Here is a 138,406-nt window from a genome sequence, read left to right on the forward strand (position 1 = left end):
TCCATGCGGACACCGTATTTTCCCCATTGCTCCGTCCCCTCAGCGAGTGAGGTAAGGAGGAAGGGAATCAGAGCCCTAGGAGCCTAATTTAGGAAATAAACTAACCACTTCATCAGCCCCAGCTGAGAAATTTATCAGCTAAAACGGTAGCTCTAAACCCCTTCAGCACTGTACAGTCAGGTCAACAAGCATTTATTAAGGACTTACTGTGTGCTAAACAGTGGGATCCAAATACAAACAAAAGGAAAGATAGACTTTGCTCAAGAGAGTTTATGTTCTAACCATGAAAGACAACCCATGAAAAGGGAACTGAAAAATGAGTCGAAGGGGCAGGGGAGAGGCATTCTTACTGAGCCACACTGATGAAGTCCAGGGGATGAATGAGGTGTGATTGGTCCAGAACCTTCCTCAAAATGGAAGTACAAAGAGCTGGAGATATAAGCAGGCAGACCTGTTTAGTTCAAGAAGCATCGTTGGCTCTCTACAGCCTCCAAAATAAAAGACTCAATTCTTCAATTTAATATATAAATCCAAACAACAAAACCCTTCCTAATCTGCCCCAGCCTATTCTATTTGATCATGTGATTTCTTTTCACCTAACTCTGTATTCCAGCCAAATAAACTTCCTTCTGTTTTCCCAATCTCAGCATTCCATCTTTTGCTTATTTGTCCAGGTTGTCCTCCATGCTTGGTATCTACTCCCTCCTCATCTCGATTTATCTGTGGACCACCCCCTGCCTTCTAGTAGAATGGGAGCTCCTTGATGGCAGGAACTATGGGTTTTGGTTTTTGTCCCCCTAGCATCTAGCACACTGCTTGGCACACAGCACATGCTTAATAAAACTGCTTGTGGAATTTGAGTTACATTAGAATTCCCAGCTTCTTCCAACTTTATCCCATGTGAAGTTCACCTGCTATGGGAAAATGAATTTCATTGAGTCCCTAGGCTCTAAATGTGCTGCTCTCCCTTTTCAGATTATCTCATATTTACTTATCTGTTTATATGTTCTGTTCCTAGAACAAAAGCAACTTGAGAGCAGGGCTAATCAGTCTTTTTTTGGTTTGGTTTTGTATCCTTAGTACTTAGCATAGTGCCTCACACTTAGCAAGTTCTAAATGCTTACCTATCGAAAGGAGACCTACATTCTACCATGTACTGGAAGCCAAGGTGCTAAAGCTGTTAACAAACATTTTTTAAAGCAGTTACTATGCGCCAGGCGCTACATCAAGTGCTAAAAGTGTAGTAATAATAATGATAAAAGTAATAAAAATAAAATAAAAAGTAACAGAAAAGGAATTCATAGAAAAGCATCCTGGCCATCCCACTATATTCTGGGGCACATAGTCCCCCAGGGAGTCAAATAGGAATTGGCATTATTGGTTCCCTGAGACCCAGCTGTGCAACATCTTTCCCTGAAGGGGAGGAAGGCACTTACTTGTATTGGCTCTGATAGTAGCTAGAACAGAAGAGCTTTCAGCTGGAAGGAAGGAGAAGAGATGCAGGTGTATAGCATCTCACCCTGAATGGAAGGTCAGCAGCCAATAGGAAGTGCAAATGCCCCCTGTGTGGGTGACAGTATGAGCTTAAAATCCCAACAGTGGAGAGGTACCATCAAGACAGCCTATTATCAGTTGTTAGTCTGTTGGGTTTTGACTTTCCTTGTTGGTTTGTTTGGTTTGTTTTTTTGGTGGTGAACCGAAGAAACTGTGCTATCTTCGGTTTGACAGTATTTTCTTCGGGCATCATCGCTTGGATAAAGAATTAAGTTATCATTCAGCCTTGGCTGGATGTCAGTTGGGTATCTTAATACTCTTTTTAAAATTAAGAACCTATCAAGGAATTAAAGACTAGAGAAGTAAGTAATGTTTTAATTGTTACCTGTTTTGTGTCTATGTGTTTAAAATATTGTAGGGTGGGGCAGGGGAAATTGACAAAGAAGACTTGGAAATACCAATTTGCCCTTCTGGTTTTCTTCTGTTCTATTCCAACTTCTTGGTCTTGCTTCTAAGAGATATGCTGTCTCCAGGACTCTCTTAGTGAAGATGGCATTACTGATGTCTATTGAGATTGGGCGTGAAAACCAGCCTGTTTCTCTGCTGTGTGAATATGAAAATTTTCTTTTCTAGGATTTCTGTTTTATAAAACGCATGGCTATTTACAGTTTTCCTTCTTACACTGTGGTTGCCTTGCAACTTAGCTCCAAAAAAAAATAACTATCCCTTTGAGGAGTTTTCTGGGTTGGTCCATTGGCTAAGCCCAGAGTTGTGGTGTATACATACCTTAGGCCGCCACAGGCCCTGTAAAAGAGAATTGAGCTAACCTAATGGCTGTTCTTCTTGGCCATTCTTCACATGTTCTTGGGGCTCTTTGAGGGGGCCAAATTTGTAGCTGATGGTTCATTTGCCTTCTTGAGTAGTTTTGGTCAAATCTGTGGTAGGTCTTAGTCTGGTAGGTTCTGGGTACCATCACCTTAGATTACCTCAGCTTGTAGCCTGCTGTTGATTGTATCAGTTGGCTTATGCCAATAAGACTGTGGACTTCAAGTTAGTCCAGTCTCCTTTTTCTTTTGTACAAAGAATCTGGAAACCCAAGAAGTGGACTGACTTGCCTAAAGTCAGACAGATAGCAAATATAGCAGAGTTAGAATTTTAACTCGGGAGTCTTGGATTCCAAATCTTTCAACCTGTCCTGAGGAATGATGAACTGGGTATTTATAGGACATGACTTGCATGGGTATGGTGGAACATATTTATCACCCCTGCTGGTGAGAGGGAGAGATTAAGGCTGGTAAATGTCTGAACTCGAAAATTCTCAGCTATAGTATGGCCAAAGGCTATAAGATGTTCACCAATATGGTGAATCTTGGGACCTCAGGGCCACTAGAATGTTTAAGGAGGGGTGACCCAACCTAGATTAGAAATGGAAGCAGATCGAAGCTTCTATTTTAACCAGTGTGGTCTGGTCCTGAATGGCTACCGCACTTCCAGCCTGGGTGATGTAGGGAGACCCAGTTTCCTTAAAAAGGAAAAAACAATGATTTTGTTTGTCCCCAGCCACTTCTTCTTAGAATCTAATTGAACCAGTCCTAGTAATCTCCTTTTCCTTAGACAAATTCCATAGTATTAATGAATGTTTCAGGGAAGAAATTTGTGTGACATCTACTCTCATGTCTGATGTATTTTAAGATGGAATGCTGGAGATGGTTGAAGATCACTTTGTCATACACTAGTTGCCTTGTTAACACAAATAGCTTATCAGCTATTCTAGTAATCAGCACTTCTTATCACTGGAGAGTATTCAGCACATTAAAGACTCCTTTGACCTAATCAGTGAGATTATTCTTTGGCCCTTAGGTACTTCTGGGATTTACTTTTCTTCAATATAAAGACCATTCTGAACAGGGGCCTGGTGCTAACCCACTTATTGGGCAGGATGAGATTCTTGCTATGGATATTTCCATTGAGGTCCAGTTGCCTTCCTTTACACCTAGAAAATCCACTTTCTTCTCCTTTTCTCCCCTCCCCCATGCTCCTTGATGATTTCATGTGAATATAAAATTCAACTTATGACATGGTGGTAGGCTTACATGTGCAGATAATGGTGCTGTGATGGGTAATTACTTAGAACAAGCCTAGTTCCAGGTTAGGGTATGCCATTTGCCTATAGAATGATTTTCTCTCCTTAGTAGCTTGTCTGCATCTTCCTCATCTGCTTTGCAGTGTTCACATTTGCCATGTTGATATCTTGTGTTATCTGGACAGTAGTATGGATGCGTTTTTGACAGCCTCAAAATTAATATGGGGAAACTTTTACATTTTACATTACTTTAACATTTTTCCCATAGTTGTTGACCCTTTAAAGAAAAGCTTCATACCCTAGTGAGCCAAAATGGGTAAAAGCAACAGGTGGATTTTAAAAATATTACAATGAATACTGGATATTACAGAATTCCTACCGAGTCTGGAGAGTAGAAAGATTTACATAGTAAACAATAAATTCAGTATATTCTTTAATAACAGGGACTTTCGATATTAACTAGAAATTCTTGTGATACACAAACACAGGTTTGGATAATTGTCTCTTGTTCTTGGTTTCTAATATCATCACTATTCAACCAGTAAATTATCTACTCCATCCACCCTCTGACCTCCTCAAGTGTCAGATAGGCTTTGCTGATGACAGAATCACCATGATATCTGACCTCTCAGGTGATTTGCTGTCATGTGAGGTATCACAGCTGTTGAATAATTTGGCCAGCAGGTGTCAGAGGCTGAAAGTAATTAGGGGAGATGCCGCTCTTTTTTTTTTTTTTTTTTTTTTTTATAACTAGTTTCTTTTACCCCTATCTCTTACATCACCTAAATGCCAAGAAGTGGAAGCATTGCACGCTCCAAATGGTTCACGAAGGATTGACTATTGCAATGTATCTCTTTGATACTGACTTTTGTTTTTGAGTGGGTTATCTCCTTAATCAACGTAAGGAGCTTCCCTTTGCTAGCCTTTCCTGGCCTGGTAATCCTGTTGAGGATCTACCTAAGTTTCATTCGTGCTGATAGAAAGGTATAACTTGGGTACCCAAAACTAACTTCACTCTAACAAGTATATTTGGTCCTTTTAAGATTTAAAAGCTCAGAAGAAGAGGATTTTTTTTTAATAGAAAAGAGAATTCCTTCCAAGATGAGTTTATTCCCTTCCAACAGAGGATCACTTGTAGCTACCTGGTATAGAGGTACACAGGTCAGACCATAGTTGTGTCATAAAAATTGAGAACAATATCACAATGCCCTGTCAAATTTGTGCACTTTTTTTGTCCAGAAAAGAGGGCTATGTTTGTGGTCTATCATCCTGATAGTGTCACTGTCCCCTCTCTCTAGATGGAAGGAGGGAATTACTGGAGGGAATAGTGAGAATCAAGAAAACATCTTTTTTCCAAAGGCGTTAAATGAGACTCTGCAAGATCAGCACCAGCGACTTCCCTTGGAGATCAAATTGTGCCAGAATAAATGCTGCCATTAATGTGGGTGGTATTAAAATAAATTCTAAATGAAATGATTAATTAACAAGTAAATTAAAACTACCCTAAACTGAAACTAGAAAACATTAGCTTTGCTGCTGTAGGGTTTTGTCATCTTTGTCCGTAGCCATCAAATGGGAATTAAATTTAACCAGATGAACCAGTGATCCTCTCCAAGAAGGTGTTCATGCATCTAGTGAATAATGTCTCTGGTAGAATTATCTAAGATGAAATTTTTTTCTTTCATACTAAGATTTTTTTTTTGGTTTTGAAGTATATTTTTTATAGCTGTTTCTTTCTTAATAAAAGCTAATCCCTAGACCATTCTTTTTTTCCTCAAAGACCAGAATTTCCAAATGCCTTACACCATGGTGAGTCAATAAGTATTTGTTAAGTGCCTTCTATATTCCAGGCACTGTAGTAAGCCCAGGAACATAGGCTATGGGAAACCCTAGATAACTGCCAAGCAACTAATTTGCAAGAGTTTAATGTCTTAAAACAGACTTCCGTAGACCTAGATCGATGTTTATTTCTTTGGGCCAGTTACCCTGATCCATTTAACTCTGTTCTGAGAAACAGATATTATTCTAGTGTTCAGATTTTCATTTAATTTGATTTTTCTATTAACCTTTTGGTTTTTACATATTCCTTCTTGTTCATAGCCTTCCTTGTAAGAAACAGCCCAAACCATTGGACATCTACAGTATGTGCAGTATTCAATACATGTCTCTTCCCTTCCTCTCTCTTCCCCCTAGAGAAAGAGGGGCATATTTTATGATTTATTTTTCAGGACTGAGACCAGTCACTAAAATTGATTGAGTTCTACTGTCTTCGAGTTTTTCACATCAGTATTTATTGTAGACCTATGATTTCCCATAGCCTCAGACTTTTTGCCCTCTCATTTTTCACTTGATTCCTAATCAGAGGAGAAACTGATTCCTGGGTGGGGGGAGGTAATCTCAATTCTTTCCACTCTAGATATGGTGGTGATCCACACTGCAGTACCTCATTACTATGTCTTATGGTTTTATGCTATTTCCTTCTTAGATCCATTTACTTATTTTTTTCTTTCTTTTGTTTATTAAAGGGGCCATTCCCTGTTTACTTCTTAAAGAGGACTATTCACTTAATTGGCATTACCTCTAAGTGAGTACCTGAATAGGTCAAGGTCTCCCAGTGCACCCTGGGCCTTCCCTGGTCATCCTGATGAATATCTGGTCACTGGATCCAGATGGCCCAGGAGGGGAAGTGAGGCTGGTGACCTTGCATAGCCCTCCCTGTTCAAGTCATGTCATCATTTCTCTGTCATGGTCTTCTTCGAAAATGAAGGATGAACACAGACACAGATCTATTCTGTTAAACTTGCTGTCAGTACAGCACTGTTTCCAACAAAATTTTGAGTGCCTTTGTGCCTTCATGGCTTTATGCTAACATTGAGTCTCTTCAGCAAATTTGAGGATTAACCTTTTCTCCTTCAGGAGAAATTGTCTGTTGCATAAGTTTCTGCAAGCAATCAGTTATCTGACTTTGAGTTCAAACTTCATCAATCAGAGTTAATAAACATTTATTAAACACCTACTGTTGCCAGGAACTGTGCTAGGCTCTGGGGATACAAAGAAAGGCATAAAATGGTCCCTGCCCTCAAGGAGCTTAAAATTTAATGAGGGCAGGGGAAGACATAGAACAGTTGAAAGGTGAAGGATGAGGGGGGATTTAATTGCCCAGGGCACGATGAGTCATGCAGCTGGAGAGAAATGATCTGAGGAGGCACACATGTTTTATCTCTTGGAATAACAAGTTCCTGGAGATGATGAAATCCAGAAAAGCAGCCAGGTGGAAAATGATGAGAATTCTCTAGTTTCCTTCTTTAAATAGTGGAGTATCTGCCCCATGTTCATCCTCCATCCTCTCCAATTAGAGGCTGAGAAAGTATGAGCTACTGAATTGATTTCATCTTGTTGAATGATGAGTTTCTGGAGATGAAGCTGAGGAAAGTAGCTAGGTAGGAAGTGAGTAAGAGAAACTACTGAAGTCTCCCCTACTGTTTAACTTGACACATAGCTTGTTCCTCCTATTAGTGAAGAAGAAAATTGCCTGGCTTTCTCATAGGGTTTCCCACACTAACTAACTTTAAATGCTCTGTACTTCATTCTAGGGGAGGATAACTGTTTCAAGTAAAATTCTCACTAAATAAATAATTGGCCTTGGAAAGAAGATCCTAGTCTTCATCAGAAAGTGACTTCTTAGAAAAGGAAGGTCACAATGATGTCATCATCAAGCTCTGAAGAGGAGAGCAAGTGGGAGGCAGGAAAAGGCGCTAAGTTGGAGCCTTCTTCCAGAAGAAGTAAGTGAGATGCTGAGATGAAAGGTGATGATGGTTAGACGTTGTATCTGATGTGCAGGACCACTGATGTGACATTTCTCTTGAAGGAGAGAGAGCTTCTAGCTTTCAACCAAATGGGACAAGGGGTCTAGATTTCCACAGTTCCATCTCTAGTGTTCATTGTAGTAGGAACTCATCTTCCCTCTTTACTCTTAGTGTAGAGAGAATACTTGATACTATTTGTAACCTAGATTCCTGGGACTTTCAGTACAGAACTTTTGGTGGGTATTGGATGAAATATAGCTTCTTACGTCTGGGGCAAGCACCATGAACAGCACCCAAGGCAAGTGCCCTCACTGGAATAGTATGCTGGGGGAGAAAAAGATCAAGCAGGGATATATTCCTATTGTAATAAATCTTGCCAACTTGATGCAAAAGCTTCTTTCTAAGCTACTCAAAGATAGCTAGTACTGTTGGTGTCCTACGGCTAAGCCTTGGTTGGCCTGCCCAAGGGATGGCTCCTTTAGACATAAAACTTGCTTCTAGTAGGATGTACAAGGTTCCTAGAATATAGTAAATTAACCATATCAGGGAAAAGCATAAGGCTACATAAAATGAAAAAAAAAGGGGGGGGGTAAATATTCCATGTCATAGAGCATACAAATTCTATTAGTATTCAAGCTTTTCCCCCTCAAACTCTTATTTGCCAAGAGTGCCAACAGCAGTTACTCATAGCATATTTTAAGTACGGAATGACAAGTCAATAATATTCTTATTTTAAAAGATGAGAATGGGTCATAGTACTTAACTGACATTCTTCTCTATGGTGGGAGTAACCTTAGAAGATTGTGTAAGGCTAAGATGGCCAGGAGAATGTCTCACCTTTGTACCACACTGCCCTACTAGCCTGAGCAAAGAAAGGCATTGCCCAAAGGACATGCTCATTGCCCTTCTTTTCTCGTCCCCTCCTAGCAGCTTTCCTTCCAGCCTATAAAGATATCTCCTTTTTATTCATAGTTGATAGAGCTGGAAGAGATCTTAGAGGTCATTTATTCTAATTCCTGAATGATTGGTCTAAAGTCACATAGACTGTACATAGCAGAGCTAAGATCCAGGCCCAGGTCATCAGATTGACAAAATCTCTTAGCTTCTTCTGACTCTAAACTTCCCCTCCCCCAAATAACAAAGCAATAACCTTGTGTTGCCTTCTTTAAACAGGATCTTTACGTATTGCACAAGCCAGCACGAGTTCTGCTACTCCACGACGATCTTCTGGGTGAGTATATCAGCAATGGTCTGCCTCAGCTAGGCAGTGATAAAGATCCTATTTTGGTTAGAATGTTAGTAGGAAACTTGGGGAATTTCAGTTATTTTGATGATTTCTGAGGCGTGTAACTTTAGTTTCCACTCCACCTCCCTCCCATTTTTTTTAAGTGGGCTTCACCTGCCAAGTTTGCTATATGGCATGTTGATCACCTGCTTTGAAAGACCATATTTAAGCATGGCATGTGAGCTAATGTCTGAGCTTTATGTGACTAGAGCTTTGAGTGTCACTAGTTTCATTTTATAACACTTTTTTGGGGGGAGGGGGAACTTGATTGGTGGGAAGAGGCCATGCCTTCCCGAGTTGAATGGATTTGTCTCCTTCTTGGTGAAATAGTTTAGACATTTCGAAAAGCTAGATAGGTGAAAAAGTGTCTAGTAACTAACATGAGTAGTCCTCATGCGGGTGGTCATGAGAAGAATGCCTTCTTTCAAACAAGGACTTCTTTTGGATGACAGAGTCACTAAACGGAAGGTAACATGGTCTTCTGAATCTTCCTCTTCAGCTGAGGAAGAAACTTCTAGTGTGAGTAACTTGCTATTCAAGAATCTTTCTTTGCTCAGTCACATCTTCTGGATTTCTTACACCTGGTGCTTTTGGTGTGCGGGAAAAGGTATCTGGAGAATTCCCAAGAAAGTAAGCCTTGCCTTGTGTTTCAGTTAAAGATATTTAAGTAAGGAATAATAAATAAGAGGTTATCTGAAGTACATAGTATATGGGGACTGTGGTCTTTGACCAATTGACTTATCTGAAGATAGAAAAAACAAAGGGCAAATAAGGGAGGTACTGGAGTATTAATAAGCTAACAAGGTATTCAACTGTGAAGATGCATCCATGCCTTGTGTCCCCTTTAATGTGCAACAAAATTCTCTTGACCAAAGGAAGTGAGAGCCTAGTTAGAGGTCAGGGAAAAATGGACCATGTCCTAGGAAGTCTTTAAATATCTAAGAGGCAACCAGGTGTCTCAGTGGATAGAGCAAGAGAGTTGGAATTGGAGACTTGAATTCAGATATGACCTAGCACAGTGCCTGGCACACAGGCATTTAATACATACTGGTTTTGTTTCTTCCAGAGACATGGTGAGAAGAAAATAAAAACCCAAGCCAAGAAAAGGTAAGAACAGTGAATCCATTCTTGACTGTTGTAGAATTTTGTGGGTGTTAAAACTGCTCTACTTGAAGAAGCAGTCAAAAATCAAGGGGTTCAGACCTAAATGGGAACCAGATCATCTGAGACAGTTGTGGCCTTCCTTCCTTTGGTCAAAATCTTATTGGAAGCTAGATGACATAGGGAATAAGTACCTGGACCTATAGTCAGAAAGACCTGAATTTAAATGCTATTTCTGAGGTCTAACTAGCTTTGTGACTCTCTGCATACTGTTTCCTCATCTGTGAAATGGAAATAATAGCACCTACCTCAGTTTTTAAAATTAAAAAAAAAAAAGACATATGTTAAGGACTTTGCAAACCTTAAGGTCTTATATAAATGTTAGCTATTATCAAAACTCTTCCCAAGGTGATAACTTTAACTTATGGTTTTGTTTTGGTTTTTTCTGTTAGACACAATTCATTATTTCATTGACATGGAGCTTTGAGAGGTACAAGTATTTCCCACAGCATAGAATGCCTATGGACTTAGGAAATTCCCTCTCTTAATGCAAACCTTTGCTGTGACTGTTTGTGGAACCCACCTGGTTTCTCTAATTGGGCCCATGTTCAAAAGCTTTCCCCACTTGGTAAGATTTGACAGCTTGTGCTTGGCTGATTGGCATAGATTTTGACTCTAGAACTAATTGAGACCTTAAAATCTTTGAGAACCAGGGTCCCATTTATTATGTCAGGATAATGTTTCCAAAGAGGACTTCTTTTTCCCCCAGACTTTTTATATTAAAGCACCAAACCCTTCCATCCCTAAATTTCAAATTTCATAAAATGCAACCAAATCACTTTTCCCGGAAACACGGGATCTGCTACATAGTAAGGCACTTAATGAAAGCTCTTCAATGGCCTGACTCTGAAGCATAGAAATAAAGACATGCAAGTCACCAGTAGACTTGATCAGTTGACATAGCTCCTCAGTAAATCTATTGTATCTTCAGCATTGATCTTGAGTTTTTCTTTGTAGGCCTCCTCCAAGAGAATCTACGTCTGCTAGAGTTACAGCACCCAGAGAGGTAGGCTTTCTTGTTTGGATGAAACTGAATTTAGAAGGGATAGATATTCATTGTTCCCATCTATGAAATAGATATAGCATCAGCCTCACAAGGTAGTAAGGATCAAATAAAATAAGGTATGTTTAACATCTTACAAACCTTTAAGTACTTTTCTAAATGCTCACTATTAATGAATCCTCTATGTTAGATCTCAGAGCCCTAAACTTTAATTTCTCAGATGGTTCCATTTTTTCCACTATTTGTATGACCTTGGACAAGTTGCTTAAAATCTGGTGGTGGAGAAGTTTCTACACCTAGGAGCTGGAATTAAATATCTAAAGGCTCTTTCAGCTCAGTCTTATAACTCCTTCCCCATCCTCCAACCAACTCTGTAGTAAAAGAAAAAAATAGAATTTTTACATAAGCAAGCAAAAGCAGCTGAAGGCCCCCCACCAGACAAGTGTGTGCATACATATTTCTGTATAACATATGCATACATATATACACACATGCAAATATAGGTACTGTTTATTCCTGGGGAGATGGTCCCCTGGGAATTCTAGTCATGAGGCCTTTGCTTGTCCAGGGAGGAGCAGGAAATCTTCCTTTGCACAGGCTCTATCTGAACAATGGAAGTCCCAGGAGTGGATGTTCTGAGATCATCCTTCCCTCTGCCTTACTCTCCCTAGTTGTCCCCACCCTTGCGCCTAAACCACATAGAAATATGGCACTGATAAAGGAGTACAAGCCTTGGGAGCCAGTTGGAGACTTCTGAGGGGAGTGGGGCAGAAGGGTCAGTATATATGTGGCACCTAGAGGTATGGTGGAACCTGCCTCAGATACTTGTTAGCTACGTGACCTTGGATAAGTAACTTAACTCTCTGTGTCTCAGTTTCTTCATCTGTAAAACAGGCACCCACTTCACAAGGCTGTTATTGGGCTCAGATGAGATAATACATGTAAAACACTTTGCCAGCTTTAAGCCTATGTGAATGTTAACTATTATCTTCTCTTTGTAAATATCTGTGCTGGTAGAGATTAGGAGTAACCCCTACATGTAGCCACGCTATAAGGGCCTTGGTGACTTTAACTAGCTATCACTATAGAAGAACATCAGAAGTTTGGTTCAGACAGCTTTCCCAAGCCTTGATATGTCAAATTGAAGTTTGATTGTACTTCCCCTCCCTACTTTTTAAAATTAAGGTTAAAGGGTCAGTGTTAAGGAATAGCAATTTTTTTTCTTTCTTTTTCTTTCTCTCTCTCTCTCTCTTTTTTTTTTTTAATCAATTCTATTGTAGAAAAGTACTTTACTATAAGGGGAAAAAAAAAGATGGGAATAAGGCGTAACTTGGAGAGTGACTCTTTTTTTTTTTTTTTTTCCCTTAGGAAAAGATATATTATTATATTGTTTAAAATGTTCCCTTTGGTACACTTGAACTGTGACTCACACTTTTTGCTATACACAGCTGACTAAATGGGGATGAGCTTAGCTTATCTGAAGACAGGATCTGACTCCAGTGCTTGTAATTAGGAATAGTGACTTGATTTTCTGAATGCTGGGCCACCTTTCTCTTTAGATTCCACAGTGTCCACAGTGCCTGCAGTATCTGGATGACCCTGAATTGAAACATTTCCTGGGAGACCCCAGTGATGCTGTAAGTTTGATTGTGGGTTGGAGAGTAGGGCAGGGGAATTCTCCACCTTGATTTCCCCCCTTAGCCCATCTTCTTTCTAATTCTGAAATGTCTCTCAGTTGGCAGAACCAGAGATGTTGGCTGAAAAACTATTGTGCATTTTTGAAGAAAGTGAGGAAGGCTTTGAGAGCTACGACTATTTCCCACAACATAAAATAACATGCTTCAGGTAACATGGAGCTGGGGTGCGGGGGAGGGAGATAGTTGATGGATTGATTAGCCCTATGTTTTCAGGGTGCCAACAAACAGCTAGCTCATAGGTTCTCAAAGTGGGCAATCCCTCCACCCCAATCCTGGGGGGTGCTGGAATGACCCGAGGGGAGCAGTAGTAGCTTTGAGTGCAATTAGGGGGCATAGAATAAAAATAAGGAGGCGGCAGAAGCATAAGGAAAGAAGAAAAGATAACAATCTTGAAAAAAACCATTTCTACATGTTTCATGTGGTGTTTAATAGTTAGTCATGGTGATTACATTGTTTTCCAAATAAACACACAAAATGCAAGTTATAAATGGTCAGGTCCACTAACAGGTCTTAATAAGCAGGTGTTGGCAGTTCAACATGCATTGGCAGGAATACATTTGACGTGAAGAAACTGAAGTTTGGGGATTAGGAGCTTGCCCATGGTGATCACAGATAGAGTAGAGCTGAGGACTGAATCTTGGGCTTTATGCCATGTTCATCTTCATAAGATGAACGTGGCATTATTAGAAATACAAAATTCCATGAGCACTGAGAAGAAGAGGAGGATGATCTCATCTGAAGGAGGCGATTCAGGGGAGGCTTCAGAAATAATACTGGAACAATGTCTTAGAGGATTTTGAGAGACCAAAATGACCAGGAGAATATCCTTCAGGGGAAGAGGGAGGGACCAGTATAAGCAAAAACATTACTTAAACAAATAACTTTAATCTTCTGGGGACTGTTCTTTCTTATCCCTCTCTCTATATATAATCTGAAACTTAATTTGTCTGTACATTAATGCTGTATTTTTGTATCCAAGATTGAGAGATACCTGTGCATAATAAGTCATAGGGATTTAAGCATTAACCAAATGGGTTGCTGAGTACAAGACTTGATAGAGGTTCTTAAAAATTAAAGGAGTTAACTTGTGTAATACAATACTTGATCGAAATTTGTAAGATAATTATTATAAGTGGTTTTTCCCCCCCCTCATCAGTGTTTATGACACAATGGGTCATCTGTGCGCCTTCGATACAGGCTTAGTTGAGAAGAATATAGAACTCTACTTCAGTGGTGTAGTAAAACCAATTTATGAAGAAGACTCAAGTCCAGAAGGTAAGGACATGCGTTTCATATTCGTTTAAGCTATTTAATAAATGCAAACATGAAGCCAACCAAGGAAATCATGCAAAGCCATAAACTCTGAATAAAGCACAATTGTTTCATATGTTCATTCTGGATTTTTAAGTTACAAATGTTCATTTACTTCTATGTCTTTTTTGGTCAATTGATGTATGTTTGGACTTAGTTACTGTTGGTGTTGGTATCTGTATTCAGTGGTTGGATAACAAGGTAAAACTGGTTCTTTACAACTTAATTCCTTATTTTTCTAATATGTTTGTCATTTGTACTACTAGCTATTCTAGTACTAGATCAGTTTTGTCTGTTCTGTCCCTCTGTCCCTTTCTCTCCTTCACCCTCTCCACCAAATATTATAACATTCTTTTTAAAATAACATTCTTAAAGCATAGCCTTACTCTAAGGGATCAGTGAATTGGAGTCTATGACCATTTTATTAGCTTCTTCCATGTTGCTATGTTGACTACACAAATTCACAGCACCTCTAGTAATGTCTTAATATGCCTATTTCTCCACAGAACTGCCAACATTGAGTTTTCTTGTTTCTAGTGTACTTGTACCAACAAAAGTATCACAGTTGTACCTCAGTATCAGTTACTATCACTGAGAACATATCAGTGTTGAGGCTTAAATTTTTTTCTTTAAAAGAGAAAAAAGTGTTAATTCTACATTTTGTTTTTTTTTTTCCTTTTAGGTGGTATCAAAGCCAAAGCTCTTGGTCCTATAAATGGATGGTGGATTACTGGTTATGAAGGGGGAGAGAAAGCTTTTATTGGCTTCACAACAGGTATCTTGAAAGATGGCTTCAAAGTCAGAGTTCAAAATGCCTCTTTTTTTTTTTTTTTTTAAACTGAAGATTCAAGTTTTAACTTATACAAAGTCCTCTAAACTTCCTGGGTGCTAGAAATATCTTGATAAATAGTTTTAATATCCAAAAAAACTTGTTCAGGGGTTAAAAATATATCATCATATTTAGATAACTTGATAGTCTCAGAATTCTGACCTACCTATATATATATACAAGAGAAGAAAGAGCCAAATTTTGCTCTATTCAAAGAAGGATCAAATTTTACCTGAAAACTATCCCTGTTGACTTATTCAATTGAAACCTAGGTTCTTGAACATTTGTTTAGACATCAGAGTGGTTCAAAGATTGATTCTGAGCTATGTTTACAAAATTCCACTATTCCAATATTCACTCTTAAATGACATTGCTTAAATGACAACCCTAGAACTGTTTCCATTAACTCCTTCTTCTGTACAGTCCCCTTTGTGGATTTTAAAAATCAAATTTAAGCACATTTTAGAGCCAAGAGTGATTCTGTACAACTCTAGTCCCTGTTGTTGGAGAGGCTGGTGGATCTCCTGAGTTTAGGAGTTCTGAGCTGCAATAGGACTCAAGTTGACTGGGTGTCCATACTAAACCTGGAACAAATATGATGATTTCCCCCCCTGCCCCCCTTCCCCGCCTCCAGGGAAGAGGAGGCCATCATGAAGGCTAAGGAGGCATAAACTGACTTACTTTTAAAAATGGAGCAGGTTAAAGCTTCTATGCTGATCAGCATTGGGTTTGGGCCTTGGAGTGGCCACTACTTTCAGTCTGGGTAAGATAAGGAGAGCCAAAAACCTGAACATTTTAGACGTAAAATATTTTCTTCATGTTTTTGTCATATCACTGTCTACTTTCCAATAACCTCCATCTACCACCCTAATTAGAACTCTCCCTTTTTTAACCAAAACAGTTAAATCAAATCAACAAACACAGCATCCATATCTGACAGCTTGTATAATCTGCACCAGTGGTCTACTACCTTCCAATTGAGAAGGTGTTATCAAGGTCCTCTGGGACCAATTTGATCTAAATTCTGATACCTTGAGTGTTTGACAGTTTCTCTTGATGCATCCTAAAAATTCTTCCAGGTTTTGCTGATTATATCCTGATGGAACCTAGTGAGGAGTATGCTCCCATATTTTCGCTGATGCATGAGAAGATGTACCTGAGTAAAACAGTTGTGGAATTTTTACAGACAAATACTGATGCCACTTATGAAGACCTCATCCATAGGATAGAAGTGAGTATTCCGAGTCCTTAACACTCTTCTACGGAGACTTGACTCTTTAGAAAGTTTCAGCACAACTTTGAGCTCTCAGACTTTACCATTTTTCTAGCTTGAAAATTAAAACAGAAGTTTAATATTTCCCAGGGTAATTCCTTTGGGGCTTAGTATGGAATTTTTTCCCCACAACTAAAAATAAGACAGTATGATTTCTTTACCAATAAAGGAACATGGTTCATTCTTGACTCCTGTCTTTTCTATCCCCTCTACCCTCTATTTTACTCTTTCTTTCTTTTTTAAAGACAACAATTCCTCCTCCTGGGCTGACTTTTAGCCGGTTCACAGAAGATTCCCTCCTTCGTCATTCCCAATTTATAGTAGATCAAGTGCAAAGTTACGATGAGGCCCGAGACACTTATGAGGAGCCTATCATCATTGCGCCCTGCATGAGAGATGTGATTAACTTGGTTGGTCTTACCCTGGGTCAAAGGTAAGCATATAACCTCTTAGAAGGGAGATCATTTGGTTTTTAACTTAATTTTTTTTCTAGATTCAATTTTATTTTCAGTTTTGAATTACTTTTCCCCCCACATCCCTTACCTTCTCCTTGAAGGAGGAAAGAAAAACAAAAACTTATGAACAAGTATAGTTAAGCAAAACAAATTTCCACATTAGTTATGATCAATTGTATGTATACCTGTGTGTGTGTGTGTGTGTGTGTGTGTGTGTGTTATCGTATATAAATTGTGCTTCTGGTTCTGCTTGTTTCACTTGTTATCAATTCATACAAGTCTTCCCAGTTTTCATTATAACCATCTTCTTCATCATTTCTTATAGCCCAATAGCATGACACACGTGTACTAAAACTTGTTCAGTTATTCCCTAGTTGATGAGTATTCCCTCAGTTTGCAATTCCTTGCCACCAATAAAGAGTTGTTATAAATGTTTTTGGACATGTGAGTCCTTTTCTCTTTCCTTAATCTCTTGGGTTTACCCAGTTCGATCACTAGGTCAAATGTATACATAGTTTAATTGCTTTTAAGACAGATTGAAATTGCTTTCCAGACTAGCTGGAATAGTTCATGGATCCACCAAACAATGTTTTAATGTATTTATTTTCCCACAGTACCTCCAAGCATTTGTCATTTACCGTTTTTGTAAGCTTTGCCAAGAATGTATATTTGCATAAGTGTTAGTGGGGTAACAGAAAAGTGGCATCAGTCACTTTTAGAAATAATGTCCTCTTCCCCCAACATAGATGAACCCCATGCCATCTTCACACAAAAATAAATACAGTGACCCTGACCATGTATAAGACATCCTGTCCTAGTAGTCCCTTATCATTCTGAGAGCTTTTTATTCTCCATGACCATTATCAATCACTAACAGGTACATAGAGTAAACTTCATTTTACAGACTATGTTTTAAAATTAGGTTAGTTATCAGCATGGGAATAAATCTGATCATGGACCCCCAAAGGGTCCATGGATAACTTTTTGGGGGTGTGGGTCTAAACTTGGATAGGGAAGAATTTGCATCATTTTTGCTAACCTCTAATTGAAATCTAACATTTCATTCAATTATGGAAATCTTAGGAAAAAAATCCTTATTCTGAATAGGGGTTCATGGGCTTTACCAGACTTCCCAAAGGGTCCATGATGCAAAGAAAGTTGAGAACCCCTGTTCTAGGGAAAGATGAAAGTTTTTATATCCACTTTCCTGGTCTTTGCATATTGGGTAAACCTTCAATTCTTCCATAACTCATTCTGGGTAGAGTATGGTAGGAGGTGATCTTTTTGACCTAATTATGACTCAGATGAAATGAAATGAAATAGACCTTGATGTCTTAGAAGATCCAACTTCCAGGATCCAGGTATCCAGGAGATCCAACTTTTTCCTTATTGAGTTGTAGTTTGTTCTTTGAATATTTTGACACATTAACCCTTTGTGACCCATGGACTAAAACAAGCCTCTCATTTTGCTAACATTGTCTCTGTCTCTCAGACGAGCTTTAAGGAGGCAAGACATCAAGCATGCTATCAAAGTAGACAAGGGGAAAGCCCCAAGCAAAGCCACCACCACCAAGCTCGTTTCTCAGATCTTTGATAGTGTCTTCTCAGAGGAAATAGACAAGAATGGACAAGATGATGAGGGCACTGCGGTGAAGCGCCGGCGCTGTGGTGTCTGTGAGGTAAGGTGCTTTTAACTTGCTTTGTGGAGAATCCTTCTGCCCATAGATCTCTGGATTTTACATCTGCTACTTTTCTGGTACTATGTCTCATTGAATTCTCCCTTATAACAAACAGTTAAGGCCGCTTAGTTGGCTTTAGTAACTCATCAGATGGTATGTCACATTTTACCTGTGGAATCTTCTACCTGTATCTAACAGACCCAGATTTTGGTCAGTTCATTTCCCAGGAGTGTGGTTGCCTTTTAGAGTTCATTTGCATTATATATATTCTGTTGCATTCACATAGCACAACTGATTTAGCCATTCCCTCAATAAATGACCATCTACTTGGCTTCTAATCCTTTGCTACCACTCGGGGTGCTGCTATAAATATATCAGCATACATGGAGCCTTTTCATAACATTCAATTTTGACTGTTTTAGTTTACGTGGGGTTTACGTATATCTGTATATGCTAAATTTTCCTGATTCTCTACCTTCATTTAAATCAGTTTATACAAGTCTTCTTATGCTTCTCTGTATTAGTTACTTTTATCACCTTGGTGAAGTACAAATAGTGTAGTCATTCCCTCACTGATGGGCATCTACCTTGAGGTCTTTTGGGTGAAGACATTTAAAAACAAAAATCCTTTGGGACAGGGTGGTGACACAGAATAAAGATGATGCTATCAGTATGCATTGGAAAGTGGAAAGACTGTAGATAGAGGCTAGCCAGGCAGCTGTCAAAATAATCCTAATACCAGGGAAACAGAGGTAAAAAAAACATTGTAAAAATCATCTACAATAGATTTGATACTGTTTTCCCCCACCTCCCACCCACTTGGCCATTTTTTTCCCCTGGCTAATAGCATAGTTCTGTCATTTCAGTTTTGTCCAAGTCTTTGTGACCCCATTTGGGGGTTTCCTTGGCAAAAATACTGGAACAGTTTTTCCATTTTCTTCTCCCGTTCATGTACAGATGAGCAACAGAGGCAAAGGGGGTTAAGTGACTTGCCCAGGGTCACACAGCTAGTAAATGTCTAAGGCCAGATTTGAACTCATGAAAAGGAGTCTTCCTGATTCCAAGCTAGCTGCCCATGTGGTTAATAGTGACTTTCATGCAGATTCATGTAACTGAAGTGCCCCCCATCCTTTAGTTAAGAATTTTACCCACCCACATCATAGTTGCAAAGGAGACTTCTTCTGGGTCTCCTTTCCCACAAAGCGTGGGTGGGGTGTGTGTGTGTGTGGGGGGGGGTACGGACCCTGAATCTCTACCTCGAATAGGTATCACTATGTTAAGTACTGAATGCCTATGTTAAGTATATGCAGGTTATTTATTACAAACTACAGTTCTATGGTTCAAAACCAACAAACTTCTCATCCCTTTGATATATAGCCATGAAGAATAGGAAAGAAAAAGGGAACAAGCATTTATTAAGTGCCTACTGTGTACCCCATATTGTGCTAAGCACTTTACCAAGTATTGTCTCCTTTGATTCTTGCAACAACTCTGGAAGGCTGATACAGTTCTCCTCGCTTTACAAATGAGGAGACTGAAACTGACTGAAGTTGTCATTTGTCCAGGGTCACGTAGCTAGTAATAGACTGAAGCAGGATTTGGCCAAGGTCTTGCTGACTTGCAGCTGCACTGTTCCATCCACTATGCCACCTAGTCGCCTAAAAACAGCCACCTAAAAGCTTAACTAAGATTGTAACTAGATGCTTTGGGGCATCCTAGTGCCCATAAAACAAGCCAGGATGGTCATAGTTAAGGAAAGCGGTGATCTATTAACTTTTGAATCATGACGAACAATATCATATCAACTTCAGACTGCAAGGAAAAAAAAGCAAAATGTACAATGTGGTCTAGAACAGAGTTCTTGACCTGGGGACCGTAGCTCTGTATTTGGTAAACCCTCTTTGTGCTCCATCACCTACCCCAGCTTTTTAAAGGAATGAGAGTCTTGGTCATCTAGAATCATAGTTTGAAGGAGTCTATAGATTTTTTAAAAATTAATTAACTTTTCATTTTTAACATAGTCCACATCACATAAAACAATTCCAACTTTTGGTCAGGTGATACTTCTTTTAAAGCATTTACAATACAAGCCACAAATGATTTTTTTAAAATATTAACCAACTGAGACACAAATAATAACTGTGTATGCTAGCTTCATACTCCCTTGACCTAATTGTCTCCGCAGTATTACTAAGAATTAAAGGACCCTAACTTATTGTTATTGGTCTAAAGTCCTAAGCCTAATAGCTTAATTTTAGATTTAAACTCAGATGTTCCCCTACCAACAATCTATAATTTAATAGAACTAGTATTAAGCTTACAAACCTTTTGACTATAGGAAATTGTCGCTAAGAGTAGTGACATTGCAGGAAAACAATATCTCCCCAACTTCATGTCAATTCCAGGCAGGGAGTAGATTATCCATTTGCATTCAGTCAGGCTTAAAGTCTGCCAGGAAGAATCTATAGATTTTGGAGGAATATGAGAAAGGGGAAAAATTATATCTTTATTTTGATATAATTGATTTTCTTTGTAATCCTTTAGACTTCATGTATTTAAAATCCTCTGAGAAAAGATCCATTGACTTTACCAGACAGCCAAAGGAGATCCAGACACAAAAGGTGTCTCCCTGCTCCAGAGAATGAGACAAATTCATTTCTAAAGAGGCTTTAGAATGAATCTCAGAAGATAACTCCCCAAATCAGTGTTACCCCTCAGGACCAAGAAAGGCAGAGACACACATACACACAGGTGTATGTGTGTATATGTACATATATGTATACAGATACTTGTCTCTCTCTCTATATAATTTTTTTTTTTGTTTGCTCTCCTCATAGGTTTGCCAACAGGCTGACTGTGGCACATGTAAGGCCTGCAAAGATATGGTTAAATTTGGTGGCAGTGGGCGCAGCAAGCAGGCTTGCCTACGGAGAAGGTAAGTTTAGAACAATCTGGGTTTCCTTAGCAGTCACCTACATTGCTGCCCCCTCTGCCCCCTCTCTCTTCCCTTCCCCTTCCCCCTCCTGCTAGAGAACACAGATTTGAGGCAGGTCCTAGAGCTCACCTAATCAAAGGTTTCTTTCCGTTCTACTCTCATGACAACTTCTAGGTCTCTCCTCTCCTTCACTTGAAGGATAATTTTCATGGATAGTCCTTTCACTCGTACAGTTGGTAATCCTTCTTTGCCTTAATAAATGACAGGATGTAGTAGATGTCTTTGTTTCTGATTACTCCTTCCCCCAATCTGCCATTTTTTTCTATTATCCTCCTTTTCCTATCCCTTTTCCCCCCTGTCTTCCTGCAGGGTAAGATAGATTTCCATACTCAGCTGAATGTGTGTTATTCCCTCCTTATGCCAAATTAGATGAGTTAGGCTCACTTATTCCCTCTCACCTCCCCCTTCTTTCCCTCCATTACAAAAGCTCTTTCTTTCCTCTTTCATGTGAGATGATTTACTACATTCTACCTCTTCCTTTCTCTTTCTCCCAGTACATTCCTCTCAACACTTAATTTTATTTTTTTAGGTATCCTCCTTTCATATTCAGCTAACCCTGTGCCCTCTGCCTGCTCACGCTCACACTCATGCTCACACTCACACTCACACTCTCCCTGTACTCTAATACTGAGAAAGGTCTGAGTTACAAATATTATCTTTCCATGTAGGGATATAAACAGTTCAACTTTAACGAGTGCCTTATGGCTTCTCTTTCCTGTTTACCTTTTTATGTTTCTCTTGTATTTGAACGTCAAATTTCTAGTATTTGAAAGTATTGTATTTGTATTTGGAAGTCAAATTTTCTATTCAGCTCTGGTCTTCTTTTCAACTAGAATGCTTGAAAGTCCTATTTCATTAAGATGTCATTTTTCCCCCCCTGAAGTATTATACTCAGTTTTGCTGGGTAGGTGATTCTTGATTTTAATCCTAGCTCCTTTGAACTCTGGGATATGATATTCCAAGTCGTCCTTAGTGTAGAAGTTGCTAAATCCTGTATTATCCTGATTGTGTTTCCACAATACTCAAATTGTTTCTTTCTGGCTACTTGTAATATTTTCTCTTTGATCTGGGAACTTTGAAATTTGGCTACAATATTCCTAAAAGTTTTGCTTTCACCTTTCAGGAGGTGATCAGTAGATTCCTTCCATTTCTATTTTGCCCTCTGATTCTAGAATATCAGGGAAATTTTCCTTGATAACTTCTTGAAAGATGCCTAGGATCTTTTTTGATCATGGTTTTCAGGTAGACCAATAATTTTAAAATTCTCTCTCCTGGATCTATTTTCCAGGTCAGTTGTTTCTCCAATGAGATTTCATATACTCTTCTATTTTTTCATGCTTTTGATTTTGTTTTATAACTTCTTGATTTCTCATAGTCATTAGCTTCCATTTGCTCCATCGTAATTTTTTAAAAATTTTCTTCAGTGAGCTTTTGAACAACCTTTTTCATTTGACTAATTCTGCTTTTTAAGGCATTCCTCTCCTCACTGGCTTTTTGCACCTCTTTTGCCATTAGGGGAGTCTATTTTTAAAGGTGTTATTTTCTTCAGCATTTTTTTGAGTCTCCTTTAGCAAGCTGTTGACTAGTTTTTCATGATTCTCTTGCATCACTCTCATTTCTCTTGCTAATTTTTCCTCTACTTCTCTTATTTGATTTTCAAAATCCTTTTTGAACTCTTCCATTGTCTGAGACCATTTCATATTTTTCTTGGTAGCTTGTATGTAGGAGCTTTGACCTTTCTGTCTTCCTCCAGTTATATGCTTTGATCTTTCTCGTAAGAAATACCTTTTCACTAAGAAAGTAACCTTCTATAATCTTATTTTCTCCTCATTTTTAGTCATTTTCTCAGCCAATTGACTTTTGAGCTTTTTGTTAAGTGGAGGGTGTACTGTCCCAAGTTTCAGGGGTTTTGTGCAGCTCTTTTCAGAGATCTCTCAAAGGGCCTGTAAATTCTCAGTTTCTCCAAAGCGGTATGATCAAAGGAGAGGTGTTTATTCCTCTCCTGGACTGCACTATGGTCTGTGAGCAACTGCAAGCACTCTTTTTTAAAATTTTTTTTCCCCCCTGGAACTACAAGTAGGATTCCTTCTTCACAACCACTACCAGCTCTGTTTCTGGCCCCAGGACAGCCACCCAGGACTGTGACCCAAATCAGCCACTTAATTACCCCACTGTCTTTAGACTGAGAGCTCTAGAAGCAGCCACCACTATGGCAATGGCTGCTGCTGTTGTGGGGCTCAGGAAGGACCACGCTACACTCTCACCTAGGTTCCACTGACCTTTGAAGCTGTCTTTGGCATTTGTGAGTTGAGAAGTCTGGAAACCATTTGATTCAGCACCCAGAGGCCTGCTCCCATCCTGTCTATGCCAGTGTGACCCATGCTGGGTTGTGCTCCCCTCCAAGCCCGGTGCAATAGACCCTTCCTGTCAGCCTTCCAGATTGTCTTAGGCTAGAAATCTGTTTCAATCTGTCATTTTGTGGCTTCTGCTGCTCAAGAGTTTGTTTAGAGTCATTTTTTACAGGTATTTTGCAGTGTTTGGGGGAGAGAGCTCAGGGAGGTCCTTGCATCTACTCTGCCATCTTGGCTCCACCCTAGTATTAGAAACTTCTACCAGTACAGATTATTATGTTCTTAATAACGTAGAATACTACAGAGCTATCTAGAGAACTGAGAGTGACTTGGCCAGGGTCATACTTTTAATATGACAGGAAAGACTTGAACCCAGATGCTTCCTGCTTTAAGATCAACTCTCCAGTTCTTTAGCCATGCTGTCTCTTTATTTATCTAAAGACTTGAAAGAAAAAACTAGTCAGATTATTAAGGGGTCACAAATTCCAGAGACTCCTCTCAAAATCAAACGTGAGTATTGGTGATCTTCTAGGTGCCCAAATCTAGCTGTGAAGGAAGCAGAAGAGGATGAAGAAGTTGATGAGGATGTTCCTACAGCAGTATCATCCAAGAAAATGCTCCAACAGAGGAAAAAGAAACGGAACAAGACTAAGATCTCCTGGATTGGAATCCCTATCAAGGTAATATTTAGAAAATTATCTTATTAAAGGAAAAAAAATTACCATTTTAACAAGCACACAGTGATTGCTAATGGGTAAAAAGACAGTTCACTAAATTTAATCTATTCACTTAACCCTTAGGTTGCACAGCTGTTGAGTTAGTATCTTCATAGGCCACTATTCTTCTGCTATTCAAATAGTGCTAGTCCATGACCCATCCATCGTCCTTCAAAGTTCTGTACCTTGACTCACCAGCTCTGCCAGTACACTCACCAACAAAAATGGGGATAATCCTTGCACTATCTAAATCACAGGATTGTTGTAAAGAAAGTATTTTATAAACATTAAATTGACATGATGGGGAGAGGTGTACAGCAAGAGATTAATTTGTTGTTAATGACTTTTTTGTCTAACTTCTTGTATTTTTGACAAAGTGAATAGCCATAGAAATGGAAAAAATGGCTAGAGGGCTTTAATGATTTTTCTGGGTCACCAAATTAGGACAACGACAAAGGTTTTGTATTGCTTTGTTTTCCAACTTCTTAAAACATGAACCCTTCTTTCTTTAACTTTTGGGTCATTTACATCAAAGTTGGCAGTGCATCAGCACTTCACGTAGCGCCAGTCTTCCCTTGAACACTCAACCATTTGTTTAATGAATGTTGCTTCAAAAATTGTCCTGTTTTGGTTTGTTTCAGGGGCAGAAGGGGGAAGCAAGGCCCTTTTCCATACCATATATGCAGTTGAGGAGGAAAAGTATTTGTCTTTTCTTAGACATAAACCTACTTCATTTCAGAAATGGGCCCATGTTGCTTTCTGGTGTTTGGCAGTTGCCATCATGAGACTTAAATTAGAAAGGACAGTTATAAATTTACAACTTGTGAAGCAGATGGGGAAAGAAGACCATCTAACTTGGATCAAGAGCAGAGTTCTTGAAGCTTTCTACTGAATTAATACAAAACTTAGGATCTTGTGATATTTGTTTTTTTTACAGGAGGGAGAAAGAAATTACTATACTAAGGTCATCGTTAACTCAGAAAAACTAGAAGTTGGTGATTGTGTATCCATCTGTCCTGATGACCCCACTAAACCACTATGGCTAGCTAGGTTTGTATCTTACGCCTCATCTCTAGTTATTTTTTCTCCCCTTTCTGTGCATTCCCCATTCCAATATATTTAGACATATTTCTCAGGGGCAGGGAAATATTTGAGTAGCTTTTTTTTTTAAATAATAATTTTTGACCACTTATTCACTGGGGAATGGTTATTGCATTTTATATTTGCTGGATCACTACATATCTTGGATATAAGATACTTGATGGAAAAAGTTGCTTATTTCCCTCTTATCCTAGTTGGCTTTGCCTTTGTGCATACAGAAGTTTTTCCAATTTCATGTAGTCAGATATCTCTGATTTATCGCTGTTGATTGCCTAGCTTAGAATCCTCCCCCAGCCATTGCAAGGAGAGCTTTCTGTTCCATCTATCTTTTAACCATTTTATGGTACAATTTTTCAATATTCATGAAGTGTATATATATTTAGTTGTGGCATAAGATGTTGCCTAAACATAACTTTTGCTAAATTACTTTCCAGTTTTAACAGTACTACTTGTCAACTAAGGAGTTCATCCCCCAGAAATGTTTTAGGGGGATGTTGATGTTGATGACTAGGTTATTGAGTTGGGTCAATTCTTCCTTGTTTAGATTCTTTGACTAAATTATTTTTGAGTTTTAAAAATTGATGCCATGTAATTTACCACTTTATTAGGTAACTGAAAATCTGGAAGCACTTTCCAACTCCCCCATTCTTCATTATTTTTCTTGGGATTATAGGAATGACTTTTGACTAACTGAAGAATGTTCCCTTGGTAATTTAGCATATGCCTAAATCTGTAAACCTAGGAAGTATGGTCATTTGTAATATGTTGGCACAACCCAACCAGGAGCAATGTACATCCCTTTAAGTCATCTTTTATCTTTTTAAAAATAGTTTTTATTGATGATTTTCATACTATCATAGTTATCCCCAGAGTCTCCTCCTAGAGAGCTCTCAAATAATAAATAGTATTTTTAAAGACAAAAGAGGGGAAAAAATCAACACAACTGATCGTATATTGAAAAAATTAAAAAAACATGTGCATGTACCTGCGGACCTCCTACCCTGATGAAAATATGGGTTGGGGATGTTCCCTTGCATTTCATCATCTGAGTCATGCTTAGTCTTTACAATTTTGTTACATTAACTTTTAATTTTTTTGGTATGTGGTTGTTCTTTCCATTTACATTGTTATAGTTATCGTGTATGTTTCCTTGGCTCCGTTTACTTCACTCTGTATCAGTTCATGTCCTTCTTTCCATGATTCTCTGTGTTCATCATATACAATTCTTACAACATAGTAATATTCCATTACATTCATTTAACACAATGTTTTTAACCATTCTTTAGCCATTGTTTCCAATTCTTTTTCTATCACAAAAGTACCACTATAAATATTTTGGCATATGTGGGGACATTCTTCTTATCGATGATGTCCTTGAAGTATAAGTCCAGTAGTGGAGTCTCTGGTTCAAAGGGTAGGGGCATTTTAATCATTTTAGTTGTATAATTCCAAGTTGATTTACCCAATTTCACAGCTCCGCCAAAACTATTAGTGTGCCTATTATTCCACAACTCTTTTTGTCAACTTTGCCAGTTTGTAGGGTACAAGGTTGAAATCTCAGGATTGTTTGTATTTTTAAATCTCTTTAAAGAGTGTGAACGTATACCTGTATTATATATAACTATTATATATAATTGTGTTTATAAGCCTTTAATGCCTCAGACACCTTGTATATTTTATAGTTGGTCTGAATAAGACTTATCTTCCTATGACTTCCTCCTGGACTCTGTGCTTGCTTTAGAGAAATACTGCATTTGGGTGGTGGTAGTTGTGGTTGTGTTTTGGTGGCCTGTTATTTTTAGTTCCTTAGCTGATCTGGGGGTTCCTATGGAAATTACATCAGCAGTTAGGGACAATTGCTCTTATTTATGCCTTTATTTCTCATAGTTATCGCTTACATTCAAGAACTATGTCAGTTAAGTGGAAAAAGAGGAGCCCTTGCTTTAAAAAGACATGGTATGCTAAATTTAAGATCTGACTTTCTTTCTGATTCTAGAATCACTTCATTATGGGAAGACAACAAAGGACAGATGTTTCATGCTCACTGGTTCTATACTGGGGTAGATACTGTCCTTGGGGCAACATCAGACCCTTTGGAGCTCTTCTTGGTAGATGCATGTGAGGATTTGCAGCTGTCTTACATCCATAGCAAAGTGAATGTTATTTATAAAGCACCCTCAAAAAATTGGTCCATGGAGGTAGGCACAAATCTTGTAATTTAACTTGGGTGCTCTAGTCAGCTATATTTTAAAAAATTCTAACCCTAAATGTGTGGAAGAAAAATATACAACTTTTTTTTCCCTTTTAATCTCCAAAGGGGGGTTCAGATATAGAGCTCAAAATGATTAAAGACGATGGCAGAACCTATTTCTACCAGATGTGGTATGATCCAGACTATGCAAGGTTTGAGACTCCTCCAAAGGTCCAGCCTACAGAGGATGACAAGTACAAGTGAGTATTGCAGAGAGAATATTCACCTTGATGTCTAGTCCACTTTCAGTTCGGTCAAAGGCTACTTTGTGCCATCCCAAAGCTATAGGCTTCTGGGAACAACATAGGGCATGGAAGAAAATCGGTGAAAAGTTATCAGGCACATGCCAGGATAGCCAAAGAGGACTTAAACTGTCCTAAAAAGTTGTTGCTGCCCTCTGGTGAAAGAGAAGTTCCCTCCCACCCCGGGGCTTATTTACCAACACCATTGGCACTGGTGAGAGAGGTCCCCAGAGGGCACTTGGTTATTGTTACCATAGGGGTTCTAGAGGTAACCTTGAATGTAGCTCTAATACCATTTACGAGTCCCCATCCAGCATGCCTTTCTCTTACTCTCAGATTGGTTATCAGTTAACTAGACAAAGTAGTTTTTGGAAAGACGATATTAGTTGTTCAGTTGTTTCAGTGACCCTACTTGGAGATTTCTTGGCAAAGACATGGCAAAAGTGGCAAAGTGGTTTGCCGTTTCTTTCTCCAGCTTGTTTTACAGATGAAACTGAAGCCTAAGGACGCAGCTAGTAAGTGTTTGAGGCCAGATTCGAACTCTGGTCTTCCTGACTGCAGGCCCTGTGCTTGCTTTATCTTCTGTATCACCTAGCTGCTGATGTGCCATAATTACAACAAGTTTTATATTAAAATTATATTTATATTTAAAAATTCCCCCATTCTTTCATAAGCAAATCCCTCTAGACCCTAAGCAATTCCTTCTTGGAGTCTTATCCAGGGAACTGCTCTATAGCTAGGTTGTCCAGCTGTTGAAATTTCTAATTACAAATAGGTTTGCTGTCTTATCTGAGCCCCGCAAGGAGAGACTGATTTCTCTTTAACCACCTATAAGCTATTTCATGTGTCATACTTGTTTATTCAATTTACATCTGTTTTACATAATTGATTCAACAGAGCTACCTAAGAACTATTTACATCTTTGATTTGGCCAATTAGAGGCATTCTTACCCAGTAAAAGTATTCACTAGAGCATTTTTGTTAATACCGTTAATTGGAGTTGGAGGGTATGAAAAGCTCTATTTAGCTTTTCATATAGTTTTTTCATATAGCTTTTCAGATAGTTGGATGCTTAGTCTCACTTCTCCTCTGCTTAAATCCTTAGCCTGTTCACCATGTGTCTTTCTCCTCTCTTTCAGGTTTTGTGCAAGTTGTGTCCGTCTATCTGAAATGGAGGAGAAGGAAACCCCCACCGTCTCAGAGCCTCTAGAAGAAGATGATGACAAAATATTCTACGGTCTGGTGACAAAAAATGGTGTAAAGTACAGGAAAGGAGATGGAGTTTTCTTATTGCCTGAAGCTTTTGGATTTCTGTTAGTATTCTCTTGTTTAATTTCTTTGATTAGGTGTCTGTGACAATCATGAGGGGAAAACGTTGGTTTGTAGTATCTGTCCCACATCGGGAATAATTTTAAGACTTGTCATAGAAGATCATCTTTACGTATCTTGGCCAGCTCTTATTACATAGCCCTAGCTACAATGTAAAGTCAAAGATAAATCTAAGTAGTTGTGATACCCTGAAGAACCACAGAAGGCTATCTGACTCTGATAAGAGTTTGTTCAAAAGAATCATGGTGAAATTAAGCAGTAGGAGTTAAGAGTGATCCTTTCTGATTGTGGTGGTGGCAGCAGTGGTGGCAGTGGTGGCAGCCTCTGAGGTCATCTACCTCTGAAGGTTGTGAGGGTCAAATGAGAAAATAATTACAAAATGCTTAACACAGGGCTTGGCACGTAGTAGGTCCTCTATTAATGTTACTTATTAGCTGTTATGGAGCACTTTTTCACACACAAATGAAATCATTATGTTTTTGACTAATCTGAGTGGTCTTAGAAGTTATTTCTTTTTGACAATGGAATAAACTGGGGCTTAGGGGTGAAATGTCCAAGTTGGGGTTCAAATGCATGCTATTACCTTTCTAAGCTCTGCCTCTTGCCATTTTGGGAGGCAAATTAGAGGAGTTCCCTCAATCAATATAGATCACATGGTCTCAAAACCAAGGGTCCTATCCATTTCATATCCATATCCAAGCTGTGAGTGGAGGACTGTAGAAGAGGGATCCCTCTACAGACTCAATAAACTCTTGCTAGGATAGATTTTTTTTTTAACACTAAGGAAATTAGTTTCCTTTAAGTCTGCTTCTATTTGTAGTCCAAACCTATAGCACAGTGCCTGGAACATAGTAAATGCTGAACAAATGCTTGTTGATTGACTAAGTCCAATTAAATGGATTGTGTGAACTCTTAACAAGTTACCCAGAAAGGAGACTTACTTAGGAATTTTTATGTTATGGGTTAAGTTGTCATTTGTGCCAGTGAATCCAGTCCAAGCTGAGAAGTCAAAGTGTTCCATACCTCCTGAGATTAGAACATGCCCAGCTTAGCCTATGGACTCTGGTCAGCTTGGTACTATCAAGTCACTGATAGCCCCCAGTGAAAGTCCTGATGAACTATTTTGACCACTGCCTTGAGACTGTAGAATGGCATCTCTACTATGGAAATATAAATTCCAAAGTCTGGCTGATAAAATAGATTTAAGTGTTTTTCTTTCCTCCAGGTAATCCATGAGTTAAGTCTAAACTTTTTAAAATTGGTAATGCATAGTAGTTTTTAAAAGTCTTATGACAGAAAACTAGTTTGATCATGCCAATAGGACAAGGGAGAGTTCTGTCAATTTTTAAAACATAGTATTTTATTTTAATCATGCTACATAAAGCATTCTTATTCTCTGCAGCATCAAGCCTCCAGTTATAATCAGGAAGTTGAAAGAATCGGTGAATGAGGACCAATACCCAGAATACTATCGAAAACAGTCAGATTATATTAAAGGCAGCTACCAGGATGCCCCTGAGCCATATCGTATTGGCCAAATCAAAGAAATCTTCTGCTTCAAACAAAGTAATGGAACAGATATCAAGCTCAGAATTAACAAATTTTACAGGTACGCAACAGCTACAAATCTTAATTTCTTTAATTTTAAATAGATTTTATTCTCCAGGACAAGAATTACATTTCTACTTATTTACAGTATGGATAAAGTACAATATTGTTCGTTTCTCTCCCTCTGCACGCATTTTTCTGGCTTATTTCTTGACTTGTAACTTCATGTTAAAGTTGAGCTCTGCTCCTAGGGTGGAATAGGCACTATCCCAAACTTCAGGATTTTTTTGTGCTGTTTTTTTTTTTTTTTTTCAAAGCTAGTTCTGGGAATCAGTGTTTTCAGTTCTTCTCAGGTGATATGATCTAAGGAAAGGTGTGGTCACTCCTCTCTTGGTGCTGTGGTCTGTGAGTGACTACAACCATTCTTTTCCACCCTGGAACTGTGACCCAGAACCGCTTACTGGCAATGCAACAGTCTTGCACCCAGTGCCCACAAAGGGATCTCTGTAACTTTCTTCTGACCAGTTGTCTGATCCCCTTACTATCTGTAGGCTGAGAGCTCCAGAAGCCACTGCTACTGATTCAGTGCCCCCTGAGATCTGCTGTTGGCTTGCTGGGGCATGACTTCTGCAGAATTGTGCTCTCTACTCTCACCCCAGTGAGACAGACCTTTCCTGTTGACTTTCTAAGTTGTCTTGGGCTGGAAAATTTTCACACCATCTCTTTGTCGGTTCTGCCACTCCAGAACTTGTTTTGAGGCATTGTTTTAAAGTTATTTGGAGGGAATTTGGGAGAGTTGAGGAGAGTCTCTACCTTTGTTCCACCATCCTGGCTCTGTCCCAAATATTACTTTTAAACTACTACTGCATTGGCTACAAATCTGAGTCTTTCAATTTTAAAAAAACTGCATGGAATGTTCTTTCTTCTGGAGTGCTTAATTGACCTCTTCAGTGGTAGGTCCAGAAGAAACACCTCCAGAGGAGGTTGCTGCACCACAGAGGAACCCACTAGGCATTCCTTCTGATGTGCACCTTGTGCTCTGGTACAGCTTAGTAACTATGGGGATGTAGACCTTCTTCAATTGTTTCTGCTCAGGCTCAGATTTTTCCTTCTCACAACTTGGTTCTTATCCAGCCAGTTGATTGTTTCATCACATTTATCAAGGATCTTCCGTTTGTCTTCATCACCAGGTTTGCTTTGGAGTTTCTCATCTTCTGCACTGGCTTTCATGTTGAAAGCATAAGATTCAAGAGAATTCTTACAAGATGCCTTGTCTTTCTGTTTCTTATCCTTAACCTTGCATTTCTTAGCCTCCTGAACCACAGGCTCAGTGTTTTCTTTCCTCAAATGACCCTTGACATTAGTGATGGTGCTCTTATCTACAGCAGAAACACTGAGGGTGCCATTTGCATCAATGTCAAGTGTTACTTCCATGTGAGAAACACCCCTGGGTGCTGGGGGAATTCCTGTGAGCTCAGACTTGCAAAGCATGTGGTTATCCTTTGTCATTGCTTTCACCTTCATAAACCTAAATAAGCACTCCAGGCTGGTTGTCTGTTTTAAGTGGTAAAATCTGCATCTGCTTCATGGCGATGGTGGTATCACGTTTAATGGGAACAGTTCGATTTTTATCTTTAAAATCTGAATTTCAACAGGTGACAAAACAGTCCTGCTTGTTTTCTTCTATGCGTTAAAAAAAAAAAAATGCTTCCATGACCACTTCCCACTTTTTTTGGGGGGGGGCTCTTTGCCTTCCCCTTTCCCTCTTACCACCCTCTAATGGGGAAAGGACAGGAAGAAAGGTAATCTTTAATACATATGTACCGCTGAGCAAAACAAATCTGAAAATGTTTCTTATTTTGCACCTTGAGTCCAACACCTCTGTCAGAAAGTGAGTAGCATGCTTTATCATTTGATCTCTGGAATTACCCAGTGAATGTTAAGGACAACAGATTCTTTATGGTATATGTCTTCAGGGTCAATCCTTGAAGATGACAACACTTTTCTGTTGGTTTTCTCCATCTTGTTAAAAACAACAACACAGCCCAGTCTGGTTCTAGTATCCTCATGCTTTCCACAATTAACCACTCAAGGAGACCTATTGTGACATCCCACCAGGCCTCACTTTCTTGCCTTCATTCCCTGTTCTGACTTCACATGTGTGTGCACACAATCCTACCTCTTGCCATTACTGTCAGACCCACCAGGTAGCTAATATAAAAGGATTCATGCTCATGGCTGAGAAGGGTAGTCCTTCTTGGTAGCATACCTCTTCAGTGAGGCATCCTGAAATGAATCCCTTCTGAGAGACAAATGGTGGGTAAGGGGTTGAGTCCATAGGTTAGGCCAGTAGAGGTTGGGGGCAGGTTGTATTTTATGGCACTGTCCCCCTACCCTGATACACAAAATAACCTTACAGTTGTCTACTTTCTCTAGCAATGTCTTACAATAAAGACTTCATCTTTTACAGACCAGAGAATACCCACAAATGTGCGATAAATAAGTTTTGGGAGGATATCAACTTATTATACTGGAGTGATGAAGAAGTTGTTGTGGATTTTGAAGATGTACAAGGCCGCTGTGTTGTAAAGTATTGGGAAAGCATGACAGAACCTCTGGAGAAATATTCTCTTGCTGACCCAGAACACTTTTATTTCCAAGAGGTAATTCTTCCTGTAAACTGATCTCTCTGGGTTCAAACTGAGTAACAAGAAGGTGATAGAAGGTCTAATTGAGTGGTAGAAGTAGGATTTAAGATGTGCTTCTCCATGGAAACGTTCAGGCGACTAGGTGATCCAGGGGAGAGAACATTGGCCCTGGAAAGACCTGAGTTCAAATTTGGCCACAGACACTTAACTGTGTGACCTTGGACAAATCACTTAAAATTCTGTTTGCCTCAGTTTCCTCAACTGTAAAATGAGGATAATAATATTACCTAACCTCAGGTTATTTCGAGGATCAAATGAGATAATCTTTGTAAAGTGCCTGGCACATAGTAGGTACTCAAATGATTATTTCCTTCCTTTTTTCATTGCACAGACTAAACTCTATGACACCATTGAGGTATTTATATAAGTAAGAGTACTACCTTTCACGGTGGGAGATGCTTCATATATCTACTCCTTCAAAGACCTCTCTATTCCAGGAATATTCTAGGGTTACTGGCATATCCTTGGTCCTGGTTCTAATCTGCTTTTTTTCTTAACTGACTTGGATAAAGGCGTAGATGGCAGGTGTAGCCAACCAAGCGACTACACCTACCATTTCACTCAAATTTGTGTCCTCTCCAGGGTTAATAATAGTCAGTTGAATCAGATTTAATTTAACAAGGAATAAGTTCAAGTGTGACACTAAACTTTTTTTTTTTATTTTTCAGTCTAACTATATAAGATATAGGGGAGTCATAGGTAAGACAAATGCTTGTGGAAAAGCCTGTGGTTTACAGTAGATTATAATCTTGAGATTTCAAGGATGAAACATAAGATCCAAGAAGCTAGCTTGAGCTTCAGCTACATTGAGAGGCCAAGAGAGGCAATAGGGTAGTTATAACTGATTGTGGTCAGACACCATCCACCCCTTTCATTTCTGGGTGTCTTCTCTTAAGGACAGTGACAAGATGGTGCTAGTCTGGATAGAAGAGGGTCAGGAGGCAAAAAGATAGTGTTTGATAGGCTAATACTTAAGAATTAAATTGACTCTATTTTGATCTCAGGGGGTGGATTGCAGACCAACAGGGGAAAGTTGAAAAGAGGTAGAAGGCTTCTATCTAGCCCAAATCTATAACAGCTACAAGGTACAGTGAATAGAGCACTGGAGGAGGAGTCAACCTCACCTGTGTTCAAATCTGATCCAATACTCATGAGCTGCGTGACCTGCCTCAGTTTTCTTACATGTAAAATGGGGATAATAGCACCTACCTCCCGGGGTTATTTTGAGGATAAAATTAAAATATTGGCAAAAGGCTTTGCAAACCTTAAAGTACTATACAATGTTAGTTAGCTATGAACCACTCTCCGAAGGTAGATTGTCTAGGCCAGACCTGCACAACTTGGCAGCAGGTAAGGACTAAAATTAAAATAGGCAGATAGGTTTTTAGTGGCTGTCTTTCTAAGTAAGGATATAATTAATGATTAAACTATTTTGCAAATAAACTGTATTTTAAAAGGGAAATTTCAATTAATATCAAATAATTACTAAGATTTTTATTTATCATGAAATCACCTTAATGTTAAAAAATGATTTTTCCAAGTGGTACAAGTTTAATATGTTCTTCAAGTTTTCTTACCGTTTACATTCAGTAATGACCAAAAACAGTGAAAACACACAACTCTTGCTCCACTCAGACTAGAGACAGACTGACGATGGCTAATTGCTGCAGGATATTGCTGCATGATAAACAGGAGAGCATGTTTGCAATGGCAACCCACCTGCCAAGTTACATGCCAGGCATAATAGTGACTAGGGGAAGGTGGGTTAAGGGAGGGGTACGGACAAAGCACTTGTTACATCTTTTCTTTCTTTTACATCTTCTACATTTTTTCGCAGGTTGCCTGAAATCCTTTGGCAGGCCGACGGGTCATGTGTTGTGCAGGCCTGATCTAGGCAATGTTGGAGGATAGTTTTCCCTTGTCACTAGCTTGTCTTGAGACTTCTCCACTATGTTGTAGAAGGGAGTGTTGGATAGATTGGACAACAAGACCCCTCTAAAGAAGGGAGACTAGATTTTGGACCAGAGAAGTCCTGGGTTCATCTAGCCTAATCTTATACATAAGGAAAATGGAGTCTTGGAGAACTCAAATAATTTGATCAAGATCTCAAAGCAATAAGCATCAGAGGTAGCATTTGTACGCTGACTCCACAGCCAAAGGATTTTCCTTGTTTGTTTTCTTTTTTTTTTTTCCTTACTGTCTTACATGGCATCTAAGGTTCTTTCCAAAACACTGTCTTCAGACTTCTATGAAATGGTCTAGCTTTTATTTCTTGACATAATTTTTCTTTCCAGATAACTAATCTTAGCCTATATCCTCCTAGGCCTATAATGCAAAAAGTAGAAGTTTTGAAGAAGTTCCAAGTTATGCCCGTGGCGATAAAGACAAAGGAAAAGGCAAAGGTTTGTTGTCTTTCTGTGGTTTCCAGGACTTGCCCATTTTGTTTTTATAGTTCAAATGAAACTTTAGGCCAGCTGGGGGAAAAAAAACTCTTATTTCCTGAGGAGTTTTCAGAAATAATTACTATATTTCAGCAAATCCCTCCTTTTCTTTTATTCCATATTTTTTGTCTGAAATTTCCTCTGAAATAGCAAGGCCTTGGGAATTTCTAATGAAAGCGGAATCCCTGTGTTTGTTACTTTGAGGTTGATACTTGTGAAATAATAAGTATTGGGCATCCACTTACCTATAGGCAAAGGCAAGGGAAAATCTGTAGCAGTGGAGCCAAGTGAGCGGGAAACTGTAGACATCAAGCTGCCCAAGCTTCGCACCCTGGATGTGTTCTCTGGCTGTGGAGGATTGTCTGAAGGTTTTCACCAAGCAGGTACAGAAAATACGTTTTTTGCCCTGAATGTTCCATTTCTGAGCCTTTCATTTTCCTACAGGGCTCTTGAACTCGAAAGAGACTTGTCTTGCTTTAAAAATGGGACATGCATAGCACATCTTCCTTAAACAACAGCTAAAGTATTTCTTCCCCCTCCAGGAATATCAGAAACACTGTGGGCCATTGAAATGTGGGAGCCTGCTGCCCAGGCGTTCCGTATGAATAATCCTGAGAGCACTGTGTTCACAGAAGATTGTAATGCTCTACTGAAGCTGGTTATGTCTGGGGAGAAGACCAACTCCCTGGGCCAGAAGCTGCCTCAGAAAGGAGATGTAGAAATGCTGTGTGGTGGCCCACCCTGTCAAGGGTTTAGTGGCATGAACCGCTTCAACTCACGCACGTATTCCAAATTCAAGAACTCCCTAGTTGTCTCCTTCCTCAGGTGAATGGCACAGGGGGAATAACTATTCCTTCGTCTTAGCTTGTATTTTTTGCTTACTGGGGGTGGAAAGCATGGGATATCTTCATGTTACTAGTAAGGATGGCCTCACTGCAAAGCAGAAGTCCCTACTTCCTACTGCTGCAGCACAAGGATTCTGCTTTTCCACTTTCTGCATGGAAATTTGCTACAGAGGGACTTGCCTTGGCTCAATGTTTGTTGAATGGCAGTGTGAAAGGCTATGAAGCTAAATAGGACTTCTCTCTTCCCCCTCTTCCCCATGTAACTCCTTTCAGAGAAGGAAGAACTGATTTTTTTTTTCCCTGACCATGCCTATTCTGACCCATTGGGGTCAACTCCATAGAAAACACCTTTTCTTGAGGTTCTCCCGCTCTATTCTATTTCCGTACCAATTTGGGGAAATGGGGAGTTGAGAATGTTTCAAGTCCCTTTGCTTGTTTAAAAGGATTTATCTAAATTATAATAAATTAGTTCATTAAAGTTTGTCTAGATCAAGAATTCTTAACTCGGGATCTGTGAACTTATTTTGAAAAATACTTTAATAACTGTTTTCAATGCCATTGGTTTCCTATGGATCTTAATATATATCTTTAAAACACTAAGCTGAGAAGGAATCATAGGTTTCAATAGGCCAAAAGGGTCCAAGACAGAAAAGGTTAAGAAACTCCCGTCTAGGGTAAGGATCACAATTCCACAGGGCTCCTTTTCCAAATTCAAAAGCTTAAAATATAAATTATTAATAAAACTAAAAATCTCTGATGTCCCAAGTAGACTTTGAATCACTGAACTAGAAAGGCATTTTCTCTATCCAGTCAGATTTTGTGGTCGATTATTCACTGACTTCCTCCCAATTATTATCTTTAAGGAAAAACCATCATTAAATACAAACAACTTGGAAAACAACATAGAAGGGCGGAGAAATAATTAATAAAAAAACAATGCTGTGCACTGCATGTGGCAATAAGCAGAAGGGAGAAGTAGGCAAATTCAACCTTGTTCCAATGGCTTCAAATAGACATAATTCAGTAACTTCCAGCTGCTTTTTTAAATAAGATGAGTGAGTTAGGTAAATGGAAGAAGCTCCAGAGAATGCAAAGCTTAGAGGCAGGGCTCCCAGAAAGTCTGCTCTCTGTGGTTGTGATCATCTGTCCCTATCACAGATTCTGACTCTCTCCCTCCTGCGTCTCTTGATTTAAAATCGACTCCGCAACAAGAAAATGCCATCCTCCAAGCCCACAAGAGCTACATCTTTCAAAGCTGATGGAAAATAAAACCAGCAACTCTCAGGGACCTTAGCTACTTAGCCCCATCCCTTCCCATCCAAGTCTTGTCTGAATGACGGTTATTCTTTCTACAAAGAATCTTACTGAACTCATTTTCCTTCTCCCACAGCTACTGTGATTACTACAGACCCAAGTTTTTCCTTCTAGAGAATGTAAGAAACTTTGTGTCATTCAAGCGTTCCATGATCCTTAAGCTGACCCTCCGATGCCTGGTTCGAATGGGGTATCAGTGCACATTTGGTGTATTACAGGTAGGCTCGTGCTAAGATACCTGGGGGAGATAACCAAGGAATATGACTCTGATATCTGTCTTTTGTTCTTCCAGTGTTGAAGAAAGAAAATCATCATATTTCAGAAAATAGGCTAATTTAGATTTGGGAGCTAGGCTCAAGCACCAGCTCTGCTATTTGATATCTATGCGACTTTGAACAGTCACTTATTCTCTTAGAGACTCCATTTACTCATTTGGAAAATAAGGGGTTTGGTTTAGGTAACCACTGTGGGTCTTCCTAGCTCTACATCTGTCCTTTTCTGAGTATTGCTTCCTCTTCTTCTACTATATTTGTTTCTTATGCTTCCAACCAATGCATTAGAATGAACTAAGGTTTTGGCATTGGTTTAGAACCAGGCTTGTCTCTTTAAGACAAAATAAAATTGACATTAAAGTAAATGTCTTCATCTCAATGAGTTGCCTCTCTTGGTAAACAGCTTCTACAAATGAATTGAAGGTCACTTTTTTAGAACTTAAAATATTTCCTCTAATGTCTTAGATGAAAGGTCCCTTATCCATTCAGCAGTCTGGCTTTGTTTCTGACCTTCAGATTGTTTTTTCTTCATAGTTGTTATATGGACCGTGAGTATATTAATGGCACCAGAGTCGGACTGTCTTGTGCTGTCTTAGGGAAACATTGAGGAGGAGGTTGTAGGGTGGAAGAAAAGAATAATAATTAAGTTCCCTGAAACTGAAAATAGTGAGGAGTTTGATTTTTTTTCCCAGTGTTAGATATTGTTGAAAGTTTTATAGTTAAAGGAAATCAACTGACATCAAATGAGTGTATATGTAAATTGCTTTGCAAACCTTAAAACACTATATAAATACTATCTATTATGATTACTATTTTTAGTCATAAGTAGATGACCTAGAATGATCTACTATGATCACAAATTTTAGCTTGGTATTACTTGAGATTTGCTATGACTACTAATCTTGGCAGAGTAAATTCAACAGTAACCTTTAAGACTAAACAGCTGAATTTTTATCTTTTTTTGTTTTTTGTTTGTCTTTAAAAAAATACTATTTACAACATTGGATGACTCTTCGAAAGGGATAGGGATAATGGGGAAACTTATGGTAATCAAAAAACCCCAAAATACATTAACAATCTTATTTTAAACTATACAGCTCTTTTTTTTTTTTTTTTTTTTAAGGTCACAAATTTAATGTAGTCCCATGCTCACAATAGCCAAAGTCTGACCTCAGGTTGGGACTGAACCAAACCAAATTTTTTTCCTCTATGGCTCATGTCTTGATTCCCAGTGATGTGGGTGACAGGGTTCCTAGTTCCTCCTATATAAGCTTTCGGGGGAGTGAATGCACAATGAAGACAAACTTTGTCAGCCCCCAGAAAGTACAGAAGGCACAAGACTTAAAGGACCCATAGACAGATGCAAAAGACATACCAAATATTCTCAGAAGGAAACTGAACTCAGAGTGGCCACCTGGGCAACATCATCATTTTAATAGATGTCTCTTCCCATCAGATTATCTTGGAGACAGTCCCACTTTCTGAAACCCATTCCCAAGGAGACACTGAGGGGGCCAATCCAAATAAATGAATACAATTTTGTGTATTTTGTTAATCATCAGTTTTCTCTCCTTTTAAGGTATCAATGGGCATATCTGTGTCCTAACTTAGTGTAAGAAAGATCCTTTTGTTAAGAACCAATTTTTGGTTCTGGGAAGAAAACACCCAATGTATTCCTAGACATATATCTTTAGTTTTCCTACTGAACAGATATTTCTGGAACTCAGAAATACAGGTGACATTTTTATGATGGGATGGAGTCTAGGCTTGTGAATGAATAAGAATGGGAAATTTCCTGAATAGAAACTTGCTATGTCTATATAGACCTACAACTCATCAGGAACTGAGTCAAGAATAAGTTTTGAACCCAGATTCCCCTGGAGAGTCCCAGGCTGGTATTAATTTCCTGTATCCTATTATTACTGGTAATCTTTACATCTTAATATCTCTTATTTGGCTAACTTGGTAGAAATGGTGTGTTTTCTTGTCTTCTGTGCCCAGGCTGGCCAGTATGGTATTGCCCAAACTCGAAGAAGGGCCATCATCTTGGCTGCAGCCCCAGGCGAGAAACTCCCCATGTTTCCAGAGCCCCTGCATGTATTTGCACCCCGAGCTTGCCAGCTCAGCGTCGTGGTGGATAACAAGAGATTTGTTAGCAATATAAGGAGGTAAAGGCATTCAGAACTAATAGCTCTTCCCCCTAAGAACCGATTTCCCAAAGCAAGACAAATTCTACAAGTTAGAGTCTGTTCAGGGTCAACAGGTATGTATGTGTGTGGGGGAGGTGGGGGTGGAGAGGAGGGAGCTGGCTGGAGGTTATAGACAACAAAAAGAAGAAAGGGGTTTGGGATGGGGTAGGAAAAGTAGACATGATAGAAGGGTAGAAAGTGACTAAAAGCTGCCATGAACACCACAGAAGTAGACTTCCCTTGTCCTAGACTTAGCTTTAACCAGTCTGATTTGGGAGCATTTGTCTTAAATTCTTTGAAGTATTGGCAAGGGAAAGAAAACAGTCTAGTCTGATGGAATGCCTACAAAAGCAGCATCCTTCATGTGTAATGTTTAGCTAAATGGTACAGCAGATAGAGTGGCTAGATCTGGAGTCAGGAAGACCTGATTTCAAATCAGAATTCAGACACTTAGAATCTGTGTGGTCCTAGGTAAGTCTATTTGCTTCAGTTTCCTCATCTGTGAAATGGGAGTAATAGTGCCCACCTCCCAGGATTATTGTGAAGATTACATGAGATATTTGAAAAGTGCTTAGCACAGTGCCTTGCATATAGTAAAGGTTATCTAAATGTGATTGTTATTACTGCTTGGCACATATATCAAATCAACAAACATTTATTAAATGCCTACTCTGTGTTAAGCATTAGGGATACAAAAAGAGACAAAAGACAGTCCCTACCCTCCAGGAACTTAAATGGTTGCCTTTTGTTTTAGGCTGAGTTCTGCTCCATTTCGAACAATTACTGTCCATGACACAATGTCAGACCTTCCAAGTATCAAGAACGGTGCCTCAGAAGAAGAGATTGCTTACAAGGAGGAGCCCAAATCTTGGTTCCAGAGACAGATGAGGGGCTCCCATGATCAAATCCTCAGGGAGCACGTCTGTAAGGTAAAGTGCTTGCTGCCACGAGAGTCTTTCATGTGGTCTCACAATCCAGGTTAGTGGTTAGTCTTCAGCCACATCCTTAATAGACCTCAGAGATATTGACTGACTTATGAGGTCACCTAGTCAAACTTGAAAAGGACCTCAATTGTCCTGTAATCTAAGCCATAACCTACAAAAATAATCCCACCTCCCCTGAACAGGAATTCTTAACCTGGGGGTCCATGGAGATCCACGAACTTGGATGGGGGAAAAATTGCATCTTTATTTCAATAGAACTTTCTTTAATCCTATGTATTTTATTCTATGCATTTAAAAACATTTTGAAGAGTCAGCTTTACCAGACTGACTGCCAAAGCAATCCATGACACAAATGTGGAAAAAAACAAAACAAAACCCTGGACTAGAATGATGCCAGGAAGCAAAGTGTCCCAATAAAGTAAGAATAGATCTAGCTGGGGCCTGGCTGAGAAGGGTTTGGGAGGGAACAATCAAAGGGCTAACCTTGACTTTGGTTGCAGGAAATGAATGCTTTGGTGAGTGCTCGAATAAAACTGATTCCCCTGACTCCGGGGTCAGATTGGCGAGACCTTCCTAATATCCAGGTACACATCTCAGATGGTACCGTGACCAAGAAACTGCGCTATAACCATGATGATAAGAAGAATGGACGCAGCAGTACTGGAGCCCTCAGAGGAGTCTGCGCCTGTGCGAAAGGTAGAGGGTCTGTGTGAGTCTGTGTGAGTCTGTGTGAGTCTGTGTGAGTCTTCATTGATTCTAAGTTATCTTCTTTTTGTTTTGTGCTCTGAGATCATTGAGGAAAGGGAACGAAATGTATTCCAGCAGTTGAGTGTCTCCCTAGCTTAATAGCTTTCACATCCTATTCAGTAAAACTAACTAGCATTATTTTTAGCCTCTTATTTTGAATTCCACTCCATATGCCCCTTAGTGGGGATACTAAATCAAAATGGAAACTATTCCTGCCCTCAATGAACATATATTCTACTAGGGGAAAAGAACAAATGTTAGAGTTAATACAAAATTATTACAAACAGTATGGTAACTTTCCTGGAAGGAGGACTCTAGCAGCTGAGGCATCAAGATAGGCCTTCAGTGGGAAGTAACACTTAAGATGAGTAGTGAAGGAAGGAAGGTGTGTCTTCCAAGAATGGAAGGGGATACTCTATGCAAAGGTGTGGAGATCATATAAAGATAGTAGCAAGGAGGCCAGATCTTTATTCTCATTTTATTCATTTGGATACCAAATATCCACTTACCACTGAATTTTAGCTTGGTTTTTCCTCTATTCAGGTAAACCATGTAATCCAGCAGATAGACAGTTCAACACCTTGATTCCATGGTGCCTGCCTCACACTGGAAACAGGCATAACCATTGGGCTGGGCTCTATGGAAGATTGGAATGGGATGGCTTCTTCAGCACTACAGTTACTGATCCTGAACCCATGGGCAAGCAGGTAAGGGCGTGTCAGTGGGAGGAAGTGAAATTTATCCATTTTCCCACCTTTGTAGAAACTTTTTTTATTGTATTTATTTGTTTCTAGATTTTGACATTCATTTCCACAAAATTTTGAGTTCCAAATTTTCTCCCCATCTCTCCCATCCCCCCACCCAAAAACACTGCATTCCGATTACCCCTTCCCTCAATGTACCCTCCCTTCTATCATACCCCACCCTTCCCTTATCCCCATCTTCTCTCTTTTCTTGTAGGGCAAGATAAATTTCTGTACCCCATTACCTGTTTCTTATTTCGCAGTTATATGCAATAATCTCAACATTCATTTCTAATACTTTGAATTCCAACTTCTCTCCCTCCCTACCCAATTCAATACAGGCTATATATGTGTTGTTTTGCAAAAGACTTCCATAATAATCATGTTGTGTAAAACTAAATATATTGCCCTCTATCCTACCCTCCCCCGCCTTTTTTTCTCTCTTTGATCTTGTCCCTTCCCAAAAGTGTTTACTTCTAGTTACTCCCTTCTCCCATTTGCTCTCCCTTCTATCTTCCCTCTCACCCCACTTGTCCCCTCCCTCCCCTACTTTCCACTAGTGTAAGATAGGGGGTGGGAGGTGTGTGTGTGGGGTGTTTTCCCCCTTCACCTACCCAAATACTGAGAAGTCTCAAGAGTTACTAATATTATCTTTGCATGTAGGAATGTAAACAGTTCAGCTTTAGAAAGTCTTATGATTGCTCTTTCCTGTTTACCTTCTCATGCTTCTCTTGATTCTTGTGTCTGAAAGTCAAGTTTTCTATTCATTTCTGATCTTTTCATCATGAATGCTTGAAAGTCCTCTATCATTGAATGACCATTTATTCCCTTGAAGTATTATATTCAGTTTTGCTGAGTAGGTGATTCTTGGTTTTAATCTCAGTTCCTTTGACTTCTGGAATATCCTATTCCAAACCTTTTGATTCCTTAATGTAGAAGCTGTAAGATCCTGTGTTATCTTGATTTGTATTTCCACAATACTTGAATTTTTTTCTTTCTAGCTGCTTGCAATATTTTCTCCTTGACCTGGGAACTCTGGAATTTGACTACAATATTCCTAGGAGTTTCTCTTTTGGGGTCTCTTTCAGGAGGTGATCAGTGGATTCTTTCAATATTTATTTTGCTCTCTGGTTCTAGAATATCAGGGCAGTTTTCCTTGATAATTTCATGGAAGATAATGTCTAGGCTCTTTTGATCATGGCTTTCAGGTAGTCCCATAATTTTTAGATTATCTCTCCTGGATCTATTTTCCAGGTCAGTTGCTTTTCCAATGAGATGTTTCACATTATCTTCTATTTTTTTCAAACTTTTGGTTTTGTTTTCTAACTCTTTGGTTTATCTCATAGTCATTAGCTTCCCTGAACTCGATTCTCTCTTTTAAAGAATTATTTTGTTCAGTGAGCTTTTGAACCTTTTCCATTTGGCTAATTCTGCCTTTTAAAGCCTCCTTCTCCTCATTGGCTTTTTGGACCTCTTTTGCCAATTGAGTTACCCTCTTTTTAAAGGTGTTATTTTCCTCAGCACTTTTTCTGGTTCTCCTTTGGCAGGCTGCTGACATGCTTTTCAAATTCTTCTATAGCCTGAGCCCATTTCATATTCATTTTGGAGGTACTGGAGGCAGAGGCCTTGACTTCCTCTGACAGTATGCCTTCCTCATCCAAAAGGATGGAAGAAGACCCCTGTTCACCAAGAAAGTAACCTTCTATGGTCTTATTTTTTTCCCCCTTTTTTTGGACATTTTCCCAGTCAGTTACTTGACTTCTAAATCCTTTGTCAAAAGGAGGGTCCTAGTGCTCCTCCTCTCCCCAGTATTGTGCTCAAGATTGAGATTCAAATCAGCTGCTCAACTCCCCCAGGGGCTTTGAGTGGGAGTGGGGCCACCACTGAGGGCTGAGGTTCAGATCAGCTGCTCAATTCCATCAGAGGCTTTAAGCTGAACTACCTGGACAATAGACCTAGGCTGCTTCAGCATAGCCTCCTGCCACCTGCTGCCCCTGCTGCCTAGGGCCAGTGCTGAGGGAACCCCACTCCCCTCTCACCCAGCTGGGAAAGCCCTCCCACCTGACCGTTGGAGCTTTCTTTGTTGCTTGTGGGTTGAGGGATCTGGGACCCTCCCTGCTGGGTATTCTGGCCCGGGAGGTCTGTTCAGGTCCTGTTCCTCCCAATGCTGCACAGCCAGGGCTGGGCTGGGCTCTGCTCAGTGTCCCATGAGATAGACCTTTCCTGTTGGCCTTTCAGGTTACCGGTAGCTGGAAACCTCTTTCACTCTGTTGTTCTGTGGCTTCTGTTGCTTTAGAATTTGAGAGTCATTTTTTTACATGTATTTTGTGGGCTGTGGGGGAAATGCTAGAGTATATGTATCTTTCTACCCCGCCATCTTGGCTCTGCCTCCTCACCTTTGTAGAAACTTTAAAAAATGTTGATAGCCACTACCAACCACTGAGCTATAAACTGAGGCTCACCCATCACTGGCACATAACCCTATTGCTTTAGAGGATGGTCTAAGCTGGTATCAGGTTTGTTTCATATATAGAAACAGAATGAACACTAATTCATTGTTGGTGGAGCTGCGAGCACATCCAACCATTCTGGAGAGCTATTTGGAACTATGCCCAAAGGGCTACAAAAATGTGCATACCCTTTGACCCAGCAATATCGCTACTAGGACTATATCCCCAAGATATCATAAAAATGGGAAAGGGTCCCACATGTACAAAAATATTTATAGCAGCACTCTATGTAGTTGCCAAAAACTGGAAGTCAAGGGGATGTCCATCAATTGGGGAATGGCTGAATAAATTATGGTATATGAATGTAATGGAGTACTATTGTGCCATAAGAAATGATGAACAAGAAGACTTCAGAGAGGCCTGGAAGGACTTATATGACCTGATGCTGAGTGAAAGGAGCAGAACCAGGAGAACTTTGTGCACAGCAACGACCACAGTGTGCGAGAGTTTTTTCTGGTAGACTTGGAATTTTGTAATAATGCAAAAACTTCTTATAAAAAAAAAAAATCCCAAAGGTGGTTCTCAAGGCAAAATGCCTTCCACACTCAGAGAAAGAAATATGGAAGTCATTCGCAAAATGTAGCAGATCATGTTTGTGTATGTGTATGTGTCTGTGTATCATGTTTTGATTTGTTATGATTTCTTTCATTTATTTTAGTCTGACTACATAGCATGACTATAGTGAAAATATACTCAATAGGAAAGTATATGTAGAACCTATACAGAATTGTATGCAGTCGTGGGGAGGGAGGGGGGTAGTGGGGGGTAGGTGTGGGGGGGATAAAATCTCAATTGTATGGCAGTGATTGTTAAACATTAAAAAATAAAAAAAATTAAAAAAAAAAAAAGAAACAGAATGCTATTTTGAAGCCCCAGGGTCAGATTTCCCCACCTCTGAAGCTTATTAGCTATAACCCTGGGTCTTGGGTAATTCCCCCTGGACTTAAGAGAGGAAAGTCAGACTAGTTTTGATCCCCTTTACAGAAGGGAGCTCCCACACTGCCACTGGCCAAAACCCCATCCTTTTGTCTTTGTGCGAATTACAATGATCCATCTCCCAATGGAGATCCCCATCCCAGGACATTGTCTCCACAAATTTGTTGCAGTAAAGTGGTGATCCTGCTTTTGGCCATTGTGTTACAGGAAGGAGATATGTCAGTTTTATTTTTCTCTAGTGTAAGTTCATGCTTTTTAAAGAAAGCAAAACTTGGGGACTGATAGCATGGATTCTTGTGTCCACAGGGTCGAGTGATTCACCCAGAACAGCACCGACTAGTGAGTGTGCGGGAGTGTGCCCGGTCCCAAGGATTCCTAGATTCCTACAGATTCGTTGGCAGTACCTTAGAAAAACACAAACAGGTGAGTGTTAACTTCCTATAGTTATTTTAATTCGACGGGGAACACATTTCTGAGACTATTATTAGGACTATAGTCCTAATGACTATGGTTCATTAGGAACTATCAGGTTTTACTTAGTACAATTGACACTTTAACAAAATGAAGTATCTTCTTGCCAAGTGAATATCAGATACAAACTGCATTTGGCTCTCCCACCAGGAGGCAGGAGGTGGCCTTGAGGCCTCTAAGCATATAAGACCCACTTAAAGAGACTGGGGAATGGAATGAGAATTCTACATTGGAGTAAAATAGCACCCTGATTCAAATCCTCTGAGTCCTGGTCGGTGCTGCTGTCGCCCGATAGAGTGCTGAAAGCCAAGATGTTCACAGGGATCTTTCTAGGCACAGGATCCTATTGCACAACACCAAATTCTGTCCCCCTTTCCCATGCAGGTGGGGAATGCAGTGCCTCCACCCCTGGCCAAAGCCATTGGCCTGGAGATCAAGCTCTGTGTGTTGGCCAAACTGAAAGAGAAAGCCACAGGTAGGTATGGCTAGAGGACTTTCTAATGTGTGGAAAATGGATTGTGTGCTATTATATTTTAGGGGTGGCATGGGGTAGCTCAGCTATCCCTTTTTCCTCCTCTCATTGTTCATTGAGTCTAGGCAGACTATAGGTCATGGAAGGGAAATCACTTGGGAGAGCCCTCTTCTGGGTGTGCTTCCTTTACTAAATTCCAAACACTTACCCTTCAAGGTCTAAGACAGCAACTGTTATGTGGAGGAGAACTCTAGGCTCTATTTTGTCTTCTAGAGAGAGAAGTGTGTGTGTGACATTTGCAGATACTTCATAGGATTGTTATTTAACCCAAAACATTTAAAATCTCAACTTTGGCAGTTATAATACTACGTTGTCCCTTCCTATTCAAACTTAAATTTGTCTTTCATTTGTTTCTCTTCAGTTAAAATCACAGAAGAGGTATGAGGGACAGAGCTATCATGGACTACTCTTCTTAACGAGCCAAACTTTTTATTCCGTTGTACTCATGAAGCATCTACCTCCTTTGCTGACATTGAGCTGTTTTTAATGATCAAACTGTTAAACTATGAAATTGTAAGGTGATTTTATAGAGTCTAGATTTTAAAACTATTTGAATTGTCTATTAAATGTAATGTCGAGTGACTGAAATGTTTTTGCAGCTTTTATATACATTATAATAAATATTTTTAAATAATCAAGTATCTTTCCTGACTCTTACGTACCTCAAAACTATTTCTGAAATTGCTCCAGTTTTTCTCTGGCACATTAGGACTTCTGATTCAGCAGCTTGCCACAGCTTAAAATGTTTTCATTTGGAGAATGAGGTCTCCTTGTCAGAGGCATCCTCTGTTATGAAAAGACAACACGAAGATTTCTTGGTCAAAGGAAGGCAAGCTGTTTCTAGTTCTAAAGGGGCCAGGATGGCAGTTATGTCACTGTAGACATCTCAATTCCTGCTAAAACACTGGAGTTCAGCACTGTATCAAGTCACTTGATTTCTGAATACAAGTGGCGGATCCAGGATCCAAACCTCAGAACCTCAGGTTTTTTTGTTTTGGTTTGTTTGGTTTTGTTTTTTGGCTCCTTACCTAATCCCGTCTTCACTCTATCCATTGGCTTCTCCAGGTTTAGAGAGCCAGCTAGGTGGTCCAGTGAACAGAGTTCTGGGCCTGGAGCCAGGAAGGCTACGGTTCAAATCCAGCCCCACACACTTGCTAGTTGTGTGACCCGGGACAAGTCCCTCGACCTGTGCTTGCCTCGGTTTCCCCAACTGTAAAATTGGGATAGTAGCGTCCTCCTCCCAAGGTTGGTGTGAGGCTCAAATGAGATCTGTGATCGATCATCCCGGTGCCTGGCATACAGTAGGCACTTCATAAATGCCTCTCTTCTTCCTTCAAGTGCACAGCTTCTATGCCAGCTGAATTCCTTGTATCTCTCAATAGGAAGCGAACACACCGCACTCCGTCCCGCTGTCTGACCCCTCCCTATCCCCTTATTTACCATTGCAGAAGCCTCCCCCCCCACCCCCAACTATGCCTGTTTGCTCCATCTGGGGAAATGTGGGGGGGGGCCTGCTCCCCGCTGCCGTGTAGAGCAAAGTCCTCTGGTGCCTTTAGCTTTCCCACAAAGCCCGAGGCTTCGGAGCACTCCATCCCTCCGCTTTTGTAGGGGAAAGAATCGTAGGATGGGGGCGGGGTGAGGGAAAGGAAGGGGGACACGCAGGGCAGAGCAGGGAGAGCAGGGCCGGAAGGAGAGAAGCCTCCTCCACCAGGGGGCGCCGTGACGACGGAAGCGCCCGGCGGCGCTCCAGCAGAGGCGGCGGAAGTAGATGTTAGAATCCATTTCCGCTTCCGGTCTTTGGCCCGGGCTCCGGCTGCGTGGAAGATCCCAGACGATGCCGACTGGAGACTTTGAGTGAGGAAGCTGGGGCCGGTTCGGGGGACCTGGGGGTTGCGGATGACGAGGCTGGGGGCGGGAGGGCGGAGGGGGCTCTCTCAGGCCCGGGGCCGGAGCGGGAGCGGGGAGCTGATGGTGTCCCCGGCGCCTGGGCCGAGCCGAGGCCTGGACGGCAGCTCGGAGCGGGGCGAAGGGATCCCGGGGCGCCGGGGCGCGGCTTCCCTGAAAGGCGCTTTCCTCCCGCAGCTCGAAGCCCAGCTGGGCCGACCAGGTGGAAGAAGAAGGAGACGATGGTGAGTCCGGCCCTGCTGACCAGAGGCCGCCTGGCCGTCCCTTCCCCACCCCCCCTCACTCTGGCATTTCCCCTCCTCCTCCTTCCCTCCGGCCTGCCTCCCAGGGTCTAGCCTGATCTCTGCCCCTTCCCTGCAGACAAGTGTGTCACCAGTGAGCTCCTCAAGGGGATTCCATTGAGCACAGGAGAGCCCAACAGTGAGCCAGAGCTGCTACCGGGTGGTGAGTACGGCAGCCGAGAGAGGCAGAGAGGGTGTCTGTCTGCCTGTCTGTCTGGCTCCCTGCGGGGAGCGCAGGCTTTTGTCATGTTTGGGTCTCTCTCCATCTGTTCCTTTCCTGGGCTGTTTCCTCCCCAGCTCCTCTCCCTGCCCCCAAGGAAGTCATCAACGGGAATATTAAAACCATCACTGAATATAAAGTGGAAGAAGATGGCAAGAAGTTCAAGGTGGGCTACGCTGGTTTCTGTATCTTTTCTTGTCTGGCCTTTGGGTCAGGTTTGGGGACCCCATGAATGAAAAAAAGCCATTTGTTGAATGTTCTCAGCCCCGAGAATGCAAGTACAACAGGGATACAATTCTTGTCCTCAAGGTTCTCTTAATATGGGAGACCACACATATAGGGCAATGGCATCATATCTACCTTGCTAAAGGAGCGTTTTGAAGCGTTTAAGAAGTTACAGGATTGCTGTTTGAAGTCATTGGGGAGTTAATGACATATATTCTATTAGTGACGAAAGTATTGTTTCAAAGGAAGAGGTAGAATGCAGGAGTACTAGGTACCTAGTAGGGTGGTGGATCCTCCCAGTTCATGTGTGAGATTTACTGCTCACTAAAAGGATTTTTCCCCACTCCTCTCCTTTCTTGTGCATTTTCCAGATTGTCCGTACCTTCAGGATTGAAACTCGAAAGGCATCAAAGGCTGTTGCAAGAAGAAAGGTGAGAGCCATTTTGGGGTTGGACAGTGTATCTTTTCTTATCTTTTTCTTCAAGGCCCTTCTTGATGTTCTTTTGCATTACCTTATCATGGAATAGAACAGCCTGATCAAGTGGAAGGAGTTCTAGACTGGGAGTCAGGAGAGGTCTAATCCTGATTCTGACACTTAGAGCAGCTGTGTATTCTTGGGCATTTAACTTTTTTGAACTTTAGTTTCTTCATCTTTAAAATGGTCATAATACAGCTCCATCTAACTCACAGAACTGTGAGAAAATTCTTTACAACCTTAAAAATCTACATAAATGTGAGTAGTTGGACCTAATGATTTTACATGTCCTCTTAAGCTAGGAATAGTGAGGAGGCCTGCAACTTTATTGGTAGTTCTGGGTCATGTATAAACAAGGAATTTTTCTTGGAATTGGAAAAAAATTTAGGGAACAGTAACGAAAGTAAGGGAATATATAAAAGGAATAGGCATGAGAATGGATGCAGAATATGAATATTTTTCCACCTTGGAAAGATGAGAGCTATGAGTAGGCTGGATCCAAGGCTAAAATAGTTGGGGATGGAAGAACTTAAAAGCAGTCAGACTTAGAAGACAAGAATAGCCCACGGTAGGGATAATTTTGTAAACTTGTTGCCCCAAAAGTAAGTACTAAATCCATTTCAGTTCCATAGATTTTTGTTAATTACTTTTCACTCAACAAACAAGCCAATTGATAATATATCTCCTTATTTATTCCTTTAATATTTTAAGATTAACAACATGCTTTCCTCACCTCACTTCCTTCCATTTGAAAGGACTGTTTTGTTGAGGAAGGATTAGACTTGGTTTTCTGCAGGGAGGGGAGGAGAGGGACAGGAGCAGTGTATGGAAGTGGCAGAAAGGAAGATCTTGGTTCCATTTGAACTTCTCCATGTGGGCTGCCTCAGGAGGCCAAAAGTTTCTCATGACTGGAAATCAGTGACAGTTTAGGGATATAGTTTTTGTTTTGTTACATTCTAGAAGCACATTCTTCTTGACAGCTTTCTACTTCTTAAACTCCCCTGGGGAGAATTCCCAACCTGCTTTGTGATCTGTTACTCCAATCTGTCTGGTCCTATTCTAACCCTTTCCCATCCACAGAACTGGAAGAAATTTGGCAACTCACAGTTTGATCCCCCTGGTCCAAATGTGGCCACCACTACAGTCAGCGATGATGTTTCTATGACATTTATTACCAGCAAAGAGGTAATTCATGAGTACAGGATTTAGGGAGGAGGTCCTGAGGGTGGGGTGGGTAGGAGGCTCCCCCGAAGGCCAAAGCATTTCCAATCTCAACCTCTTTTCTCCCCAGGACCTGAATTGCCAAGAGGAGGAGGACCCAATGAACAAGCTGAAGGGGCAGAAGATTGTGTCATGTCGAATTTGCAAGGGTGACCACTGGACAACACGGTGTCCCTACAAAGACACACTGGGACCTATGCAGAAGGAATTGGCTGAACAGCTGGGGCTGTCCACTGGGGAGAAGGAGAAGATGCCTGGAGGTTCGGAGGTGGCACCTGGGTTGGGGGCATGTGGGTGTGTCTCTGTAGGACTTTCCATTGTGATAGCTTGTGTGACCTTGTGAATGTCTCTGTTTTGGGGCCGTGGAAGTTTGGCCCTGGAGGGTCTATGGCTAGGGAAAAGGTAAGATTCGACAAAATGGGAGTCTTCTTGGTGGGATCCTGGTGGAAGCAGCTTATCATGGCTCTGGAAGTAGCTGGGAGGGGGATTTAGGGCAGGCCCTGGGCCATTCTCAGCCTATGTTTATCCCCACAGAGCTGGAACCTGTGCAGGCAGCCCAGAGCAAGACAGGGAAATATGTACCCCCAAGTCTTCGGGATGGAGCAAGTCGCAGAGGGGAGTCTATGCAGCCCAACAGGAGAGGTACGGAAGGGGCCCTGGGGGCAAGGTTGGGGTGGGCTAAGGTTGAATGGGAAGGTAACAAATGGTTATTAAGAACTTAGTTTGTGCAGCCGTTTGCTTAGAGCCTCAGGGAAAGAAAGTGCCCTAGGACAGGACCCAGGCCCTGCTCTCATGAGGCTTCCAGCTTAGTAGGGGAATAAGATGCCAGAACAATGTTATTTTACAGTTGAATTAGTGAGTCAGCAAAGTAAAGGTGCTGTGTGAGATCTGAGAGAGCAGCTCATCTGACTGGAAAAGCTTCCTAAAAGAACTGGAATTTGAATTGGGTCTCAGAGATGAGCAGAACTATCCATGTGATTGGCGGAGAGTGCTGCCAACAAAAAGAACAAAGTTGGGTGCTTGGAGAGGGCAGTGCCTGGTCAGCCTCAGTGTAGACCATCTCAGTTGGAGTAACTTGAGAAAGGGTCATCAGGGTGGGCCATCACCTGTTTCTAGAGTGCTTTCAATGATGGAGAAGTTTGAACTTACTATGGAGTCATTGAAGAAAATTTTTCAGCCATTAGATTGATATGAATGTAATTCTGCTTAAGAAAAAATTGAGGGGAGAAGAGCAGGGGAAGTGGAGTCAGGGAGCCCTGGGCACATTTATAGAAAGATGGAAAGGAGCAAGTGGCAAGGGAGGGATCAAAGATGCAAGAGAAAGAGAGATTCCTGCTCCAGCAAGGTCTTGGGGGATGTCAGGAGAGAAATGGGAAGAAGGCTTAGCCTGAGGTCACCATTGGATGTGCCCAGTATACTCTGTGTCCTCTGCTTGTCAGTCAGCAAAACACTGGATATTTGAGGGTTAGAAGAGAAAGGAAAAGGTTTGAAACAATGCTCTCTGGCAGGCAGTGGATAAGGAATAAAAGTAAAAGGATTGTCAGGGTGTATCAACAACCAAACCAAGGTTATGTATGATAAATCTGTGGTCAGTTACATCAGCTTTAGACAGTTATGGTTTCCTGTCTTGGGTCTGCTCTGTTGCTTCTCTCGAGACTGGGGGTGGGGTGATGCTGTGGGACTGGGCAAGGCTGGGGGTGGGGTGTGATGCTGTGGGACTGGGCAAGGCTGGGGGTAGGGTGTGATACTGTGGGACTGGGCAAGGCTGGGGGTGGGGTGTGATGCTGTGGGACTGGCAGGTACCTTGTAATTATCCAGCGTTATTGCCTGAGTTGGGTTGGGCCTTTCCAAACCATACTCATGTTTGCTTCTCTCTTCCAGCGGATGACAATGCCACCATCCGAGTTACTAACCTGTCAGAAGACACTCGAGAGACTGACTTGCAGGAGCTGTTTCGGCCATTTGGTTCCATCTCCAGAATCTACCTGGCCAAGGACAAGACCACTGGCCAGTCCAAGGTAGGACCAGTGACTGGGTGTGTGAGAGGTATTTTCTGGGTGAAGGGGATGATAAGGGGTAACTAACCTGTAACATGGAGATAGTGTTCTGGATAGAGGGAAGACTGATACATCTTTAATGCCTCCCCAGGGCTTTGCCTTCATTAGCTTCCACCGGCGGGAGGATGCAGCTCGTGCCATTGCTGGTGTGTCGGGATTTGGCTATGACCATCTCATCCTCAATGTGGAATGGGCCAAGTAAGCTTCTCCCTTTCCCCATCATCTAGCTGTGGCCAGGATCCCTGGGCCCAGACCCAACTTGGAACTGGGCCCTCCATCCTGGATATTCTCGTGAATGACTTTTGGGTTGTGTTCCCCCATTAAGAAATCCTAACTGCCTCTTTGCCATTTCTGCAGACCTTCAACCAACTGAGGTCGCTCCGTCCGCTTACTACACAGTTGCCTGGATTAGAAAAGGACCTGACTCTGAGGGAAGGGGCTGGAATGGAAGCCTCCTACTGGCCCAGGGCAATAAATATTCACATCTGCCCCCACGTCTCTCTTTTTTATTCTTTTACATTTCAGGAACACATCTCTAACCCCCAAGAAGCCATGTGGTGCCTGTGGCTATCCACTGCTGACTCAGCCTCTTCTTTGGCCCTGTCTTGGGCTGAGAACTGTCACCAGGTGGCGCCTTCCCTCCCTGCTTGGGGCTTTCAGTGCAGGCTCCCTAGACACAGCTCCTCCCCATCCTGCTTTAGCGCACTTGTGACTTTCTTGCTCTGAGTCATTCAAAATCCTTTTTTTAGCCAGTGCCTATTTTATTTCTTTTTTCTCCTTTAAAAATGTTATTTACATCACTGTCATTTCTTCATGAAATGGTGGTTTTGCTTCACTCTCCCCATATTAGAATCCTCCCTTATTACAGAAAAGTGCTAAAAAGACAAGCTGGCCCATGTCTGCAAATGGATTTGTTCCACACCTACTGCCCACCTTGGCCAAGAAGAGGGAGGGAAGCGTGGTTCACCGTCACATGCCCTGGGATGGATAGACGGACACTTTGATATCAGTCAGTCGAAGTTTTTCCTTAACATCGAAATAAATTTGTAAATCCAGTTTTGCTTCCTTCGCGTCAGTCATATGTGACTCAGATGTTTAATGCCTTGTTAAGGCAGGTCACTTCATCTCTTGAGGTCCCAGGTTAGCCTGTGGGGAAGGAGGCTGAACCCTCTCACATCCCTGCCAGCTGAAACAATCTTCCCATAGTTTTCTGAATTTTCATATTTGTCCTTTGTTGGAGATTCCATTATGTCCACATCCTGCAATTTGTTCATCCATTCTCTAGTTATTGGGCATCCATTTTCCTTCTAGTTCTTTGTGACTACAGAAAGTACTGTTATAAATATTTTTGCAAAAATATAGGCTTTCCCCTTGTCTTTGACCACAGACAATTCTTTTTAGAACACTATTAGTGGGTCAGGATTCAAAGGTAAGAAGTAACAGCTTTCACCCTCCAGGGACTGCCAGATCAGAAGGTGGGATAGACCGTGTGCAGGAAAGCGTGTTGCGAGATCCAGGCAAAGCAGAGAGAAGTGTTCAAAGAAAATTTGAGACTCTTCAGCTTGGGACAAGGAGGGATCTTTGGGGATTAATTACTGTATGAACCTGGCACTTGAGCTGAGCCACGAAGGGGACACTAAGGCTTTGAATTCACAAACAAGTGAGCATATTCCAGACCCAGCAAATGGGGGGGCGGGGAAGATAACTGAAGTGCAAGGAACCCTTGGCAATCCAGGTTGGATGGTACTAAAATGCTTGGAGAGTGGGGGGAATTAAGGGCAGGAAAGTTTCGAGGCCTTACTAAAGGGTTTGTATCTAATTTTAGAAGCAGTAGCCACTGAAGTTCTTGGCCAGGGAGGTGAAAGCAGATAGCACCTTGTTGGCAAGCGGCTTAGGATGAATTGGAAAGGAGACCATTTAGCAAGAAACAAGGGAGCAGGAGTCAAAGGTCACTTGAGGTTTCTAACTTTGGTACATTAATTCTTTGGTCTGGCATGGTGGTTTGAGGGAGAAGAGGTAGGATCGTAGGTCCTTGCCTCCCAGCCCTGTTGCCCCCAGCCCTGTTGCCCCCTGCTCTTGCTTAACTAAATAATCATGGGCTCCATCCTGGTCTCAGACAACCCCTTACAGCCCATTCAGCATGCTGGTTTGCATCCTATTAGTAGTCAAGATTCAGAGGGGCTTACCTGTCTCATAGGTATTTGCCCATCCTTGGGTCCTCCACAGAGTCTTGAGCATCGGAGGCTTGAGGCCACGGCTGTATAGAGCAATGGGTGGAAGCACATGGCCAGAGGCACAAGCCCCCTGCTTGCCTGGTAGCCCAGGTATAGACCAAGATCCAGGGCAGCCACAGCCTGGACCTCATCTGAGAAAGTGCTGCAGCGTTTCCACCAGTGCCGGCGGGCCTGGATGTTAAGGACGTGCATGATGTGGTATGGGATGTAAGACATGGCATAGAGAACTACCCCACCCCCTACCAGCACTCCCACCTTGAGCTTCTCTGATCTTGTTATATTAGGATTGGTCAGGATGGTCCGACCAATGGCACTATAGGCTAGAAGAGTGAGTAGGAAGGGCAGGCCGCAGCCCAGCACTGCCAACACCAGGCTATAGATCCAGTAGTCTTGCAGATGGTCATTTCTAGCTGTTCCCAGGCATTTAGTACAGCCCTCTGGCTGATTCACGTGGCAATGTGCCTCTGTGCCATTTTGGGGCAAGACAAGGCGGGAGAACTTGAAGGTCGGTGCTGCCAGGGCAGCCACAAGGCCCCAGCCAGTTAGACTGATGGCCCAGGCATGTTTGGGTCGCACATGGCTGTGGGCAAAGAAGGGGTGCACAATGCCTAGGTAGCGGTTGAGACTTATGCAAGTGATGAAGAAAATGCTGCTGTAGAGGTTACAGTTGAACAGGAAACGCTCGAACAGACAGGCAGCTTCCCCGAAGCTCCAGTGTTTGGGTGGATAGAAATAGAAAACCAGGGGGGGCAGGGAGAAGGCATAGAACAGGTCACTGACAGCCAGCTGGGCTGAGAAGATGATGGCTGGATGCCACGGGCGCTGCTCCTGGGTGCTGAAGCGGTAGAGGACCAGGCTGTTGCCCCCCACGGCCACGAGGAACTCGACCATTAGCACAGGCCACAAATACTCCTCCTGGTACTGGTTCAGGGTTTTGTCAACTCTTGCCGACATCCTGAGCAAGCAGGTGTTGTTGGGTGCTTGGGTCATGGTGCCTGGGGGAAGGGGAGGGAGGCCTGAATGGGCAGCTTCCATCTACCCCACCTCTAGAGGATAGTCAGCAAACTGGTTCCCACCTCTTCCCACAAGACCTTAAGGGTCTTAGTCTGCATGACCTAGTGAAGGTTGGACATAGGAATCAGAAATCCCTTGAGTTTGAATTGACTCAGACATAAGTGAGACTGTGGTCCTCAATTTGCTGCTCTGTAAAAATCGGAGTGCTAGACAGGCTGATCTCCAAGATCCCTTCCAACCGTAAATTAATGATTTAATTCAGCCCCTTCAGCTCACAGGGCAGACAAGAGAATCTGCTTTCTACCAGTTATTTTGGCACAAATGGGGATGATTTCCACCGCCTAACTTGCCCTCCTCTCCCTCCCCCACCCAGATCCCCTTTGCCCCATGGATTCTAGCTGGCAGTAGAACTTGCCATTGTCTAAGGAGGAAGTGGCTTGGGTTCTAGCAGTAGAATCACTCATCTTGAGTGGAAATTACATGAGGCAACTCCATACCCCCACCCCAACCCACCGTTTCAGTTCCCAGTCCCCTTCACCTGGCCTGGCTTTGCTCTTGGCAGGCGCACGGACTTTCCTGTGCTGCTTCAATCTCAGCTCCCAGGTTCTGCTCCCGCCTCTTAGTCAGACTGCCTCACCCCCCACTCTGGTAGCTAGCCCCTCCCTAAATACACTTCCTTCCTCATTTTCTCACGCCCCCACCCCATTCCCCAACCAGGGTTCCTCAGGCAGACAGCAAAACCAGACATTCTAGCTCCTCCCGCCCACCAGAAATAACTCCCAAGTAAAGCAACCGTGGACTGTATTTGCTTCTTTATTGGAGATGTAAAACCATAAAACATTACTTTTTATCATCTGCACATCTAAGACTCCATTCCAGCCAAGACCACCTTCTGAGTCCTAATGTTTTTCAGGGAAGGGGCTAGGTAAGTGGAAACTGCCTTGGATTCTCCAGACTCACCCTTGCTGGTTCAAAGACTTATCAGACAAAGCACTCCCCCTGAGTTGCTCACTGTTCTTTGGGACCCAAGAGCCAGGGCAGCAAATACTTGCTCCCATGACAGCAATGGGGGTTATTCACACTGCATACTGGGCTATCTCTTACTCAAGTGGCTTCATCCCTGGGGATCAACTCTGAACTGCTCCAGCCTCAATAGATTATTAACTAGGACACAATCTGTGTCAGTGATGGCTGCGCCACAACCAAGACAAGACAGGAAAACTTACACTTCAAGCTCCCCTCCCCCCCTTTCTCCCAGGCAAGGCCTTAGACTACATTTAGTGTAGTATGGGGGTGAAGGGTGGGAAAGAAAATGACCCTGTCCTCAGAAGCCACAGGCGTCAATGCATTTATTCCCTTCCCAGAAGAGAGAAAATAGGCCATCAGTTTACATTTCAGGGCGAAGCTCAGGCTCTGGCTGCTGCTGAGGACTTGTGGCGAGGCCTCCTAGAGGCTAAAGCTCTTCTCAGGGTTTGACCACGAGGGAAGTGGTGACTTGTGGTTCCTTTGGGCTGTTTGCCTTTGGCTGCTCGGAACCTTCCCTTCTGATGCTGACCTCTGCCTTTCCCTGGTCTCTGGTCACCAGAGACTGGCTGTCCAGAGGACTTGTTGGGTCGTCTCCGTTTCACCTTTGGGAACATGTCTGGGGAGAAGTGTAGAGGAGAGAAAACTATCAGGGTGAGGATGGGAAGCCTACAGGTGCAGGGTCATATCACCCAAGATCGCCCCTCTCCAACTCACCCTCATCTGGCTCTTCACCAACTGCTTGTCGAAAATACTCTGCCTCATCCTCTTCCTCATCAGATATGTGGGCTACTCCATCGGGTTGCCCAGGGTCCTCTGCATCACTGTCCCCATCCCTCTTGTCCACATGTGGGGCCTTTCCACGCTGCATACCCTCCAGGCTCCGTTTCCTAGCAGGGAAGAATCATGCCTAGGGCTTAGACCTTCAACCATAGGACACCCTTTCCTCCTATGTCTACTCCCTCCACCCCACACTAACCGGTGGGCCTCCCGCTGCTCCTTCTTCCGCTTGATGTCCTGTTCCTGCTTGCCTCGGCGCTCAGCCTTCAGCTGGAGTTTCTGCTCTCTGGAGGCCAGAGTGGCCCTCAGCTCCTCCTCAGACTTGTGAACTGCAGAAAGGGAAGGCAAGGAGGTCTTCTCTTAGCACTGCTGCTCTCCAAGGCAGTGGTAGAGGACATCTCTGTCCCCACCCCAATGCCTCCCTCCATTCCCCGGCTCACCAAGGCTGTGGTAGAGGACATTTCCATCCCCGACGCCCTCCTGGATCTTGATGAGCTGCATGGTTATCCTGGGGCCAATCTGATGGGTTGAAAGAAATTGTGGGGATCTACTCCATGATCACTTCCCCTCCACCCTCCACAGCAAACAGGGCCAGAGGCATCAGAACGTTTACTTTGAGTGATCACAGCATCTCACATCAGTGTTCTCATCACATACTGTGGCCAGTCACTTGGCTGGACCCACCCCCATCCCCCGTCCTCACCTCAGTAAGCCGAACTGCACTCTGCTCAGCCTTCATGTTCCCACGGCCAGCATAGGCTTGTGGCAGCTCAGTCACGTTATGCTCCCCATCTGGCTCTGCCTCACTGTCTGACAGCCCTGCACCCCTGGGGAGACATGGGAATGGTTGGGCTCATGGCAGTGAGGGTCTGAGGATGGCAGCCCCCCCTCCCAGTTAGATCCCAGCTCACGTGGCAAGCAGCTCACTGACATCCTCCAATCGGCTCATGTTTGGAAACTTCTCTTGTAGAAGCTTCTTCATCCCCCGACTGGCACCCACGGGAACAACCTTCAGGCTGCTGCAGGGTGAGAGACTGGGGGTAAGGGGTTATGGAGGCCCCTGGGGTTTTCCTCCATCTTCCTCCTCACCTGGGCCTCAGAGCGTTTACTTGGACACAATCACAATGTCTCAGTAGAGATTTGATCATCATGGCTACCCAGGATTGAGGGCTGTACATATGCATGCATGTCCCAGATACAAGCCCACACACATGAGCACAGGCACACACTCAAATACTCACTAGTGTCGGAACTGGAGCTCTTGGGAGTCGGGGTCATAGCTGAGGAGAAGGCAACGCTTCACACAGTTCAGGTTCACCTGGCAGGGAGAAAGGAGCAGTGGCCTGACAGAGATAAGATGTACTGGCACATTATGTATGTTATCAAATAAAAATTTACATACATACAAAGATATTTATTTGCTCATACAACCAACCTTATGGTTGGTGCTGTTACTGTCCTTGTTTTATAGATAAACTAGCTGAGATAGGTTTGTTAGTCAATTAGTGGTTGAAACAGGATTTGAATTTAGGTCTTTGTGACTCCAAGCCCTGCATATCTTTTCAGGGACTCTAATGGGTCTAACCTTGTGCACATTGATGGATGGAAACATGTTCTGGAACACAGAGGCGGTAAGCTTCACGTGAAGTCCATGGGGGCCAAAGCCATTGAGTACCAAGAGCGGTGGGTGTGAGAACTGCTGCTCATGCATCCGGTGTCGGCGCAGGGAGGACACAACGTCCCGTACCAAGGAGTACTAGAGGTGGAGGGGGCAGGCTGACCTCAGCTGCTGACCCCTCAGCCTCCCCACCGCACCATTTTGCTACTTGACCCCTCACCTTGGTGACCCGGAAGGTCAGAGTAGGGCCCCCAGGAAGCCGAATCAGCCTCTAAAGGAGAAAAGGGAGCAAGATCACAACTTCTGAAAAGCAGAGTGCCAGGGCCTTTACTGGATGAACCAAATGTTTGGGAATACCACCTATCCCCTGGCTATGGGGGAATACAGAAAAGGATTAATTAGGAGGGGACAGGAAAGCTCAGGTTCTTCTTTGAGACGCAGAGGAGATACATAGAAAGGATCCTGGCTATACAGGGAGGAGGCATCACTCACAAACGTCACATTCTTCTCTGTTTTGCTGAAGATGAGGAAGTGAGAGACACCAAGAGGGCCAGCCACAGCCACACAATCCTTAAGGGAATTCCGCCGGCGAACCTACAAGTGATTTGAAAAATGCAAAGTAGGGTTGATGTCAGAGTCTTAAGTGTGTGTGTGCGGGGTGGATCCTCCCATAGGACAAGTTACGAAAGACTGGCAAGAAAAAGTTTGGGAGCTGAAATCCTGAGCAAGTTGTAGAGAAATTAGTTTGGGAGATCCAGGTACAATAAATCTCTGGGTCATGACTTATGATACAATTAAATAAATTTGCTGCAAGACTTATTAATCTGATTAGGGTATGTATATGTGGGGTAGCTAAAAATGCAAGAGGCAGAAAACCACTGCAATACAGACAGATATCTAAGGATGGGGAAGAGGACATATGCTAGAAAAGGGGTGGCAATAAAAGCCATGGCCTCAAATATACAAAGTCAGAGTAACAAACAGGGTTAACTAAAGAGAGGCTCATATATCTATCCAGAGGCTACCAAGTCCAATACCTTCACTTTACAGATAAGGAAACAGAGGCTCAGTAAGTGATTTGCCCAGTCATACAGCTAGTAAATGTCAGAAGTGGTATTTGAACTCAGGTCCTCTTAATGTAAGGAGTTAAAATTTCACTTCTTAAGTATTCCCTGACAGTTGGTGGGAATCTGACTTAAAACTAGAATGGGATCATGGGAGAATATACCCCACCCCCTCCACCCCAAAAAAGGAATAGATATAAGGGCTGGACCAGCAGTTTCCTATAGAAACCAACGTGGGAAGACCCAGAAACCCAAGGGTTCAGTGCCTGGTTGTAGATGAGGCTCAACAGGATACAAAACAAAAGAAATGTTGCCGATTATACATCCCTGACTTCCTTACTGATAATTTTATTCCTAAATGTATGGAGAAATCCAGGAAGGGAAGTGCTATTCTACAACTAATTCTGATGCAGAAGCAGGGGCTGGTTGGTAAAGTGAAAAATAATGAAAGCCTTGAGAAGAGAGTATTCCACATTTTACAGCACATAAGGTGGCTAGAGTCGGAGTCAGGAGCGCCCGGGCTCAAGTCCTGCCTTTAATATACATGGGCTATGAGACCACGGGGGGAATGCAAGACAACAGCGAAGAACTTTACCCTGGAATCGCAGACTCTCTGGGCTGATTCCCTCCCCACAAACCCTACCCCACCAGCACACCGGGGCGGGAAGGCATCTTGGAGACCACCCAGTTGGGGTCCCTCATCTGCCAGAGAAGTTAAAGGACACAGATTAAGTGGCTTGTCCGAGTGGCACAGAACTAGGGAGCGGGGGCGCGGGGGGGACGGCCTTCTTAGCCCAGGGGGAGGGACACCGCGGAACGTGGGAAGAGGCCTGTAGGTCTGAGGGCAGGGCACCCCGCTGGGGGCTCCCCGAGAGCGGGCGGCCCACCGACCTGCAGGGAGCTGGCCGTGTAGGGCTCCATGACCCGCCGCACGTCCAGGCTGAGCTGGCGGACCCCGGGGCCGGCCGGGCCGCGCGCGAACACGAAGGAATGCGGCGCGGACGCGTAGGCCTCCTGCGCGCGGAGCTGGGCCGCCGCACGTGCGCGCTTCTGGTGCTGGCTCTGCGGGGGTCACACGGGGACAGGGTGAGAAAGGGGGCAGCCGGAAGGCCCCCCCAACCGCGAACGGCCCCGCTCCCCCGCCCAGAACCCCTCACCCGGCGTCCAAACCGCGCCGCCACTCGCCCGGGATCGCACCTTCCCGCGCCGCCCCATGACGCCGCCGCTAGCTCAAGGTCCGCTACCGGTAAGCGACCAGCCGCACGCGCAGTGGGCACGAGGAGGCTGCACGCGGGATTCCCGGAAGAGTCGGGAGGAACTTCCGGGGCGGGACCACAGGGGAGGCGGAGAGAGGCGAGGAGCCAATCATTTTCTTCAGCGGCGGGAAATCGTCATCCACAACCTCCTCCTACGAAACGCCACGAACTGTAAGACTATCCCCGACCCTCCTCTTCCCGCGTTTCCTTCCCTTCCTTCTCCTCTCCACAGCGCCTCCTAGCGGCTCGGCAGGTCGCGCGTGCGCATTGCCAGAGCTGGCAGCCGGTTCCCATTCTCCTGGGCACCATCGATCCTTCAGGTGTTTTATGGAAGCCTTGAGCTAGGCACGAGGGATACCGAGAAGCAGCCCTGCTCCCCAGAAGCCGACGTTTCACCTTCGAAGACAGTGCCTCCACAATGAAGTACAAATAAAGATGCGGACCTTTTGCCTCTTTTTGTGTCCCACAGGGACCCATAGTAGGTACTATTGACAGACCCGACTGACTGAAGTGCTTTTACAGATAAGGAAACTGAGGCAGGTTAAGTCCCTCGCCCAGGATCGCACAGCTGCGAAGTGTCTGAGGCAGGACTTTAACTGGTTTTTATCCGACTCCAGGTGCAGCTCTTTACCCAGTTACCATCTGCTTGTAGAGCTAGGATATCAAAATAAAAGATAATTTTGTGAGGGAGGCACTGGAAGCTGGACAGACCGGGTAATGCTTCCCCTAGGGAGCCTTTGACCCTGAGCTCTTAAGAGAGCTAAGGATTCGGAGACGCAGAAGCGATCATCCTTCAGGTACCCTTGGACCCCTTGGACAAAAAGCCTAGAGAGAGCAGAGAGAAGATGTCCTGTGTGAAGAGGAGGAAGAAGGCCAGTGTGACTGTATGGTAGAATGGCTGAAGTCAGTCAGCCAGCACTTCAGTAGTATTTATTAAGCACCTACTGTGTGCTATTCACCATGCTTAACTTGGGGAGTATGGGTTAGGTGGAGTTTAGTGTGTGTAAAGTGAATTTTTGATATTATTTTTTAGAGTTCAGTTTCCCAGGATCCATAGCCATGACAATCTCTTGTTCCCAGGTATTAGATATGAGTTCCCACAGTTATGATTCAAAACATCTTTAGCACGCTTGCACAGCATTATATATCTCCATATATAAAATGACAAATAATATAAGCATCCACTGCAGCTGTGCAGTGAGATACAGGGATAAGGGGAAGTCAACTTGTGAGGCCATTGCTGCCTTCTTTGTCTGGGGCCCTATAAAGCAGCTAGTCACCGCTCAATGAATGGGGAAACTCGGGAGGGACCTTAGCCTTGAATGCTTGTGCCTCAATGGCTCCCACTGAGTCTTGAGGGAATTTAGAGGATGTACAAGTTGTGCCTGTCTCAGTTGACCCAGTGGAGACCTAGGGGTGGTTGATTAGGGAATGCTGTAAGAGTTTGTGATCTCATGATCATCAATTGTCTTCTCAAAAAACTGGACTAGAATAAAGTAAGATTATTAACCCCTTTTTAGTGTCTTTCTTGTCTTACCACATCAAGAGTGAACCTGTGCTAGCAGCTCTCCCATGTACTGTGTTTATCTGCCTTACAGGGAGACAAAGGTAAAATACAGTCCTTACTCTCAAAGGGTTTATAGTGTCATGGGGAAGCAATGTGCAAACCCTTCAATTCAGTACACATTCATCAAGTACCTCTATGTGTTAAGCTGTGGGGAAACAAAAGAGGCAAAGGACAATCCCTGACCTTCAGGAGTTTAAAATCTAAAGTGGGAGGGACAGCATGCAAACATATATACAAACCAAGCCATAGATACAAAAAGATACAAAAATAAAGAATAAATAGTAGATATTAACAGAGGCAAGGATCTGGAATTAAGAGGGGTTTGTAAAGATTTACTGTAGGAGGTGGGATTTTAGTTGGGAATTATGTACAAATAAGATATAGATAGGGTAAATTGGAGTTATTGGGCCTCTCTTAGGATCTTATTACATAATGTTATTACATAATGATTACCTAATGTTATTTCAGAATGATTACAATATTACATAATGATATTTTAATTATTTGTTTGTATGTAATGGGGGACTGGACATTGGGGGCGCAGTCTTTGGAATATTCATAGCATGCTCTCTGTCTGCTAGAATTCTTAGTAAAGCCTTGGTGAACCTACTTATAGAAACTCATGGTAATGCCTAAGGGAGTATTCTGTTCAACACTTCAGAGCATACTCCTGTATACTTTGACTATACCTTATTGGCTTACCAAATGGCAACAGGGCACCTAGATGGCAAAGTGGGTAGGTGCTGAACTTGGAATCAGGAAGATTTAGCTTCATGAATTCAAATCTGGCCTCAGATTCTTTTTAGCTGTGTATCCCTAATCCCATTTACTTCAGTTTCCTCATCTGTAAAATGAGCTGGAAAAGACAACGGCAAACATCTTTGCCAAGAAAAATTGGTTGCTAAGATGGAATTGGCTTTTGAGTAACGAAGAAGAAAAACTATAAGTCTTTGAGTGGAAATGAGAGGTAGCAGGTACTTTTTTAAGCTGACCGGCCCCTGCTGCCACATGACCATGAATACTTACCACCACTTGTTTCTTACATCTCTGCTGTGTTCTTCTTTCCTGATCTTAGGTGATAAGGTCTTAGAGGCAGAACTGATAGAATCATGACCTTGTAAGCTTTTAATAGTCAGAAGAACTATTAGAAATCCAGCAGCTGGAGTACTTTGAAAAATTTGCTTGTGGTCACAATGGCCTGATGAATGAGTTGCTTTATCTAGCCTGGCAATGAATGGAAGTGCCAGCTGAGGTACCTGCAAGCAGGTGAGCTATTCATCCATCTATCATGCTTACATTCAGAAATGGACTCTGTGAGGGGAATATTTTGTACCCACCTCTTTAAATATAAGCTCATTCCCCCCAGGGACTAAGCTGGTGGTTGAAAGTAGACTCTTGTTTCAGAGGTTTGATTTTTGCTATATCTTTTGCAAAGGCTAATCAATGTTAATTTATATTAATGCTTTACAAAACCTGAAATCACTTCCTAAATTCTAACTATTACTGTTATTATTATTAACATCATCATCATGGACTGCTTATCAATTATATTAGTTGTCCATGTTACTGCCCAGAATAATACTGGAGAATCCATTGTTAGCTGATTTTCAGGACTTGGTAACTAATCAGTGGATATACTTGTTGTTCCATTGTGTCCGACTCTATGTTTCCTCATGGGTGAAGTCCACGGGGTTTCCCTGGCAAAGATACTGGGGTTTGCCATTTTTTTCTAGCATTTATATAGTACCTTAAGGTTTACAAAGTGATCTACAAATATGATCTCATTTTGTCTCTGCAACAAGCCTGGAAGGGGATTACTATGATTATCCCCATGTTATAGATGAGGAAATTGAAGCAGGCAGAGACTAAGTGACTTTCCCAGGATCTCATTGCTATTCAGTGTCTTAGGGTGGACTTCATTTCAACTCCTCCTGCCTCCAGTTCTAGCACTTTGTTCGATGTACTCCTAGCTGCTCTCAAATATCGGGGCTCATATATTGAATGGGAATTCAAGTGCAGTAGTTCTAGGTATCCTCCAGCCTCCTCAAGGTTACCCCTAGAACTCTAAGGGGAGACACAGTGTTCTGCTGTTAGTTGGAGTCTGGGTTGGGAGATTAGCTCCAGAGCCTGTAAACTACATATTTCTTTGTCTCCTTTGGGACAGTAAATTCCATGATAGCAGGAATTGTGTTTTATCTAAATTGTCTCTTTTAGGACTTAGCACAGGATTCTATACAGAGCAGGCATTCAATAAATGTTTGTTTAATTGTCATATGATCTTATTGTGAAAACATTAAGGTTTTCTTTACAGGGTGACTGAAAACAATAAGAAATAAATATTTCTCTAGTTTAAAGTCCTTTCCACACTTAAGTGAGATCCTTAGTAGTACTATTCAACCTTTTCAGGGAACAATTAAACCCTCCATTAAACACTCTTTTCCCCATCATTCTTAAACTTAACCACTGTCTGTTAGGAAAATGCAAAAGAATAAACCGGAAGGTTCTTGAAAGTTGATTAAGTGTGGCAACCAGGTTTAGAATAAAAAATCCATCAGTGTAGTCAAGGTCATTGCCTATCACCACCCATGGCCAGATTTAATAGTTTCAGAAAATGATTGTTTTTAAAGGACATTTCAAGTGACTATTGTTCTGTTTGGTGAAGGAAACTGTTAACTGAATTGTCATCAAAACTTTGGACCCTTGCTCAGTCTTCACTGTGAAATTTTCTTTATTCATCCTAAAATCCCATAGGTTGTAACTTCAAAATGACTTCTGTCAGAGAGATGCCAGGAGGTGGGGAGCCCATAAGGGGAATCTCCCAGTTTGGTCATTTCTCTCTCTAAGCAAAAAACAAAAAAACAAAAACAAAAAACCCAGCAACAACCAAAACCCCCAAACCTTCAAAAACAAATGACAACAAGCCCCTCCCCCAACCCCCCTAAAGCCCCTGGGAATAATTATAGTTAGGGGTTAAACTAGAGGTGTCTGACCATATTCATCCAAGACCCAAGTCCTAGGATGACCCACCATCCTGGAAAACTTTTGCTTAAAATGTAGAGTATTTTTTCTTTGACCACATGTTAGACCCAGAAGGGACCTTAGAGATTGTCCAGAGTCATGTTATAGATAGGGGCTCAGAGAGGGAAGAAACTCACCCAGGGTCACACAACGAGAACTCAAGCAAGCTGTCAGATCTAGTACTGACTCCAAATCCAGGCTATTTTCTTTTTATTCTTTGTTATTCTATCTTTGTACATTTCTCTGTCTTGTATTTTCTATTTCTTGGTCTTCTATGTTCCTGCCTCCTGTCTGTCTTTCTGGCTGTCTATTTGTCTCTGCCTTCGTTTCTATTTCTTTCAGCTTCAGTGACCTCCTGGTCTTTGCTTCCTTTGACAGGGGGATGGGGAAGGCTGTGTGTGTGTGTGTGTGTGTGTGTGTGTGTGTGTGTGTGTGTGTGTGTGGGTGTGTGGGTGTGTGGGTGTGGGTGTGGGTGTAGGGGGATTGGTTTAAGAAAGGGATATTGGGAACAAGATTTGCCCATTTCTCCCATTAAATCTTGGAGGAAGGAATTATGGGAGAGTAGTACTTGTGTGTTCATATTTCTGCATAAATACATGTAGATATGAGTTCATGCCCATGTTTGGTTGTAAAATTTTATTTCTGTATCCAGGACAGCATGTGTGTTCCTGTTCTGGAAGCTAGGCAGTCATGTATGTTCATGTTGGTGCTGGTGTTGTGTTAGTGCTGTGGGACCTCCACAACCTCTGGTGTTCATGTCACAATGCCCTCCTTTTTTGTCACATTCTCTGTGAAGGAGAATTGTTGCTTCCTGACCTGGGCTCCATCACAGCTGCCTCTGGACAGGGAGCTGGTAGTGGTCAGTGAGGGGGAAGGGAGAGTAAAAGCCAGTAGGGAGGGAGGGGGGCAGGATGGAGAGTCAGTGACCAGTGGGGGAAGGGAAGTAGGGATGGGGTAGGTTCTGAGCATCTGCAGAAATTCTTACAAACAGACCCCATAGATGTTTACAGTTAGGTTCCTGGGCAAAGATTGTGTAGCTCCAAGGGCTGTTCTGGAGAGGGCGGAGACATGGGGGACAGGCACCAGGACTGGGCGGTCAGCAGCATCTCTGCAACAAGATTTCCTTTCTCCCCATCACAGAAAGTGAGGACGGAACAGGCCAGAGGGGTGAGCCTGGGAAGCTGTGAGCTCTGACTGGTGAGTGCTCTGACCCTGAACCCCCAGGATGAATGGGGAGTTTCCCATCACCCCCAGGAAAGGTAGACACAGACTGGACCCTCTGAGGCTTGACTGCAACACAGCTAGGCCTTTTCCACAGGAGGCAATTCCAGCCTTAGGGGTGAAAGGAGCACCATTAAGTGCTAGGGAAGCACAGGGTTGACTGGGACATTCTCATCATACCTAAAGTGGAGCCAAATCTCAGAATGCAAGTACTGCTGACTGCTGGGTTAGACTCTATGTGCTAACGGATCTGAGTGATACCAGACCCATTGAGGACCATGTGCTCAGACATGCATGTGTATTGAGCACATAATACATGAATACAAAAAATATCCCTACCATCTTCCTATGTTGGGAATGTCACAGGAGGAAAGCAGGGGAGCCTGGCCTTGTCCTCTGGGGCTCAGAGAGATAGATATAGACATGGGAACTGTGCCTGCCTTTCCCCCAGATAGATGCGTGCAGCTGAGGAATTTCCTTTGAAATGGATTCGTCTTACCGTTTTTGAGGGGTCTGTGATCAGGGAAGGAGGTGGAGAGGATAGATTTAGTCTAGGGCCTCTCAGTCCTATTAATCCTTCGATCTGAAGAGTCTCCCTCTGAGTCAGAGAGTGACCCTAGTGTCCTGGCTGGCTTGACTGAATGGACTTAGGACCATGGTCAGTAGCTCTCTTCAGTATGAAGAGGAGCTCTAGGCAAGGGGAGGGCTGTGCATATTTGGTGAAGACACTTAACAAGGCAGCAGAAGTGTTCACTTTTTTGTCTAGGGACCTGAGGAAAAACCAGGCCTGCTGGGCGGTGACCCAGGTCAAGGCAGGGTGAAAAGACCTGATTCACAGCTAATAGAATGCAAATTTCATGAAGAAATAATATTCTTCTTCTTATTAATAATAATTAGCACATTATTATTACAATTACTACTACTACAAATAAGGTTTTAAAAAAGGTTTCATTATAGCAAGCTCATGAGATGGATGTTGTAGATGTTATCACTTATTTGCAGATGAGGAATCTGCACAGAGGTAAGGCTCTTTGCCCAGCATCTGCTAAATTTCAGAGTTAGGACTGAGCATTTGAGGTTCTTGGATTCTCTCAAACAAGGGGAACAGTCTGGCAGGACCAAGAAGTGAGTCTTCTGAAGGCAGGATCTGTCTTCACACAGTCTGAACCCAACCCCCTTCTGTTGCAGGGGATTGGTGCCATGGACACCCACATCTGGAGGTGGCTGCTGCTTCTGGTGGCCATCCTGAGGGGACTGGGTCCTGTCCTGGGTGAACAGAGGTCCACAGCAGCCAGCCCACGTTGCACTTACACCTTTGTGGTTCCCCAGCAGAAGTTTGTGGGCGCCGTGTGCTGGAGTGGAGCAAAGACAGCAGCTCCCTGTCGAGACAATGCTGGGGCAGATGAGCTACAGGCTCTCCAGACCCAGCTCAGACAGCAGGAGGTGCTAATCAAGGAACTGAGGGAACAGGTGGCTGCCACTGGGGCCGCTATCAGTGAAGTCAGGGCCCTTTGTGGGGAGACTCTGAACCCTGGCTCCCAGCCCGGCCAGCTTCAGACACCACATCTAACCCATGGAAAACCTAAAGGTTCCCAGGGGAGTGGGCTGGCTCAGCTGGAAGGCCAGGTCACTAATGCCTTAGCAGAAGCCCAGCGTGCTACTGCCCAGTACCACCAATTGGATGCCAAGTACCATGCTCTGGCTGTATTAATCAATGACCAGAGCACTGTCATCACCAAGCTGGAGCAGCGGTGTCCAGGAGGACCAAGGGAGCAACAGGTACAGGACCTGAATAAGACAACAGGACAGGTACAGTAATGGTCTTTATTGAGGGAATGGTCATTGCCTTGGGGGTGAAACTTTTTGAGAGTGATTATTATTTACAAGATGGTCATTGTCCTGGGAGGAGGATAACTGCTCAAGTACAGTTAGACTCAGTCTAACTTCTATCTCATGTCCAAATTTGTGAGTGCTGAGAAGGAGAGAAATTGATTGATTGATTAACTGGGGGCAGGTTTGGGGACCTGTATTTTCCATCATCCGTGGGACCAAGTGTTCCTCTTCCCAAAGCTCATACCTTTACTTCAGTTTTAGAAGCATTTATTAGCAGGTTAACTCTTTCCTCCACTGGTTAGATGTTGTTCTGAGGCCTTGCTCACAAAGAAGAATGGAGGCAGGGGCTGTGTATGGAGGACTCCTATTACTGGTACTGCTCAGCCCCCGATCCCAGAATAAGCAGTCTGAGATCCAAATCCAGGATGTGGGTGGGGTCAGAGACAAGACATTTAGAGATAGGTGAGATAAGTCCCTTAAGAATAGGGATACAATGTAGGTCCTTCAGAGATTGCTCTCCTCTCTCCAGCTCCTCAGAATAGATGGGTCATACTAGGACTCAGGTCTTGGGTCAATGTGGTCAGACATCCCTAGCGAATCATTGGCTTCTACAGGTCCTGCTACCACCCAACTTGAGCCCCTCAGGGCTTGGAGGGCTGGTGAGTAATGGCAGCAGTGGTAGTGGAAGACCAAATAGGGAACTGCAGAGGGAGCAGAGCAGGGTGCCTGGCCAACCACAAAGGCAGCAAGGGGTCCTGGCCTCTCCCTTGCCCACAGGCCCTCCAGGGACACCCACAAAGGCAACAGGTAAGGGTTGGCTCAGGCTTATGACTTGGGGTGGGGCAGGAAACATTTCAATTTCCTCTCAGGGATGGTGGGAATAGGGAGGGGTCAATGGGATCTCCTTCCCTTTCCTCTACTCCCAACCAAACTTAGGCCAAATCCATACCCAGGGCAACCTTCCTTTTCCTGGCCCATTATCCCAGCCCTCTTGTATGTCCTCCCATGAGCCCTTCATCCCTTGCCAGGACAGACTATATGTGTCTTCATGACCCCCAGGCCCATGGCGGGATTGCCTGGAGGCCCAAAAAGGCAGGCAGGGGATCAGCGGGGTTTACCTAGTGAGACTGGGCCAGAAATCAGTGCCTGTGTGGTGTGAACAGCAACTGGAGGGTGGAGGCTGGATGGTCATTCAGCGGCGACAGGATGGCTCTGTGAACTTCTTTACCAACTGGCAGAACTACAAGGTAGGTATGGTGGGAAGGAATGGGCTAGGAGTTCTGAAGGGCTTAAATCCCTCCCTGTAGCTCTGTCCCACTGAAGACTAACCTTTCTTCCTACAAGGTGGGCTTTGGCCAGCCTGATGGCGAGCACTGGCTGGGTCTTGAGAACATACACCTGTTGACCCAGCTCCGGGATCATGAGCTTCTGGTGCTATTGGAAGATTGGGGGGGCCGTGGGGTCCATGCCCGCTATGATGCATTCTCTCTGGAGCCTGAGAGCGACCACTACCGCCTGAGGCTTGGCCACTACAGGGGTGATGCTGGTGATTCTCTGTCCTGGCATAATGACAAACCCTTCAGCACTGTGGACAGGGACCGGGACTCCTATTCAGGTGAGGCCTGATCTGGGAATTGGGGTGGAGGCTTCTTCTGGTAGAGTGGGAACAGGAAGGCTGGCACCCAGCACCCCTACTCCCAGGAGAGCAGATACGTTCAGGGGCTGAGGAAGGACAAAGATTCAAGGGGCTGGGGAATGGTGGAATGTAGAGCTGAGAGTAGAATTGGTAATAATAATTCCTAACATTTATATAGAGCTTTGAGTCTGGCAAAGAGCTGTACATATACTATCTCATTAGATATTCACAATACCCCTATGAGGCAGGTACTGGTATCATTTTACTGGTAAAGAAACTGAGACAGATAGAGGTTAAGTGACTTGAGCAAAGTCACACAGCTGGCATCTGAGGCAGGATTCAAACTCAGTTCTCCCTAAGTCCAAGTCCAGCACTCTACCAACAATGCCACTCAGGTTCCTTTTCTTGTGAGGGAAAGGACAAAGAAAGATGGGGAAAAGGGAGAGACAGGGACTGGGGGACTGAGCAACTGAGCTCCACACGAGAGCTACTAACAAGGACAGAAGACTGAAGAACTTGATTACAGCAAGTATGGAGAATGAGGTGAATTTGGCAGTGATTTGCAATGACTCTGGGATGTCAGTTAGACAGTGAATAAACATTTACTGTATGAAGTGCCTACCATGTGCCAGGCACTGTGCTAAGAGTTGGAGATACAAAGAAAGGCAAAAGCTGGTCCCTACCCCAAGGAGCTCACAGTCTAATGGGGGAGACAACACACATACAACTTCGTACAAACAAGCTATATACGGGACAAGTTGGAAATAATCAACAGAAGGAAGGTGCTAGAATTAAGGGAGATCCAGAAAGCCTCCCAGTGAGAGAAGCCAGGAAGCAGAGATGAGGAGGAAGAGCTTTCTAGGCTTGGGGGATAGCCAGTGAAAATGCCGAGCATCAGGAGATGGAGGGTCTGCAAGGAAGCCAGGGTCACTGGCTTGCAGAGTACATTGGTGGGGGATTGTAAGAAGTAAGAAAACTGGAAAGGTAGGGAGGGATCAGCTTATGTAAGGCTTTGAACACTAAACCAAGGATTTTACCTTTGATCCTGATGGTGATAAGGAGTCACTGGAGTTTATTGAGTTGGGTGGGAGGTGGTGTGTGATTTGGTCAGACTTTGAATTTAATAAAGTCACTTTGGTAGCTGAGTGGAGGATTGATGAGAGCGAGAAGACTTATGGCAGAGAGACTAAACAGCTGGCTGTTGTAATAGTCCAGGTGTGGGGTGATGTGGGCTTGCATGAGTGTAATGGCAGTATCAGAGGGGAGATGGGGGCACACGAGAGCTATTATGAAGGTAAGATCAATAGGCAATAGACAGGATATAGGAGGGTGAGGGACACCGAGGAGTAAAGGATGACACCTAGTTTGTGAACCTGGGTAACTGGGAGGATGGTATTACCCTTATTAATAGCAGGGAAGTTAGAAAGAGAGAAGGGTTTGGGAGGAAAGATAATAAGGTCAGTTTTGGACATGTTCAGTGTACAGTATCTATAGGACATTCAGCTTGAGATGTCCAATAGGCAGTTAGAGATACAATACCAGGGGTCAGCAGAGAGGTTAGGGCTGAATAAACAGACCTGATAAGCATCAGCATAGAGCAGATAGTTGAATCCATGGGAGCTGATGATCACTAAGTGAAATAATATGGAGGGAGAAAAGGATCCAGTCCATTCAGCATGATACCCATAGTATGGGGCATCCATTGATAGTGGGTGTGACCTGGATGAAGATCCAGCAAAGGAGAAGAAGGAGTAGTCAAATAAGGAGGAGGAGAACAGAGAGAGAGTAGTTTCACTGAAAACTAGACAGATGAGAAGAGAGTGATTGATGGTGTCAAAGGCTGCAGAGAGATCAAGGATAAAAATTCAGAAAAGACCATTAAATTTGGCAATTAAGGAATCATTAGTACCTTTGGAGAGAGCAGCTTCAGCTGAATGAGATTAGAAACCAGATAGTAAAGTCAAGAAGAGAGTGCTGATTGGAGATGGCCTTCTTAAGGGAGAAGGGATATGGGATGGTAGCTAGCAGGAAGGGATTGATCAAAAATGAGGGGTTTTTTATGATAGGGAAGATACAGGCAAATTGATAGGCAGTAGGGAAACAGTCAGTGGATAGGAAGAGATTGAAGATCAGTAAGAGAAGGCAGCTAACAGAGGAGACCATCTACTGGAGGAGATGGGATGGAGTGAGATCACTTGTGCATCACTTGTGTAGAGGGGTTCACCTTGGCAAGAAGAAGGGCCACTTCATTATGTAAGACAGAGGTGAAGGAGGATATGGTAGCATAAGGCATCTAGGTGATATGAGATGAGGAGAGAAGAGGGAGCTCTTCTCAAATGACCCCAATGAAATAACTGTTAGTGATACTTAAGTCCAAAGTGTTTTCTCTCCTAAAACAGAAGGTAAAAGGGCTCAAGAAATACTTTCCCCATTTATCAAGAATATCCCTTGGGGGGAAGAGAGTGAAGAAGGGCTTCCAGGTGAAAACAAAGAAGAAAAAATTGCTAAAGAGGCATAAGGGAATCCTAATCCTAATCCTAATCTTCAAGCAATGGCTTGAAGAATGGAGAATGGGACACAGCAGAGAAAGGGAAGGTGGACCATTGACTCATTGGAGCTAAGTAACCAATATGAGATACAAAGGGATGGACCTTGGAAGGGGAAGCATCTGCTTGGGCTCTAAAGAGTGGTTCTGGATTCACAGATGCCAACAGGAGCCAAGACATCCAGTAGGCATCCAAGGAGACAAGGTGGTCAGTGAATTTCCTATCAGGGGCACCAGGAAAGCTGTTTGTTGATCTGATATCAACAATGGAGAGGTCTGCTGTCTACCTGATGATTGTCAAATCTGATGATTCATGTGGAAATGAAGGACCCTAGAAAGAGGCAGCTAGGTGGGACATTGGATAGAGTGCTAGACCTGGAGTCAGGAACAGCTAAGTTCAAGTACAAACTCAGATATTTATTTACTAGCTGTATGACCCTGGGTAGGTCACAACCTCTGGGAAGGCTATGGCTGGTATCTTGGGGATGGAGAGGATTAGAGCTGAGTCATATATAGTGGTAGAAATTACACAGGGGCCAGACTGTTTGGTGGACCAGGATGTAAGATCTTAAAGAGTCCTAGACTGGATCTGTTCCTGGAGCCCATTTCAGAACATTAACCAGGGAAAGCCAGGAGGTAGTTGTAGTAAGAAGGAACAAACTTTGACCCAGGTTGCTAGAGTTTCTCTCTCTCTCTCCCTTGCCCAATAGAACAGGCAGATTCCTGGAGATCTTTGAGAGGGGATATCCTCTCGTTGCTTCAAGGACCTATAAGCTGCTGAGGAAGTTACTTCCCTCCACTTTTGTGACCCTGCTTTCAGTCACTCCATTGTAATAGCTGTTCCACCACCACCGCCTGTGGGTATAGGAAAGGGGAGTAGGATGGTGAAATTGCCTCTGCCCCAGACAAGGAGAGGATTCATACTCCCTGTCTATAATGGAAATCAAGACTGAACCACAGATGGTCTCAATGACGTAGTTTCAGGTTCAGACCCATAAAATGACTGACATCAATTCAGGGTCACAAGCACATAGACCTAAAGAAGCAGACTCCTCTGTTCACAAGGCTGTGTACTCAGACCCACTGAAAATCAAAATTTCTCAGTCTCACATACACATACATTCAGAAAGAAAGAGAAAGGTGTGAACTGTAGAAGTACAGATAGGTGGATTTGTAGTGGGCTGAATAACCTGATCCAGAGTTGCAAATAATACTATTTCCATGTCAACCTGAAGACCAGACATCTCTAGCTGAGGGCCCTAGGAATCTATCCTTAGCTCAGAACTGTTCAACATTGTTATCAATAACTTAGATGAAGGTATAGAGAGAATCTTTATCAAGTTCATAGTTGACTCAAAGCTGGGAGGGATAATTCAAACAAATTATAGACAGAAAGATATGTTCATCTTATTGAATCTAATAGCGATAAATGTAAAGTCTTCATTTGAGATTCAAAAAATTAACTTCACAGGTCTAGGATGGGGAGAGAGATAACAGTTCATGTGAGAAAGAGATAGGGATTTTAGTGGACCAGAAACTCAATATGAATCAACAGTGTGATAATTTAACAGCAAAACACTCCAACATCATTTCCTCCTCTGAAAAATGAGGGGGTTGGACTATTTGACCTCTGAGGTCTCTTCCAGGTCTGTGATCCAATGATCTTAAGCTGCATTAACAAGGCATCAAGAAGGGTGGAAATGAGGGAAGTGACAACCACTGCCTACTTTATCTGTGTTGTTTTCAGTTCAAGACACCATGTTTTAAGAAGGACATTGTGACAAACTAGTGAATGCAGAGGACTTTGACCAGGAAGGAAAGGGGATTGGGAGGGATTCCACATGAAAATTGTGGGAGGAAACAGGGCTATTTAGTTTGGAGAGAGAAGATTTAGAAGGTCAATGATGTCTGCCCTTCAGTATTTGAGGGACAGCAAGTGGATAGGCGTGGATAGGCGTGGATAGGCGTCTGGGCCTGGATTGGGAAGAAAGAATTTCAAGTCTGATCTCAGATACTTCCTAGCTGTATGATCTTGTCATGAGGAAGAAGGATAGATTAGTCTTGTTCTGTTTGAGTAGAAGCTGCAGAGAGACAGGGTTGGACTTGGTGTCAGAAAAACTTCCTACCTCTTAGAGCTATCCACAAGTGAAAGAGGCCATGGAAGAGTAGTGGATTCCCTCTCAATTTATCTTTAAATGAAGGATCAATGACCCCTTGTTCATGATGTTGTGTGTAGAGGGTATTCTTGGTCAGCTGTGGGTTGGACTAAAGTGCCTTTAAATTTCCATCCAACTGATTCTGTAAGGGAAGATAAGGCCTGGGTATGGGGTGGGGGTGGAGCAGAACCTAGGGACTGGGGCTTTTATTCCAGTAAGGGAGAAGGGGATGGAGAAAGAGGACATTCAGGGATTAGAATCCCTATCCTGTCAAGGGTGGGACAGTTGAGGGAAGGGGAAGTTCCCAGGATTCCTGCTTCAGAGTCTGGGGGATCACTGCTAACTCAGCACAACCTATCTCCCTTTTCCAGAGGTATATTAACCTGGGGGATGTGGATGTTAGTGAGGGTCGTGCAGCCCTTAACTCCTTGTCTTTTGTCTCTTCTCTTAGGTAACTGTGCTCTGTATCAGCGGGGTGGCTGGTGGTACCATGCCTGTGCCCATTCCAACCTGAATGGTGTCTGGCACCTAGGGGGCCACTATCGAAGCCGTTATCAAGATGGTGTCTACTGGGCTGAATTTAGGGGTGGTGCCTATTCACTCAAGAAGGTGGCTATGCTAATTAGGCCCCTCTGACTTCTGACCTGCACCCTTTGGATCTTGGGATGGGGGGAGATATTTTTGACCATCTTTGATTGCCTGGCATCTTGTGTCCTAGAGTTTGCATGAGTCTGGGGTCTGCATAGCCCAGGGCATTATAAACAGCACCCCCATGTCACAAATCACACCCCATCAAGCCCATACCACCATCACCACCCCCCAACCCTTAGCCCTACAGGAATGAGATACTGCCATTCAGGAATTAGGCACATCCCTTTGTTATTTTGAACATGGCATATAAAACACTGGCATCATAATGTATGTCTATGTATATAGCATGTGGGTATAGGGGCCATGGTGTCTCCCACATGGAGGGGATTAGGAACTCCTTACCTACCTCCACTATGTTAAAGTGTACATGTATGGACCCTTTTACATCATAGGGAGAGATTTTCCCCTGAGCAACCTGTCTGCCTTTCCCTAGACCACCCCCACCTTTTACTGGTCCCATAGATCACCACCGGTCCTTCAAGTCTGTAGGGGATGTCAGAGTGGAAAGGACAACCACAGGCTTCTAGTTGCTGTCCTCCCCCTCATCTTCCTCTTTGAGGTCCTCCAGGATCAAGTTGTCCAGGTCTTCCATGAGACTGCCCTGGCTAAGGCAGGTGGCCACAGTGGAGCCAGTGCTTTCATGGACAGCACTTGGCCACAAGACAATAGGCATATTTTTCTGTCTACGACTCTTGGGGTGCACACAGGTGGTCCCTGGTATGGAGGATCCTGGAGGGGCAGATATAGGATCTGAGCCTTCTCTGTCCTGAGACATTTCTGTGTTCAGTCAGAGACTGGCCCCAGGGGAGCAGGCTAAAGGGGGGTAGGTGTCAGCTCTACTGGGGTCAGGGAGAAGTGGGACAAGGGGAACAAAGGGATAGAAGGACCTGGGGTTTAACCTTGTCGGTTAACGCAGTCCTCAGCAGAGCAGGAATGTTTGTGTTTTCTGGGTGTCTCACTCTGGGATCGGCGTGGAGGGAGAATTTGATTTGGTAGGACAAGGTTGCCGCAGTGGTAGCATGCAGATGGAGTTCCCATCTGGGCAAAACCCCTGAGGAGAAAGCAAAAATGGTTGGGGCAGGTAGTAGGCCAAAGAGGAAGTGTGAGTCAGAGATCAAGGGTTGGGGACTGAGAAAGTAAGAATGAAAGAGAAACAGGGGATTAGGATGGGAGATTTAAAGAACCCTTGGAGATCATCTGCAGCTAGACTTCTCTTTTTACAAATAGGGGAATTGGGGCCCAAAGTGGGGAAAATGCCTTGTCCAAGCTAGAAGCTAGGATACTAACCCTGATTCTCGAACTCTGACCTTTCTGTGGCACTGACCTTTATGAGAACCGGAAACAAGGGTCAGGGGACAGGGATCTGAGAACTCACGTGAAGGTATGGCCACACTGTAAACAGTGGAACTCAGCTTTACCCCACATCTTGTCTTTGGGCACCGGATCATATTTCACCCTGCACTTCCGGCACCGGGACACCTGAAAAGCTCAGTGTGAGGAGGGTGAGGTCTGTTACCAGGGACTCCATGGGGCCCAGCCTCAGTCCTGGTCCTGACCCCTTCACCTTTTTGCGCTCAGGCACCCGGCGCCACCACATGTGATCACAGGAACCGCAGGCAAACTGGCAGTCTTCCTTAGGGATATGGCCCTTCTGGGCATCATTCAACATTCGCAGATTTTTCTCTGTCAGGGGTAAGCTCATGGTGGTAGCCACCTCCTGAGTGGGAAGTTGGGGATAGGATCAGGGCACCTCAGCCTCCAACATGGATCCAATGGATGTTCTCATTCTCACCCCTGCTCCCCTCTCACCTCAATGTCTCTGTCCTTCAAGTCATTTTGTCGATCCTGGGCAGAGAGTGGGGAGATAGAGACAGGAGTCTGAGCTGGGGTCTGCATTGATCTGTCAGGTGTCCAGGTGCCCCTGTACCCTTACTCCTGGAGCTCGTCACTTGGCAAAGAAGTAAACTTTGAAGCAAGGACTAAGGACTGGCCAGGGAGAAGGCCTCAGCTCACAGCTCAGACCCCTCCTCAAGATCCACCCCCTCTAATCCCTCCAGTGTTATTATCTCCTGGGTCAGCCTGGATCCTACATGGAGGGGGGGTTTGGAAAAGAGAAAAGTGTATCTAGGACTGGGCAAAAGAGATTGTGGGTGTCTTGGGGAGAGGAGAAGATGAGGAACTGGAAAAGAGTCTCCCAGAGTTGTCTCTTCCTGTAATCCTGAGCCCAGGAACCTGGGTCATGTGCCCTCTATCTCTTCCTGGATTTGCTCATTAGAGTTGGGGACTGTTGGATCTCTTTACAGCTATGGGGAATGTAGGGGAAGGAAATTACCTGGACAGTTGGATCTGCTTGGTGTACATCTTCATTTTCTGATCTGAACTCTTCAGAGAACAAGTTTGGAGAGCATAGGGGCTGTCACAGGATATACTAGGACCAAGGACCTTTAAACAGTCACCTATCCCCCAGTGGTTTCTGGTTCCACTGAACATTCTGGACATGAACTCCTTGGGACACCCCTTCCATGATCCCCTCCCAGTACCTGTAGGGGCCCCTAGTACCCAACAGGCCCCTCAATAAGCCCTCCAGGGCTTCCTCTATATTCTCTGCCTCCCCCTCCCCCCAGCGTTTCCTGCTGACCTGTTATGTGTTTAACTAGCCAGGAAGAGACCAGCTCATGGTTGTGGCTGTATCTCTCCATTAGAACATTTGCCTTCTTTACGGGCACATGGCCATGAAACTTCTCCCTAAGGCGACGGACACTCTTCTCCAGCTGTTAAGAGGTTGAGATAGGGGAGGGAGACACAGGAAAATCATCGGTACCATTGCTGAAACCCTTGAGAAACCTGAAGGCTTGCATTAGACAGTATTGGACAGTAGTACTGCTAAGACAGTAAATTCCATTCCTTCTGGGTATCAATTGACTAACCTACGAAATGGGCACACAGGCCAGGTCTTTGTCAGGGTCTGAGGGGGAGAGGTCGCATGCATCTTGGGCCCAATTTCCTTCCTTTCATCCCCTCTCCCTTCCATTGTTGTTGGTTGGGGGAGGAAAAAAGCCTGCAGAGGTAGGGAAATCTGTGGGTCAGGCCCTTGGCCCTTGACCGGACAGCGTTTCTTGGAAAAGGCCAAGGTGCCTGTGCCAGAGGGCCCAAAGTGCAAGGCAGGTGAGAAGCCCTGAGGCAGCAGGACTGGCTCTCCAGCCTGTACCTGCCCGATCCCTACCTCCCCGACTCCAGGAACGGGATCAGGGAGGAGTCGGGGGGTGGGATGGGGTCCCCTCCCGGTCCCGGTCCCGGTCCCGGTCCCAGGCAGACTTGGTCTCCATTGGTTTCTGCTCCCCGTCAGGCCAAGCCTAGAGTTAGGGGAGACAGGGTTGGGCTCCCCGCGCAGCGCATCCTGGCTCCTGGCCCCTGTCCTCTCACCTTCACGCCGGAGGACCCGGCTCCCGCCATCCTTGATCCCGCGGCTCCGGCAGCTCCCGAGGGTCTCACCTTATGGAGCTCCAGTAAACGGGGAACTGGGGTTTCTCAGCCCTTTCCACTGCTTTTGTCTGCCCAGAACAAACAGCACCCACACCCCCGCCCCGCTTTTCCTCCCACTTTCAGTTTCTCAGAAAAGGGCGGGGCCTCAGAGGGGTGAGGATTGTCAGAGCCTGAGGCTAGGTTTAGAGTCTTTCTAGACCTGCTCAGCCCCCAAATTTGAGGGGGATTAAACCTCAGTGGGACAGATGGGGGTCCCTGAATTGAGGGCGGGGTGTGGGACTGGGAAACTGACCGTGAACTGAATATCCTGAATCTTATCCCAAGCCAGAGGAAAAGCCCCTGGCCAAAAAGGTCCGAAGCCTTAAACTGGAAGGACTCCCTGGATCTTCTAGTCCAACCTGTATCTGACTACAAGACTCCTCTTTGGAAAGGTCATCGACCCTAGATGGCCTCAATTACTAAGAAGTTTTTTCCCCAAGTTGCTTCTCAGTAACTTTCACCCTGAGTGCTCTGAGTTCTGTTTCTTGGGACAAAACAGAACATTTTCCATATGTATGATCCTTTGGGATATTTGAAGAAAGCTATCTACATGTACCATCCTTAAATCTTGTCCTCTTCAGACTAAACATCTCCAGTTCCATTGACCAATCCTCATATAACATGGACTCTAGACTTTTCTCTCCAAGGTCACTTTCTGCTCTAATTACCATGATTGCCTCCTTCCCCCCTCTCCCCAACTTTGATCATCTTCTTCTTCAGTTTATCAATTGCCTCTCTAAAAAGCATTCAATTTGCCAGCACAAGCATTTTCTTATCTGCTATATACCAGGCACTGTGCTGAGGGTTGGAGATACAACGACAAGAAAACAGACCCTGTCTTTAAGGAGGTTATAGTTTTTTCAGACACAATGACATGTGCAGAGAAAATGAAATATAAAATATATGTATAGCACTCCCTCCTTACTTACTTTCCCAGTTCCCACTTGAATTGGCTGATCCCCAGAGGATAGTTGACAGCTACTTTTCTTAGGACTCTAGGGGTAAAAGTCTAGGTTTTTCTATTACCCCCACCAGCATATTTCCCCTGATTATCAGTCCTACTTAATTGGCTTTTAGAAAGGGCATTCATTTACTGTGCAGGTATAGCTAGGATAGTTAAGGAAAAAAACAACAATTATCTAAAGTAGGAGCACATTCTCGCCTTGGTGGCACAAAGTGTGTGTGCTCAAACTCAAAATATTAAGGGAAGGAAACAGAGAACACACATGGCAAAGGAGTAAGCAGCTCCTGGTCAGTGGGCGTCGTTTTGTCCCTTTGCTGAATGCTCATGAAGCCCTTCATAGATGTAGCTCTTTCTTTACTGGAGGGATTGCAGAGGTTAGGATGGGTAATGTGGGGGTAGAGACATGGAAGGCATAGAGCTGACATGAATAGCTGTGAGAGATTAGAGAGTGGTGGTCCTGGAAGGAAACTTCTACCTAGGCTGCCTGTCACTTAGAATCACAAGGATTCTGAGTTGATTAATAGGGCAGTAGATTATTATGCCCTTCAAAGTCCAAAGTTAATGTTGACTTGATTACAACCCCAAGCAAGAAGTAAAAAGGGGAGGAGAGAGTCCACAGTAGCCAGGCCTATAACTAGTTCCTTATCTTACATGATGATTAATGCAGGGGTCAGAAGATACCTGGGTCATGGATAGTTATAGAGAGAAAAAGTATGATTGAGGTATTCACCATCAAATCCTTAGCCAGGTCAGTTCTGCCTCAGTACTCACAGCAATTTTTCTTCTTATTTTCAATTTTTATATAATTTGTTTTATTTAATTTTTAAAATTAATTTATTTGCTTTCAGTTTTCTACAGTCACTTCCATAAGTCTTAGATTTTCTTCCTCTCCCTCCCCCCCTGAGACTGAGTGCAATCTTATACGGGTTCTACACATACATTCTTACTAAATACATTTTCACTTTGGTCATGATTCATGGAAGAATTAAAATGAATGGGAGAAACCATGAGAAAAACCAAACCAGACCAAAACAGAACACAAGAGAAAATAGTTTACTTCATTCTGAGATCCAATTCCATAGTTCTTTCTTTGTATATGGAAGGCATTTTGCCTCAAGGGTCCATTGGGAACTTTTTAGGTCCTTGCATTGCTGTGAAGGGCTAAGTCTACCAGAAAAATTCCTCACACAGTATCATTTGTTTTTATATCACCTTTATTTCTGAATTTATCCTTTCCTCCTCTATGTAGTCAGTTATTTCTTTTAACAAAGAATAAAAAAGAAAAAAACACAGTTCAGCAAAACTTATCTACACATCAATCTATGGAAAAATTTGACATCCATAGACCTCTGCCTCTGCAAAAAAGTGAGGAAGAGACAGTGTCTCAGCACTGCTTTACATAATATTTTTAAAAAATTCCTTTTATTTCTAATGTGGCAGTTTTCCTGGTTTGCTTACTTCACTCTGCATCAGTTATTATGTCTTTCTCATACTTCTCTGACTTTTTTTCACTTTTTATGACATACTAATAATATTCCATTGTATTCATATATACAATTTGCTTAGCTATTCTCCCATCTGTCACTTTTAATGACTTAAGGGCTTACCAAGAGGTTGTGATTTACTCAAGAATGATGGGGTTTGAATACTGGATCTTTCATTTTTACTTTAATTCAGGAAATATTTTTTAATCTCTATGTGAGTGACTCATTTTTACAGGTCACACTGGTAAACTGACTGAAATCTAGTGAGAATGGGGGCTAGTCATTTGAGCAATTTCTGAATTCTTCTAATTATTTATATCCCAGTATAGAAAGCTTTGGAAAGATAAGCTAGGAGTGGGGATGAGGTATGTGTGGACTAAGAGTTTGGTAGTGAGCAAATGACTGAAGATTAGAATCTAGGAGTTTCTCCACCTGTGTGATGGGAGTGAAATGGAATCATTCAAGCTTGGAATGCCATCTGGTCACCTACATAGACACTGGACTCCAAGTAGCTATTCTGGTTATGCCCCCTAGAAGGTACAGAAAGTACTGATTATTCCCTTGGGCAGACAAATGTGCTTTATGGACCTTTACTTACTCTATTTTTTTTTTTAATTTTGGACTCAAATGCCAGAACACAAATACAGAATCGAGAAAAGAAACAAAAACATATCATAAACTCAAATATTGGAACTTAAATACAAAGAGCAAAAAAAGCATGTCTTGTGCCTAGTAAAACATGAGAGGATTTAAAATACGTAACAATAAATTTTCATTTCAGAAAAGTCCCTCCATTGCTATCTCATTCTTTCTCAACAGATGTCCTTGTCTACTACTTTATGTTGAAAATAGAGGCCATTTGTTACAAGGTTACTTTTCTTCTTTATTTTGCCCATCTGTGCTTCCATCTCTGAGTACAAAGTGGTCCTTCCCCTTGCCAAGGCCAAACCCTCTACCTATGCTCTCCATCTCGTCTTCTCCTGACTCCTTTAGGGCTTGCCTCTTGGATCATTTGCCAAGTCCAATGGCCTTTTCTCTGTCCTCATTCTCCTTGATCTCCCGGAAGCATCTGACACTATCCTCTGGGATGTTGAGACACTACTCTCTCTTGGTTCCCCTTCTATGTTTGACTATTCTTCTTCAGACTTCTTTGCTGGATTATCATATATGTTCTTCCCCCTACCCAAGGGTATTCCCCAGGCTCTGTAGCAAACGCTCTTCTCTTCTGAGCATACACTCTTTCTCTTGGAAATCTCATCATTTCCCATTGAAATCAAGTGTTCTATTTATGCAGATGACTTACATCTACATATATAACCCTTGTCTTGCTCCAGAGCTTCAGTCATATATCATCAGCTGCCAGTTGCATAGCTCCTCCTGGATATCCCATAGGTATCTCCAATTCAATTTGTCCAAAATGGATTCATCTAGCCCCTTTATCTCTAAACTTCTTACTCCAAACTCTTTCTTTTCTGTTGAGAGCCCCATTATCCTCCCCATCATTCTGGTTTATAACATCCTTGACTCTTCCCTTTCCGTCATACCCCATATCCAGTCAATGGCTAAGTCTTGTCCAATCCACCTCCACAAAATCTCTCAATGTCATCTCTTTTCCTCCACATTGCTGTCATGTTACTCCTCTGCTTAAGTATCTTCAGCATGTCCCTCTATTTATATTTATACTTATGAGATAAAATATAAACTTGTTAGTCTGGCATTTAAGTCTCTCTACAATCTGGCTCTTACCTACATTTCCAGTTTTACTTTATAGGAATTTTTTCTAGTCCCCTTTGTGAGCTCTACATTCTAGCCTGCATTGTCTAGTCTACAAACTAGACAGGTGTGCTCCATCTTCATACCTACCCCTTAGAATCCTTGTCTTCCTTCAAGACACATATCAGGTGCCAACTCATCTCTGTTCTCCCCTAGTTGTTAGGATTCCCCTTTTCCTCAATTTTCCTTATACTATATTAATTGAGGAATAATTGGTGCACATCTGATATCTCTAGTAGAATGTTAGCTCCTTGAGGGTAGGGACCATTTCCCTTTTGTCTTAGTATTTTTTCTCAACACATAGTGTCTTGCAGCTAGTTACTTCAATGCTTTATGAATCCAGGATCTCATCCTTGAGTTATTCTTTTCAATAATATAGAATGCAGTCTATCCATACTTTCTCATTTTGTGAGATTCTTCACTCTGGCTTTTCATAAATCTTTCACAGAGAGTCAACTCAATATACTGAGGGCGGCATCCCTCTAGCTCGCTTGACATTACACGTATGTGAATTAAAATAGTCCAGCCTATGCTGGTAGCCCAGGTTTGAGATTAGAATGAAACAAAACACTCCTGGCACATTTAGCAGGTAATGAAAGGAGGTTCACTTATGCACAGCAGGGTGATTGTGGGGCTTCATCAACTCCTGCTTGCTTTGGGGGGCTGAGCCCCCAGAGAAAGATTACCAACAGGGCTTGTCCAGGACAATTTGGGGGCCCTTATCATCTGCAAGTTCCTATAGGAGAGATTCTTTGCCCAGGACTTTTGATACCAGATAGATCTCTGGATCCACCGAAGAAACATTAGCATTTTTGTTTTCTGATGTATTCCCTTTACAAGTCAGAGCAGTTCCTCTGAGATCTTTCATCTCAGTGCTTATGTACTAGTTTCTCTATGCCTTTGTTCAAGATCACCCAACTGTTCAGTCACACTTTGTAGCCATAAAGAGCAGCAGGGATTTTGCATTCCTAGAATACTAGTGCCTATAACTGCAGATACTGTGATGGTTCATAAAAGTCATTTTTTTATTTTTGCATTCAGACAGACCTAGGCTACTTTCTTTCTTGTGAAATCATTCTAGACTGCAGGTGCAAGGACAGGCTTTGCTTATTGGCCTAGAAACCCCAAGTAATCACCTCCAAATGCTTAATCTCTTTGGGTTGTCCTACATGTGTTCTGTTTACTTTTTTTCTTTCTTTTAGAACCAAGCCTGATTATCCTATTGATTGAGTGAGTTTAGGATTCCATTTAGAATGCCCTTGTAGTGGCAGAGATCTAGTGGAGAAATTATATATGCCTTTTAGTGTAGGAACTCAGTGGAAATTTGCTCCTACCTTTAAGACTACAAATAGTACAGGGATCCCTGGAGAAAGTTTGGTGTACCCTAGGTGGAAAGAGACACCTAAAGATTTTGACCAGCCTCCAGTTAGATAACCCAATGCATTGAAGAAATCATGAAAGAGTTTTAAACCAGGACAGTTTGGTTTCTCATCTGAGGGTAAAGAGGGGATTTCCAGTTGACCCCAGATCCTTAATTCCTGTGCAGTGGTCCCATATGTTCTGGGAGACCTACAGGAACTAGGCCTTCCTTTTGAGATAGGAAGTTTAATTTTCTGATGCATGGAATTATCTTTTCTGGTGGGTTTTACAGAAAATGCACAAAGGATTGGGCCTTCATTGGTCAATGTCAATCACCCCATTACAGGGGGAAGGATATTCAGCAAGGATACAACCTTAATTAATTCAGTTTTGAGCAGCTTTCCTGTTTTCATGTTGCCCTTGATGGCATGCGGTCAGAAATCTGAGAGAGTAGTGGGTCATTTTTATACTTGGGTAAAACAAAAACAGTTGCTTCAATTAAGTCTTGAGAGGAGTTTTGATGACTTTTAAGGAAAAATGAGCCTAGCCAGGATGGAATAGGAAGGATCTTAGGAAAACTAGGCCAGACTATGTGGCAAGACCTAGGAAAAAATACTCCTGTCATACAAAAGGAGCGTGCAGGTTGTCCATTGGTTATGGGCACATATTTCTGACTTCTTTTATAGTCATAGGTCTTTCTAATTCTCCCTGTTCCTCAGCCTCACAACCTAGACTTCATCTAAGACTCCTCACTCTCTCTCATCTCCCATATTTAAACTTTTGCCAAGGCCTATTGATTTCACCTTTGCAACTTCTCTTAAATATGCTCCCCTCTCTCTTCTGATGCTGCTGCCATTTCGGTAAAGACTCTGATCACGTCAAGCATGGATTGTGGTAATAGCCTGGTGGTGAGTCTACCTGCCTTAAATCTCTCCCCACTCTAATCCATCCTCTGATTCAACCACTAAAATGATTTCCTAAAGTGCAGGTCCGAGCATATCATTCCTCTCACCTCCCACTCAATAAACTCCAGGGACTCTCTATTGCCTCTAGGATCAAATACAAAACTCTGACATTCAAAGGCCTTCATAATCTACTCTTTCAGTTTTCTCGTGCTCGGCTCCCCAACAGATACTCTTTGATCCAGTGACATTGGCCTCCTGGCCATTCCACAAACTCCATCTTTTGACCCTGGGGCATTTTCTCTGCCTGTCGTCCATGCCTGGAATGCTCTACCTCTTCTACTCTGCTTTCCTTTATGTCCCTCAAAAACTTCCTTCTTTTGCTGGAAGTCTTCTCCACACTTTCCTTAAGTCTTCCCCTTGCTAATTTTTTGCTATTTATCTTGTATATATTTGTTTCTATGTTGTCTCTACCGTTAGGCTGTACGCTTCTTGAAGGCAGGGACCATCCTTTGCCTCCTTGGGCAGAGCTGCCCAGAGCTCAGCACAGTTCCTGGAACATTGTAGGAGCTTAATAAATGTTTCTTGACTGACTAGTCCTCTATGATGCTTCTTTTTCACTGTTAATGTACTGTGGTCTACACCTTTCCAGTACCCTTCAGGTGACCTTCAACTTTCATTCTCTAGAGACCTTGGTGTTCATGGCTTGTTGCTATAAGGTATCACTGAAAGAATACAATTGGGACAAAGATAAAGCTTCACTCTAGGAGGAAGCTCGTGATCATTAAAAAAGTACTATGCAATTTTTTTGGATAACTTTTGTCTCCTCTTATTCAATTCTGGGGTCAGTTCATTGTCAATGAAAAATGAATGTATGTATGCTTGTATGTACACACGCCTATATATGTATATAGGTGCTGTATATAAGTGTATACAGAAATATATGTATATATTGAATGTTTGTACATGTATATGTAATATAGATAGCATACAACTGATTGAACAATTCTATGGGTTGACCATCCAATTGTATATTTATGTGTGTATGTGTCTGCCTTTCTCTATACCAATTTCCTTTTCTCTGTATTTGTGTGTGAGAGGCAGGATAGCATAGTGGATAGAGCGTTGGAAGCAGAATCCTGCCTCTAGCACTTACTAGCTGTGTGACAATGGGTAAATCACTTCAACTCATTTTCTCTTGGGGTAGCTAGGAAGCACAGTGGAGAGAGGGCCAAGCCTAGAGTCAGGGAGACTCATCTTCCTGAGTTCAAATCCAGCCTCAGACACTAACTGTGTGTCCCTGGGCAAGTCACTTACCCCTGTTTGTCTCAGTCTCCTTATCTGTAAAATGAGCTGGAGAAGGAAATGACAAACTGCTCCAGTATCTTTGCCAAGAAAATCCCAAATGGAATCATGAAGAGACTGAAATAATTGAATAGCAACAATTTTCCATATTGGTAAAATGGAGCTAATAATACCTATTATGCCCATTTCACAGAGTTCATAGAATCATAGGATCACGGATACAGAGTTGGAAGGGACCTTGAGGAGACTATCTAGCTAGACCCCCTCATTTTATAAAGGAGAAAGGCAAGGCCCAAATATATTAATTGACTCATCCAAAGTCAGTAAGAATACGGACAATAAGAAATAGAGAAGATTAGAATCTAGGTCCTCTGACTCCCAGTTCAACATACTGTCCCTCTATCATGTTGTCATGAGACTCCAACGAAGTAATGTATTTGAAGATTTTTTCAAACCTCAAAGTGCTACATAAAATTGGTAGTTATTGTTAATGTTCATAATTTTATCATTATCTCATAGGTGAGGAGCAGCATAAAATAAAACCAATTTAAAGAAAGCTTGTCAAGATATCTCACCAAGAAAAGTTATCCTAAGGGTATCTAAGAATGAAAATGGGAGGAAAACTATAGAGAATAGACAAACAGAAAAAAAGTTTACAAAATCACTGTTTTTAAATACAAAAACTGGTAAACAATAAGCATGGTGGTATCTTTGTATTAGATACAATGTCCATTCTTTTATCCATCTCTCATCATTATTTTTCAGCATCAATATCTAGTTTAAATCAAGTTGGTATTGACTCAGTTTTATAGTATTTCAGAATTATAAGAGACTTCATAGGTCATCTAGTATAACCCTCTAATATTTTTACATAAAAGTAAACTGAGTCTCAGGAAATTTAAGTTATTAACCTAAAGTCATACATGTAGTCAATTTCATACTCAGGCTCTGAACCTGGCAATTCCAACTCCAGAGCTGGGGCTTTGTCCACTGCACCATGCTGCCTCCCTTATATCTTCTCTTTTTTTCTTTCTTCTAATTTGATGTTGATTTTGACTAATTGGACTAATAAACTTAGTCAAAATCAACATGGAACTAGAAGAAAGAAAAAAAGAGAAGAAATTGATTATCCTGTGACAATCACAGGGGGTCTCTCTCTTAGTCATTGCCAGCAAGATTCTTGCTGGAATCCTTCTTAATCAGCTGATCTTTCACCTGGAAGACAGTCATCTATCTGAGAGCCATTGTGGCTTCTGAAAGGGCTGAGGAACAGTCAACATGATGTTTGCTGCCAGACAACTACAGGAGAAATGCCAGGAACAGAACTGAAGTCTATATACAACCTTTGTCAATCTGACCAAGGCCTTTAATACTGTCAGTTGTGACAGCCTGTGGAAGAACATGGTGAAATTTGGTTGCCTGGAGAAGTTCATCAGTATTGTATATCAGTTTCATAATGGCATGCTAGTATGGATTCTGGATAATGGATGATGCTCTTGCACTTTCCCAGTCACCAATGGAGTGAAGCAGGACTGTATATTTTGCTCCCATGCTTTTGTATGATGTTTTCAGAAACGTTGTCTGGCACCTTCAACAAGGATGAAAACGTCATCAAGGTCAACCACTGCACTGATGGTAAGTTGTTTAATCTGAAAAGGCTACAAGCCAAGACTAAAATGGAGGTAGAGTGGAATGTTGAATGTTGAACCTTTTGTTCACAGACGATTGTGCACTCAATGCTGCTTTTTAGGCTGAGATACAACAAAGTATGAATCAATTCTCTGCTGCTTGTGCTAATTTTGACCTGACAATTAACACCAAGAAAACGGAGGTTCTCCACTAGCCTAAAGAAGCACCCTACTATCTACTGGTTACAGCAAATGGGGAAATTTTGAATGCTGTAAAAAAGTTCACTTATCTTGGCAGTACATTTTCCAGGGATGTACACAGAATTGAGGAGGTTGATGCATGCATTACCAGAGCTAGCTCAGCATTTGGGAGACTCCAAAAGAAAGTGTGGGAGAAAAGAGGTATTAGGCTGCCTACCAAACTGAAGGTCTACAGAGGCTTTGTACATACCTGGATAGCATACCAGAGCCATGCCAAGAAACGGAATCATTCCCATTTGAATTATCTTAGGAAGATTCTGAAGATCACCTGGAAGGATAAGGTACCAGACACAGAGGTCCTTTCTCAGCTAAACTGCCAAGCATTTAAACTCTACTGCACAGAGCACAACTGCAGTGAACTGGTCACATTGTTTGCCAAATGTACGTTTGCCTGAAAGACTATTTTATGGAGAACTCACACAAGGCAGGCACTCATGTGGTGGTCAGAAGAAGCATACAAGGGCACTCCCAAGGTCTCTCTGAAGAACTTTGGTATCAATTGTGAGACATGGGAGACCCTGGGACAGGACCATCCAGCATGGTGTGACCACAAGAAAGAAGGGGTTGTGCCCTATGAGTGAAGCAGAATTGCAGTACCTCAAAAGAAATGTGTGATGCCCAAATTTAGAGATATCTCCCTCTCAAATGGTCATATGGACTATTTTTGTCCAACCTGTGACATCCTTCCAAGCTTGTGCTGGTATGATCAACCAGAGTCACACACATTATACATTGACCCTGATATCATGATGTCATTTGTGGTCCTCTTCAAGCACGAAGGACAAAGGAGCACAATAAACTTAAATTGACACATAAGTCAGTGGTTTGACTATTCATAGGCATTTAATTCAGAAATAACTGCTGAATTGCTCTTACAGGTAATTGGTCATCTCCTGTCTTTTAAAATATAGTTACGACTTTTTTTTTTGAGGCAGTAAAGATTTGATTTGTGTTACCTCCTTTAAACATACAGGGAGACAATTGTCACATGGCTTAAAATCCAGTTTGTAGTTTTGAAATAATTCTATGTTCATTCTCTGAGTCAGCCACTAGGTAGTACTCAGCCTTCCTAACCTGGTCCTTTCCTCACATCTTTCCCATCTTCTTACATCTTACTCTCACTTCCCTACCCCATCTCCCCAACCCCACTACGCATTCTCCAGTCCAGTTCCTTGAACAAGACACTCCATCTCTTGGCTCTGGGGATTTTCTCTGGCTGTCCCTTGTGTCTGGAATGCTCTCTCACTCATCTGCATCTCTAGGTTTCCCTGACTTCTTTCAAGCCCCAACCAGTATCCCACTTTCTGCAGTAAGCCTTTCCCAATCTCACTTATTTCGAGTACCCTCCCCCTCTATTGATTATTTCCAGTTTATCCTGTATTTTAGCTTGCTTGTACATAGGTGTTTGCATGTTATCTAGATTGTGAACTACTTGAGGAGAGGATCTGTTTTTGCCTTTCTTTACATCCTCAGCGCTTAGCACAGTGCCTGGCCCATAATCGGTGTTTAATAACTGTTTATTGACTTAAATGAGACTTCCAACCTTGGAGGAGGCTGCAGTATCATTTATAGCCACGAGGGGGTGCTCAGAGCCTGAATTGTTCCCTCTCAATGGCTGCTTGCTTTTACCTTTCATTTTCAGTATTTGAAAAAGGCTTTTCCCTTTTGTATGAGCTCCTGCTTCCTTAGTTCTAAATTAAGGGAGATAATATATTTTTTAAAATGTTAAAACAGTAATTTCTACAGTTATCTTGGTTACAGTCTTCAAATTTCCCAATAAGATGTTCAAGATTTCCTCTCCCCCCCATCTTTCCAAAACATCATCCCCCCAAGATCAGCGGTAAATAATAATTTTAAAAATATAAAAAAGCATATGGCATGAATATATACAAGGATATGCAGGACCAAGAAACTGTACACACTGCCTCCATATGTGAGGAGTTGGTGTAGTGTTCTGCCTTGTTTCCCCCCTCCCAACCCACCCCTTACCCCCTGCCCCACTGCTCCTTATTCTGGGATATGCATCTGGATTGTTCCAAGAAGAGGTACTCTACAGCCAGCTCTTGGTGACCTACTGCTTCCTCTACCCCTTCCTGCTTCGGAGAAGGTATAGAACTTTCAAACAAATGAACTGTATTGTCCAGCACATGCCCAAGTCAAGTGAATCATCACTCAATTAACAAGAATTTATTATATACCTACTATGTGCCAACCACTGGGGAGAGAGAGTAATAAACCCTATAGTTTGTAATAAATATTATCGGGCAACTAAGTGGTGAAGTGGATAGAGTACCTGGGCTGGCCAGGAAGACTCATCTTCCCAAAATTCAAATCTGGCTTCAGATGCCTACTAGTTGGTGACCCTAGGCAAGTTACTTAACCTTATTTGTCTCAGTTTCCTCATCAATGAACTGAAGAAGGAAATGGCAAATCACTCCAGTATCTCTGCCAAGAAAATGCCAAATGGGGTCATGAAAAGTTGAAAATAACAGAACAACAAAAAATATTACATATTTATTACAATAAATTAAACAATCTCTCATAGAGCTGACATTCTAATGGGGGAGGACTTAAGAGCATATATTATGCAGGGTTTCTTAAACTGTGTGTCCAAACTCCATATAGGGTCATGTAACTGAATGCGGGGGTCTCAAAACATTTGGCAATAGTAAAAGAATTCTGAACATGCGATGACCAAAAATTAATTGAAAATCAAACATGCAATGAATCTGGGGTGTTTCTGATAGCGCTTGCCCTTGTTGAATCGTTTGACTTCACTTGGTTCTGAACGTACAACAAGCACACTTTCCACTGTGCATGAAATCATGCCTTGCAACACCAACAAAAGCTGCCAGAAACACCTTGCCTCAGCTTTGAGATTATTGTATGTTGTGAATTGTAGGGTTTTTACTGTACATAAACAGTCTTATGCTTCTCCAGAAACACACTGGTTCAATTACAGAAAATAAAGACTTTTAATATTTTTCTGCCATCATTCCTTGGCATGTAAATATCAAATTGGTATATCTTAGGATTGTATCATGTTAGAATGTTTGCTCTTTAAAATTGCTGTTACCTCCTTCATTTATGGAAATATGAGTGTTTAATTGCAGCAAGTAAAGACAAAAGCCCTTTAATAATATTTCTCTACCATCACCACTATATATGTATGTGAACATCAATTTTTTTAAATTAAGCATAAACAAATGTAATTTCATAAAATAAAGCTGGTATTTATTTGAGAAGTTATTAGCAATATTTGTTTATATTATAAGACAAAAATATTTTTCAGTTATGGATAAATGGCTAAATTTAGACAGAATAGGTTAAAAATACTGATGACAATGTGATCTTTGCTACCAGGTTGTAGTACACCTAAACTGACAAGAAAAAGAAAATATGTCGAATTATTTTTGCAATATGGATTTACTTCTAATAATGATGATGGTGTGGAAAAACCTCTTTGCTTAATTTGTAATGAAGTTATGGCTGAAGAGAGCATGAAATCAGCCAAACTAAAACAACATCTTAATACCAAGCATGCAGCATACTGCAATAAAGCAAAGGAATATTTTGAATGAGTTTTAAAATCTTCAAATAAAGAAAAAAATGTTTTGAGAAAAATGTTACTATAACAAGTGTTTACTTGCATCTTCCTACTTAATTGCAAAAACTAAAAAGCCCTAGGATAGGATAGGAGAAGATCTGGTGTTACCTGCTGCTATTAAAATGTCAGAAATAATTCGTGGGAAAAAGTATGGGATTGAAATTCATTAAAGTGCTTTGTCAAATGACACTATTTTCAAAATAATTCCTGAAATCAATAGTGACCAATTCCAGTAGCTTATTACCAGACTCAAGGGCAGCCCAAAGTTTGCAATTCAGTTAGGTGAAACATCTGATATTTCTAACATGGCATAGTTGTTACTTTATATAAGATAGGTTTATGAAGGAAGCATATATGAGAAATTATTCTTTTGTCACCCTTTGGAAAGGCACACAAGAGGGGAAGATATATATCTTAAAGTCGATGAATTTTTCACAAACGAAGGTTTACAGTAGGGAAATTGCATTGGAGTCTGTATAGAGAGTGCTGAAGCAATGATGGCCAAGAATTTTGGATTTGTAGCAAAAGTTAAAGCTGATGGCAATGAACATATCACTCTTACTCACTGCACGATCCATTGGGAGGCACTCGCAGCCAAAAACATATCACCAGAGCTAGATGCTGTGTTTCACAATACCATCAAAATCAGTAACTTCATTGAAAGCTGTTCCCCTACTGGTTCTTTGTTTTCAAACCTTTGGAAAGACATGGACTCCAATTACAAAACCTTATTACTACATGCAGAGGTAAGGTGACTCTCAAGACGGCAAAGTTTAAACAGATTATTGAAATTAAAAGATGAAGTTGTTATATTTTTGACTGAGCAAAAATCGAATTTTGTTCATTTTTTTCATAATGACTTATGACTTTCAAAACTGTATTATTTGTTGGATGTTTTCCAAAAAAATAATTTAAACACGTTGCTTCAAGGAAAAAAAGGTAACATTTATGTTAAAATATAAAATTGAAAGTTTTACTAAAAAAGTTAACACATGGAAAAATAGGGTGGAAAATGGTTCTTTAGAAATGTTTACAGCTAAAGATGAGTTTATAATTGAAAATCACCCTCCAAAGGATTTAATTCTAAGAGTTATAGCTGATCATCTGAAGTGCCTGGAGACACAGTTTCAGACATACTTCCCTTCAAATTTTGATTCTAAAAAACTAAGTTGGGTTCATAAACTGTACTCAACTGAAATAAAAAACATTAGTCATCTGCCATTAAAAGCTCAAGAAGAATTTGCTGTTGTTATCAAGCAACACAGGTTTAAGACTTGAGTTTCCTAAAAAATTGTTAAATGAATTTGGCTTGGGATTAGGACAGAATTTCTAACAATTTCTGAAATAGCCCTAAATATACTTCTGCCATTTTGTACCATGTATTTATGTGAAGCGAAGTTTTCAGCACTGATGATTATAAAATCAAAATATTGACCAAATCTGAAAAACGTTGAGGATAATCTACATCCTGTAGTATCAAATATTCAGCCAAGATTTAATTCTTTATGTAAAAATAAACAAGCACATCCATCTCATTTGTATGCAAATTTGCTTTTGTCTTTAATAAATGGTAAAATTATATGTATACCAAAGAATTATTTTAAAATAAATTTCTTTTTGATTTATTATTATTAAATGTTTGATTTGTATATCTATTTTATATACCTCTATACCTGGGGTTGTGTAAAAATTTCTCAGGCAAAAGGTATTGAGGGTGGAAAAAGTTTAAGAAACTCTATATTAGTGTATATAAAATAAACATGAAGAGAGTAACTACAAGTAAATACAAAGTAGTTCAATGTATACAGCAATTATACAGCAATGTATACAGAATTAGAGAGGAGGGCACTACTGGCACACAAAGCAGAGGTAGAAGATGAGATAGATAAGATTGTGCCATCAGTCATCAATGTTAGGGCTACTGTCATCAAAAAGAGAATGAACAAAGACAACTCCTCTTGTGGGGGTCCAGGCTTCTATCCAGGTAAGCCATCCCCATCCCTAATCAAGTGTCATCCAATTAACCAGGCCTACCAACTCCATTTCAAATCAATCTCATTAGACCACTGAAAGAATCACTGTCCTGGGTCCCAAATGAGAATTGTTGGATGTCAGTTGTTAAGAGTCCATTTTCCTTCAGATTTCTTATAACCACCTCTGAATTGACTGCTTCTTCCCAAGAATCAACCTAAGAGCTGAAGGTCAATAATCAATAAGCATTTATTGAGCCCCTAGTGTGTGCTAGGCACTGTACTAAAGACTAGGGATACACAGAAGGCAATCTCCATCCTTAAGGAGCTTACAGTCTAATGAGGAGACAATATGTAAGCAACTAAGTACAAACAAGTTATAAATAAGATAATGATGAAATGGTTAATGGAGAGAAGGTGCTAGAATTGAGAGGGATTGGGAAAGACTTTCTGTAGAAGATGGAATAATTTCTTTCAACATCTATATAGGTGACTTTAGGGAGAGTGCACCAGATTTCCTGGTTCCCTAATTGTATAGAAGGATTTGTCGAAATTTCTAAAATCCTTAGGTGGCGGTGGCAGGTTCAAGATGCTCCACTGCTCTCCCCCATGAACTCACCATAAATAACTGGGAGATCAAGCTAGAGGATGTGTGGGGAGATGTTTGGAGATAAATGATTCCATGTAGGAGCCTTTTTCCCTTTTTATTTTTACTATGTTTAATAAATTTCAAGGTCACAGTACCTGTTTCCTGCAAATGGCCTATAGCCTGGAAAAGGTAATACTTGATAATAGAGATTCCAAATGTAGGATAAGGACTCTAGAGTCATAGATTTAAAATTTTGATACTTGGAACACATCATCTCAGATAAATTTTGAAATTAGCCAGTGCTGTTTTTGAATTCCTTTGGGCACATGCCCTCAAAGTGAAGATAAAGGCAGTCTTTATGTTTGTAGACTATAGAAGTCAGAGTGGAGAGTTTCTTACACAGAGAGACTCTGAAGAGACCATTTGACTGGTTGATTGGGTAGAGTACTATCTGTTTTAACAACTCAGACATTATCTTCCTCATCTGGATACTTTCTAGAACAATATAATGAAGTCCAGAAGGCTTAATGGAGACCAAAACACAAGCTGATTTGGATTATTTGTACTGCTTTCCTGCTAATGCAGTGCCCCAAGTGTTATATGTGATACACACAGTGTGACACTTGCAAAAAATCTCACCTAAAACTTCAACTATGAGTGTCTCATGTGGTCACTTCCTGTACTTTTAAACTACATATGAACCTGCAATGGGGCCTCTCTGCTCTGTTCTGTAGCTCTGCTTCCAGAAACTGTTCCTGGTTCTGTACTCCTGCTTCTGCCATGTCATGACTTCTTTTCTTTTATTTTATTTTTATTCTGAAATTAACAAATACTAAGTAAAATGAGTATGTCCATAAAATATTACAATAAAAAGAAAGTTGTACATAAAACTGTGAATTTCTAGTATATCCAGATTGCTTTTCTTTTAAGTATATGATAAATTCAACATGAACCCTTCAAAGCTTGTCCTACTTATTTATGTTTCCTTCTGTTCTTTTCTGTACATTAAAAAATACTTCAATGACCTACTTTTCTTGCTTTCCTTTCTCTTTTTTTTGGCAACTCTATCACTATACTTTCATCTCCCCTGCCCAATAAAATTGAAAAAAGGAAAAGAAAAAAAATTCTTGCAATAAATATGCACATTGAAGCAAAATGAATTCTTACATTGTTTGTATCCAAAAATGTGTGTCTCGTTCTTTCTACCTTTGGTGTCCACCTGTTCCACCTAATTCTCACGTGTGGCTCCAAGAAACTGTAGCATGTACAGTGGTCATACCCTGGTAAATCATTTTGGTAGGCAGGTTAAACCAGGTTAAGGGTAGCTGAGGGGTCTCAACCCCATCGGTGAGTTGGGGAAGTGTCTATCTCAAGCATGTGCAGACTTCCCCTGATGGAATGGATGGATGAAGGCAGCTGAAGAAGGTGCTGTGAAGCACTGAGAGCTTAGAGCTGCATCTTGAGCCATCACCACTCATCCTGACTCTGTCCTGCCACTGGACTCTGATGACTCTGGAGAAGAGAGTGAGGTAGATGACTTTATGCAACTCTGCCTCACTTAAATCCAATTTATGCACAAATCAAAAGACCTCATCCACACCATTTTACAGTTTACCATGTCTCATTCTGTATCTTGAGTCCATTGCCTCTCTCAGAAAATGGATTAATGCTTCATCGCTGGTCCTTTGGAATTGTCATGGGCCATTACATTGTTTATAGAGTTCCTAAGTCTTTCAAAGTTGTTTTTCTTTACAATACTCTTTTTGTCGTAAAAATCAATCTCCTAGTTCTGCTCACTTTACTCTATCAGTTCATATAAGCCTTCCCAGGTATCTTTGAGATCATTCCTTTTTTCTTACAATATAATAATATTCCATTAATTCATATACCATCATTTGTTCAGCCATTCCCCAAGTGAGTGGCAACACCTTAGTTTGCAGTTTTTTGCCACCACAAAAAGAACTGCTATAAATATTTTTGTAGGTATGGGTCCCTTTTCTCTATTTTTGGTAGCCTTGGGGCATATTCTTTTCTTCCCCTTTCCTTCTCTCTCTCTCTTTTGAGTTCTGAGCTGTCTCCCCTCCTCTTTCCCAATCCCACACTAGAGAAAGGCAACGTTTCACACACAAACACACACACATACATGTGAAACCATATAATACATATTTCTATATATCAGCTCTTACTCTGGAGATGGATAGCATCTTCCTTCATAGGTCCTTCGTAGTTGATTTGAAAATTCATATTATAAAGAATAACTTAGCTGGGTGGAGCCAAGATGGTGGACTAGAAAGACACACTCCCCCCACAGCCCATAAAATACCTGTAGAGAGGGATTCTCAACAAATTTTGGAGCAGCAGAAGTGGAGAAGAACAAAGTGGAGGAGATTTCCAGCCTACGGTGACCTGAAAGGCCCACGAAAATGTCGGTTGCACCTGACATGGAGCCGAGCACAGAGCCCAGCCCAGCCTTTGCCCAGCGGCTGAGTGCCACAAGACTCTGGGAGGAGGACACCTTGGGGGCAGAATCTCCAGTCCCAGTAGCAGGTCCTCAGATCCCTCAACCCACAGGTGCCAAAGGTGGGTTGAAATTAGCCTGTGTTGTTTTTGAATGGGTTTTATCAGCTGGTCAGGAAAGGAGAAGGGCCTTCCCACAGCTCTGGCAGCAGGCAGCAGCCACAGAGGCAGCACAGCAGCCCATATGGAAGCTCCATTGTTGGAGCATAAAAACCCCTGGGGCCACTGAAGAGCTGAGTCTTACCTCAGCCCTAAGTGGAGGCTCTGGCCAAGCTGGCCTTTGTCTCACACTGAATGGCGGCCCTGCCCATCTAGTTTTCTGAAAACCAGCCCCCAGTGCTGACTTAGAGGAACTGGAGGCCAGGCACCTGTGGAGAGGTATCTGCTAAGATTCTGGGCACAAAAATCCATCTCTGCTTCCAGACCAGTACACGCTTGATCGTGCCACCTTGGAGGAACTGAGATCTCACAGATTCCCAGAGTATACCCTACTCTTGACAAAGGACCCAAAAGTCAAGTAACTGGTTCAGAAAATGCCCAAAAAAGGGGGAAAAAATAAGACCATAGAAGGTTACTTTCTTGGTGAACAGATATCTCCTCCCATCCTTTCAGATGAGGAAGAACAATGCTTACCATCAGGGAAAGATATAAAAGTCAAGGCTTCTGTATCCCAAACATCCAAAATGAATATTCAATGGGCTCAGGCCATGGAAGAGCTCAAAAAGGAATTTGAAAATCAAGTTAGAGAGGTGGAGGAAAAACTGGGAAGAGAAATGAGAGAGATGCAAGAAAAGCATGAAAGGCAGGTCAACACCTGGCTAAAGGAGACCCAAAAAAATGCTGAAGAAAATAACACCTTGAAAAATAGGCTAACTCAATTGGCAAAAGAGGTTCAAAAAGCCAATGAGGAGAAGAATGCTTTAAAAAGCAGAATTAGCCAAATGGAAAAGGACGCCCAAAAGCTCACTGAAGAAAATAGTTCTTTCAAAATTAGAATGGAACAGATGGAGGCTAATGACTTTATGAGAAACCAAGAAATCACAAAACAAAACCAAAAGAATGAAAAAATGGAAGATAATGTGAAATATCTCGTTGGAAAAACAACTGACCTGGAAAATAGATCCAGGAGAGACAATTAAAAAATTTTGGGACTACCTGAAAACCATGATGAGACAAAGAGCCTAGACATCATCTTTTATGAAATTATCAAGGAAAACTGCCCTGATATTCTAGAACCAGAGGGCAAAATAAGTATTCAAGGAATCTACTGATCACCGCCTGAAAGAGATCCAAAGAGAGAAACTCCTAGGAACATTGTGGCCAAATTCCAGAGTTCCCTGGTCAAGGAGAAAATGTTGCAAGCAGCTAGAAAGAAACAATTCAAGTATTGTGGAAATACAATCAGGATAACACAAGATCTAGCAGCTTCTTCATTAAGGGATTGAAGGGTGTAGAATATGATATTTCAGAAGTCAAAGGAACTAGGACTAAAACCAAGAATCACCTACCCAGCAAAACTGAGTATAATACTTCAGGGGAAAAATGGTCTTTCAATGAAACAGAGGACTTTCAAGCATTCTTGATGAAAAGACCAGAGCTGAAAAGAAAATTTGATCTTCAAACACAAGAATGAAGAGAAGCATGAAAAGGTAAACAGCAAAGAGAAGTCATAAGGGACTTACTAAAGTTGAACTGTTTACATTCTTATATGGAAAGACAATATTTGTAACTCTTGAAACTTTTCAGTATATGGGTACTGGGTGGGATTACACACACACATACACACATACACACATACACACATACACACACACAGACAGAGAGCACAGAGTGAATTGAATAGGATGGGATCATATCTTTAAAAAATGAAATTAAGTGGTGAGAGGGAAATATATTGGGAGGAGAAAGGGAGAAATGGAATGGGGCAAATCATCTCTCATAAAAGAGGCAAGCAAGAGACTTTTCAGTGTAGGGAAAAAGAGGGGAGGTGAGAGAAAAACATGAAGTTTACTCGCATCACATTCCACTAAAGGAAGGAATAAAATGCACACTCATTTTGGTATGAAAACCTATCTTACAATTCAGGAAAGTGGGGGAGAAGGGGATAAGCAGGGTGGGGGGGATGATGGAAGGGAGGGCAGTGGGAGGAGGGAGCAATTTGAAGTCAACACTCTTGGGGAGGGATAGGATCAAAAGAGAGAATAGAAGCAATGGGGGGCAGGATAGGATGGAGGGAAATATAATTAGTCTTACACAACATGACTATTATGGAAGTCATTTGCAAACCTACACAGATATGGCCTATATTGAATTGCTTGCCTTCCAAAGGAATGGGAGGGGAGGGAGGGATGAAGAGAAGTTGGAAGTCAAAGTTTTAGAAACAACTGTCGAGTATTGTTCTTGCTACTAGGAAATAAGAAATACAGGTAAAGGGGTATGGAAAGTTATCTAGCCCTACAGGACAAAAGAGAAGATGGAGACAAGGGGAGGGAGGGATGTTAGAAGAGAGGGCAGATTGGTGATAGGGGTAATTAGAATGCTTGGCGTTTTGGGGTGGGGGGAGGGGAGAAATGGGGAGGAAATTTGGAACCCAAAATTTTGTGAAAATGAATGTTAGAAAAGACCAGAGCTGAAAAGAAAATTTTGCTTTCAAACACAAGAATGAAGAGAAGCATGAAAAGGTAAACAGCAAAGAGAAGTCATAAGGGACTTACTAAAGTTGAACTGTTTACATTCCTACATGGAAAGACAATATTTGTAACTCTTGAAACTTTTCAGTATATGGGTACTGGGTGGGATTACACACACACACATGCACACGCACATGCACACACACATAGAGACAGAGTGCACAGAGGGAATTGAAGAGGATGGGATCATATCTTAAAAAAAATGAAATCAAGCAGTGAGAGAGAAATATATGGGGAGGAGAAAGGGAGAAATGGAATGGGGCAAATTATCTCTCATAAAAGAGGCAAGCAAGAAACTTATTAGTGGAGGGATAAAGAGGGGAGGTGAGAGAAAAACATGAAGTTTACTCGCATCACATTCCACTAAAGGAAGGAATAAAATGCACACTCATTTTGGTATGAAAACCTATCTTACAATACAGGAAAGTGGGGGAGAAGGGGATAAGCAGGGTGGGGGGGAGGATGGAAGGGAGGGCAGTGGGAGGAGGGAGCAATTTGAAGTCAACACTCTTGGGGAGGGATAGGATCAAAAGAGAGAATAGAAGCAATGGGGGGCAGGATAGGATGGAGGGAAATATAGTTAGTCTTATACAAGACGACTATCATGGAAGTCATTTGCAAAACTACACGGATTTGGCCTATATTGAATTGCTTGCCTTCTAAAGGGAAGGAGTGGGGAGGGAGGGAGGAAGAGAAGTTGGAACTCAAAGCTTTAGGAACAACTGTCGAGTGCTGTTCTTGCCACTAGGAAATAAGAAATACAGGTAAAGGGGTATAGAAAGTTATTTGGCCCTACAGGACAAAAGAGAAAATGGAGACAAGGGCAAAGAGGGATGATAGAAGAGAATGCAGATTGGTAATAAGGACAGTTAGAATGCTCGGTGTTTCGGGGTGGGGGGAGGGGACAAAAGGGGAGAAAATTTGGAACCCAAAATTTTGTGAAAATGAATGTTAGAAGTTAAGTAAATAAATTTTTTTTAAAAAAGAATAACTTAGTCACCTTTGTGCTATATTCTGCAAAGTCATGATACTCCTCTTTTTAGGATCAGAAAGGAAGATCAGTCTCTGGTCAGGTTCAGATTGAGATGAGCATTCTTCTGTTTTTAACCATTCTGTGGGAGTCACATAGAAGTCCCTATACTTAGGGTCACCTGCAGCCTCTTGGGAAATTCACCCTAGGCCTTTGTCCACTTGTGGGGAAGATAAACCTGTCCTTTATTTGGGAGCTAACCTGCCCCAAAGTTCTGAGAATGCGGGTACAAAAGTACCTGAGCCAGATAGTTCCCTCTGACCATAACCCTTAGGTCCCTAAAGGCAATGGTGACTTCCAGCCAAAGTCCCCAGGTCACTAGATGGGTATAATTTGAACAACACTTGTTTTTTAAATCCTCAAATTTTTATTGATACTTTGTCCTTTTTGAACATCATCATCATTTCCCAATGATCCTCTGTTCCCAAATAGAACAAATATAAAAAATGAGATCAAGAAAAGCAAATGAGTACATAGCCTCATCTGAAATTGTACGCCCCATTCCATGCCTGTAGTCTACTAGCTCTCTGCTGAGAGATAGGAGACATTCGCATTCTTCATCATCACTCTTCTGAGGGCACAGTTGGACACAGACCAGCTAATATTCACAGCCATGAACACCCAGAAATTCTGAAAACCTTTCCAGTTCCTTTCGAAATTCTGAAAAAGTGACATCAGATATTTCTGGCCACTTGATGATGAAGGTATCCGTGCTTAAGGCATAACTGTAGCTGTTAAAACAGAAGAAAAGGGTGTAGGGTGTTGAGGGGAGAGAAGGAAGAGTGTAGGCATCTTCATTTTGTCCAATGGGAGAGACTTGTGTTTTGCAGATTTGCAGTTTGAGTTGCTGGCTAGAGAGGCTTGAAGGTTGGGACTCAGACCGTGTTCTAAAAACCGCACATCCTGCATCCCACCGTTCTTCACATAGATTAGAGGTAGGACAGTTTCTGCTGCGGGCTCAGGACTCTCCAACCCCACACATAACAAGCAAGGCAGTCTTTAGAACTTACTCATCTCTGGTCTTCCACAAATCTGATGACTGACCCATGATTAAATATGTCTCATTGGCCTTCAGCCCAAGGGCATGGAAACACATTATATGGGAGACAAATTCTTTGTTTTTGTTGAGAACTCCGGTGTCTGTCCCTGTAGGGTAAAGAAATGAGGAAGGTTCCTTAGCCTCTATATGGAAGTTGGAGAATGTCAGGATTAGTCAGGTTAAGGGCTGAAGAGGCTGAACCTTCTTCTGAGAAGGGAGGTTGCAATTGGGGAAACTGGGCTCAGAGGCTGAGGAAGGAGAATCTACCATCAATTACAAACCCTCTCAAGAACTTTGGGATTAGGCACCCTCTGGGCTGTCAAGATGGTAGGAGGAAGAGAAGAAGGAGGAGGAGGAGGGAAAAGCCTAAGATTTCTAGGCAGAGATGCTCGATCTGTTACTTAACATCATTGAGACCATCGGACAAGCCTCCCAACCTTTCTGAGTCTTTTTCTTCAACTGCAAAATTCAATAAACTTCAATGGCTCTCTGTTGCTTCCAAAATAAAATAGAGCATCTCCTATTTGGCTCTGAAAGTTCTTCCTAACTTGGCCCCTCTAGACTGTTTTGGCTTTCTTATACATTGCTCCCATCATGGAATCTGCTCCAGTGACATTGGCCTCTTGGTTGGTCCTTTTCCAAGACCCTCCATCTCCCAGATTCCAGCTTTTGTTCTAGCTGATCCCCGTGGCTAGAACTCTCTTCCTCTTCCACTCTGCCCCTTAGCATTCCTGGCTTTGTTCAAGTTTCAACTAAGGTCTCCCCTTCTGCAAGAAGCCTTGTCTAGTTCTCTTTTATCTTAATGCCTTCCCTCTACAATTACCCCAATTTAACTTGTCTATAGCTTGGTTAGATATAGTTGTTTCTATGTTATCTCCCCCATGAGACTGGGAGTTCCATGAGAGTAGGGAATGTTTACTTCCCTTTCTTTGTATCCTCAGCATTTAGCACAATTCTTGGCACATAGTTGGTGCTTGATAAATACTTGTTGATTGAACAAAATAATCTGTAAGGTCCCTTCCAGCTATGCATTCCATGATCCTAAAACTAAGAGAGGCTGATGGCATTTTGGACAAAGGTGACCTAAAAACCAAGTCTCTTTGGGGAAACTCATCAATGTGATTCTTTTGCCTGTTGCAGGTACACATTTCCCCCTCTTCTTGAACCAATCTCATCCCTGTTCAGGAACATGCAGGGAGCACAATACACTCCCCTTTTAACCTTTCCTCTGCCCTCCCCAGGCCTGTGAGACTGGCCAAGGTGCTGAACTCACCACTTTTGATGACTTCTAGGATTTTCATGGTGTAGTAGACATAGGTGTCAAGCTTCTCCAGTTCCTCCAAGTGGGCCTTGTAGACTGAAAATGAGGCCATCTAGCTCTGATGTGTAGGGACCCACTCCCATCTCCTGCCCACCCTTATCCCTCATGGGGTCTTGGATTCCACCCAGTCCTGCCTTTCAAATGTGCCCATCTTAAGAACCTCTGGTCCCACAGTAAGCTATAGGAGGGGCCTTGGCACTCACCAAAGTCAACTCCTGGCCGACAAGCTATGATCTGAAGTTCCTTCTGGTCGATGCCATTGTAGTTACTGATGAGGGAGGGGCACTTTTCTGGGTATGTTAGAGAGAATGGAGCCCAAGGAAAGACAAATAGACAGATAGATGGAAGAACAGAGAGGTGGGCAAATAGACATATGTATAGACAGTTGGACAAGTAGAGTAATGTCAGTGTCAATCAAAAACTCTTCCAGAACCCTTCACTCCTTTCCCCTAAACTATTCTTTAATCCCCTCTGCCCATAAAACAAAACTCCCCAAACTTTGTCACTGTCTGTCTTCCCTTACCTCTCCAATAATAATAGCACTTTAAGGTTTGAAAAACACTTTACAAGTGTCTCATTTTATCCTCGAAACAACCCTTGGAGGTAGGTGGCATTATTGCATTTTATAGATGAGGAAATGGAGGCAGACAGAGGTTGTATGACTTGCCCAGTGTCACAAAACTTCTAAGTGTCTGAGGCTTGATTTGAATTCAGGTCTTTTTGGCTCCATGTTGAAGTCTCTAATCACTGCGCCACCTAGGTGTCTCCAAATTACTGTATCCCAGACTCCTTTCCAGCTTTATGTTTTGGAGAGCCCTTTAAAGGTTGCAAAATGTTGACTTGTTCCTGATCCCATACAACCCTGAAATAAACTGCCTGTGAGACAGCATCTCCCAAAGTTACTTCTAGCATTTCCAGAGGCCCCTACAGAACTCAGTCTATAACTGGAGCCTCCCAGGCTGAGCAAGGTGGGAACAACTCCTGCTGTCTACCCAGCTCTCCTCCATGCCTCTTGACCCAGATGGGTCAGAGCCCCAGCTCACCTTCAGCACACCGGCACACATCTTTGTGGCAGATCCTTCTCATGAGCGCAGTGTCCCCAGGCAGGTTGTAGAAGGCACTGCATCTCTCCTCTGCCATTTCCATGTGGGTCAGCCAAGAAACAAGGGGGCTTAAATCCAAGGACCCTTCAGGGTCCTGCAACTTTCCCACTATCAAGGACCTCTAACTGGCCTGAACTGATTTGGGTGGGACTAGCCCCAAGTGGCCGAATGATGGAGCAGGTCATTTGTGGTACCCTGAACCACAACCCACAAACCTGGTGCCCACATTCCCTGGTGCCCAAGGAATAGTTAAATTTCTGTTTCCCACCCCTTACAGTATATGCTCCTAGCCTTCCCATTCCAAAGGGGGCTTGGCCTTTGAGTGACTCTTTGATCCCCATTCTGAGACCTAGGGCATTCCTGCTCCTCATGCCCCAGGTATACAGGCTGTAACTCTGACCTGGGCTGCCTAGAATTCTCAGATCCTACTCAAATACTGTCTGAGGGACCAGGGGGTGGCCTGTGTTTCCCTTTGCTCTGCCCATTCCAGATGGCCCCTCCTTAGCTCAGCCTCCTGGGTCTGACTCACCTCCTTTTCACCTGCCCCAGAAGCCTCAGTCATCAGTCCTACTTACTTTGCCCCATACTCACCAGGCTCATAGTAGTTGATGATGGTGACAGGAACAGCTTGCAAGAACTCTGTCTTAAGTAGCTGGTGAATTCGGAAGCTAAGTACAATGTTCATTTGGTTGGAGAGCTGGGAGAGGGGTCAGACAGGCTCCTGATCAGGTATTGACCATGGCAGACATTCCCTCATGGGAGGTGTTAACCATAGGAGACAGTGACCATGGGGAACTCCAATGACAGGGCATGCTGGTCATGAGAGATACTACTTTTGGGTACATTGACCACAAGGGGAGCACTGACCAAGGAACATTGGACATTGGGAGCTATTTGTGGGAAGAGGGCAGCCCAGAGATGGCGATCATGAAACGCTGGAGGAAGAGGACCTGCCTGGGATTGGGTGGATTCCATAGATCTGTATCCAGAACCAAAAGGGTCCCTGATACTTTAGCTGGAGAAATCACCATTGCCCTCACGTATTCTAATGTGCCAATGGGCACTGATTGATAGAAAGGTGTGTAGCTGTGTGCCAACTCTCTCTGTGTGCTAATGGGTATTGGTCAGAGGGAGCTGTATGTGTCAGTTTCCCATATACCAATGGGGGGACCTAGGGAAGAAGGATATCTGGGGTGTATGTTCCTGGGTGCCTCCCCTCTGAGATTGCCCCAATTTATCCTGTATATATCTTGTTTGTACAGTTGTTTGCATGTTGTTTCCCCCCATTATATTGTGAGCTCCTTAAAAGCAAGGACTATTTGTTTGCCTTCCTTCTGATTCCCAGCACTTTGCACTTAATGTCATGAATACACTTAATACATGCTAGCTGACTGATTTCACCTGTTCATGGTCATGAACCAGAGGGAGCTGTGTGTGAACGGACATAAGTCTGAGAAAGTTCCTGGTTAACCAAGTATCAGTTTCCCATATGTGCTAATGAGTGTAAGCCAGAGGGAATCATATATTGGGGTGCATTCTGAGTGTCTTAATGGCTGTGGCCCAGAGAGCCTTGGGAATGCCAGGGGGCATGTCCCTGTGGCCTGGACTGCTCTGGCCTCACCTTTTCCAGGTAGAGAATGACGGAGCTATTGCTGGAGCTGGTCTTGGTCTCATACTGGAAGGCGTACATCTCAATGTTACTTGTAAGCTGCAATAGAGGAACGGGACATCCAGGACTTGTTACATCAAGGATCCAGGGACACTAAGATGACAGAGTCTCTGGGACATCAGAACTCAGAGAGATGGGGATCTGGGGGGTATCAGAGATTTAGAATGTTGATGATTTGGGGACAATAGGTGATTTGACCTGACAGGGACACTGGAACACTGGAGACTTAGGGATGTCAGGAACTTAGGGCCTCTGAAACATTAGGAATTTGGGAGGTTGGAAACTCAGGAACTAGGAGACATAGGAGATATTGAGGGTGTCAAGGATTTAGATTCTAAGAACTCAGAGACTTGGGAGACTCAGGAATGTTGGGGTTTTAGGTGAGGCCCTCTAGACCCTGAAGGAGAGAGCATCAATGCCCAAATTGGGATTGGAGGAGGGGAAGTACCGATTCACTTTCAAAACCTAACTCCTCCTTCCAGACTGGGGAGAGCAGCCTCTCCAAACTCATTGGACAAATAAGAAAGTTGAAGCCCCATTCTCTATAACTGGGCAGATATACCCTCTTTGGAAATGCAGTTGTTCAATGGGAATGGGTCCAGGGGATAGGTATCAGGAGATCAAATTCTGTAGAATTAGGACTATATTCTGCTTAATTTATTGTTTCTCTCCTTAGCAACTACTGGGAAGTACCAGGAAAGGAAGACTTTAAGCACAAGCCCTTCTGGAGGGTGTAAAGAAAGAATGGGACCAATTTCTGATGAGTCACCATATACAGTTGTCATTCTAGATACAACTAAGAACCACCCCCCACTTCCCCTTCCCTCCTCTGAATCACCTGCTTTAGGTCACCCTCATCAGGAGAGAAGCCAGTCAACAGCGACACCTCCAGGATGGTCATTGTGGCATCTTGGGGTCCTGTGTACCTGAAGGTAGAGTGCTACCTGGATGAGTAGGGGGCTTGGGCAATTTGAGAGTGTCTGAAGGATGGGACCTTGATATCAGAAAGGATTTCTGCCAAGTCTGAGGACCTGATACTGTGGAACAACCAGCCACAGACAGATCACAAGGCCTTCCAGTGCAGGATGTAAGAGTTAAGTCCAGGTTAGACAGTTTATCAGATTCAGAGGTACAGAGCCTCCAGTACCAAGGGACCTGAGCACTATGGTGGGACAGGATAGATCATGTTCTTTTTTGGAGGGACAGGAAATCAGGGTACCTCACAAAAGTAGATAGAGATGAGGGTACCTTGCCTCGATCTTCAGATGGTAGGTCTCTCCCTCCCTTCTCTCTGTGGAAACACCCATAAAAGAAAGCCTGTGGAGGAGCTGAGACTCCAGGGGTATTTGTGTGCTCACCCCTGGGAACCAGTGGGAGATATCTTCAGATATGTTGACACTTTCTCCAGGAAGAGGTTGGGTGGATGCTTCCCTCAGGGATGGAGTGGGGAAGAAAAGTCAGGCTTATCCAAGACATGAGGATGCCTTCCTCCTTCAGGAAGGGCCCTGGAAATGTTGGGGGAGGGGGCTTACCATCAGGATGCAGGGTTACATTCAGATGATAAGGGTGGCAAGAGCTCTTTTGGCTGTCTGGGAATTTTTGGTAGATGGTCAGGACCTGGGCCAGTGGGAAGATGAGAGAGGGAGAATGAGAGGGGCCAGGGCATCCAGTTCAGCAGTCACTACTCCCATTGCATGGGCCTTTTCTCCAGGGTGGGACAAGGGTAGTGGTAGAAGAGTACTCCTATTTCCCATTTCTAAGGTTGCAGTGGAGATGTACCCATGAAAATGGCAGACCCCACCCATCTACCCATGTGCTGATTGGCAAAGAAAGGGAGCTCCTGACGCCAAGGGGAGACTGATAACTGGAGGAAAACAAGTCAGAAGGGACTCCAACATCCAAATGAAGGGGAGAAGAACACTTCATATGGGCTAAAAAGGGGGGTTTATCCCCGACTGAGGATAGGGGACAGGAAGAGACAGAGTCTAGGGGACTCAGGCCAAGAGGGGTGGGATGGGAACCAGACTCATGCATTAGGGACACTCCAGGGGAACAGGAACATCCTAGCTTGTCTTCCCATATAGCACCTTGACCTTGAACCCAGGGGAAGAAAGGTCAGACTCACAGAGAGGGTGCCTTTCCCAGTGCCACTAGCTTTGATGATGACGTCGTCCTGGGCTGAGAACTGAGGGCAAAATAGCAGAATGTCAGAGTTATGCAGAAACCTTAGAAACAACCTAGCCCAATAGTCCCCCTGCCCCAGGCTATTCACTCAAAAGGTAGAAGTCATCAGATGAGGAGGCCAGGAAGCCAGGCTGCAAGAGCAGGGAGTCCCTGGCCACAAAGAAGCCTAAGTCTTGCTATCTCCTTGCTGTGTTGTACCTTTTGAGAGCGGAGCTGGTAGGCATTAGTCTGGTCAATGTTCCACTCCACAGTAAATCCCCGAGCAGGGGCAGTAATCTGAATGTGAATATCAGAGACGCCACCAACAGGGACGATCTGTCGGTAGCGGGAGAGGGCCTCAAGGGCCACTACTGTGGTCTATGGGAGAAAAGAGAAAGCTAATCATTTTCTGCAGCCCAGGTCAGCTGTCCCTGGGGGTGCCCTCTATCTTAGTCACCTGTGTGCTGCGGAAGCCACCACCAAGCTGCCGTTGCCCAATGAGCCACTTGGTGATGCCATGTATATCTTCATGCCGACCTAGGTGTAGTTTCTGCAGGAGAGCGTATGCTGTGGCCTCCACGGTATATAGTGACTTCTTGTCATTTCCCACCTTCCAGTGGCTCTTATCTGAGAAAGAGGCTTAACTGGTTACCCATGCAGGCTGTGTGGTCCCTGGGCCAGCTCTAGAGTCCAGGTAGTCTTAGGTGAGGGATTCACATCCTATGTCTGATGCTTACTATCTATGTGACCCCAGGCAAGAAATCCCTAACTACTCTGGGCCTCAGTTTTCAATGGCTTATGAGGTCCCTTACATCTCAAAATCTATGATCCCATCACTTATCTAGGGTTTAGGTTCCTTATGAGTAAAAGGAAGGGTTTAGTATCACTGGTCTCTAAGGACCTTTCCTGTTTTTAACATCTATGATTCTATTTTCCTATGACTTCTTTGGGATTCAGCCTCATTATCAGTAATGAGGGAATTAGACTCGATTAAATTTATGATTTTATGACTTCTCTGAGCATCAGTATCCTTATCAGAAAGAAAGGCTCTTGCTCTCTCAATCTCTTCTTGGACTTTAGAAGTCTGACAGAATCACAGAACTTGAGTTGAAAGAGACCTCTGAGGTCATCAAATACAACTATACCTGAACAGAATCCCCTCTACACAACCACTGAAGATTCTCTGCCTTAGTTTCCTCATCTATAAAATGAGAAGATAGGACTATGGGATCTACTTTTCCAGCTCTAAATCTAATGATCTCCAAGCAGTACTCATAGAGCCTCTACCTGATGAGTGGTTACTGAGGGATGGATGGATAACATTACTATTGATGAGAAGGAGAGGCAATTATGATGGGAATATTCAGCAGACCACTTGGACAGAAGGAAGAAATGGAACATATCTTTGGGAAACAGATCACAAACTTAGCATGGAAGCATATACTACAGTGATGGGGAACTTTGACTAGCCATTCATCTGCTGATCCCCTTCTCTGTCAAAAGAAAGCAGCCCATCAACTTGCCCATTCTTGGTCATTGAATCATTTGTTGTTTTGTTGTTCAGTCATTTTCAGTTGTGCCTGACTCTTTGTGACCCCATTTGGGTCACATACTGGAGTAGTTTACCATTTCCTTCTCCAGCTCATTTTACAGATGAGGAAACTGAGGCAAACAGGGTTAAGTGACTTGCCCAGGGTCACACAGCTAGAAAGTATCTGAGGTCTGATTTGACTGACTCCAGAGCTGGTCCTCTGTCCACTGGGCTATCTACTTGCCCTATCAAGTCATTAGCCAGAGTAAAAATCTTAATGAGAATTTCATCCTCCAAGAGGGATGGAGGAAAGGGCTCTTTATGGACTTGATTCTGAACATGAAGAAATTACTGCTGAATAGGAAAAATAGGAGTCTGGGGTGGGGGAGGGGAAAGGAGAGAGGGACAGGTGACTGATTATATCCATCACAGAGCTCCTGCTAGAAAGAAGAGAGGAAAGCCAAGTCATGCACCCTGGGTTATTTGCAGAGTCGATTCCAAAGGGTTCAAGGAAAGGATAGGCAAAATCTAACTAGTATAATATTTTGCAGGAGAAATTAACCCAAGAGGGCTGGATGAAATTCTCAAAATACATGTAGATAAAAGAAGGAAAAAGGGAAGCTGCCCAAAGAGATCAGTACAATAAGAGCTTAGAGCATTATGTTATCTTGGTAGAGGTAGGTGGTGACATACAACCCTGTTATCCCATGGGATAGGTTTGCATGTCCAAACTCACCTGGTGATGCAAATTCATTCAGACGGTCATTAGCCCGGGGGCTGTCTGCAAGAGCCAGGGCATAGGAGGCAATGGCCACACTGAACACTGTTTTCAGGCTTGGCAGCTGCTTCTCAAGGAAGGCGCCAGCCCTCTGAATACTGGCGCTCACATTCTGTGGGGCAGAATGGTCAGAAGGGTCCTCCCATCAGCCCCAGCCCCGGTGCCTTCCATCAATGCCAGGACCCCACCACCCAGTGTACAGAAAAGACCACAGATTCCTATGTCTCCCCCAGGCCCCATTGTGTTTCTCTGTGCCAGTGACAATGCCTCCTACCAGTTCTTCAGAGGCACATGGAATCTCGCCTTCCTTCAGGGCAATCAGCACCAAAGCTGTCAGAGAAACTTTGACCTCCGAACCCCAATAACCACCCTGCAGATGTGGGAGGAACAACAACAGCTCAGCTTGGGAACCCTCTTTTTCCAGGAGACCTTCCTAAATTGTTGGCATTGATCTCCCTAAGTCAAACCAGGTAGGGGGCAGAAAGGAAAAATCCAAGATCATGCACCTTTAGAAGATTAGAGTCTGGTTGGAGGCGTGGGATTATGGTATACGCGATCTGAGTTCCCAAGTCTCACATTCAGAGTCATGAAATAGCTTGGGGTTCTAGTACAATGTTCTCATTTTACAGATGGGGAAACTGAGGCCCCTAGAGGAGAAGTGACTTTCTTATTATACAGCATTATACATTATACAGCAGAGCTAGACTCTAACTGGGACTCCTGCCCACCTCTCTCAGGTGTCATTCTCTGGTCCATATCTGAGTCCTAAGAGTGCTGTTTCAAGTAGAAGGACCTGGATTTGAATCTTGGCTCCTTTACTTTCAGCTTGTATGTTCTTGGACAAGTCACTTAGTCTGAGTGTTCTTGTATGAGAAGTAAAGGAGTTGGACTAGCTGACCCCTAAGGGTCTTCTCAGCTTTACTACCAATTATTCTGGGATTCCTGACTGCACCACAAGCACTACAGCCCAGGGACCTCTTTCCCTGCCTCTCTCTTCCACACAGGGCTGGGCACACAGTGGAAGGCTGATTCCCTATCTCTTCCTGGACCACAGTTGTGCCTTGGGTTCTCCCCATTATCCTGTACACATCTTGATTTGTATGTATTTGCTTGCATGTTTTCTCCTCCCATTAGACTGTAAAGTTGAGGGAAGGGACTGTCTTTTGCCTCTTGTTGTATCCATAGAATTTTGCAGGTACTTAGTAGGCATTTAATAAATGTTTTATTGAATTGAATTGAATGGAACTGTACTAAGCCCCAAAATTGACTGGGAGAGGGGCAGGGCTAAGTTTAGGAGAAAAGGATGCTTCTTCAGTGGGCATTGGGCCAAGGGAAGCTATTGTCCCTCCCTGCCCTCCTAACGGCCTTCCTGCTCCTTTGGGTGGTCAGGGCCCGTGTGCCCACCTGCATGGACTTCACGATCACTGGAGCTTTTTCCTGGAAACTCCCATCCTCCTCCTGTCTCTGGGTAATGAGCCACTTGGCACTGCTGCACAGAGTGTCTGTGTCTATTCCGCCTTTGGTCATTAACTTGGAGGCCATAGCAAAGACCCTGAATACATAGCTGGTAAGCCTGTGAAATGGAGGAGGCCCAGACGCATGTCCACGGAGTAGACAGGAGAGTCATGGGGCAGAGGTTCTACTCCACCAGACTCACTGGGGATGGTGAGGAGCACTCCCAACACCCAAACAGTGCCTGTGTTTCTGTAGCTTCCACATGGTGACCTCCATTTCTTTTTCTGCATCTTTAGGGTTCTCCTCCAAGGAGCCCTTCCTGAGCCCTCCAGTCTAGGCTGATCTCTACCCCTAAGCCTTGACAGCGAGACTTAGAGATCCCTGAGGGGAGGACTTCTATCAGGAGCCTTTCTTCATTGGGTGTGGTATGATATAACCTCTATTGAAACACAGTAGGCTAGACTCGGGTAAATCACTTAAACTGAGTGTTCTTGTATGAGAAATAAGGGACTTGGACTAGCTGTCCCCTAAGGGTCTTCTCAGCTATACTACCAATTTTTACAGATGCCCCAAGACCACCCTTTGGGAAAGAACCTCATCCCTCATTCTTGACTGCTGCAGGTGAAGGTATCCTCCCCATACTGCTTCACGTATTGTTTTCTTCCACTAAAAATATAAGCTCCTTGAGGACAGAAACTATCTTACTTGCTTTTATTTATATACTCAGCACATAGCACAGTGATTAATGTTTAGAAAATACTTACTTAGTGCTTTATCTATCCATTTTCCCCTTGTCTGGCCTCTGAGGTCAGGGTCTCGGTCTAGTCCTCCTTCTCCCCCTCGCCCCCAAGGTGACTGGGCTCTAGCAGGATGTCAATAAATATCTTTAATTGTCATATTTAATCCTCCTCTGAGTTTGCCAGGGAAGGTATTACTGAACTCATTTTACAGATGGGGAAACTGAGGCCTCATATACTGAGTTATCACATCAGAGTTGGTAATAGAATCCATTTCTCCTGACCCCCAGACTTGGGCTCTCATGCTAGTGTGGGGGTAGTAGCATTCACAGACACTAGAGGGGGTATGTCCCAGGTCTTCTGGTGTTGACCTCACCTTAAAATCCACCAAGTTTTTAAAAGGAGATACGTCTACACATATTAGAGTGAAAGAAGGGGATTCCTGTACTACCCCCTGAGAAATGAGCCTTGCTGGTTCCCTGACCACAACATTCGTGTGGCTAATGGCCTGACTCAGCAATGGGGGCAAGTCTAGGACCCAGCTGGGTAGACACACCAACAGGGACATTGAAATACTTCAAGAACAGGGTGTGTGTGTGTGTGTGTGTGTGTGTGTGTGTGTGTGTGTGAGAGAGAGAGAGAGAGAGAGAGAGAGAGAGAGAGAGAGAGAGAGAGAGAGAGAGAGAGAGAGAGAGAGAGAGAGAGAGAGAGAGAGAGAGAGAGAGAAATAATTGGGGCAAAACATTGGCCTGGGGACAGTGACAACAGCTTCCTCACCACGTGCTCCCGGGGCTTTCACTGTGAATGTGGAAGGTACCATTTGAATTGCGGTGAGCCAGCATTCGGGCATAACCTGGCAAGAAGATGATGAAGAGTCAGTCTCAGGTACTGGATCCCAGTGAACCCTCAGGGGATATCAGTGTCCAAGTGTGACAAAGCTGGGAGGGTCAGTGTATCTGGGTGTAACTGGCAGGGGATGGAGCTTCAGTACCTGCATCCTGGTTTAAGATGAAGGAATGATATCAGTGGCTGACTGTAATTTAGGAGAGTGTCAGTGTTTAAGTGAATCGCAGAGATTCGCAACATCCAAAGGAAACTTGGGGAGGGGGTCAGTGCCTGAATGCAACTTGGAGGAGTTGCCACTGTGTGGTGTAATTTGGGGCATTTCCGTCCTAGCAGGCCTAGGTAGCCAAGTGTCACACCCAGGGTAAGGGGCATTACAAGGTATATCTAGAGGAGTGTCAGTCTGGGTATAACTTGGGAAGAATGGACAATTGATATATAGCTTGTGACTGGGAATTAGTGTTTCATTTACACTGTAGGTATCTTGCATGTACAGTTTTTTGTATGTTGTCTCCAGGAGAACATTGTACGCAGCAACAACAACGTTTAGGACGATCAGCTATGACAGGCTTCACTTCTCAGCAATACAATGGTCCAAGACAATTCCAAAAGACTCATGCTAGAAGATGCCCTCCACATCCAGAAAATGAACTAGGAAGTCTGAATGCAGATTGAAATGCACTATTTTAACTTTTTTTCATGGTTTTCTCCTTTTGTTCTGTTTCTTCTTTTACAACATGACTAATGTGGAAATATGTTTAACGTGTTTGCACATGTATAACCTCTATCAGATTGCTTGCTATCTTGGGGAGGAAAGGGAGGGAGGAAGGGAGAAAAATTTGGAACTCAAAATCTTATAAAAAATAATGTTGAAAATTATCTTTACATATAATTAGAAAAAATACTATTAAAAAACACAATATAACCTCCTTAGGTCAGGGTCTTGTTTTTTGCCTTTCTTGGTATCCTTAGCATTTAGCACATTGACAGACACTTAGTAAGCACTTTAATACCTGTCAATTGAAAAAACAATCAGTCAAGTGATAACTCTCGCTGTCTCTGTCTGTCTCTGTCTTTGTCTCTGTCTGTCTGTCTGTCTTGTCTGTCTGTCTGTCTCTCTCTGTCTCTTTCTCTGTGAATGTCCAAGTTTAACCTGGGGCAGTGGTCAGCGTCTGGGTGCACATGGAGGAGGACCAGCAGTATTTAAGTGAGGAAATGCCTTGCTCTGGGGATACTTGTGCAAGGCAGAGATTTAGCTATAATTTGGGGACTTCAGGGTTGATGTCTGTGGGTTAGAATGAGGAATGGCCAGAGGAAACACATCCCCAGACTGGGAGGTGCTAACAGCCTCCGCCCTGCGACACACACACATACACTTACCTGTCACAATGTTGTCCATCACCTGGTTTCTCCGCTCCACCCCAACCTGGCCCCACTGCCCCGTGGCATCCAGGTATTGGGTTAGGATGACCAGAAAGGCCAGGGAGCTCAGGGTCTGCTCGGGGCAGCCGGTTGGCACGTTCAGCAACTTGTGAAATTCAGAAGGTGTTAGGGCTCCAAGGATGGGCTCCCCAAGAATGTCTCCTTGAAAGAAAGAGGGGTGAGGCACTGTCATCATCAGAGTAGTCCATGTCAACTCCATCCCCCTCAGGTTAAGGAAAGGAAGGCTCCCACCGTGGGTCCCACTGTCCCACTTCTACAGGAATAGGCTTGCTTTCATTACCTTGTACACTGACAAACACTTCTGGTCTCGTGCCAGGCACCATGTTCTCAAAGATCCTTCTCGACACATTTTCTATCTGGGTGTGACCTGGGCAGAAATGAATTTCCCATGGTCTCCCAGTTCCAGGAGCCCTTCAAGACAAGGGGATCAGAGTTCCTGGAGGGTCAGACTGCCGCAGAGGCCATTGGAGCTGGTGGGACATAGCCTGGTAGGCTGGCTAGATTATCATGAGCCAGGCCCTGGGTTCCATCCCTGGTGGCCTTGAGACCTGCAGGCATATGAGCACACGCACCCTGTGGATCGCTGGAGCTTTCCCACCCCTCCCAGGCCAGTGTTCTCGCAAACCTTGAGGGTCCAACAGTAGGCTGTAAGACGATCTCTCTATCTGTCCTTCTACCTGTAGTCAAAAGATTCCCAGAATGTAAAAAGGAACTTAAAAATCATTTAGTCTAAACTCCCACCCATTTTACAACTGGGGGAAGTGAGGACAAGTGAAGTAAAGGGCGCCAGCATGGTGCAGTGCGATATTTGTTGGGTACAGAACCAAATGACCTGAGTTCAAATCCCCAGCTCTGCCGTTTACCACTTGTGTGACAAATCATTTGAGACCTCTGGGTTTCATTTTTCTAATGATGATGTTAACGATAATAATAATATTCATATTGTGCTTGTAACATGCTTTACATATGTTATCTCATTTTATTCTCATAGCAATCCTGGGAGGGAAGTGGTGTTATACTCTTATTACAGATAAGGGAACTGAGACTAAGAAATGTTAAGTAACTTGCCCAGGACCACACGACCAACTAATAAGTTTCAAGGTAGAATTCGAACTCAGGTCCTTCTGACTCTTGTCCAGCACTTTCTTGATTGTACCATGTTCCCTCCTATCTATAAAATGTGGAACTGGTCTCGATATGCTCCAGTGTTCCTTCCAAGCTGGAAAACTACGATATTGTTCGTACTTTGTTAGCAAAGAGGACCAGTGCCATCAGGAGGCATTGTCTTGACTTGCAAGTGGATTGGATTTGTGTAAGGGAGAGCTATAAGTCATCAGCCTCAGTCTCCTCCAGAGTCGCTGGGGTACGATGGCTAGACGTAGGTCAGGATGACTAGCAATGACCTCCTATGATGGTACAATTTACCCAAGGTTGCACAGTTAAAAAGCTGGCTTTTCAGAGAAGGCCTTTCAACTCCAAGTCTAATGATTTCTCCATTTTACCATACCTTGTGGAGAAAATATTTATCTTGTGAAAAAGTAAAAGTACTTCTTGAAATGTGAAGTGAAAGGGGTTTGTAATAACGAGCACAGAAAACAAGCGTACTTTCCTGTGGCTCCACTTCCTTGAGTGCTCTCTCTTTCCTGGATGTTGGGCACAAGGCTTGTCTCCTCGGGTGACATCTGTCCTGCCCACGGCAGCTGTGGGGCTCAAGCCCCTTTCTCCCACTGTCCCCTCAGCACTGGTCAAGGCACCCCCACTAGAGTCTGGTGAGCTAGTCCTTGTCCCATGGGGACCTTTAGTTATCATCATGGGAGTATGTATCCTGTCTCCCCATTGTAGTGAGACCCAGCGGAAAGCAAAAGACTGCATCTCTTTTGTCTTTGTTTTTCTGGCAGCACCCAGAATATATTCCAGTCGATAACCATTGCTCCAGTTTATTATGGGGCAGAGGCTTATCTATTCTGATATCTTGTTTGCTTCCTAAGTATAAATCAACTTAGTCTGACAATTTCTGCTCCAATATTTCCCTCCAGGAAAACGGCATCTATCAAAGGCACAGGCTTAACTCAGGTGTCTGGTGACATGTACTCCCTCTGTTTCATTAGGTGTTTTCTGTCCTACATGGGCTCCAGCTGTGGGGAATCAAGTCCTAGCTCCCCTAATTATGTGGGAGTGATCTGTAAAATGGAGATTATTTTATTTACTCTGTCTGCTGGGGGTATTATGAGCAAAGTGTTCTGCATGGGAAAATAGGACCTATTTTGAGGGTACATATCTTGTGAGGGCCAAAGGTCAGCTGTACAACCTCCGCATGAACATTATCAAAGTGACCCAAGCAAGAAGGGACTTTGGGAAAGTTAAGAAAATATCTAGAGCGATATGAGAGGCCAGCAGCAATATTGCCTGGGGTGGGTGAGGGATTTCTTTGCATCTCCCCAACACCCCATGTTCCTATCTGGTCTTACCCTTGAGGGATTCAATTACCCGGACAAAGAGTGTCTTCTTCACTTGGTCCCAGACACCAAACCCCTGAACCGTGACTTCTACATCAACGTTGCCTGGCTCTACAGGCATCACTGTGAACAACACCACCCTTGAGGAGGCTGGAGGCACGGAGACTCTCTGGAAAAAGGACCGGGTCTTGCTGGCCTTACTACACAGAGCCTTCTTGTACGGAAACTCTACACGAACCTGGGTGGGAAGGGAATCAGGACAAAGACTGCCACCACAAGCAGGAAGACCCAGGTACCAAGTACCATAGGGCCACCTAATAGTTCCATTGTCTCTTCAGAAGTGTGAGGGAGAACCTGAAACCTGTCCCCACATCAACCCACATGAAAGGTCCTAGGCTCATAAAATATTAGAGCTGAAGGGCTTGCCTGGTGATTCAACCTGCCCATTTCATAGATCAATCAAAGCATAGAAAGTATTTGTTAGGTACTTGGGCACTGCTAGGAGCTGGGGTTACAAAGACAGAAATGAAATAGTCCTGCCCTCAAGGCACTTACATTCTGTAAATAGAGACAACAGTTACATATATAAACATATACAAAATAGAAATAAAGTCAACATGAAGGGATGGGCTTGGAGATCAATGAAAGGGAGGTGCCGGCAGCCAGGAGGATCAGGAAATGATTTGTGTAGGACATGGCAACTGAGTTAAGCCTTGAAAGGAATGAAGAATTCTAAGAGGCAGAGATGAGAAGGGGAAAGGAGAGTGGAGATGGATGGTGTGTCTCTCCTGTATGGGAAATAACAAGGACCGTTTGGTTGGACTAGAGTCCATAGAAGAGGGGGATGTGGAATAAGCCTGAAAAGACAGGTTGAGGCCAGATCATCAAGAGACTTCAATGATAAAGAGAGGACTTTGTGGTCTGTTTGTATTTTGAACTCAGGTCTTCCCAACTCGAAGCCTAATGTTCTGCCCAATGTGTAATCTAGTTGTGATTTTATTGGTATAGAAAACTGCCAATTCACTGTGTCACCTAGTTTCCTACCCTGCCCTGGTTATTAATTGTCTCCCATGAACCCAGAGAGCCAGGTTCTTTCTCAGCATCCCCCTGCACTTTGAGGATCAAGCCAAGCACATCCCACGGGGTTGGCCCAGAAATGTCTGGTTGATTGATGGTTGATGCATGAGAGGTCACAACAACATCACAGCTACCCCATGGTCTAATCATTGCTCGTAAATCACATGGGGCTCACTCATGGCTCACTCACACATAGGCACCTTCCCCCATGGCTGCTAGCTCACTAATGCTCACTCATGGTTCTTTCAGAGGTTGCTCCTAACTCACTCAAAGCTCCCAATGACAGCTCACCTGGACAGTTCGTTTCATATAGTTGTACAGTATGGCTTGGATTTGGACCTGCTCGTTCCTGACCACAGAGAAAGGCAGCTTCAGGTCCACGAAAAAAGTCTTCCTGACTGTCATCTCTAGGGGCTCTGAGATGCAAACACCTGACACAAGAGCAGACAGGTGAAAAGGTAGAAGGTTATATAGTCAAGGGGGTGGATTTGGGATTGTTGGAACCAATAGGTCTTGCACTCCCAACATGCCCAAGAATGGGGCCCCACTTGAGACCTTAGGATATGGGGCAGAGAGGACTCACCTTTGCCCTTCTTGAGGCTCACGGCCATGATTTCCCAAGTGGTGATGGAATCAGGCAGGGGCACAGAGATGGTCATAGCTGCGAGACTAGGGGGTGGGATGGGGACATCTCCATCAGAGCCACAGTCACTATCCTAAGGCCAGTCAATTGGTCAAGGATCCTAGTTACTATATTGGGGTTAAGTCAGAGGTCTGGCATCAGTGCCTATCCTGGCGTTATGGTCACTTTCCCATAATCCAATCCATTACCCTTGTATTTCAGTCACTATCCTTGGACCACTTTCCTGGGGATCAAGGTCATTGTCCTTGTCTTTCAGGTATGGTCTTTGCTTTGTGTTAATAGTTGTTATCTTGAACTCGCACGTATTATCTGTTTTTTGTCCTAAGACACTGGAGGAAAGGACCTTGGGGAACCTTGGTCTTACCTTGAGCCCCGGGCAGGGTCTCTGGGCAAAGTGACCTTTCTCCAGAGCCAGCTCTCTGGGAAGGCTGTACGCACTGTCAGGTCTGAGTCTTCAGAGAACAGCATGTCTGCATCATCATCATCATCTTCGTCAACTGTGGGATAGGTGCATGGGGTGCCCCTGTTGGAACCTTGACTGCTGCCTGGCTTGCCCTCTCTCTATTTCCTTTTCCTTGCCTCCCTTCTTACCAGTCCCCAGCAGCAGCCTCTCCGCCTCGGCCTCCTGGTCCAGCTTTGCCCTGAGGTGACAGCACTGTAGAAAGGCAGCCTTACAAGATGGACCATGGCGTACCCAGGGGACCCGGTCCTCACAGGAGAGTCCAACAGGCCCCTCCCGAAACCCAGCCTCACAGCAGTGTCTCTCCAGCTCTATCCTGAATTCATTCACTGCATGAGGAGGGAAGTGAGGGGAGGCTCCTGAGTCCATATGGGCCAAGACCATAGAAGGTCCTCTTTTTCCTTCCCCAGGCTTTGCCTTCACCTTTCCCAAATAGTTCTTCAAGATTTAGGGGTTCAGGGTTTGGAAGTTAGAGGTTCAGTACTTTGGGGGTACCAAAATTTGGGATTCGTGGGTTCAAGGAGCAGCCACCAAAAAGGTCTGATTCTGACCTTTTTGTTTCTTCTTTTCCAGAATCTTCAGGGACCTGCGTTTGCGTGAGGAGGAGGAACTCTGGGGGCATCGCCAGTCTAGATTGGGAGGAAGGTCCTCTGAATTGTGAGCCAGAACATCTGGTCATTTCACCCTGGACTTCCTATCCCAAAGACAGAGTGCAGCTCACTGGCTGGAGATGGGTGGTCAAATTTTTCTTTTGCCTCCAACCTACCACCCCACCCTCATTATGACTCTTCTGGTGATAAAATTCCCTTTCTAGCTACTCCTCCTCACTCTCTCTATGGGGCTTCCTTCACAGCCACCTTTCTAATCATAGGACCTTGAACCAGAAGAATTTTAGCAACTGTCTAGCACAATCCTGTTTTACAGTTGTGGAATCTGAGGCCCAGACTAAAGAAAGGGACTTGTCCAAGGGCACTGCAGTAGATCCAAGATTTGAATCCATATTCTGTGTTTCTAAATCCAGTGTTCTTTACACTGTATCCCATGACTCCTAACCCCTCCTTGTCTTCTTCTGACTGCTCCCTGTGGTCTCTCTCTCCTACCTTCACTAGCCCCTGTGCTCATCCCAACATTGGTTGTGAGGTCCACACCAGCATCCGTAAAAACACCCAAGTTGTCTCTCCCACTTCCAGCAGTGCAGCCAATGTCTTGAGTCTCCACCACATCCCAGACCTGTGACCACCAAGGAGGACCTTAAGCTGGGCTGTCCCAGGCCATACCCAGTAGCAGTGGGATCTGGACTTCCTTGCATGACCTCACCTTCTTCTGGGAAAGTTTGTGCTTGCTGTTTAGGGCATAGACAGCTTTGTCCACAGCAACCAGACCCACCAGGGCATGAGGGTCGCCAGTCAACAGTAGGTTCACCGAGACACTGGGTTCAAATACTCCTTCATCAGCAGAATCCTTCAGGCCTATCCGAAGCTGGGTGTGCATGGGTAGGTAAGGAGAAGTTGAGGCACAGAGGGTTAGGAATGTGGCTCCCCAGCTGCTTTCCTGGGTATGTGGGGGGCCCATCTATTCCTCTCTCCCCAATCTTCCCAGTGCCTCATCAGCCCCTAGAGCTCCCCCTGAGACCCTGCTACTAAAGGACCCTGGCTGCTGTAATCTATCCCACTGTTCTCTGCCCCTCTGATCCTTCTAAATTCTTCTTGTCTTTCAATATCTAGTTTCAATCTCACCTCCTCCCAGAACTCTTCCTTGATCACTCTTACCCAGACTGATCTTTTCTATCTCTGATCTCAGCACTTTCATGGCCTCAACATTTAAATTCTTGGAAGAAGAGAGAGGACACTGAAGCCAGTGGGACTGGGGGACAGGTGTGGAGGAGGGAAGGCAGGTTATGACTCACGGTGCCCATGCATGTGTCCTTCACATCAATCCAGATGGAGTCAGCCACGAGCTCTGGACTGGAGCCAGGGAGGATGTAGTAGGCCAGAATGCGGAAGGATGGCAGTAATTCTGGGCTCACAGGGATCATGGAAGATGTTACGACGCCCCCTGTTCTTTTGGGCTCGATGTGGGCACGTATGATCTGGCCTTTGCTCAACAACTTAGCAAAGGGGAGAAGAGCACAGTGAGGAGGGACTCTGGAAGGGGGTGACAGAGCCAGGCAACAAGTCCCTCTCTAAGGTTCCCCTCCTCATCCCTGGGCAGTGATAATTGAGTGCTTCCCACAGCGAATGTCAGGGGAGATGAGGAATCCCCCACGCTGCCTGAAGGCTCTGCCTCACATCTTTCCTTACCAGGATGGTGAAGTGCGTGATTCTGTCTTTGGTGTCCTGATTCCTGTGCCTTGTATTGAGACTCAGCTGAAGACTTTGTCCAACCTCAGTTTCCAGGGCGTTGAGCTCAATGTGTAGGAAGTTTCCAGAGTTTTCCTGAGTCTTATAGGCCTGGATTGTCAACTCAGCAAAGGCCTGTTCCTGGGGCTGCAGCTGCCCATCCTTTGTCTCCACCTGGGGAGAGTTAGGAATTAGGTGTAAGAATAAAGCCATTCCTTCCAGCAGCAGCCCCTTCCCAGGCTCTATGACCTTTCTGGTCTTTACTCCACATTCAACCCCAGGGCACTGGGCTCTGTGTCCTTACTCGAATGGATAGTCTCTCCAAGTTGGTCGCAGTGTTAAGGGTCAAAGAGCCAACCCCCTCGTCTGAAGTCTGGACTATACTGCCTTCACATTGCACGTGGACCCGAGGTGCTGGAGACCCATCAGGGTTGGTGACTGAGACCTGTGAGTAGGGTTGGGGAGGGGAGGGTAAATACTGCTGCTCAGTCCTAATATCAGGGGTAATCAGGATAGAGAGTCTCTATCATGGGGAGGGAAAGTCTTCATATTGGTGATGAATTTCTGTTCTGGGAGGAAATGACTTTCCTAAGAAAGAGTGGGGTTTCTGTCCTAGAAGTCATGGGGGGGCCTTTGTCCTTGGGGAAGGAGTCTCTGTCTTGGGGAGGCAGGGAGGATAAGTCTCTGTCCTAAGATAGGATGGGCTGTCTATCCTGAAGGATGTCTGCAACCTTTGGTGGCTCCTCACCCCAAAATGGAAAGGCATTCCAGGCTTGAAATAACGGGGTGTTCTGGTGAATCTGATGTTATAGGGACTCCGGACTATCTTCACCCCTGAGGTCTCAGCCTGGACCATTTCACCAGCTATGTAAACAAAGAAGCCTCTGAGGAGAGCAAGTCCCAGGAAACTAGGGAAGTTCTGACCTGCACCCTCCTCCTCACTTGTGGAGAGGATTTTAAGTCTTTTGACCCATTTTACAGATGAGGAAACTGAGGTTCTAGAAGACTGAATTATTTGTTAAGCCCAACCCAGTGTCTTCTTCTTCCCCTTCCTCCTTCCTTCTTCTGACCCAGTTTAGGAGAACCAGGAGGGGTGCATTAGTGGAGAAAGGTAAGAGGGTCACCCACCAGTGGAGAATACAGTGACATTGACAAAAATTGAACCCCCTAGGAGATCATCGAGGTCCTGGAACTCTGCAGTCAGGGTGGCTTTGCTGAGGGAAGCATGTCCGTGGCCTTCAGAGATCTGGCTCAGGACGAAGAGGAGAAAAGCTGATAAAGGAAAGGGGAGCCTCAGAAGAAGGTGGGGATTAGAGGGAGGGTCAATGGTCAATGCCAACCTTCACTCTCTGCATTGAGTCCTGGATGGTGATCCAACCAGAGTCCAGTTTCAACCCAAAAATGGCCAGAGCATGTCCCTCAACAGGCTTCTTGAACACATACCTAGAGGCCCAGAGAAGATTGTCTCACTGTTTCTGAAGTATTCACACAGCTTCACAGAACTGCCAAGACCCTGATTCTTACTTCTCTATTCCAATGACTCTGCTGGGTCAGCCATAGCAAGTGTGTCCAGAGGATATCCCGGTCCTCACTTTTCCCAAATGTCTCAGAAGCCAAATGATTGAGATTTCTCCCAGTTTTCTTTGCAGAAGAGGCTGGGAACTACCTGGACCCACCCCTAAGTGCCTCTCTATCCCCCTTTCTGACCCTTTGTACTTCCCTTACCCATGTAAGTCCTCTATCTGAATATGAGAGGTGGCAATGCTCACCTGGCCTCGATATCTATTCCCAAGGTCATGTCATTAACGTAGAAGAAAGTCTTATTGGGAGTCAACTGAACCTCGAAGGATGGGAGCACTAAACAAGGAGAGAGTTTGGAATTGGTGAGGAAGGGAGTTTCTAAGGAGAGGAGAACCTGGAACCTAGAGTCCAGAGCCCTAGCCCCAAAACCCAGAACCCCACTTCTCTGAGTCCACCAGCTAGAACTCCAGAGCCCTAGACAACATGTTCAAAGTTAGTAGCATGGCCCAAGGTTGCTTACCATATTCTTTCACATCAAAGGACACACTGTATGGCTTCTGGGACCCACTCTGGTATCGGGCCTCAATGGTCCAAGTTCCAAAACTGAAGCAGTAATGTCACAATCTAGACCTGGTGGCTAGTCAACCTCCAGACTCACTCCCCTCCTCCCCCATCCCACTTTGGGAAGCCCTGGCACAGATAGGAGATGGGAGAGGAAGGGGAAGATGGGGAGGTATCAGAGGGAAGACCTTTTGGGGGCAGAGAGCAGGGTAGGGGATACCTGACCAATTCAGGGAGACGGAAGGAACCCACGAAGAAACCACTCTCCTCCCCTAAATTCTGGCTGATGACAGAGATGCCTTGGGGGTTCTGGGGGGAAAAAGGAGAGTCAGGGGATACTCAAGCCCTCCTCCCCCACTCCTAGGATATATTTCCCAAGGTCTCCCTAGCTCTGTTAGGATGCCCAGGACCCAGTTCTCATGACCCATGTGAAACAACCTTAATGTCGATGGTGAATGGCCTCATCACTGGATCTAATCCATGATTCACTGTAAACACTCTGTATTGAACTGGAAGGGAAACAAAGATATGTTGTTGGCCAGAGCCCAGATATCTTGGCAGTAGAAATAAGAACTCAGAGACCCTAGGCAGTGAGGAAAACTAGAACTCAAAGACCTTGGGCATTGATTGAGAGCCAAAGTCCAGCCACCTTAAGTAGTTAGGGGGAGCCGGAGCCCAGAGATTCTAGGTAATGGAGAGAGAAAGGGGAGCTCTTTGAGCAATGCCAGAAGCTAGAAGTCAATCAGTCTTCTCTCTTCTGTCCCTCCCAGGCACTGGGACCCACCCAATTGCTCAGGGGTGTAGATGGTCTTATCTGTCTGGATGAAGATATAGCCAGCATGTGGAGCAACCAGGATTGTTTTCATCAGAGAGAAGGTCTTTGAGGTGGCTTTGAGGACCACGTACTGCTTCCCTGGACGTGGAGGGAAGACTACGCTTTCAGGGATCTGAGAAGAACATGTCTTGAACTCAGTACCTTTCCTTCAAAACTGCTCTTTCCACTGACTTCCCTGATTCCATCTGAGACACCACCATTTATCCAACATCCCAGGTTCTTAACTTTAGGCTTTTCTTTTTCGTCTCCCTTCCTTTCTCTAAGATCCAATAGGTTACCAAGCCCTGCCCATCCCACTTCTGTTAACATCACCCACAAATGTTTCTGCTTTTCCCATTTTGTCGGCCCAGCACATTAGGAAATGTAAGTGATGTAAGAGCAGAGGTGAACTGGATTCTTTTAAATGAAGAGATTGAATGATAACTTTTCTTCAGGGTTCCTTTTCAATCTCTTCCGATTCTAAATGATGTAATTTGGTCCATACATAGCAGAGGACAACTTTATGGAGGTCTAATTTCTCTTTCAGACCTCTATCTCTTTAGGTTATACATTTCTTGTTTTGTTAATTTGAGTACATTATATATATAATGTTAGAAATAAAATACATATTAAATAATTAAATTAAAAGCCAATATAAACCAATAAATAATTAAATTAAATAATCAATGTAAACCAATAACAATTAAATTAAATAACCAAATAAATATATTATAAATATCCATGATTCTTATGTATGAAGGTAATCATGACACTCCGCTACTTAAAACTCTCCCTATTGTCTCTCCAATGAAGTTCCAGCTCTTTCGCCTGACATCTCAGTCCTGCCAATCTTTCCTAGCCTGTCTTTCCAGTCATGTCTCATTTTACTCTTCCAAGCACATTCCAGTCAAAAAACCTTCTTTCGGCCCTCACCCCATGCATTATATGTTTTCCTCCTTCTGCACTTTTGCTCGAGCTTTTTCTATGCATAGAGTGCCCCACTCTCTTAGGCAGCTCATTGGATAGAGCACCAGACCCAGAGTTCAAATCCAGCCTTACATACTAGCTGTGGGACCCTGGGCAAGTCACTTAACCACTGTTTGCTTCAGTTTCCTCACTTGTAAAATGGGGATAATAACATCCACCTCCCAGGGTTGTTGTAAGGATCAAATGAGATAATGTTTGTCGAGTTCTTGGCCAGTACCTGACACGTAATAAACTCTATCTAAATTGTACTTATTATTATTGTTATTTCTCCTTGAATTCCTACTCTACAGAATAACTCTAAGGAATCTTTTCCTGATTCTCTGCCTCCATCCCTGGTTAGCAATGATTTCCCCATTAGGGGAAGCCTTTTGTGTGCTCCTTTCCAATGCATCAACCACGTAAAAATTGTCAATAGTTGTTCATTTCTGTGCTCATCTTGCTGTGGCACTGTAATTTTTGTGAGAATAGGGACTGAGTTTTAAGTTTTGTTGTTTCTTATGTGCCCAGTACAGTGCTCTGCACACAGGGGGAAGATGCTTAAATGACTGGAGAAGAGAACCTCAACCACTGGGTCCCCACCTCTACTGAGCTCTCAGAGGAGTGTGTTTGTCCTTCATTTTTGAAGAAGAAATGACGACATGACTTGCACTGGACTTTGTTTTGAGTGAGGGAGGGCTGTGCAAGGTCACCAGCCTCACTTTCTCCTCCTGAGTCATCTGGATCCAATGACCAGATATTCATCAGGATGACTAAAGATGGTCCATGATGAAATGGGAGACCTTGGCCTTTGAGGCTAAGGCCTTTTCAGGTACTCAAAGTGAGGTAATGCCCATTTAGTGAATAGGTCTCTTTAAAAGTAGTCATGGGGATGGCCCCTTTGGTAGAAAAGAAAAAAAATAGACAACACACTATGTGCGGGACCAAGTGGGATAGCATCTAAAATCTTAGAGAAGTTAGGGGAAAGGGTTTGCACAAACAAAACCAATGCAGGCAAGACTACAAGTAAAATAGGAAAGTGGGAAGGGGATTTTATAGCAAGTTTCTCTGATAAAGGCCTCATTTCTCAAATATATAGCAAACTGAGTCAAACTGAGCTCTCAGAGGAGTGGAGGCCAAGGATAGACTCAGAGAAGGTCTTCTGTAGGAGGAGGCAGAGTACTTGCTTTAAGGATCCTCTCTCTAGTCAGAGGAAAGAGACAGCCTTTAGACTCTGAGAAGTCAGAGGTCATGTAGTGCAGTCCTTTGCCTCTGAACTCCATGACTTCCTAGAATTAAACCTCACACTTAGGAAGTTCCTCTTAGGGTCTGACCCAAACCACCTTTAATCCTGAGACCTTATGTTCCAGAGTTGACTGGAGCAATAAAGGAGCTGTCTTGGGATCTCTACCAACCCCAATCCCACAGAACAGCATGCCAAACTACACTGTACCACAACACACACTTACCGTCACAGAAGCCAAGGTCATATATTTGTTTTTTGGGGAGAGTGTGAGCGACGTATCGTACAACAACTTCCTTTCTAGGGGAAAGTCCCAAATGGCGAGATGCACTTCAAGGGGCTCGACCAGGGGCTGCTCAGGGTCCTGATGTACCTGGAGCATGAGGTTCTCAGGACTCCCCACCCATAGAACTCGAGGGGCGACCAGGAGGTACCTGTACCAGAAGATATACCAAAAGGATGTCCAGGGACACAGAGTGGAAAGCACTAAGAGAATCACAAAGTTGTGCAGAAGGAAAACGAGGGATTACACTCAAAGATGCTAAGGAGACCCCCCAGCTAGACCTACAGAAGAAAGCCCTCCAAGAAAACTCAGATGGAAGTCATAGAGTCAGAGCTAAAAGGGCCTTCAGAGGCTGTGGGGTTCCACCCATACCTGTACAAGAAACACTGAGAGGTATGCAGAGGGAAAGAAAATGATGGTGAGAACACATTGACGTGTAGAGGGAATCAATCACAAGAAGAGAAATGCTCCAAAGACCCTTGGAAACACGTTGACAGAAAAGAGACAGATGGGTCAGAGGGACATAAACTGAAATGAACAGGAGGAGACACATTCTGTCCCCTTGCCTACTCACAGAGGGTCACAGTGGAGAAGAGGGAGACCTAGAAGGAGAAGCAGTTGTGACAAGCCCAGGATCCTGGGGGCCTCCATGGCAGAGGCTGGCAAGATGAGGATGGAAGAAGCAGCCAGTATGCTTGAGGCCACTGCCCTCCGATTATTTGTTTTGGCTCTACCTACAGACCAAGTTAATTACCAACTGAACTGAGAAGGCTTCCCATAAACCCCGTGGAATAGTGGGCTGCTTTCTCCAGTTCCAGACCCAGTAACAGCCCTGTGCCCAGGTCCTCCCCTATCAGCTGATTCTTGCTCCCAAAATGATTGCCTTTGGTCTAGAAAAGTCTACACTGTGATTCCCTTCCCCCATCCCACCCAAGGGAAAAGACCTTTCTAGCAGCCAAGACTTCAGAGGCCAATGTACAATGTTCAACACAGGCAACTCTGACTGTTAGCTGCCCGCTGTCCTTTCTCTGTCCTGTGTAAAGTACAAGGAGTTTCCTGGAACCATGCAATTGACCTCAGTCAGTATTAGTGAACTGCCTCATTTTATAGGTGGGAAAACTGAGGCCCAGAGGGAAGGTCTCTCCCACTAGGGGACAGAGAAAGACAATTGTAAGAATTAGAGTTAAATAAGCACCTCAAAGAACATTTGATGGACCATGCTGAGGCCCCTAAGAGAGATGAAATTAACTTGCCTGTGGTGACACAGGTAGAAGGGGGAAGAGATAGAAGTTAAAACCAAGTACCAGTTCAGTCGTGGTTGCCCTACCGGAGGAGGGAACCTGTAGCCTGGAGGTCACATGTGGTGGCCCTTTGACTGAATCCAAACTTCACAAAACAAGTCTCCTTAATAAAAGGATTTGTTCTGTAAAACTTGGACTTGGTCAAAAGGCCTGACTCAAGGACCTAGAAGAACACATGTGACCTCAAGGCTGAAGGTTCCCCACTCCTGCTGCCCTTTCCAAACAAACTGTACAGATTTTCTGGGGGTGCAGAAGCATGTAGAGGGTATAGAGTACCTACAGTCCCTTCAGTCACCCCTCTCAGACCTAATGGAAGCACCTTTCTTACAGCCATATGAAAGTGTCTGTCTGTCCCTCCCTCCCTCTTTATTTTTTTTGCCTGTCTCTGCCTTCCTTCCCCTTTCTGCCTCTTTCTCTGAGCTCTCTTGATTCCTAGGAAATCACAGTCCACTCGGGGTCTCCTTGCTGCTTCCCAGATTCCACAGAAACTTGTGGCAGCTGAATAGAATGAGGGAAGAGAGCCTTGGATTTAGAGTCAGGAGGACTTGCCTCTGTCCTTTCTCAGATGGTAGCTGGGTGCCCCTGTACAATCCTCCCTCTGCCTCAGTTTATTCATTAGTGAAATGAGAGTGTTGGATCCCTTCCAGCAAGAAATCTATGACCTTCTTAGACCCTGGGCGACCAACTTCTGCTTTAGCATTTTTAGACACTCTAACTAAAGCTGCCCTCATGACCACATCTCTCCCTCTCTTTGGAACTCTTAGTTTTTCTTTTCTCTTTTTAAATTTTTTTTTAAATTCTAAATTTAAACACCAAATAAAATATGCACTTCCATACAGAGTAGAAGAGAAGAGGTTCATTCTGTGTTTGTAACTATGGGTTCTTGTACCATTTGCTTTTCCTTCTAAATATATAATAAATTCAGTAGTAACTTTCAAAACTGTCCTACTTGTCTTTGTTTCCTTCTGGCATTCCTTCTGTTCTCTTTTATACTTTAAAAAATCCTTCAACAACTCTTTTCTTTTTGACCTTTTTGACAGCCTTCTATTTTTGTCAACACCCTTCTCCCTGATAACTCTGGTTTTTTTTTTTTATTTGTTTCTGTCATGTTCAATTCTTCATGACCCCTTTTTGGAGTTTTCTTGGCAAAGATACTAGAATGGTTTGCCATTTTCTTCTCCGGCTCATTTTACAGATAAAAGAAATGGAGGCAAACAGGGTTATGTGACTTGCCCAGGGTCTCACAGCTAGTAAGAGTCTGAAGCCAAATTTTGACTCGGGAAGATAAGTTTTCCTGACTCCTGGCCTGGCACTATATGCACTGTGCCACGCAGCTGCCCCAGAGCTGACAACTTAAAAGAAAAAATTCTTGTAGAAAGAATGAGTAGTCAAGCTAAGCAAATTGCCACATGAGCCATGTCCAAAAACATGTATCTCTGAAGAACATATGAAAACAATTGTCTGAAACCATATGTCTGATTTTGCACCCTGGGTCCATCACCTGTCTGACAGAAGAAACAGATAATTTCTACTACTCAACCACAGTAGCAACAGCTGTCTGCACACCCTTCCCCTCCCTGCCCCCCACTCCTGGGAGAGTCCAGTGCTCTCATCCTCAAGGCCTTGTCTCCTTTTTGAGCTATAGGATTTGAGCAAAAGCTTACTCACATTTCTCACTCACTGGCCAGATGCACAACACACACATTTCACTGGCATCAGTCAAATCCCTTGTCTTATTGTCTCACTCCAGGAGCCTACATATAGGGGGGAACTAGACAAGAGGTATTTGTAGAAGGGCAAAGGAATGCTGGGGTAGGGAGATAGCCATGGGTTGTGACGGAGTGTGGATGGTACTTCTCTGTTTCTCTCAATCCTGTTACTTCTCAGTTCTCAGGGAGATGTAGATATGGTTGAGGTTCTCTAGCAGGAGACATGTCACACCTCATCTGAGCAAATCAGAATTTAGAACCAGAAGGAACTTTAAAGATATTCTAATTCATCCGTTTTATTAAGTGATTTCTAGGTGGCCCAGGGGATAGAGCACTGGACTTGGAGTCAGGAAGACTCATCTTCGTGAGTTCAATTCTGGCCTCAGAAGCTTACTAGCTGTGTGACTCTGGGCAAATCACTTAACCCTGTTTGCCTCAGTTTCCTCATCTGTAAAAGAGAAGGAAATATGTTAGTGTTTCATTGTCTTTGTCAAGAAAATCCCAAAACGGGTCATGAAGAGTTGAACACAACCAGACAACAATAACATGGGCTAGGCCAAGGGTGGGGAACCTGTAGCCTGGAGGCCAAATGTGGCCCTCTAGGTCCTCAAGTGTAGCCCTTTGACTGAATTCAAACTTCACGGAACAAATTCCCTTAATAAAAGAATTTGCCCTGTAAAAACTTGGACTCAGTCAAAAGGCTGCAGCCAAGGACTTAGAAGGGTCAATACAATTCAAAAGATACAGATGAACCATCTAAGATGTTCAAGGCTCTGTGCTGGACTCTTCTTCTTCCCTTTACTTCACTTTACCAGATGTCTTTCTGTTTCATTCCTGAGTTATTTAGCACAAATTCAAGAGATTTTTTTAGAACCAGAGAATTTAAATCTATAAGTGTCCTTGGATATTCAAGTTCCTTAGTTTTCAATTGGGAAAATTGAGACCTTAAGAGAAGAAAGGAACTTGTTCATGATTGCACAAGTATTAAGCATCAGAGTCAGGGTTCAGACACTGGGTTGAGGAAGTCCTACAGATCACAAAGTCCATATGGAGAAATATCTGTCCCCTGGCCCTTCCTACCCCCAGGCCTCTCTTGGTGTAGCCAGGGCTAGCTGGGTGATTGGATCTTGGGAAGTTCCAGTTCCTAGGTGAAATCTGGTCCAAATTCTTCAGCTAATATTTTTTTCTGCCTGAACTAAGCCATACACAGTGTTAATCCACACAGAGTCATACAGTAGAGGAGTGGAGAAGGCTTTTTAGAGCATGCACTATCCCCAGATCCTCTAATTTGACCACTTGGCTGGTGCCTTGAGTTTAGTGCCATGTGGTGCCCAATTTAGACATTAAATTCTCTCATGGGACAATTCCTGTAGGCTTAAAAGGAAGGTGATATGAAAGGGGATTTGGGCTGCAATTTTTTGGTGCCCCCAATTATCACGCACAGAACACTTTCTGGGTATATATACACAATAACACTAATCATGGGGTTCCCAAAGAGTCTCTCCCAGACCCTCTTCTTTTCTCTGTCTATGCCATCTCTCTTGGTGATCTTATCAGCTTCCATGGGTTCATCGCTCATCTCAAGGCAGACAGTTATCAGATATAACCCTCCTGAGCTCCAGAACCACATCACCAACTACCTTTTGACAACATATCCAACTGGATGTCCCATAGGTCTCTCAAACTCAACCTGTCTAAAACAGAATTCATTAGCTTTTCTCCCAAACCCTGCTCTCTTTCCAATGTCCCTGCTGCTGTTGAAGACACCACCATCCTTTCAGACATAAGGCTCCCAACCTCAGGATCATCCTTCCTTATTCATATTGCATATCCAGTCTAGTGCTAAACCTTTGGCATTTGCCATCCTCCATTTTCTACTTTCCCATCTCTTGTATATCACTTTATTTACACTTACAAAGTCACCACCTTTTCTAGGCTCTTATGATTCATTATCTGGACTAGGTTTCTGGGCAGCTAAGTGGTGCAATAGATAGACCACCGGGCCTGGAGTCAGGAGGACCTAAGTTCAAATCCAGACTAAGGCATTTACTAGCTGTGGAACCTTGAGCAATTTGCTTAAACCCTGTTTATCCCAGTTTGCCCATCTATAAAATGGGGATAATAATAGCACCTACCTCCCAGGATGGTTTTGAGGATCAAATGAGATAATAACTGTAAAGTCCTTAGCCCAGGGCCTGGCACCTGGTAAGGGCTATATAAATGTTAGCTATTTTATTGTTGACTAACTACCTGAAGGACACATACCCTTACTCCTTTACTTCTGCAACATTTAGTGAGAGTGAACCTGGTTAGGGTCCCGTAGACATGGAAGGCAGATGTCAGTCAGTTACAGCAGATAACTCAGCAGTGGTCCTATCTGAGGAACAGAAGTGAGGGTTGTGGTAGGCAAGATGCCCATCTCTGACTCTGTCCCTGGAAGCTGCTCCCTCACCCCAGGAATTCAAGCCTTCTCTGGGAGAGGACAGCCCTGACCCTGGCCTAGACTTATGAGAAGTCCCAATCAAGAATCCATGAGGGTGAAGTGCTCTGATTTGTGTGCTTTCGGAAGGAAGTGGGAAACCTTTGCTTACTCCCACCATCCATAGATTAAGAGATTAAGGCATGGGGGAATGGAATCTGCCTTGGCTAGGGTTGAGGGTAGAGTGGGGTGGCACCAGGCAGACAACATCTGGGAAGGGGGGAAGAGGAGAAAGTTAAGCTTGAATGAGAGGAGGACATTAAACTGAGTCTTAGTGGAGGGAGAGTGGTCAGAAACAGAGAAGACTCAGTCAGAGCCTGTATTTGGGAGACCAAGAAACAGAGAGAAATTCTTTCAGGGCCAGGAAAGGGCCAGAGAGGGAGGCTGATGACCCAGGGGCTGCTCGAGACGTGAAATAATAGTAACAATACTAGCTGTCACTTCTATAGTGCTTTAAGCTTTGCAAAATATTTCCCATGTTATTTCACTTGAGTCTCACAAAAACCCATTGTATAGATGAGGTAACTGAGGCCGAGAGAAATGAGATGACTTTCTCAGTGTCAAATGGCTAGTGAGACAGGATTCAAATTCAGGTCTTTTGTAACTCCAAGTCCAGAGCTCTAGCTACTATACACTTTGGCTGTGTACCCAAACCACAACAGACTGGGATCTGTGTCTCTGCTGTATCCCTCCCTCTGTATTCCTAAACAGAGCCACCCCCAGGAATTTTTGAACCTGGAACAAATACCACAAACGGCACCTGAGATCAGTGGGGTAAAGCAACCTTTCAGGTGAGCTGGGCAGTGCAGCTCACTGACCCATAGTGAGATGCTAGAGATGCTAGGATGCCAGGTGGAGGCTGATGCTGGGGAAGTCACTATGTAGGTGTCTGTGTATATGTGTGTGTGTGTATGTGTGTGTGTGTGTAAGTGTGAAATTTTACTGACAAAATTCCTGGGAAAACACATCAGAAGATACAACGTGAGTGGGCTGTGAGATTGCAGTGTGAGTTTCTGGGTTCCTGAACAACAAAGGAACATGTTGAAGACTTTAGAGAGACCCCCATGGTGGCCATCAGACCTCAGATTTCACCTGATGATTGGCTGGGAAATAAGTACTGTCCTTGTAAGCATTGAGGAGCAATGGTAAAATTAGTCTGTTTTCCTTTCTTTGTCTCTTAGATAGTAAGGTTGCTTGACAGCCTTCCTCCATGTACAGCCTCTAGGAGCATATGTTCCCCCAGAAAGGCAAAGCTAAGAGCTTAGATCTTAGCAGGAGTAACCCCACTCATCATGAAATTGAGATTACAGACCTATCTAGAAGCAATGAGTTACCAGTCATTCAAGAGTTGTATTTTTAAAAATTCATTCCATTCAATAAATATGTTTTACTTTATGATGGGAAGGTGCAGACCCTTTCAGGGCCCTTGAATTGGGAAAGAAATAAGGATCCTAAAGGGGTGGGAGCTGAGATATTTTGATAAACTTTTGAACTGTCTCTGACAATCTTCAAACTTTCTGCTCTAGCTAATATGATATCTGGGCTGTTCCTAAGGCACTCAGAACCTGAGAGCCAAGAAGATACTGCTTGTGCAGAGAACCAGACAGGCAATCCCTATTCAGTAATGTGCTTGCAGGTTTGACAGGGGTCAGGAAGCTCAGATTCAGCTCTGGTGGTATATGCATAGATAGAGTACACTCAGAGGAGGACTCCTGCCCCTCTGTCTGTCTCTCCACTCTGATGTCCACATAGGACAGCTCTTCCTGTGGAGAGGAGACATCCTCTACCTTAGAGCTGATAATGTTCATCTTCCAAATCTGGCATCAAAAGAACAAGATCTCAAAAGAGCAAGACCTTTCATATGAGTTCTTCAAAATGTCTTCCCACAAAAGCAGCACCTGGATCATTTCTTCTGCAAAAGCACAACTATTTGGGTGAGTTTTAAAGTGTCTGAAGCCTTTTCCCCCTACATATCTGAGGATTTTCTCCACCTGCTGTGTTGAAATGTAAACACAGAAATCAGCTTGGATGTACAATGTTATAAGGTTGAAACCTTCACTCCAGTCTTCTACCAGACTTTTAATTTCTGAAAGCTACTCAAAATCCTCAGTCCTCTCACTGAATGACTCAATATGACAGATAAGCAGACACACTTTCTGTAAAATGAATAAATAATTTGTCTCCCACATATACAGATTACCATGTGTTCCATTGTGTGTAGATGCTGATATAATCAATAAAATACAAATTCAGTCTATAAAACTATGCATAGCCTTTAGCCCAGCAATACCACTGCTACGTCTGTATCCCAAAGAGATGAAAAACAAAAAGGAAAAGAATCTATATGTACACAAGTATTTATAGCAAAGAATTGGAAATTGAGGAGAGGCCCATCAATTTGGGGAATTGAACAAGTTGTAGTATAAGATTGTGATGTAAATGACAAGCAGAATGCTCTCAGAAAAACCTGGGCTTAACATGAACTGATGCAAAGTGAAATGAACAGAATGAGGAGAACATTGTACACAGTAACAGCAGTATTGTATGATGATCGATTGTGAATGACTTAGCTAATCTTAGCAATCCAATAATCCAAGACAAATCTGAAGAGCTCGGGATGAAAAATGCTATCTACCTCCAGAGAAAGAACTGATGGAGTCTGAATGCAGATCAAAGCATACTTTTATAAATTTTATTTTTCTTTTTTTTTGGTCCATTTTCTTTTACAACATGATTAAAATGGAAATGTGGTTTGCATGACTGCACATGTGTAACATATATCCAATTTGCTTTGTCTTCTCAATGAGGGGAAAGAGGAGGGAAGGAACTTGGAACTCAAAATTTAAAAAAAAACAAATGTTAAAAATCGCTTTTATATGTAATTGAAGAAAAAATTAAAACTACCAATAAAATACAAAATCACGTTCAAAGTGTTCCTAAATTCATGGTAAAGTATGTAGGCAGGGGGAAGGCTAGAGTAAAGGACTGGCTTCTACCAAGGACAGAGCCCAAGAATAAGCCCCCACCAAGGAAGGGGATTATGAACTCAGGATTTCGAGGTTCATCTCTTGAAAAGACTGAGAAGGGGGGGGCCACTCATATCCCTGAACACTTGTGACTTCTTCACATGCATATGACCTTCCTTATAAACACTGTCCTCTTTACCTGGCTTTGAACCCCCCAACATGTGTGAGACCCCCTTCACATGGGTGTGACCCTGGGCCGGAGGCAGTTCCCAGAGAGGCAGCGCAGACAACAGAGGCTGAACCGGAAAAGGGGTTGGCAGCGGAAGAGTAGCCGGTAGAATGTGTGGACAGAGAGGTCTCCAGAAGGGTCAGCATACTTCAGGGCAGTCAGGGGTGTGTATAGGGCGTTGGTCTGATAGCGAAGGGACGGCTGTGCTGAACCAATCACCTGGGCAATGGCCTGGAAAGAGTAGACTTGACTTTTAGGCTCAAACTTCCTGAGCCTCCAAAGAGGCAAGAAAGAGGGGACATGGAAACAGAAGCCCAAGGAGGAGGCTGGAAAGGAGGGAACTGGAGATCAGGGACCTTGTTAGAGTGAGAGGTTGTTGTGGAAGGTATGACTAACCCCATCCCAAGGGATGCTTGGC

The 138,406-nt window shown here is 43.3% G+C and overlaps 8 protein-coding genes and 2 long non-coding RNA genes across 22 annotated transcripts in view; 3 read left to right on the forward strand and 7 right to left on the reverse strand.

Moving 5' to 3' along the window:
* Positions 1-7,206: 7,206 nt before the first annotated feature.
* Positions 7,207-47,895, forward strand: LOC140500131 (DNA (cytosine-5)-methyltransferase 1-like). The gene is made up of 31 exons (XM_072602440.1): positions 7,207-7,359; positions 8,557-8,614; positions 9,121-9,187; positions 9,735-9,775; positions 10,787-10,835; positions 12,392-12,469; positions 12,568-12,677; positions 13,686-13,804; positions 14,523-14,615; positions 15,749-15,900; positions 16,188-16,375; positions 17,890-18,076; positions 20,914-21,011; positions 23,955-24,102; positions 25,076-25,188; positions 27,236-27,437; positions 27,557-27,690; positions 28,872-29,045; positions 30,464-30,670; positions 33,080-33,272; positions 35,641-35,719; positions 36,010-36,141; positions 36,301-36,583; positions 37,994-38,135; positions 40,191-40,357; positions 41,133-41,307; positions 41,823-42,018; positions 42,613-42,776; positions 46,565-46,681; positions 47,114-47,204; positions 47,623-47,895. The coding sequence occupies exons 1-31, from the start codon at positions 7,278-7,280 to the stop codon at positions 47,643-47,645; spliced, it is 4,062 nt and encodes a 1,353-aa protein (XP_072458541.1). The 5' UTR covers positions 7,207-7,277; the 3' UTR covers positions 47,646-47,895.
* LOC140500139 (uncharacterized) lies at positions 46,460-48,010 on the reverse strand. The gene is made up of 2 exons (XR_011965624.1): positions 47,924-48,010; positions 46,460-46,662 (listed from the first exon to the last, which is right to left on the reverse strand). It is a non-coding gene; the product is annotated as an uncharacterized lncRNA (long non-coding RNA).
* A 950-nt stretch (positions 48,011-48,960) lies between these two features.
* Positions 48,961-54,700, forward strand: EIF3G (eukaryotic translation initiation factor 3 subunit G). Its single transcript, XM_072602451.1, has 11 exons — positions 48,961-49,115; positions 49,344-49,390; positions 49,527-49,610; positions 49,745-49,833; positions 50,264-50,323; positions 51,448-51,552; positions 51,659-51,848; positions 52,123-52,230; positions 53,470-53,606; positions 53,737-53,843; positions 54,003-54,700. Exons 1-11 carry the CDS (start codon positions 49,030-49,032, stop codon positions 54,016-54,018), a joined length of 1,029 nt encoding a protein of 342 aa, XP_072458552.1. The 5' UTR covers positions 48,961-49,029; the 3' UTR covers positions 54,019-54,700.
* A 66-nt stretch (positions 54,701-54,766) lies between these two features.
* Positions 54,767-57,490, reverse strand: P2RY11 (purinergic receptor P2Y11). 3 transcript variants are annotated; one of them, XM_072602449.1, is made up of 3 exons: positions 57,432-57,490; positions 55,832-56,874; positions 54,767-54,904 (listed from the first exon to the last, which is right to left on the reverse strand). In XM_072602449.1, exons 2-3 carry the CDS (start codon positions 56,867-56,869, stop codon positions 54,767-54,769), a joined length of 1,176 nt encoding a protein of 391 aa, XP_072458550.1. In that variant the 5' UTR covers positions 56,870-56,874; positions 57,432-57,490. The 3 variants fall into 3 exon arrangements, with proteins under 3 accessions (XP_072458550.1, XP_072458549.1, XP_072458551.1); XM_072602448.1 differs by lacking the exon at positions 57,432-57,490 and having other exon boundaries at positions 55,832-56,998; XM_072602450.1 differs by lacking the exon at positions 57,432-57,490 and having other exon boundaries at positions 54,820-54,966; positions 55,832-56,998.
* Positions 57,491-57,688: 198 nt separating this feature from the next.
* On the reverse strand, positions 57,689-62,701 carry PPAN (peter pan homolog). Of its 2 annotated transcripts, none has more exons than XM_072602446.1 (12): positions 62,576-62,701; positions 62,270-62,440; positions 60,807-60,908; positions 60,535-60,585; positions 60,282-60,452; positions 59,938-60,014; positions 59,608-59,715; positions 59,400-59,523; positions 59,137-59,215; positions 58,896-59,025; positions 58,634-58,806; positions 57,689-58,535 (listed from the first exon to the last, which is right to left on the reverse strand). In XM_072602446.1, the coding sequence occupies exons 1-12, from the start codon at positions 62,591-62,593 to the stop codon at positions 58,300-58,302; spliced, it is 1,440 nt and encodes a 479-aa protein (XP_072458547.1). In that variant the 5' UTR covers positions 62,594-62,701; the 3' UTR covers positions 57,689-58,299. The 2 variants fall into 2 exon arrangements, with proteins under 2 accessions (XP_072458547.1, XP_072458548.1); XM_072602447.1 differs by having other exon boundaries at positions 62,536-62,653.
* Positions 62,702-63,014: 313 nt separating this feature from the next.
* On the forward strand, positions 63,015-77,527 carry ANGPTL6 (angiopoietin like 6). 5 transcript variants are annotated; one of them, XM_072602442.1, is made up of 7 exons: positions 63,015-63,116; positions 68,360-68,416; positions 69,629-70,249; positions 70,888-71,080; positions 71,333-71,520; positions 71,618-71,888; positions 77,062-77,527. In XM_072602442.1, the coding sequence occupies exons 3-7, from the start codon at positions 69,641-69,643 to the stop codon at positions 77,244-77,246; spliced, it is 1,446 nt and encodes a 481-aa protein (XP_072458543.1). In that variant the 5' UTR covers positions 63,015-63,116; positions 68,360-68,416; positions 69,629-69,640; the 3' UTR covers positions 77,247-77,527. The 5 variants fall into 5 exon arrangements, with proteins under 5 accessions (XP_072458543.1, XP_072458544.1, XP_072458545.1 ...); XM_072602443.1 differs by having other exon boundaries at positions 63,024-63,112; XM_072602444.1 differs by lacking the exon at positions 63,015-63,116 and adding an exon at positions 63,304-63,431.
* Positions 70,251-76,752, reverse strand: LOC140500138 (uncharacterized). Its single transcript, XR_011965623.1, has 4 exons — positions 76,581-76,752; positions 71,603-71,832; positions 71,392-71,513; positions 70,251-70,974 (listed from the first exon to the last, which is right to left on the reverse strand). It is a non-coding gene; the product is annotated as an uncharacterized lncRNA (long non-coding RNA).
* On the reverse strand, positions 77,465-80,899 carry SHFL (shiftless antiviral inhibitor of ribosomal frameshifting). Of its 2 annotated transcripts, none has more exons than XM_072602452.1 (8): positions 80,685-80,899; positions 79,900-80,032; positions 79,594-79,643; positions 79,071-79,106; positions 78,826-78,978; positions 78,637-78,740; positions 78,161-78,312; positions 77,465-77,990 (listed from the first exon to the last, which is right to left on the reverse strand). In XM_072602452.1, exons 1-8 carry the CDS (start codon positions 80,712-80,714, stop codon positions 77,785-77,787), a joined length of 864 nt encoding a protein of 287 aa, XP_072458553.1. In that variant the 5' UTR covers positions 80,715-80,899; the 3' UTR covers positions 77,465-77,784. The 2 variants fall into 2 exon arrangements, with proteins under 2 accessions (XP_072458553.1, XP_072458554.1); XM_072602453.1 differs by lacking the exon at positions 80,685-80,899 and adding an exon at positions 80,189-80,320.
* Positions 80,900-103,206: 22,307 nt separating this feature from the next.
* LOC140500140 (venom factor-like) lies at positions 103,207-130,026 on the reverse strand. Of its 3 annotated transcripts, XM_072602454.1 has the most exons (41): positions 129,879-130,019; positions 129,248-129,455; positions 126,786-126,948; positions 126,440-126,510; positions 126,222-126,310; positions 125,961-126,043; positions 125,689-125,776; positions 125,260-125,362; positions 125,048-125,165; positions 124,668-124,783; positions 124,224-124,364; positions 123,881-124,093; positions 123,487-123,687; positions 122,898-123,059; positions 122,681-122,810; positions 122,132-122,209; positions 121,712-121,909; positions 121,485-121,617; positions 121,061-121,146; positions 120,769-120,908; positions 119,432-119,638; positions 117,570-117,621; positions 117,225-117,311; positions 116,882-117,085; positions 115,436-115,511; positions 113,871-114,039; positions 112,741-112,836; positions 112,425-112,578; positions 110,615-110,784; positions 110,377-110,535; positions 110,120-110,179; positions 109,527-109,611; positions 109,243-109,285; positions 108,833-108,920; positions 107,947-108,033; positions 106,917-107,022; positions 106,266-106,355; positions 105,426-105,512; positions 105,175-105,258; positions 103,873-104,008; positions 103,207-103,593 (listed from the first exon to the last, which is right to left on the reverse strand). In XM_072602454.1, exons 1-41 carry the CDS (start codon positions 129,953-129,955, stop codon positions 103,461-103,463), a joined length of 4,971 nt encoding a protein of 1,656 aa, XP_072458555.1. In that variant the 5' UTR covers positions 129,956-130,019; the 3' UTR covers positions 103,207-103,460. The 3 variants fall into 3 exon arrangements, with proteins under 3 accessions (XP_072458555.1, XP_072458556.1, XP_072458557.1); XM_072602455.1 differs by lacking the exons at positions 126,440-126,510; positions 126,786-126,948; positions 129,248-129,455; positions 129,879-130,019 and having other exon boundaries at positions 126,227-126,312; XM_072602456.1 differs by lacking the exons at positions 103,207-103,593; positions 103,873-104,008; positions 105,175-105,258; ... (2 more) ...; positions 106,917-107,022; positions 107,947-108,033 and having other exon boundaries at positions 109,214-109,285; positions 129,879-130,026.
* Positions 130,027-137,471: 7,445 nt separating this feature from the next.
* Positions 137,472-138,406, reverse strand: part of RDH8 (retinol dehydrogenase 8) — a 5,300-nt gene continuing 4,365 nt past the window's right edge. For all 3 annotated transcript variants that reach the window (XM_072599455.1, XM_072599456.1, XM_072599457.1), the window contains exon 6: positions 137,472-138,219. In XM_072599455.1, coding sequence (XP_072455556.1) covers positions 137,995-138,219 — 225 coding nt within the window. In that variant the 3' untranslated portion in view covers positions 137,472-137,994. The remainder of the gene's footprint in view (positions 138,220-138,406) is intronic.

The sequence above is a fragment of the Notamacropus eugenii genome, chromosome 4 (genome assembly GCF_028372415.1).
Source record: "Notamacropus eugenii isolate mMacEug1 chromosome 4, mMacEug1.pri_v2, whole genome shotgun sequence".
Lineage (NCBI taxonomy): Eukaryota > Metazoa > Chordata > Mammalia > Diprotodontia > Macropodidae > Notamacropus > Notamacropus eugenii.

What these genes read in the sequence shown, in the direction of transcription:
- P2RY11 (XM_072602448.1), bottom strand. Translation starts at nt 56,914, where the DNA reads ATGGAAGCTGCCCATTCAGGCCTCCCTCCCCTTCCCCCAGGCACCATG. An exon ending in GGCAAATACCTATGAGACAG is followed by an intron (nt 54,905 to 55,831) that starts GTAAGCCCCTCT and finishes AACAAATTGCAG; the next exon opens with GATGTGGACATAATGGAATC.
- LOC140500131 (XM_072602440.1), top strand. Translation starts at nt 7,278, where the DNA reads ATGATGTCATCATCAAGCTCTGAAGAGGAGAGCAAGTGGGAGGCAGGA. An exon ending in ACTCCACGACGATCTTCTGG is followed by an intron (nt 8,615 to 9,120) that starts GTGAGTATATCA and finishes TTTGGATGACAG; the next exon opens with AGTCACTAAACGGAAGGTAA. An exon ending in AACACTTTTATTTCCAAGAG is followed by an intron (nt 33,273 to 35,640) that starts GTAATTCTTCCT and finishes ATATCCTCCTAG; the next exon opens with GCCTATAATGCAAAAAGTAG.
- PPAN (XM_072602446.1), bottom strand. An exon ending in TGACCTTCCGGGTCACCAAG is followed by an intron (nt 60,453 to 60,534) that starts GTGAGGGGTCAA and finishes CTCCACCTCTAG; the next exon opens with TACTCCTTGGTACGGGACGT. An exon ending in TGGTGAAGAGCCAGATGAGG is followed by an intron (nt 58,536 to 58,633) that starts GTGAGTTGGAGA and finishes ACTTCTCCCCAG; the next exon opens with ACATGTTCCCAAAGGTGAAA.
- EIF3G (XM_072602451.1), top strand. Translation starts at nt 49,030, where the DNA reads ATGTTAGAATCCATTTCCGCTTCCGGTCTTTGGCCCGGGCTCCGGCTG. An exon ending in AGGCTGTTGCAAGAAGAAAG is followed by an intron (nt 50,324 to 51,447) that starts GTGAGAGCCATT and finishes TCCCATCCACAG; the next exon opens with AACTGGAAGAAATTTGGCAA. An exon ending in AGACCACTGGCCAGTCCAAG is followed by an intron (nt 53,607 to 53,736) that starts GTAGGACCAGTG and finishes ATGCCTCCCCAG; the next exon opens with GGCTTTGCCTTCATTAGCTT.
- SHFL (XM_072602452.1), bottom strand. Translation starts at nt 80,714, where the DNA reads ATGGCGGGAGCCGGGTCCTCCGGCGTGAAG. An exon ending in CAGTGTGGCCATACCTTCAC is followed by an intron (nt 78,313 to 78,636) that starts GTGAGTTCTCAG and finishes CTTTCTCCTCAG; the next exon opens with GGGTTTTGCCCAGATGGGAA. An exon ending in GGACTGCGTTAACCGACAAG is followed by an intron (nt 77,991 to 78,160) that starts GTTAAACCCCAG and finishes CTGCCCCTCCAG; the next exon opens with GATCCTCCATACCAGGGACC.
- ANGPTL6 (XM_072602442.1), top strand. Translation starts at nt 69,641, where the DNA reads ATGGACACCCACATCTGGAGGTGGCTGCTGCTTCTGGTGGCCATCCTG. An exon ending in GACACCCACAAAGGCAACAG is followed by an intron (nt 71,081 to 71,332) that starts GTAAGGGTTGGC and finishes CATGACCCCCAG; the next exon opens with GCCCATGGCGGGATTGCCTG. An exon ending in GGACCGGGACTCCTATTCAG is followed by an intron (nt 71,889 to 77,061) that starts GTGAGGCCTGAT and finishes CTCTTCTCTTAG; the next exon opens with GTAACTGTGCTCTGTATCAG.
- LOC140500140 (XM_072602454.1), bottom strand. Translation starts at nt 129,955, where the DNA reads ATGGAGGCCCCCAGGATCCTGGGCTTGTCACAACTGCTTCTCCTTCTA. An exon ending in CCTACTGTTGGACCCTCAAG is followed by an intron (nt 117,312 to 117,569) that starts GTTTGCGAGAAC and finishes ATTTCTGCCCAG; the next exon opens with GTCACACCCAGATAGAAAAT. An exon ending in CATGTGCCTCTGAAGAACTG is followed by an intron (nt 112,579 to 112,740) that starts GTAGGAGGCATT and finishes TCTGCCCCACAG; the next exon opens with AATGTGAGCGCCAGTATTCA.